The sequence below is a fragment of the Pelophylax lessonae genome (genome assembly GCF_965119305.1).
Source record: "Pelophylax lessonae genome assembly, chromosome: 2".
Lineage (NCBI taxonomy): Eukaryota > Metazoa > Chordata > Amphibia > Anura > Ranidae > Pelophylax > Pelophylax lessonae.
The window spans coordinates 183,913,303-184,057,481 of record NC_138769.1 but is presented as its reverse complement, the minus strand read 5'-3'; the positions used below and the strand labels follow the sequence as shown (position 1 = coordinate 184,057,481).

At 42.0% G+C, this 144,179-nt stretch overlaps 1 protein-coding gene and 1 pseudogene across 2 annotated transcripts; both read left to right on the top strand.

Annotated features, from left to right (window-relative positions):
* Nucleotides 1–18,015: 18,015 nt before the first annotated feature.
* LOC309548014 lies at nt 18,016–18,912 on the top strand (annotated as a pseudogene). The gene has a single exon. The product of its transcript is annotated as an uncharacterized misc_RNA (transcript).
* Nucleotides 18,913–55,503: 36,591 nt separating this feature from the next.
* Nucleotides 55,504–138,215, top strand: LOC309548566 (interleukin-5 receptor subunit alpha-like). Its single transcript, XM_082248536.1, has 11 exons — nt 55,504–55,642; nt 77,012–77,120; nt 77,214–77,365; nt 79,860–80,001; nt 83,574–83,682; nt 84,204–84,379; nt 101,519–101,673; nt 110,299–110,443; nt 124,889–124,979; nt 127,088–127,175; nt 137,313–138,215. The coding sequence occupies exons 2-11, from the start codon at nt 77,027–77,029 to the stop codon at nt 137,421–137,423; spliced, it is 1,263 nt and encodes a 420-aa protein (XP_082104662.1). The 5' UTR covers nt 55,504–55,642; nt 77,012–77,026; the 3' UTR covers nt 137,424–138,215.
* Nucleotides 138,216–144,179: the final 5,964 nt, after the last annotated feature.

Here is a 144,179-nt window from a genome sequence, read left to right as displayed (position 1 = left end):
CTGTGACCCAAGATGTACTCCAAGAAATGGATTTTACAGGTAAGTAAAAATCCAGTTTTTCTTGATAAGCAAATTTCACCTAAGCTGCTTGCTGTGGGGGCACTCAGCCAGAGGGAGGGGCCAGTAGCACAGAAGAGGGACCCAAGAAGTGGATGATCTGGGCCACTCTGTGCAAAACCAACTGCACAGAGCAGGTAAATAAAACATGCTTGTTGTTTCTTTTTTTAACCACTTGCTGACCGCCGCCCGACTATATACAGCAGCGGTCAGTCCCTCACGGGCAAAGTGATGTACCGGTACGTCACTAGCCTGTGAGCCAATAGGGGGCGAGCGCGTGCCACCGGAGGCGCGCTCCCACCTCCGCTCGTTCCCTAAGCAGCCCAAGCGTGTGACCGGCGGACCCGATGTCGGATACAGCGGGAGAAAGGCAGGCGGCTAATGTAAACAAAGCCGCCTGTCTTTCTCCCCTGTGTAACAGCACAGATCATACGGTCCTGCTATGTAGGACCGTTGATCTCTGCTGTTACACACACAGCCACATCCAATCACAGTTAGAAGCACGCCCCTAGGGACACACTTAACCCCTCCCTCTCCAATAAAGTTAACCCCTTCCCTGCCAGTGTCATTTTTACAGTAACAGTGCATATGTATAGCACTGATTACTGTAGTAATGTCACTGGTACCCCCAAAAGTGTAAAAAATGTCAGTCAAGGGTCTGATCTGTCCGCCGCAATGTCGCAGTCCCGCAAAAAAAATCGCAGATCGCCGCCATTACTCGTTAAAAAAAAAAAACAATAAAAATGACAAAAATCTTTCCCTTAGTTAGTAAACGCAATAACTTTTGCGAAAACCAATCAAAATACGCTTTCTGCGATTTTTTTTACCAAACATATGTAGCAGAAAACAAATTGGCCTAAAATGTTAAAAAATTTTGATTTTTACATTTTTTTGGGGGAATTTCATATAAAAAATTTGAAAAATATTATTATTTTTGAAAAATTGTCGCGTTTTTTTGTTTATAGCGCATGATCAAAAAATCGCACAGGTGATCAAATACCACCAAAAGAAAGCTCTGTTTGTGGGGAATAAAGGACGTCAATTTCATTTGGATACAGCGTAGCACGACCGCGCAATTGTCCGTTAAAGTCACGCAGTGCCGAATCGCAAAATAGGCCCTGGTCAGGAAGGGGCTTAAGTGGTTAAAAAAACAAGACTTTTCAATCACTTTAAGTAATCAAACAAAAGGGCAAACATATAAAAACATACTAATAAAAGAGCCCAAAGGAATTGTGTGTCAAGTGGTGGATGAACATATTCAGCGGTGGTCCCCCACCAGTGAGATCATAACACAGAAATTCACACTCACCAGATGTAGTTGCTATCTAACATATAAAACAGCAAAACATGCATGTTACAGGATATAAACCCTGTGAACCCACAGACCTTCAAACGACTTCTACTCCAGAAGACTGACTCTCTATAATCTTTAAATATACTCAAATGTGTATAGTATTCCAGAAGAATATCTCTTTAGTAGTCATAGAAATGCTCAAAAGCTCAGCACATCCCATCCAAGAAACAAATCACCAATAACTAAAAAAGAAAACCTCATGCAATATTTATTGGTGTTCAGGCATATATAAACATTAAAAGCAATAAAAATGACAAAAGATGTTAGTGGCACCCTACAATAAGACTGGCGGCGGGACCTCAGGCATCAAACAATAAACATATGTAGTTAATGACACTTAGGTGATGAATCAAAGTATGTCTCAAAGACATACTTTGACTCTTTCCTTCACCTGAAGTCCTGCCACCATTCTGGTTCAGACTGGCGGCCTACTATGTAAGTGTCTTCAACTACATATGTTTATTGTTTAATGCCTGAGGTCTCGTTGCCATTCTTATTGTGAAGTAGCGGCTTTATATGTAGGTGCCACTAGCATCCTTTTGTCGATTTTAATGTTTTTATATGCCTGGGCATCAATAAATACTGCACCATGAGATTTTCTTTTTTAGTTATTGGTGATTTGTTTTTTTGGGATGGGATGTGCTGAGCTTTTGAGCATTGTGTCTTGGAGAGGACACTGGGTGTTATGATCTCACTGGTGGGGGACCTCTGCTGAATATGTTAATCTACCTCTTGACACAAATGATTCATTTTTGGTGTCTTTTTTATTAGTGTGTTTTTATACTTTTGGACTTTTGTTTGATTACTTAAGTTACTCACTTTATTGAGGGCTGAAATGTTGATCTTTTTTACTAAAAAGTACTTGATTGCTGAGCTAAACACACCTGGGTTTGGTTTGTAAAGGTTCAGCTGAGCATATCAAAATTTGGATGCCAATTTTGAACCCTAATGATGTCAATGGGAGCTAAATCTGACATGGGGGCTGGGCATTTCCCCGGGGGATATGTACTGATGTAAAAAAGTTTTAGAAAAAAAAACATTTTGCAGAACCTGCTTTGGGGTCCTAAACTTGTTTGTGAAGTGGTGCATCTCTACCATGTAGAAAAAGTGGTGTGCCAAAAGTGGCATTTACAAAGAAAAAAAAAGACCTTAAAATGTCATTTCACAATTCCTTGCAAGCTTCCTTTATTTTGTAAGTAATGCAGTCGGGATTTCCCTAAAATACATACCACACCCTTCAGCTTTGGTATGGAATTTGAGGGGGAACCCCAAGTAAAAAAAAAAAAAAGTTACATGGTTTCCCATCCTTTCAAAATCCATAGCAGACCCTTTTGATCTGGTACAGATTTTAGTAGTGAACCCCACACAAATCCTCCCTCAAATCCATACTAGATCATTAATCCTAGCATGCAGCCTGGCAGGCCAGGCCTCCTTAACCATATCAAGCCGAGGGGGGGAGGGGCTCATTATTATATTCAAAATAAATGACAGATTGAAAGACAGTAAGTCAAACCCAAAGGAATTATTGAAATATATTATTAGTAAAAAGGTCAGGTCTAAGCATAGACCCTTTGAAAAATAATCTAGAGGGGGGGGGCGTGTCCTGTCTGCTGAGTGGTATGGCTGCATAATCCTCCACTGCTCCGCTTCACAGGGAGTCTCTAGAGGCTCACAGCATCTCAGCCTTCTGATTTTTACTCCCACAGAGGGGGGGAAGAGCCTCGGACATCAGGGCAGCATGACCCACAGAAATCCACAGGCATCGGGTCCCCGTCAGCTCACAGACTTCTTCATAATGTCACCGCATGGAGCATGCCAAGATGGCGAAGGGGAGCACAGCTGCTCTCTTCCACCACTGCCTTCCTCACAAGACACCTCTGCAGATCAAGCCTTGGACATAAAGGATTCCTCACAAGAAGCCTCCATCTCCCCATCTGACAGAGGTAAGAGAGCTGCAGCTTTCCCAGCCTCCTCTCCTATAAAATTGCCCTCAGTAAAGAAACAGCATTGGACTTCAATGCCTGCACAAGATTGGAACAGGAGGAGATTCATGCTGAATCTTTATGTGCTTTTCCTGCTGCTGATGCCCCAGCAACTGAAGCCACACTTAAAGCTATGTCTCTCCGGACAGGGCTGCAGAGGAAACTAAGGTTCTTAATTAACCGCTTATCCACCAGAATAGACACTCTGGAGGATAGATCTAATTACGTGGAACACCACATTTCTGACATGGTAGCAGCCCATAATGAAGTAGTAGACACCCAGGAAATTCAAGCTGAAATGATTCGCAAGTTACAGTTGAAAGTGGCGAATCTAGAAGACAGGTCCCTCTATAACAAAATCAAATTTAGAGGGATCCTTGAATCGATCAAGTCGCATTAGCTCATTCCCTACTTTAAACAGCTCTTTCTTAACCTCCCTGGTGGTCTGATTATGTCAGAATTTTTGTGCTAAAAGCGGTACATTGTTTTGCAGGGAAATATGTTGTTTTATATTTTAGGCCTGTAATTCTTAGGAATAACCCACTTAAATCTGTCCAAACAAGAGTCTAGTAGACATCCTGGGTTTGAAACCCGAAATCATAAATTATAATATAATAATAATACATTTTATTCAATAATATAATCAAAATAAAAACCACTGAAATATGTACAAACAAGGGGTGCGATATTACTAGTCACTGTAATAAATGTTCAGTAAACATCTCGGGTATGAAATATTTTGAAACATGGGGCTGCACAAAGTCCGACGTCACAATCAGGACAATAGAATCTGTTTTCTTTTCTTATTTTCCTTCCACTTTCATCTCTTTTCGAGCAACAAACCACACACGCCCTTGTAGATGCCGACTTTTTCTCAGTTGGTGGGATGTAGTCCATGAAGTGACAACCAGTCAGGTGACAACGCAAACAGCACGACGTCCAGATCTGTTCACAGCCATTGATGGTGTTTGGTGACTCAGAAAGATTTGTTCGGCAACTTTTCAAATAAAGTCAGCATGAATCAAAGGCTTGTCACTTTTTTTTGAGCAGAATATATGCATTCCACAAGCATTGCTTAAGAAGATGTCTAAAGATATTTTTATAACATTTTTTTGCTGCTTCCTCATAGCTGGGTAGAATGTCATTGCTTGGTCGGCTCTGTCGACACCTCCCATGGTGTTGTTGTAGTCTATCACTACTTGTGGCTTCATGACTTCTTTCCCACCTTTCGTGCGTAACATAACAGTGGAGGTGTTATGCACTGTACTCATTAGGCAAACATCTTTCCTGTCCTTCCATCACAGTGCCATCATGTTGCCTTTCTGTCAGGCAACCATTTCTTCAGCTTCTTTTTGCCAAACATTGGCAGCATGTCGCGCCGGTTAGCCCTTACAGTTCCATAGGCATCAGTTTTGTTGTGCAGTAGAACCTCATAAAGTTCAGGAGATTTATAAAAGTTGTCCGTTGTTACACAATAGCCCTGATTTAGCAATGGCTCAATTAGTGTAAGAACAGAAGATGTTGCCACTCCATAATTGCTATATTTTTCATCAACTTTTTTATCCTTTTCCAATGTATATCACTGAATTCCAAATGTAGCCAGCTGATGATTTGCACAGCATGTAGGATTTTACACCAAATCGTGCCCAATGTATTGCACCCAGCTGAGCCTTCCCTTGTAGGCCATTAGACTTTTTTGGTGCAGGACGACTAGTTTCATCAAATTCTTCATTATTTTCAAAGTGCAGATATTTCATTATGAGGGAAAATCGGTATTCTGACATGACCGTGCCAAAGAATGGATTGGCAAGTAATGAATTGGTTGTCCAATACCACTTCTGTAGGGGTTTCCCCACCACTCCCTGAAGAATTATTAGGCCCAGAAATTTCCAAAGGTCATCTTTGGTCACTGGTTCCCACTTTCTGCATCTTGCAAACCTCTGATGCGTAGCACATTGCTGGTCTTTGTACTGGTTGGTCTCAGTAACAATTTTTTCAATAACCTCATCAGTCAAAAATAATTGGAGGTATGCCAAGGGGTTGTCATGGTCAACATCAACTTTCATACCAGGTGCTCCTGTAAATGGGAATCTTGGGGGCGCTGCCTGATTCATACCGCAATCAATGGAGCACCAGGTCCACACATCGCTGAGCTAAGTCGCAGAATCGTCGCTGTCGTCATCACTTTCTGTACCTGATGACAAATTTTCCCACAAATCGATTTCGCTCAGTTCTTCAAGTAACTCCGTTTCACGGTCACTGTTTTCCAGTACGTCTCAAAGCGCTTTTTCGCAAAAAGAATGCTTTTTGGACGCCATGGTGGTTCTCAATTTTCCAGGAACAAAGAACTGAAAAAGCACAGGCAGGGCAATGGAAAAGTCAGCAGGTGAAATCCTGACGTAAATGACTTGATACAGTGTAATCTGTTAGGATAACAAATTTGTATCATGTCATTTATTTTATTTACTTTTTTTAATTTGCTGCCGGTTCCACCCCTGCATCGCAAAGCTTGCAGGGAAGGGAAACGGAAGACAGGTGCTGGCATCGGCCAAGCACACAGCCAGGAGACAGCATGAGGATGCCTGGAGGACGGCTGGGGAGGATGGCGGGGGATCTCAGGGGAAGGTGAGTTTGATTCTAGGGTAATGGCTCGGGGTTACCGCTTTTGGTACACTATATTAACCCCGAGCCACACTCGGAATACCGCTAGGGAGGTTAAGTTGATGCCTGACCTCTCACCCAGGGACCTCCTCATTGACTGTGCACACAGGATTCCAAAACCAGTGCATCTCCCAGACTTAATCCCCAGAGACGTTCTGGCACAGGTCCATTATTACCATGTCATAGACCAGGTCCCGTGGGCTGCAAGGAATGCTCGCACTCTGCCTCCCCCTTACACAGGAGTAATGCTTTTATTACTTATTATTTATCCAGCTATTTCAGGATCTGTCTACAGTTACCACTCAGAGGAGGAAGGAAGTTGCTCCGATAACTAAAGATAAAAAATTGTTATATAAATGGGGTTTCCCAACCAAGCTATTAGTTTTACACCAGGATCAACAGGTGGACATTACTTCACCTAAAGAGGGACCCACCCCATTACCAAAATGCTGCCTGCCATAATACCCCAAATAAAACAGCGCTATCAGGAGAGTCCAACGAGTGAAGAAACCAGAGGTCCTTTCCCCCTAAATCCAACTTATAGCCCTCTGCGGCAGGATCATTACCTTGAAAGTCTACATTCCACTTTGACTCTCTGGAAGCTAGGCCAAATACTTCTTTACCTCCACCCCAGTTAAGAAAGGTGCTAAGCACACGCATTGTTGTTTTGTAACTGTTCATTACATTATTGTATTACGGTATTTTTCACTGTTTTTGTATGCCATATTTGTGGTTCTGTACATTAAGTTGCTGTTGCATATATATGTTCTCTCTCCACACAGGTTTACAATACCATTTAGGCTCTTTCTTGGCCTTGTATGTGTCGCCTACACTTGTTTACTATACTACTCAGTATTACCGCCATCAATGCAAAGGGTCTGAATAGCCCCTTTAGGCGCTCCAGACTCTGGAGGGAAGAAATTTCCCAGAAAACTGACATACTATGCGCCCAAGATATGCATTTTGCAAATACTAAAGCTCCTACATGCCACCACAAGCTTTTCCCAATTCACCAATTTTTCGCTATCGCACCTAACAAGATCAAAGGTGTTCATGATTGCTGTCTGCACATCAGTAGCATTCCAACTTCACCACACAGAAATTGACCCAATGGGCAGATATCTAATTCTTTCTGCCACCTTCAATAACTCTCCCTTAGTAATAGCAAACGTCTATGCCCTTAATACAAAACTCAAAAAGTTCTTCAAATCAGTTATGCCCAAATTGCAACCTTTCCCAAAAGAACAAAATATTCTGTGCGGGAACTTTAACAACATTCCTGACATGTCCTTAGACTACTCCAGCCCTCTCAGGAAATGATCCACTGCCCTGTCTTCCTTGATCCACTCTGAAGACTTCTATGACCCCTAGTGATGCTTGCACGGCTCAGAAAGGGACTATACATTGTACTGGGCACCCCAAATGTCCTATTCTAGGATTGACCTTTTCCTGGTACACAAATCTATTCTCCAAGTCATACTACAGGCATCCATAGGGCTCATCACTTGGTCGGATCATGCACCTGCCACCATCACACTTGATTATGGTCCAAGAAACAAACACAGCTCACTCTGGCGTATGAATACAGCTGTTCTATCCAATCCAGAGTACCAGTAAGGTCAAACAGGAAATAGAGACATATTTCTCCTTTAACTCTGGCTCGGTCACTAATTATGCACTCCTTTGGAATGCACACAAAGCCTATGTGAGAGGCCTCTTTATTAAGCTAGGTGCCCAAAAGAAGCGGAGCCATTTAAACTCTTGCATAGAGCAAATCAGATAACTTGAACAATCTAACAAACAAAATTCTGATTTTTCGTGCACAACTTCCTTGCGTAGACTGAGAGAGGAACTCCGCACCTTCCTATACAATATGTTTGACCACCACATCAAAAAACTCAGACTCACTTGGTATAGGCAAGGTAATAAACCCAGAGCACACTTAGCAACTCAGGTTAAATGCAAAGCAACAATGGCCAGGATTCTTTTTATATACAATACCCAGGGTCATAGAGTATGTAACCCCAGTGAAAAGGCAGACTGTTTTAGTGAGTTCTACTCCAAACTTTATAATCTCACCTCCAACACTGAACCGTCACCTGATATGACCCAGATTAACAGATTTCTAGAAACAATTCGCCTGCCTACTCTCACGGCTGCCCAACTTTCGGCGTTAAATGAACCCTTCTCTGAAAAAGAGATTGCAGATGCGATCTGCGACCTTCAAATTCATAAAACACCTGGGCCAGATTACTTCAGTATTGAATATTATAAGACCTTCTCTGCATTCTTCAGCCCCTCTCTTTTTAAGGCATATTCCCAACTTTCACAATCAGGCCACAATCAGGCCATATTCCCAAAGAATGCCTTGAAGTCCCATCTCATCTTATTACAGGCCCATCTCATTACTTAATACTGACATCAACATCTATGCAAAATTACTCACTACTAGGGTTGAGCGAACCCGGACTGTTTTGTTCGGGATCGTACCGGACTTTTGGGTATTCAGTACCTGGACACGGACCTGAACATTTCACTGTATGTTCGGGATACTGTCCGTTGTTCGGTAATGTTATTTGATGTTTTGGCGTGGTTTTAATGGCACAGTTTCAACAGGTGCAAGGCAGCCAATCAACAAGCAGATAACTAGTGTGCCCATAGAAGCCATCACAGCCATGCCTACTAATGGCATGGCTGTGATTGGCTAGTGCAGCATGTGACCCAGAGTCTATATAAGCTGGAGTCACATAGCGCCGTGCGTCACTCTGCTCAAACTATACTAGGGAGAGGTTCCTGATGCTGCTGCTGAGGGAGAGATAGGAGATTATTGTAGGGTCAGGCTGGAGATTGCTTTGAGGGAAAGAATAGGAAGAATCTTCTTTAATCAGACAGCAATCTACATTGATTGTATTGTGTGGGGGTGCAGTGCACAATCTTTTTGCCCGGAGGGAGAGATAGGAGATTATTGTAGGGTCAGGCTGGAGATTGCTTTGAGGGAAAGAATAGGAAAAATCTTCTTTAATCAGACAGCGATCTACATTGATTGTATTGTGTAGAGGTGCAGTGCACGATCTTTATACCCTGACCTGAGCCCAGTGAGCAGGAGGAGGGAGAAAAAAAAACTTTCATCAGTCTGTTAGGTGGGCGGCGTGCGGTGTGTAGCGGCCATTTCATACAAGCTCATTGCATATGTGTCTGCTTAATCTGCATCTAAAAAAGAAAAAACCTTTTTCCTTCATATTTTACTTTGACATACAGTGTTTAGATAGACACTGCTTTTCTAACCTGCTCTTCAAAAAGCACCAATGTAAGGGGAAAAAAATTATTTTTCAGTATTTAGGGAAAAAAATTATTTTTCAGTTTTTCATTCAAATGGGTTTTTTTTTTTATTCAATAGCAGAATAGAACAACAACAGTATCCAACCTGTTAGGCGTGCGGTGTGTAGTGGCCATTTAATGCAAGCTCAGTGCATATGTGTCTGCTTAATCTGCATTTAAAAAAGGAAAAAACTTTTTTCCTTCATATTTTACTGTGACTTACAGCGTTTAGACACTGCAGTTCAAATCTGCTATTCAACAAGCACCAATTAAGGGGACAATTATTTTTCAGATTTTCATTCATACGTTACAGTGAGATACACCCTTTGCATACTGTTGTTGTATTCCGCTTTGCAATAAAAACCCATTTAGGGGAAAAAAAATAAATTGCAGCCTAGTCTGCATATGTTACAGTGAGATACACCCATTGCATACTGTTGTATTCCGCTTTGCAATAAAAACCCATTTAGGGGATAAAAAGTTAATTGCGGCCTAGTCTGCATATGGTACAGTGAGATACACCCATTGCATACTCTTGTATTCCCCTTTGCAATAAAACCCATTTAGGGGATAAAAATCGAATTGCGGCCTAGTCTGCATATGTTACAGTGAGATACACCCGTTGCATACTGTTGTGTTCCGCTTTGCAATAAAAACCCATTTAGGGAAAAAAAAAAATTGCGGCCTAGTCTGCATATTTTACTGTGAGATACACCCTTTGTATACTGTTGTTCTATTCCACTATTCAATAAACACCCATTTAGGGAAAAAATATTAAATTGCAGCCTAGTATGTATCTGAACGCGTGAGATACACCCTTTAGATACTGTTGTTCTATTCTGCTATTCAGAAAAAAACATTTAGGGAAAAAATATTAAATTGCGGCCTAGTTTGCATATGTTACAGCTCAACAAGGCACACAGGTCTCGCATGGAGGCCCAGTTATTGATGGTGAAGTGGTGCTGTTCTGCAGAGCGACTCATGCGTGCGTGCTGCAGCTGAAACTCCACTATGGCCTGCTGCTGCTCGCACAGTCTGGCCAACATGTACAAGGTGGAGTTCCACCTTGTGGGCAAGTCACATATGAGGCGGTGAGCGGGAAGGCCGAAGTTAAGCTGCAGCGATGACAGGCGAGCAGCAGCAGGATGAGAACGCCGAAAGTGCACACAGACGGCCTGCAATTTCTGCAGCATCTCTGACATATCGGGGTAATTTCTAAGGAACCTCTGCACCACCAAATTCAGCACATGCGCCAGGCAAGGGATGTGTGTCAAACCGGCGAGGCCCAGAGCTGCTACGAGATTTCTCCCATTATCGCACACCACCAGGCCGGGCTTGAGGCTCACTGGCACCAACCACTCATCGGTTTGCTGTTCAATGCCCCTCCACAACTCCTGCACTGTGTGTAGTTTTTCCCCCAAACCGGCAAGTTTTAAAACTGCCTGCTGTCGTTTACCCCTGGCTGTGCTGAAGTTGGTGGTAAAGGTGTTACGCTGACCGGATGAGGAGGCGGTAGGGGATGAGGAAGCGGAGTAGGAGGAGTTAGGAACAGGAGGCAAACTGAAGCACACTGCAATCCTCGGTGGTGGAAGGACATGCACCAAACTGCTATCCGCCTCAGGCCCAGCCACCACTGCATTTACCCAGTGTGCTGTTAGGGAGATATAACGCCCCTGACCGTGCTTACTGGTCCACGTATCCGTAGTTAGGTGGACCTTGCCACAGATGGCGTTGCGCAGTGCACACCTGATTTTGTCACCCACTTGGTTGTGCAGGGAAGGGATGGCTTGCCTGGAAAAGTAGTGGCGGCTGGGCACGACGTACTGTGGGACAGCCACCACCATAAGGCTTTTAAAACTCTGCGTCTCCACCAGACAGAATGACAGCATTTCAAAGGCCAGGAATTTTGAAATGTTGGCATTCAGGGCCAGGGATCGCGGGTGAGTAGGGGGGGTACTTCCTCTTCCGCTCCAGTGTTTGGCAGATAGAAAGCTAAACACTTCCACGGGACATTGTAGAGATGGTTGTTGGTGACCCAGGTGGTGGTGTTGCTGGCAGATCCTCTGTTTGCGGGGTGGTAGGTTCCGGTCTCACTACAGAGGTGGATGAAGAGACCGAGACTGCAGCAGAAGAGGAAGCAGGAGGAGCCAGAGACCTTTCTTGGTTTATGAGGTGTCTACTCCACTGCAGCTCGTGCTTTGCACTTAGATGCCTGGTCATGCAGGTTGTACTCAGGTTGAGAAGGTTTATGACTCGCTTCAGGATCTGATTGCACAGCTACTGCCCAAACCCTTGCTGCTTTGGGCAGTAGCAGGCGTAGTGTCTAGGGCACGGCCGCTCCGCTTTAGCACCCTGCTCCCTTTTCTTCTGTGCTGGTGGCTCTGTGCCACCACCGCCTCTTCCTCCAAACTACTCAGGTCACCTGCATGACGTTCATTCCATGTGGGGTTGAGGACCTCATTGTCCTCCACATCATCTTCCATGCAGTCTTCACCCATGCAACCCTTGTCGGTCTCCACAATTCGGAATTCCGCAGCAGTTGGCACCTGTGTTTCGTCATCATCCGAGTCCTCCCACCATGTACTCATCTTGAGACATAAGTGGTTGGGCATCGGTGCACTCAATCTCTTCCACTTCTCGGGCAGGGCTAGGTGGATGGCCCTGGGAAACCATGCTAACAGAGTCATCAAAAAGAAGAAGAGACTGCTGCATGACTTGTGGCTCAGACTGCTTGGCTGATTTGCAAGGGGGTGAGGTGAAAGATTGATGGACATCGGCTGCAGGTGCCAACTCTGACCTTTCAGCAGAAGACTGGGTGGGAGACAGGGCCGCTGATAGGCCAGTACAACTGGCCCTGTTGTATCGGGCCCGTAGTCCTCAGCTCAGTAGGGGGGCCCGGCGAAATCTCTAAACAGTGAAAAAAAAAAAGCCTTACTGCATCTTAGGCTGCGTGTGTTTTTTTTTTCTTTTTTATGGCCCCTCTGCGATGTTTTGCTGGTGGGGGAGTCTGGGACTATTTTTTCTATTTCGGGCGCATGTCATTCCGCCCCGCGCCAAAATCATGTATGTGCTGCAGTCAGAGACAGTGCCCTCCCCCCATGCCATGTATGTTCTGCACTGCAGTCAGAGACAGTACCCTCCCCCCATGCCATGTATGTTCTGCACTGCAGTCAGAGACAGTGCCCTCCCCCCATGCCATGTATGTTCTGCACTGCAGTCAGAGACAGTGCCCTCCCCCCCATGTCATGTATGTTCTGCAGTACAGTCAGAGACAGTGCCCTCCCCCCATGCCATGTATGTTCTGCACTGCAGTCAGAGACAGTGCATGATGTATGTGCTGCAGTACATGATGTATGTGCTGCAGTCAGAGACAGTGCCCCCCCCCATGCCATGTATGTACTGCAGTCAGAGACAGTATGATACATGGCATGGGGGGGCACTGTCTCTGAATGCAGCTCATACATGGCAGGGGGGGGGGCACTTTCTCTGACTGCAGCACATATATGACATTGGCATGGGGGTGAGGGGCACTGTCTCTGATGCACATACATGACATTTGCATGGGGGGGGGCACTGTCTCTGCAGCACATACATCATGTATGTGCCGCAGAGACAGTGCCCTTCCAATGCCATGTATGATACATGGCATTGGAAGGGGGGCACTGTTTCTGAGGTGCATACATGGCATTAGCATGGGGGGACTGTCTCTGCAGCATATACATGGCATTGGAAGGGCACTGTCTCTGCAGCACATACATGGCATTGGCAAAGGCATGGATGGCACTGTCTCTGCAGCACATGCATTGCATCGCCATGGATGGCACTGTCTCTGCAGCACATACATGACATCGGCATGGGTGGCACTGTCTCTGCAGCACATACATTATGGCATCGGCATGGATGGCACTGTCTCTGCAGCACATACATGGCATCGGCATGGATGGCACGGTCTCTGCAGCACAAACATTGCATCGGCATGAATGCCACTGTCTGCTGCAGAGACAGTGCCACTGTCTCTGCAGCACATACATTATGGCATTGCATTAATGGCATGGATGGCACTGTCTCTGAAGCACAATATGGCATGGATGGTACCAGTTGCTGACTACCCCGTAGCAGATTTCCTGCTACAGGACCTTTGCGCTGCACAGGATCATAAGATTCTAAATTTCCGGGTATTGGAGCCAATCACAGACATCCCAAGTCTCCCGCGACTTGCGGGAGTCTCCCGCCTTTGGTTGGCGGCTCCCGGACACCCGCAAGTGCCATACGATCTCCCGGCTGCAGCAGGAGACTTAGGATGTCTGCCGAAGGAGAGACCAACGGCGTTGGAGCCGAACACTGCAGTCGGAGGATGACATCACCGCTGTGAGCCGACCGACACTCTGATGGTATGGGATGGCTTGGTCCAAGCAGCACACAGTGCCTTCGGTAGCCGAGTGCGGCCTGTCCCATACCATCGGATTGTCGATCGGCTCACAGCGGTGACTTCATCCTCCAGCTGCAGCGCTCGGCTCCATCACCGTTGGTCTCCCCTCCACCTCTTTGCCTGGACAGAGCCCTTCGTGTGTCTACAAGCGGACCGCTGGAAGTCCGCCACTGTATGTTACACAGTCCACTGGGGTTAGCATTACAAGGAACAGGTTGTCCTTTTTCTGCCAGCACTCCCAGCCTTTTTTAGACAGCTGCAGGATTGGCTCCTGTTCAGCTCCATCCACTGACCAGAACACTCGGCTTGTCTTAAAGGGTCAGTGAAGCAGAAAGCACATGACAGTATTATTATTTTAACTGTTTCCCTTGTTCGTCTTAATAAACAGTAAGTTTTTTTGCTTTATTTGCAATGACATTAGTATTTTTTATCACAGCTCCAAGCGTCTCCTGGTGAGAGACTTTCTGTTGTGTGTTTTTTCCTACCATCCTCGGTCCCGAGGTTGATCCTCTCTGGCAGCTATAGGCACATGATTATCACAGCGCTTAGTCTCTTTTTTTGGGTTTTAGATACAGGAAGCAGCAGCTCTGCTCTCTACTGCAGCCGCTGCTTCTTCCAGCAGTACCCGTATGACCAGCATTACCCGCCAGCAGTGCCAGCATTACCCGCAAGCAGTAACCTCCAGCAGTAACAGCCAGCAGTAACCACCAGCATTACCCGCCAGCAGAAACCGCACCAGCAGTACCGGCACCAGCAGTACCAGCAGTACCCGCACCAGCAGTACCCGCCTGCAGTAACCGCCAGCAGTCTGCAAAATAAGTAGAAAAGGTATGTGCATTAGCATGTGTAAATTGTTACAATATGTTTTTTAATAACTAGTTGTGTTTTGTCATAATATGTCATGTCCTTGTTCATACACGTATGAACAAGGACATGGCATTTTCTGGCTGCCTAAGTCACATGTGCTAGGGGTGCAACTATCCCCCAGCACATACCTGTAAATATCCCAGAAAGTGCAGTGTATCTGACTCCTACCACCATGACCACTTCAAATCACTGAAGTGGTCATGGTGGTTAGAGTGTTCATTCAATATCTCTCAGAAGAAGTAAACCTCTGTATACTGATTCCATTTCATTTGAAGTAACCCTCTGTATACTGATTCTATTTAATTTCATCATCCTCTAGTTGTGTTAAATTAGTGCGGGGGAGTCGCGGCGCGGTAAGGGCGCGGCGGCGCGTGGGGGTGGGGGGTCGCGGCGCGCAGTGCCACCCCCCTTTGAAATGAGTTTGCCACCTCCCTGAAATTAGTTTTTGCAGGTTGGGATGTCTGCGATCAGCGGGTTCAGCAGACTCGATCGTTCTAGACAGAGGCAGAACGGCAGTGTGCCTATGTAAACAAGGCAGATCGCTCTTCTGTTTGTGTGGAGGACATTGATTCTGTGTTCCTGGTATTTATGCCTTCCATTAGTAAAAGCACTTCCCCCACAATAAAGAAAACACTTGTTAGGCACACATTTAACCCTTTGATCGCCCTGATGTTACCTTCTTCCCAGCCAGTGTCATTAGTAGTGACCGTGCATAGGTTTAGCACTGTTCATTGTATTAGTGTTACTGATTTCCAAAAAAAGTGTCAGTTAGGTGCCTGATTTGTCTGCCGCAATATCACAGTCCTGCTATAAGTCACTGATTGTGGTCATTACTAGTAAAAATAAATAAAAAATTCATACATATATCCCCTAGTTTGTAGATGCTATAACTTTTACGCAAAACCAATCTATATACGCTTATTGGAATTTTTGTTACCAAAAATATGTAGCTGAATACATATTGGCCTAAATTGATGAAGAAATTCGTGTTTTTTTTTAATTTTTTTATTAGATGTGTTTTATAGGAGGAAATAAATTATTTTTTTTTTTTTTTTTTTTTATTGTTTATAGCACTACCAAAAGAAAGCTCTATTTGTGGGAAAAAAGGACATACATTTTATCTGGGTACAGCATCGTACAACCGCGCAGTTGTCAGTTAAAGTAACACAGTGCCGTATTGCTAAAAATGGCCTGGTCATGAAGGGGGTAAATCTTCCAGAGGGCAAGTGGCCTGCCTGTGTTGCTGTTTTGTTATCAAGGCTTCTTTCACATGGGGAGGAATCTGCTTGTTCAATGAGGGATCTGTCCACTGATTCCCCACTGAGCGAAGTGGGCAGATGACAGGTCCGTCTCCACTCAGCATATGCAGAGCAGACACGGACACAGCCCACCCTGCTTTAAGGGAGGCTGGTGTACACAAACCGGTTTATACCCGACTGCCCTACATCCTTATCTGCTGGACGAAGGGGAACTAATCCCTTTCTGAATTGTTCAGCAGATCAGATAGATATGACCCAAATTTAGGATTATGGCTGTGGATATTGAGAACCAGAATCATTTCTCCGTTTCAGGTCAATCCAAAAATGTATCCACACAAGTCTGGATTTCAAAAGTGCAAGGAGAGGAAAGAGCGAGAGGAAGAACAAGAAAATATAAAGAAGAAAAATCTAATCTTTCATTATTTTAGGAAGCCAGAAACCACCCTGGAACATAATGTTGAACCAGAAACATCCTCAAAACAAGTTATGGAACATTGTGAGATGCTCGCTATATCTGAAGATGTGCAAAAAGAGGGTATGCCTGAAATTCCGAGCTGCTCCACTGATTGTGTTTTACCTGAGGAAAGTGTGTCCTCATGCGCCCAGTCTGCTGCAAGTATAGAAGATGCCTCCTCCACTTCATATCCCTTGGACATTTTGAGCAATTTAGAAACTTCATGCAGCTCCTCTTTTGCCTCAAATTCTACAGGTCCTGTTCCTATGGATTTGTGTGAAATAGATTGGAAAGATCCAGCACTGTGGCCAGAAAATCTTCAAGACAAAGAAAGAGCGCAAATTGTGCTTTCTGGATTGATGACTGAAGAGGAGCTAAAAAAGATGGCATGTCGCATGATTTTGGACAGTGATGGACGTTCATTTACAGAGTATCTTTTATATTCAAAATCCTCAAATGGACGTGAGAAGATTTTGAGGGACTGGCTTCGTTGGAGTGATTCCAAACATGTATTATACTGCATCACTTGCAGAGCTTTTTCTTTGAATTATTACCATAGGAAGGATGGAAGTATACTATGTAGGAGAGAAGGCTTTGACCCTTCCAAAAACACATGGCATCGACTTTATACAAGATTGTCAGAGCATGAACGTTCTGCTCAACACCGAAATAACTACTTAAGTTGGCGAACTTTACAGAGGTCCACAGACGGACAAGGTGTGGACTTTGAGATGCAAAGAAATTTGGCAAGAGAAGCAGAAAAGTTTGCAGCTCTGTTGGAAAGGCTTCTTCATGTTACCTTATTTTTGGCCTCATGGAATTTAGTTTTTAGAAGATGTTCTCAAAGAATTGGAGACATTAATAATGGTAATTTCCTTGGAATTCTCGAACTTGTTGCAAAATATGATAGTGTACTTAGGGAACATTTTGAAAAAGTGAAACAAAGCCAGGAAACAGGGAAGCGTCTACCTGCACATTATTTATCATCAGCCACGCAAAACGAATTCATCGATGTATGCGGAAGACGTGTTTTGAATGTCATACTTTCTGAAAGGCGACAATCAATTTATTTCTCAGTGATTTGTGATGCAACACCAGATATATCCCATATGGAACAGAATGTTATTATTATACAATATGTGCACAGAGATCTCGTGAAAAGAAAATGGGGCATTCAAGAAAGGTTCCTGGAATTCTTTGATTTGTTTGAGAAGACTAGTGAAGAAATTGCTGAAATTATGCTATCAAGATTGTGTGAACATGGCATCGATGTCAAAGACTGTAGAGGTCAAGGCTATGATAATGGAGCCAACATGTCTGGAAAAATTAAAGGTGTAAAATCCAGAATCCAACAAAAGTATCCAGCAGCCTTGTTTTGTCCATGTGCAGCACACTCATTAAATCTTGTTGGTGTACATGCAGCTTCATGTTCCCCTGAAATGAAGACCTTCTTTGGGAGTGTAAATAGGCTGTATGTTCTATTCAGCAGCAGTTCTGAGAGATGGAGCTCTTTGTTAGATGAAGTTGGTAGTTCTTTACATGGCCTTAGTGACACGAGATGGAGTTCCAGGATTGAAGCAGTAAGGCCAATTGCACAAAAGCTTTAAAGTATTCTGAAAGCTTTGGAAAGAGTTATGGAAAATAAAAAACTGACAAGTGCTGCACACTCTGAAGCAGAAGGACTGCTGGATTATTTCTCCTCTTTCCGTACAATTCTTCTTGCTACAGTCTGGGTTAAGGTCCTGCAAAGTTTTGAGGAACGAAATAAAATCCTTCAGTCAAGGTCTGTATCTATTGACCTAGGTGCAGCCAACATCAGGGCTTTGTCTGAGGAAATGAGGATGCTACGGAATAAGTGGCCAGCTCTACTCTCTGAGGCTAAGGTTGTTGCTGATTCCATGGAGATTCCCAAGGAGCTACTGAATGCTCACCAGCTTCGTAAAAAGAAGGCTGAAAAAATATTAAAGATCTGGATGTCGAACATTTTTTCAAAGTCAGTATGTTCTTCCCAGCAATGGATGTCATCAGAACTGGATCAAAGGTTTAAATCAATGGAAAAAGTCTGCAAGCTCTTTGCTCCCATCTTGAATCTGAGGACTCTTTCAGAAGAAGAACCTAGAACTTCAACAGAAATGCTGATCTCCACATACTGTGATGACTTTACCTGATCCCTACTAACGGAGCTACAACACCTTCAGAAAATATATGAAGAAACATTTGCCAATCAACTGGGTCCCTTGGAATTATTAAATTCAATTTATGAGCTACAGCTTGAAGGGATTTTTGGAGAGGTCTGTATTGCCCTTAGAATTTTTGCTACCCTTCCACTCTCCGTTGCAGAAGGAGAGAGAGCGTTCAGGAAGTTGGCCTTAATAAAAAACTATCTCCGTTCAACCATGGGCGAGCAGCGTCTGAACAGTCTGGCTCTTTTGTCTATTGAGCATGAACTTGCAAGACAGCTGAACTTTGGAGACCTTATAAATGAATTTGCTGAAGCAAAAGTACGAAGAATGTCTGTTACAAATCTGTAACACCTTTGGCAAAGTGATAAAGGACTAGTGAAACTGGTCAGTGTTTCTTTTTGACCCTGCTGCATCTATTTCAGAGAGGGATTTTGCTGTTTCTGGACAGTGTTAACATTATCAAGTTTGGATACTTCCTTATCACGTTCACATTATTTTTTAGGTAAAGCCATAAATATGTGTATATATGCAGGCTGTGAATTTGTATATTTTATTTCCAGATGAGAGGCCAACATTACCACCTTTATATGGAAGTGACTGGTCAAACTTTCTTTCAGTTTTAACACGTTTAATCTTTTGCTGATCCAGCTTTTTGCTTCAAGATTATTCAACATCACTCTGAACTTGGGTTGGCTGTTGTTTTTTGGGCCCATAGGCCCATGTATGTTTAGTTGTTGCCTACCTTGAAAAACATCTGAAAAAAAAAACACTTCAAAGTCACCAGCAACACCCTCTGCTCAGGTAAGAATGCAGGCTTTATGGCCACCAGGTAAAGAAAGAGGGAAACAACTAATGCAGCCACACATCTAAGAAATGGTAAGCTGCAGTATAATGTTTGTATTTGGGTTTAATACCCACTACAAGCATCTTTGTTTTTTGAACAGGAAACTGCTTTTGAACATTTGCTTGACCTGTATTTCCAGTGTTATATGCTAGTGTGTTGCACCTGAGTGTCTTAAAGAAGTTTGAATATTACATGTGGTCTAGCAGAGCTCTCCCACCTCATCTTGTGATTTGGGTGGGAAAATGTTTTTCATACATTTTATGTACTATGGCACTTTTATGGGATTTTGGTACAATAAACTATCTTTAGCGAGACCTGGCTTGTTGTTTTTTTTCCCCACCTTTTTCATTTGTTTAATCTACCTAATTTTTTCAAAATACTGTTTAATTTATTCATTAATGGTTTTTATTACATATAGATATTAAAGAGGTATGTTCTCATCTGAAATCAGTATTCCTTTTGGATAATTAAACTTAAAACTGGTTGGAGGAAGGTAAATATCACTTGAAGACAAAACTGCACTTTGTTTAAAGGCGGGGCCTAGGGAGGGGCCGAAGGTGGGGCTGGGGTGGGACCAGGGGTGGGGCTGGGATGTGACCAGGGGCGGGGTTGGGGTGGAGCCATGGGTGGAGCTTAAGGGGGCCCCATCAGCTAGGCTGTATGGGGCCCCATGATTTCTATCAGCGGCCCTGGTGGGAGACAATGTGAAGGAACTGGAGGCACTGTCAGCAACCCAATCTACTATCGCCTGTACTTGTTCTGGCCTCAATATTTGTAGAGGCGCATTAGGCCCTGCCAAATACTGCTGTAAGGTTCTGTTGCCTGCTCGCAGCTGAGAAAGGTGTTTCACGTGTGCGTGTAGCTGGCACGGATCGACCACGTCCTCTCCTTGCAACAGGAGCTCCACCAGCAGCACCACGACCCAGCACTAACATGGTAGAGCAGTATGTGTGCACACGCCTAGACGTACTGAATGACGGGTCTGCCCCCTTCAACTGCTGGCTCTCCAAATTGGGCACATGGCCTGAGCTTGCCCTTTACGCCTTGGAGGTGCTGGCCTGCCCTGCAGCCAGTGTATTATCTGAACGTGTATTTAGCATGGCTGGGGGCGTTATCACAGACAAGCACAGCTGCCTGTCCAGAGCCAATGTGGGAAAGCTCACGTTCATTAAAATGAACCAGGCATGGATCCCACAGGACTTGTCCGTACCTTGTGCAGAATAGACTTGTATACCGGCCTTACCCAGCCATTGTTGTATTTGATCTTTCTAACTCTTTTGGGGTGTACCCTAATTTAAAAAGAAATAAAATTAAAAACAAAAACCAGTGTTGGCTACCTCGTCCTCCTCCACCACCGCTTCCACCTACACCGCCACATCCACCGCCACCTCAACCTCCTACTCCATATGGGCCTCGTCCTCCTCCTCCACCGCTGCCGCCGCTTCCACCTAAACCGCCATATCCACTGCCACCTCAACCTCCTACTCCATATGGGCCTCGTCCTCCTCCTACATCATTCAAGATTATTATTTTTTATTTTTCATTTTTTTATGTTATTTTAAGTTATTTCCCTATCCACATTTGTTTGCAGAGCACTTGCCATGCTCTTAAGATGATTTTGCTGCCATTTGCAGCCCTCTAGCCCTTTCCATGTTTGTTTTAGAGCCATTTTAGTGCTCAAAAGTTCGGGTCATCATTGACTTCAATAGGGTTCGGGATTGGGGTAAAGTTCGGGTTAAGTCCGGGTCACGAACCCGGACTTTTTTTCAAGTTCGGCTGGACCCACCGAACCCGGACATCCAGGTGTTCGATCAACTCTACTCACTACCCGCCTCTCACACTACATTCCACACTTGGTCCATCCTGACCAGATTGGATTCGTACCTCATAGCCAAGCTCCAGATGGCACCAGGAGATTTATCAATCTCATCCAATGGCTGGAACATCATTTGACGCCTTCTCTGTTTCTTTTTTTTTTTTTTTTCCAAAAAATTTTTATTGAAAGAGTTATAACAATATAAAGAATACATACAGTCTCTTATAAGTCAACGTATAGACAGTACATACAATGTATAGCAACATAGCTTATTGAAAAGTTATTACAAATAATCCAAGAGAAAACGAGTATCAACGTAAGACACGTATTGAAAGGCTTGACCTTTTAACAAACAGGAGACTCAACAGGAGTGGCCTTTAATACTAAGTCAATAGAAAAGCTAGAGACAAAACGAGTGTCAACTTGAAGCTCAATTGTATCAGATTGGAAGTACTATTCTAACCATAGTACAATAAAGTAGATAACTGTAGGCACATCTCGGTGTATGTGACTTTGAGGTAAAACAAAGGGGGTATGTTGCAAGATATCAACTGGGTTGTTAGAGAGAAGTTGATATGATAATAAATGGAAAGAAATGTCAAACATTTAAGACTATATGTAAGAGTAAGATGATTTGGTGGGAGGCGACCACTCCGGGGAGAAGAGGTCACCTACTCATCAAGGTTGGGGAGGGTAGGGGGTGGGGGGAGGAAGGGAGGGAGAGGAAGGGGGAAAGGAGGGTAGGGAGTCATCGGTCTCCGCCTTGCCAGCCTGGGGGGGTTGAAAAACAGTATGGTGACCGAAAATGAGAGATGGTAGTATATGGGGTTGGTGTTAGGCTTACCGCATTGTGCTCTGTAAACCTCTCTCACTTACAGCCCTTGTTTAGGGGTGAGAGGGGTCTACCGGTGTGCTATCGGTCTTGGTGTGTGAGCGAGAAGCCAAGGGTTGTCATGATGTATGAGGCAAAGTATTAGAGGGAAAGAAAGTCATGTGGTGGAAACTGAAGGATCAGTCGTAAAAGTGGGAGTGATGGTTAGCATTGCATGGTTTTGTGGGTCTCGAAATAATTTCCAGGGAGCCCAAGTGTGAGCATAGGAGATTGTTCTATCTCGAGCGATCGCAACAAGTTCTTCTAATCTAGCAATTTTGTCCATTTTGTGAAGCCATTCCCGTTTATGTGGAATTACGTCTGATTTCCAGTGGATTGGTATGCATGCTTTGGCTGCGTTGAGTAGGTGTGGAGAGAGAGATTTGCAGTACCTGTAAGGTGGGACAATAGTATAGTTCAGGAGGTATTGCGCAGGAGAGAAAGGGATATCAATTTTTAGGTCTTTCGTGATGGTTTCATGGATAGATAACCAGAATGGTTGTATTTTTGGACAGGACCAGTAGATATGAATGAGTGTCCCTGTATCAGAGTGGCATCTCCAGCAAGTGTCAGTGATATCTGGGTTGTATTTATGTAGGAGTGAAGGGGTCCTGTACCATCTAGTTAGCAACTTATAGCAATTTTCTTGTGTGGATACATTGAGGGAACTTTTATGGGCAATGTGACATAGATTTTGCCATTCTCTTTCAGACAAGGAGAGGTTGAGGTCTGATTCCCATCTGGGCTTAGCTTTGTTAGTGTGTTCTTGGACTTCCGAGACCAGGAGATTGTATGTTACCGAAATAAGATGGCGTTGTGGAGTGGTGCTTGTACAAAGCTTCTCGAATGGGGTGAGGTCTCTGGAAAGGGCCCCATTATGATTCAAGGATTTGAGAAAATGTCTAATTTGAAAGTAGGTCCAATTGGGTATGGGGGAAGGCGTGGTGGGTGATTTGATCTGGAGGCGTTCTAAGAGGGATCCTTTGTCGAAAAAGCGGAAAGCTTCAATGGAGTCGTTATTCCAATAATCCCGTAGGAATGAGAAGGACATACCCGGAGGAAAGTCTGGGTTGTGTTTGATTGGGGTCAGGGGGCCTGGGGTTGAGGAAATAGATGCTAGCTTGCAGGTGTCTCTAAAGGAGGATAGGGTGGCATTCAAGAGGGGATGTTTCTTTACGGATATAGGTGTGTGTTCAGAATTGAGCCACACTAATGAATTGAGGGGAGTATTGCAGAAGGATTTCTCAAGTATCACCCAATCTTTGTTGGGTTCATGTAGAAACCAATCCAAAATTCTAGTTAGGTGACATGCCCAGTAATACTTTTGTAAATCAGGCAGGCCGATGCCTCCATCTAGTTTGGGTTTTGAAAGTAGCGCGAAAGAGAGCCTGGGTTTTTTTTGACACCAGAGGAATTTGGAGCATAAAGATTTGAAGGAGGTAAAGAAGGATTTTGGGATTTTGATGGGGATAGCTTGAAGGAGGAATAATAGACGTGGTAAAACGTTCATTTTAAGGATGGCGGCTCGTCCAAACCAAGAGAAATGTGGTCTGGACCATTTCTTAACGTCGTCTTTGATTGCTTGAAGAGCTGGGAGAAAGTTAGTGGGGAATAGTTCGTTCAGATTATTCGTGAGGTGAATGCCTAGGTATTTGATGGAAGATTGGGCCCATTGGAATGGAAAGTTCGATTTACATTGGTCTACTAATCTTTTGGATAGGGTAATGTTGAGGGCGTTTGACTTTGAGAAGTTTATTTTAAAGTTGGACAGTTTCTGAAAAAGCTTAAATTCTTGTAAAAGTGACGGGATGGAGAGGAGGGGGTCGCTAAGAAATAATAAAATGTCATCAGCAAACGCTGCTATCTTATACGTACGATGGGAGATGGTTATGCCAGAAATGTTCGGGTTTAGATCAAGTGTACGTAAAAAAGGTTCCAAGGTAAGGACAAATAGAATTGGTGATAGGGGGCAACCCTGCCTAGTCCCGTTTCCTATGGAGAAGGCGTCCGATAGGCTTCCATTGACACATGCCTTAGGTGCGGAGTACAGAGACAGAATTAGAGTGAGTAATCGGTCCGGAATGCCAATGTGTTGAAGGACCTGCCTCATGTAACTCCAATCTAGCCTATCGAACGCCTTCTCGGCGTCGAGGGATAGCATAAAGCCCTTTACTTTATGAGAGGTCATCCAGTGATGGATATTAATAGCTTTAACCGTGTTGTCACGAGCTTCGCGGCCGGGGACGAATCCCACCTGATCTTTGTCAATTAGCATCGGGACCAGGGGTAGCAGTCTATTTGCGATAATTTTGGCGAAAAGTTTGATGTCTACGTTAAGTAGAGAGATGGGTCTGTAGTTAATTACTGAGGTTGGGTCCTTGTTATCCTTTGGTATTACTGATATATGTGCGTCAAGCAATCTGTGATGGGGATAAGGGGGAGAAGCTAGCGAGTTAAAGGCTTTTAGCAACGGAGATGATAGAAGGTCTGTGAAGGTTTTGTAATATGGGGCTGTGAAGCCATCTGGGCCTGGGCTTTTTCCTGCTTTTAGCTGAGAAATAGCTAGCTTGAGCTCTTCCTCTGAAAGGGGTTGTTCCAGGTTTTGGGATTGGGAATTGTTAAGAGTTTTAGTGTGGGATTTCTGAAGGAAATCTTGTATGAGGGAGTTCTGGGTGTGAATCGGGATTGAATGACCTAGGTTATAAAGCTGGGTGTAATACTTCTCAAATTGGTTTGCGATGTCTGGGGTTTTGACAAAGGTGTGTCCTTGGGTGTCTTTGATCAAATGTATGGAGGATTTGGCTCTTTTTTCTTGGAGGGCTTTAGCGAGGAATTTACTACTCTTGTTCCCAAACTCGTAAAATAATTTTTGTTGAAGGATAAATTTACGTTTAATTTTGATGTGAAGTTCCTCTAGGAGGAGTTGTCTGTTATGTACTAGTTCAAGGTACGTGAGGTGTGCTCTGGTGCTTTTGTGATTTTTTTTCTAAGGAATGGATTTTATTAATAATTGCTTGAGTACGTGCTTGATGCGCTTTCTTCTTTGAAGATTTGAGAGAAATAAGAACTCCTCTTAGTGCACATTTATGGGCTTCCCAAATCGTAATGGGGGAGATGTCATTAGTGGTATTTTCAGAGAAGTATTCTGTAATTTTATTCCTCAAATATTGGATGTCGGGTTCATGAGTGAGAAGCGTTGAGTCTAACCTCCAAAACTTGGTATAATAGAAGTCTCCAGGGATTGAGATTGTCAGGGAAACTGGGTGGTGATCGGAGATTAGCATTGGTTCAATTGTGGCCTTTTTGATCAGGGGTAAGTCTTTTTGGGACAGGAATAGATAGTCTAACCTGGAATATCTTTGGTGAGGAGAAGAGAAAAATGTGAAGTCTTTTGTGGAGGGGTTTAGGGTACGCCAGGTATCGTGTAGGAGTAGTTCTTGGAGGGATTGACGAATTTGTTTGAGGGCTTTATATGGGAGGGATGAAGTGCCTGAGGAGGAGTCTAGGATAGGATACAACGCTACATTAAAGTCCCCCCCCCAGGATTGTGATTCCTTGTTGGTTTTCAGCAAGTAAGGAGGAGATCTTCCTAAAAAAAGGTACCTGAGCAGAATTCGGGGAGTAGATGTTAGCTAAGGTGATGGGTTTCTGAGCTAAGAATCCTTTCAGGAAAATGTATCGTCCGTCAGGGTCAATAAGGGAGTCAGTACATTTCCAATCAAGGTTCTTAGACATAAGGATTGCTACTCCCTTTGTTTTCCCTAAAGGGTTGGTGGATAGGTAGGCTGTGGGGTATCGGAAGTTGTTAAGTTTTGGGGTGTTGTGTGAGTGAAAGTGAGTCTCTTGCAGATAAACTATATCCGCCTTCGATTTGTGCATAATTTCAAGGACTTGGCTGCGTTTCTCGGGTAAGTTTAAACCTTTTACGTTCAGGGATACAACCTTAACTTGGAGGGGATTGGAGAGCGTCTGAGGAGGAGTCATCATGAATTTGGATCTGGAAGCTATTCTTGGAGAGAGTTGTGAGAGCGGTCACTTACAGTCAGCTTAGTGTGACCGGATGGCAGAGACCGATGGGGGAAGGGGGCGGGGGGGAGAGAGCTGAAGGGAGGAGGGTGGGACAGAAGGGAAGGGGGAGAGGGGTGGAGTATTTAGGTGGAGGGGGAAAACCGAAGTATAGAGTGTGAAAAACAATCACACCTATCTGAATATACAGATATCGGAGGAGTAGACAGATGAGGCGATCAGCTCGACTCTGTCTGTCTTGTGGGGTGAGCGGTTGGCAAATGATCGAGGTAAACAAAAAATGAAGGAATCATGAGCCGGCCGGCCCGAGAGATATGGGGGAGGGAGATTTGAATGATCTTTCGTGTTAACAAGAGTAAAGGATTTGGAAGTGAGTTTGGGGATATACAGGGAACTAACCCTTCTGAGACATTTCTGCAGGGTGAGGGCAAGTAACAGATTCGAAGCCACATGGGTAGGAGGTACCATTATATGATTAAAGGGGAGCCTGAGATTAATGAATTGATAAGAGGTGGAGGTGGGGAGATAGTGAATCGCATATATAAAACATCATAATCATAGTGTATATAAGACATTAAAGTCATAGTGTATATAAAACATTAAAACATTAAAGTCATAGTGATGTAGTGAGATACCCTCCCCCTCCCCTCTTCATTCCCTCCTCCCTCCATTCTCAACCTTCTTCCCATCTCATAACATTCTCTTTCTTGTCTTATTGATATACCTATAAACAATCTGTATCGTATGCGTCAAGAGGAGGTTTCGTGATGATCCCTCCCAGGGTGCAGGGTGGAAGTGTGAGAGACGGGGGGAATAGTGCTGACCGCTCCTACCTGCTTGGGAGACAATAGGGCCGGTTCCCGTGGTTGTACTCAAGAATGTTAAATGCAAGGGGTAATGTGGCCCAAGAAATTCCCATTCGTCTATTTAGGCGGGCGGACACTATAAAGTTGTTTAGGGACACCTTTCGCACAAGGGTCGAAGCAATTTTATAGGTGTCTATGTATTAAGTTTTTGATGTGAGCCTCCTCATCTTCCTGGGAGCCTTTCTGTTTGGTATTACTTCCCTCTTTTATTTATTTTTTTTTTTTTTTCCTCTTCCCTCCTATTTTCTTACCTTAAACCCCTTCCCCCCCTCTCTCACAGTCCACACCCCGAAAAGAGGATCCAATAGTGGGGTACGCATTAAGCAGAGTACAGTATGTGTGTGGCGAGACCGTAAAGAATGTATTCTTCTAGGGCTCAGCAGCAAAAATCTCTTAAAAGAAAAAGAAAAATGGATGGAGGTATGGCAGTCTCTGTTGTGTGGGTTTGCAAAATACGAAGATGGGTAAGTCCATTTATAAAGGTTAATCGTGTGGTGTAGAGTACATTACCCATCCTTGGTCACGATCATCAGAAGAAAGAGGGTATGTATGCGTCTGGAAGTTCATAATCTCAGGTGGTACCACTGATGTATGTCCGGACCTCCGTTCTTGAGTAGCTCGAAATCTGTTGGAAAGAGCAGATGGGGGCAAATAGGGAGTGTGGGCAGGGATAGATGGAGAAAGCGGAAAAATAAGAGAAAGGGCAGGGGGAACGAGGAAAGGTACTGGAGAGTCAGACAAGTCAGGTTGAGGAGTTCTACTCTTGTCTTGGTCGACGATGCACTGGAGAAGCCGTGGGGCTCAGGAAGACTTGGCTCCTTAGGCGGTCGGGGGATTCACTGCCGTGTGATGATACTCTTGGTCGTCTAATGTGTAGATCATCCCTCTCCGGTACTGCATCCATTGAGGTCGATCTTCGTAGCCTTTGGGTGTTAAGAGGTCTGTACCAATCAGGCAGGTCAATGAGCGGTATGTTCATTGCATTGCAGAAATTACCGAGTTCTTCCGGAACCCTCAGGTTAGCTGTGCGACCGTTTGCCGAAGCTGATAGGCAGAATGGAAATTTCCATCGGTACTGGATGTTTCTGGATCTTAAGGAGTCTAGCAGAGGCCGCAGATCTCTTCTGCGTTGGAGGGTTATCGGGGAAAGATCCTGGAAGATCTTTATTTCCGTGCCATGGTATAAGAGGGAGCGTCTGTCTCTTGTTCTCCTTAGGACATCTTCCTTTAGTTTGAAATTGACTACACAACAGATGATGTCCCTTGGGGGGTCGGTATCCCTTGGTTTGGGTCGCAGAGCTCTGTGGAGACGTTCAAATTCAATGGGGGTTTCAAGAGGTCTTCCCAAGACGTCATTAAAGATGGCGGTGGTAGCTCTCATGGTCTGCGTCTGCTCAATCGACTCGGGTAGGCCCCTCACCCTTAAGTTGTGATGCCGACCCCTGTTGTCGAGATCCTCCAGTTGTCTTTGCATGTCTCTGAATTGGGTATCGTGAGAGTGCATTGTGTCAGTCAGGGAATGAATGGATTCTTCCTGCGCTGCGACTTTATCTTCAACCTCTGACACCCTTAAGTTTATAGAGGATATTTCCCCTTTCAGTTCAATTACTGCCATGGCCAGGGAGGCCTTCAGTTCATCCGCAATGGAGCGGAGGTCTGGGAGGGTGACATATGGTAGCGGAGGAGGGGTAGTCGCTGGGGCTAGTGTGTCCATGGCTGAGGGTGTGATGCCTTGGGGTGTAGGTATTGCTTGCTCTCTTGTAGTGGAACGAGTGTGGGTTCCCCGGGCCACGTCCGCATAGGCCTGACTTTGAGCCGGGGCCTCGCGTGATATATGCGGCTGACGGAATAGGTCCGGTATGCTGCGGGTGCGACCCGGCGTCAGATCTCTCGGCGAGCGGGATCGGGAGGGAGAGGAGTGTGTGCTGGATCTACTCATCCTTCCTAGGTGTGCGGGAGATGAAAGATCGCTCTTCTTAAGGCTGATTTCTCTCGAGCTGGCCGGGAGCTAGGAGATTAGGCGGCCATCCACGATCAGCGCCAAGCCACGCCCCCTCTGTTTCTGTCATTAGATGCAGAGAAAGTGTTTGATAGAGTACATTGGCTCTATCCTACAGCAGTTCTTGAAAAGTTTGGCCTGCAGGGAACCTTTGCTATGGCCATTATGAGGTTATATTCTTCCCCCTCAGCTAAAGTCCACACAGGTTGCATTACTTCCTCGCCTTTCAATATTACTAAGGGTACCAGGCAAGGTGCCTGCTCTGTCCAATCATTTTTGCCTTAGTGATGGAACCATTGGCAGAAGAAATTAGGTCATATCCCCTTATAGCTGGCATCCAAATTTGTCACATCTTCCATAAGATAGGCTTGTATGCGGATGATGTGATAGTCGCCCTCACCAATCCAGTCCATTTCCTTTTGGCCCTCACCGATCTCCTTACCCAGTTTGGGCAAATTTCTCTCTACAAAGTTAACTTATCAAAAGTCTCCATGCTAGGAGTCTGTATAAATGCACACATGAAACAACAAATATCTGACTTGTCCCACTTCCCTTGGGCCCCACCTCCTCACTAACATATCTCGGTATCCAACTAGTAACCCCCTCTGCAAACTTAGTAAAAAAATTATTTAGACAGAGTGACTAAAAAGTTACAGGATATATCCCTGCATCTGCACTCCATAATAGCATCTTGGGCTGGGAAAATCTCTCTGATCATAATGTTCCTCATGCCCCATATTCTCTACCTGTTCCGTTCTATTCCCTCCACTTTCTTGAAAGACCAACTCTCCAGTCTCCAGTGAATACTCAACTCATTTATTTGGAACGGCAAACACCCAAGAGTTCATCGCTCAATCCAACAGACCCCTAAGAATGCGGCTTGAATGGGCACTTCAGAGGTTAAACGATAGTATAAAGCGATCTTGCTTGACCAGATTAAGAGATGGTGGGTCCCCTCTCAGCAACACCTATGGCTGCAAATCAAAGAAGCTGCAATTGGCTGCTTGACTAAGCAACTACTAGCAGTCCTTTGGCTGCATCATATTCCATCACACTCCTACCTAAATACAATTGTTGCAGCCACTAAAGTCTGGAGTTCTGTGCTACGCACGTCCCAAGGGATACCTAAAGCTATTCTTGCACCGCTTCCCTTAAACGCTCTTAACCTATTATGTAGCGACCTCAGGATCGACTCGTGGGCTGATGCTGGTCTAAAAAATGTAGGAAACTTATTTGAGGATGGGAGACATTCCTCCTTTTACATGCTACAAAGCACAGCCAACATCAGCCACAGAGACTTTTACAAGTACTTACGAATCAGACACGCTGCTGAAGTCATCTTCATGGTCGACCTCCACTCTTCCTCAGGATCTCCTACAAATATACAAACACTCAACCCTCTCTACTAAGGGGATCTCCAACATCTATAAGATCCTTGCACCAAACGTCAAACATAAAAGGCTCCCAATTATGGGGCAATGAAAACATTTACACTTTACAGCGAAGGTTTAAGAATAAAAATACATCAAATGATACAGCGCTACTTATGCATCAAAGGTAATATACATATGCAAAATCAACCAAGAAAAAAAGTGCATACAGTGTATCAAAGTGCAAAAAATGTGCAATTGATTCATCAAATAGTGCAAAAAAAGGGACAATGTAAACAAATCACTCATAAAGTGCAAATATATATGTCGATATAAAGTGCATCAATCAGTTCATACATTTTTCTTCATATTCCAAAAAGTGTGAAAATTGATCAAGAAGGTGTTTGAAAGTGCTCGTGATCCCTCCACCACATAAAGATGGCCTCTCAGCTCAAGGTTAGACCTGTGTTTCACCACAGGGTCTCAATAGCTTTTCCCCTGAGGAGATATTAGAGATCACACCACCATATCTGGGATTGCTCCTTTACACCACTTAGTAAGCCGGGCTACTTTCCACTTGTATGACTATGTCCATATTCATGTATACTTAAAAGGCCAACCCTACTGAGGAAGTAAATCGCGTAGTGCATGTGATGTAATGCGTATAGGGGGGCGGAGACTTCTAGAAAGACGAGACTCGGCAGCCAGCTCCGGTGAGATATACAGATATACGAGGAAAGCCCGCACAGCTTTATTTGCCCTTTTTGTGAGTGTACCATTCATATTTTAATATAATAAATTGAATACAAAACAGAGAGCACTAGAAATCTCCCTCTTCTTTTAAGTATACATGAATCTGGAGGTAGCCATACAAGTGGAAAGTGGCCCGGCTTACTAAGTGGTGTAAAGGAGCGATCCCAGATACGGTGGTGTGATCTCTAATATCCCCTCAGGGGAACAGCTGATGAGACCTTGTGGTGAAACACAGGTCTAACCTTGAGGTGAGAGGCCATCTTTAGGTGGTGAAGGGATCACGAGCACTTTCAAACACCTTCTTGATCAATTTTCGCACTTTTTGGAATATGAAGAAAAATGTATGAACTGATAGATGCACTTTATATGGACATATATCTATGCACTTTATTTGTGATTTGTTTACATTGTCCCTTTTTTTGATGAATCAATTGCACATTTTTGCACTTTGATACACTGTATGCACTTTATTTCTTGGCTGATTTTGCATATGTATATTACCTATGATGCATAAGTAGTGCTGTATCATTTGATGTATTTGAATTTGTGGATATGCAGTGATAGGCATAGGTTGTTATAGCTGCTACTTGTACCCACGTAATTAATTTTTACACTTTAAGATACACATTTAGTTGTGCAGATTTGTATTTGCTTTTATTTTGAAGGTTCAAGAATGGCATAAAGCAGCAAACAACCACCTACAATTCTCCAAATGTCTCTCACATTGGGAATCAAGCCTAAATATTCTATATGCCAGAGAAACTGTCCCAACTATACCCAATGCTCTCCAACTCATGCTGGAGGAACTGCAGCCTCCTGGGGACTATAGCTCATATATGGTGGTTCTGACCGGCACTTTCCTCATTTTGGAAGGATGTAGACACTCTAGTTGTATCAATCACTAAATCGAATACGGTAATTACTCTACGACTCGCTTTTCTAGGAGTGGGGCTAAAGGAGTGGCACGCACAGTACTATCCTATAACTACTCGTATCCTAATAGACACACGGCTTGCCATTGCCCGCAATTGGAAAAATGCTAATGCCCCCACTTCCCAGCAACTCATATCTATGTTCAATCAACACATGCATATGGAATATATGCATGAAAAAGCCCACCTTACAGTACAGAAGTTCTTGAATGAGTGGGCCTTCTGGCTAAGAGATCCTAGATGTACATTTAACGCCCCATAGTCCTAAATAGTAAACCTACACTCTCCTAATGGCTTGCCTCACTCCTGGCAAAGTCCGGAAGAATTGTTATATTATGTCTAAGTAGTATTATAGTGTGTTTTATTGGTGATGGCCCTGATATGACCTATCAACCCTTCTTAAGATACTACCTGCTCTGTCCTTGTTTTTTTTTCTCTTTTTTTTCTTTTGAGTTTAAAACTGCTTAGAAAAGCTCACATCCCCAATGGTTAACCTATCACAGAATTGTATTTGCCTGTTTTATGTGAACATTGTTCTCTACTTTGTTTTCTCCAGGGTCAATGTATTACTTTGACTCCATCTTCTGTAACATTGTAACATTGCTGTATCTAATAAAGAAAATGTAAAAATTCTAAAATAATCTAGAGTGGGGGGCTGGGGACAAAGAGAAGGCAATTTTATTAAATATCTTCTTTAGCTTGCTTTATACAAAGGAGCATGAGGGAGCTCATTTTCATAATGAGGATAATATTGACACAGTCCCCAAATAATCCACTATGGCTCAAAATTGATATGGTCCAGAAATATTTAGCTACAGTAAAGGTGAATAAAGTACCTGGACCAGAGGGCATACACCCACGAGTCCTAAAATAATTGAGCTCTGTCATTTCAAAGCCATTATTTTATTTTTTAGGGACTCTTATTACTCTTTAGTGGCTGGCATAGAACCACTATGGATTGGCATAAGGCCAATGTGGTGCCTATATTCAAAAAGGGGCCAAAATCTTTACCAAGTAACTATAGACATAGTAGTTTAGATGAGTTTTTGCTAGAAGAAAAAACAATATTTTAAGAAAACGTCAGCATGGATTTATGAAAGACAGAAGTTGTCAGACAAATCTGATTTGTTTTTTTGAGGAGGTGAGCAAAAACTTGCACAGAGGGGTGGCTGTGAACATGGTATACTTTGAAAAGCGTTTGATGCAGTTCCCCACACATGGCTAATATGTAAGGTAACATATTTGTTAACTACAGGCTTGTAAAAATCAGTTAGTAAATTGATAGAGAACAGTCTAAAAGACCAAATTCAGAGAGTAGGGGTTAATGATTCATATTCTGCAAGGTCTAAGATTATTAGTGGTGCGCCCCAAAGTTTAGTGTTGGGACCCTTGCTTTTTAATATATTTATAAATGATATAGGGTCTTTTATTAAAAGAACCATTTGACTTCCGGTTCAGGCGCCGCATGAGCAGGGAGTGAGACACCTGACTCCGACATGCAGCCTCAGTGTGCGCCTATCCCCTCAGGCAATATGGCCGCTGTGAGCATCGTGGAAGGCTCCGCTCCTTCTCCTCCTGACCAGCAGCCGACACAGCACTTTGATCCACAATGCCAGCAAATGGCACAGGTGGTAGCTCCGATCCTGTCTCTTTCTATCTCAGAGGCAGTCGAGCAAGCGGTGGCAGCAGGCATATCTCAGCTCCGCAAAGAGCTGGGTAACCAGGCCAGGCGATTGTCGGATGTGGAACACAGAATGTCCGATCTGGAAGACGAATTACAGTCTACATTCACCAATGATGCCAGGTATGTCCAGACGCAACAATGCCTCCTAGACAAGATTGATGACTTACAAAACAGGTCCCGCAGGAACAACCTGAGAATTATCGGGCTGCCAGAATCTGTTAATGTGGGTCTGCTCCCTGATGTTTGCAGCCTGCGAATTCCGCAGGCCCTGGCTATCAGCCATGTATGCACCATAGAGCATGCACATCGCCTGGGATCCCCCTCCAATGATCGCAGATCCCCTCGCCCAGTTATTGTGCGCTATTTAAATTATGCTGACAGACTGGCCATATTGAAATAATTTAAAAACGCTAAGTCACTCTCCCTGGATGGCGCCAAATTGTTACTTTTTGCTGACTACTCTCAAGAGGTGGCCCGAAGACGCAAGGCTTTTCAACCGTCCTGCAGCGCTTTATATCGGAAAGGCTTAAAGTTCGAACTGGCATACCCTGCTACTCTCCGGTTTACGGATCAATTTGGGGAATCAAAATCATTCACACACCCGGATGAAGCGATGGATTACATCAAATCGCATCTGCACCTATCTATGGACGTCCAGTCCTCTGCTGCTCCCTCCCTCTCACCCTCTAACAGAGATCTCCACAGCCGCCGCAAGTAATCACCTAAGAGAGCACATCTATCTGGCAAATCCTCCTATAGAGACAGGCCCCGCTGATCTCCTTTTACATGTTTCTGGACACCCAGGGCACCCCCACAAGCGGAGGGTCATTGCTTCTCTATGCAACCTTACTCCCATGGTTTTATTTGCTATTTGATGACACAGCCTAATTTTTCTTTGAGTTACCTGGCGGCCCTGATAAGTCCTTCTTTGGCTGTGGTATGTAGGTATGCTGAGCAGTATAATGTTGCACCTGATAGAAATTGTATATACACATTATGTATTGTTATTGTACCTTCACAGCCTTAACGGAGTCCCTGACTTCTCTCGCTGCTTGTTCCTCATCCTGTGTCTTAGGTTGTTTCACGTCTTTCCTATCCTGGTGCGCAGTGAATGAGGGTGTTAGCGAGCGCACCCAGTTCTTGCATCGGTAACGCTGTCGGGGATTTGAGCTCCATGTGGAAAAAGGTGAAGCTACATTGCACTATGGTATGTCTAAGTTTTTTTTGCTGTTTTGTTCCTGCTTTTGTTTCTGTTTTAGTTTTCTCAATAGTCTTTTCTGCGTTTACTGTAGGACCATTGCATCCCCTATGGCCTGGTATCCAATCCATTCCTGATATTATACATCCCGGGTACATCCTCTCTCTTCCCACACTGATCCTACGTTCAAGCGTGAAGTCGCCCCTTCCCCTACTGTTAGCCTTATTATACTTTTCTGTAAGGTCTTCTGGGGAAAAACCTCCTTGACCTTAAGATAGTATCCTGGAACGTCAAGGGCCTCAGTTCTCCCCACAAACGAATGAACATATTGAGGCATCTGAGGCTCCTAGACACCGACATAGCACTGCTCCAAGAGACACACCTTCCTTCTTCTGACTTCGACCGTATGCGGAAACTCTGGATGGGTAGAGTGTTTGGCTCTGCCTCACCCAGAGGAAAATCAGGGGTCCTCTTACTCATACACAAACGAGTTACACTTGATGTTACTCCGCTATATACGGACAAGGACGGCAGAATCCAGATCCTTCAATTAGGTACAGATACTGATTCTTTGGTTCTCTCTAATGTCTATGCCCCTACACCTTCCTCCATCCCCTTTTTTCAGACTTTGACTGGACTCATGGTGCCTCACGTCCACAAGCCTATGCTACTTGGAGGCGATTTTAATGCAACAATGTCCCCCTTGACAGATAGGTCCGCCAGCCTGCACCGTGCTCGGGCCCCTGCCGTTGTCCCCGCCTCTCCCCTTCCCCCTTTTGTAGATAGTCTTCATCTCATAGATATTTGGAGGCTGGCCAATCCCACTGGTAAGGAATATACCTACTACTCTCCCCCACATGACTCCTTTTCTAGAATCAATTATTTTTTCAGCAACTCCACACTGATCAACTCCTTACACTCACCCCTCATCTCTGATCTAGTGATCTCTGACCACTCTCCGATTTCCTTTCTCTTCTCACTCTTCACCCCCCGATCTTTCACTAAACCATGGAGATTTCCCTCCTACCTTCCAAACAACCCTGACCTCTTGTCTATCCTTCGGGAAACCTGGGAAAACTTCCTGGCTGACAACGCTCAACACACAAATGACCCGGTCTTTCTGTGGGAGATGGGCAAAGCAGTTTTGCATGGTCGCATTATAGCTTTTGCCTCCTCATACAAGAAGAAAGCAACCCTGCAGTACAGGGAGGCCAGTGAGACCTTGCAACAGGATCACGCTCGTCTCCAGCAGCAACACTCCCCAGAGCACAGGGCTCAGTGGAAGGCAGCTAAACTCCAGTTTGATAAATTGGCACTGGCCCTGGAACAATTTCATAAATCAGCACTAGACATCCACTATCATAAATTTGGGAACAAACCAGGGAAGTTATTAGCTAGACTATGCAAAGGCCCCCACACCCCTACTCACATCACCGCCCTTAATGATCCCTTGGGTGTCTTGACTTCTTTTCCTGAAGACATAACCTCTGTTCTGGAATGTTTCTATACACGCTTATACGCCTCAGACCCTATTGATGAGATGGAGGCTAACAGATTTCTGAATGAGGTCCAGCTGCCCATGATCTCACCCACACAATTGACCAAACTAAATGCCCCCATCACTCCAGAGGAAGTTATTTCCTCTATCTCCTCGCTTTCTCCCGGCAAAGCCCCTGGCATAGATGGCTTCACCTCAGAATTTTTCAAACTTACCAAACACTTGATTTCACCCACTTTGACTACCCTATTTCAATACATTCTGGATGGCGGCAAATATATTCCTACAGGAACACAGGCTTTTATTAAACTTATCCCCAAGCCGGGCAAGGACCCTACCGAACGTGGCTCATACCGCCCAATATCCTTGATATATCTAGATGCGAAGCTGTTATCTAAAATAGTTGCAAATAGGCTGGCTCTGATTATTCCCTGTCTTTTCCACTTGCCATACTTACACTCGATGCCGAAAAAGCCTTTAATAATGTCAGCTTTCATTGGCTTCACCTTACCCTTCAAAAATTTGGCTTTTCTGGACCCTTTTTACACCTAATCCCTGCAATGTATGCGTCCCCCACCGCCAAAATTGTCACTCCCCAACATATCTCCAGTTCCATTCCACTACACAAGGGTACCCGTCAGGGCTGCCTCTTATCGCCGCTCTTATTTAATCTTGCTATTGAGCCCATATCTCGCTACCTGACATTCCATGCCCCCCTAACCGGTGTTTTTATAGGCCAGGAAGAAATAAGATCCACAATGTTTGCGGATGACATCATCCTCTTCACCTCCAATCCTGCCAACCACATCCACGCCATAAAATATATTTTTGACCGCTTCAGTCTCTGCTCGGGAAACCGCATAAACTATTCGAAAAGTGAGATCCTTCCGTTGGGCGCCCCTCACTCCTTAAACTGGACTTCTTCTTCGCTCTTTGGTATAGCCGCATCACACATCAAATATCTAGGGGTAAATATTGGCAAATCCCCAGCCTCTCTCTACCATTTGAACTACACCCCTCTCCTAGGGAAATTAACCAAGGAACTAGATAGCTGGGCCAAACTCCCCCTTTCCTTTATTGGTAGATGCCATCTGTTCAAGATGGTCAGTTTACCCAAACTGATGTATCTTATGCAAACACTACCCCTTCTCATCAAACCGGTCGACATCAAGCACCTCCACAAGTCTATTTCCACTTTCCTCTGGTCTGCAAAAAAAACATGAATAGCCCTACATAAACTATTCCCCCCCCAGGCACAATGGAGGTCTGAATTTTCCAGACATATAATATTTGTTGTTTACTGAGAGTAGGAGCGGATTGGATACATGGCACTTCTTATTTCCCAAATTTCTCAATAGAATCCCAGTTGGTTAACCCTTTTAATCTAGCAGCTATACTCCATTGTAAATTGGTTGACTTACCACTCCCTCTACGTCAGAATGTTCTCTTGAGGGACACCCGTGTGGCTTGGAGGGAGCTCAGGAAAAAACTGCGCTTCCCCCAATTGATTTCTCCCCACTTACCCATCAAGGGCAACCCTGCCTTGAGATCATTGTGTCTTGAACTGGTCTATGCTTTATGGGCCTCTAGGGGCCTGAAATACTTTGCCCAATTATATGACCCCACACTATGCTCTCCTTATTCCTTCCGGTCACTCCAAAATTTATATGGGATTCCGCCAACTCATTACCTATACATCTACCAGCTTGTGGCCTATGTTAAATCTCTTTGTATGGACACTGTCGCATGATTCGCCATCTCACCTCTGGATCCGATCCTGCAAAAGGAACCTTTATAATTGTCGCGCATATATATCGTCCCATTCAAAACGTGCTCCTATCGACTTCAAAAGACTCTGTACATACCTATTGGCACAAAGCCTTCTCCTGCACTGAAACGAAACCCTACATTTTGGCTGGTTTTAACTCTACATGCACATTCATATGCAATAAATTCTGTAGGGAGCAGCAGCTGAAAATTGTCCATCATGCCTACGCACCGTTCTCTTCTTTGCCTCTCCATTCCTCCTTCCAGGCCTGCTCTTGGTGCCTTTTGAATCGCCCCACCCTTCATCATAGACTGTGGTCTTGCCATTGGATATCATCCTTTTGGGACCAAGTTGAAGCTTTTGTGCTAAAGGTCACAGGACTAGCACCCACAAGAAGCCCTTTCTCTTTGTTATTTGGATATATGGATACACCTCCATTCATCTCTCCACACCCCCATGACAAGTCTCGCACCTCAATTATCATTACTCACAAACCCTGGATTATAACGTGCTACATGATAGCTAGGAGGGTTATACTGAGAAACTGGGCCTCCTCCACTCCTCAGACTATTCAGGAAGTTAATTCGGATGTGAGAGCCCTTTACACCAAAGAACACCTGGATATACAAATCACCAAAGCTGACCCTCTGCGTTTTTGGAGGAAATGGTCAGCATACAAGGACACCCTAAATATGCCCCTGTCTCCAGGTAGCCCATTACATGCCCATTCGCTTACACTCTCGGATACGACCTCCCCCCTTGATTGACGTTCCACCCCCCCCCCTTTTTTTTCATTTTTCCTTTTTTCTTCATCCTTCTGTCCACGATATCTGCTTGAACGATAATCTTACCCTTAACGAAAATATGCACAAGTCTAATCCGCACTGGAAGTTCAGTTAACAAACTTTTGTGGTTTCAGGTTGGGGATCTACAGGATTTCAGATGCCTGCCATTGTATGTACTAATGTTCTCTCTCCTTACAGGTCCTACCCCCCCCCCCCCCATCCCTATTTTTGTGGTCCTAGACATTGTTGACAGTGTGTAATATCATTTGTCCATGCCACCTAGGCCACATGATGTTGTACGATTTGTACTTTTTCTACTTATTTTGTGTCGTGGTTTGTATTTTGAAAATGCAAATAAAATTTCTTTTATGTTCTAGTAGATCATGTGCCTAATAACAGTATGCAATTCCAAGCTGTGGTTTCCAAAGCAATAAAAATCCTTTCTTGTATTAAAATAGGTTATACACTGCAGAAAAGGAGATATAATTTTGCCCCTGTACAAATCATTAGCAAGGCCTCATCTGAAATATGCAGTTTGGTTTTGGGCACCAGTTCACAAAAAGAATATTGGGAAACTGGAGAAAATGCAGAGAAAGGCAACCAAACTGATAAGAGGCATGGAGGAGCTCAGCTATGGGGAAAGAATAGCCAAACTGAATTTTTTCTCTCTTGAGATGAGGAGTAGAGATGGACCAAACCCCACACCCCGGTTCAGTTTGAGCCAGAACTCTCTAACATCGCAAAAGTTCAGAACCGAACTGTGAACCCTTTTAAAATCTATGGGACCTGTTCTTGAAAAATCAAAAGTCCCTATGAAGGCTCATATGCAAGTTATTGCCCATAAAAAGGTATGGGAGCCTGGGTACTGTACCAATGCAAAAACAACTTTCAAAAAAAGATTGTTTTTAAAGGAGCATTAGTTTTAATGATGCCTAAAGTGAAACAATAAAAAGGAAAAATGTATTTAAATATAGTGTCTGGTGGGTCCCCTTAGTCTGCCTGTAAATTGGAGCATCTATGCCATGTATAGAACCTGCTGCAGCAAAACCGACATTTATAAAGAAAAAAAAAAGACATTTAGGCTGGGTTCACACTATTGTGAATTGGATGGGTTTTTTTCCCGCATCCAATTTGCAAGTCAGGGGACAGTAGACTCAGTCTAACCCGAGGCGTGTAATCTAAGTGGCAACCGGTCTTCATCAGAGCCTCTGATGGTGAGGATGGATTTTGCTGTGTGTATAGCACCAGGTCGCTGTCCTCGGGGTTGCCCTGCCAGGAGGTGAACAAGTCTGGATCCGGTGGCAGATAAACAGACAAGGATAAGGCAATGGAGTGGTCACAAACAAGCCGAGGTGAGGGACAAGCCAGGAGATCAAACAGGAATCAAAATGGATACAACAGGTTTCAGGTTCAGGAACACAGGAGAAGCTGCAGATCAGACAGCAAAGACACAGTGCTGCTGAGGTGTTTAAATAAGGCAGCCTGTTGCCAATTACTGAAATTGTTGGCCTGCCAAATATGATGGGGAGTGGAAAGTGAAGTTTGTTGCACTGTAAATTGAGAACGTCTGCTGACAGAAATGTAAAAAAATTACAAAAATAAAATAATAAAAAGGAGGGAACACAAGTGTCACAGTCAGAAAAAACTGCGGCTGGCAATTTAAAAATTAGAGGCAAAAACCCCCCAGAAAATCACTAAATGTTATGTAATGCTGTATTAAACACTGCACTACACTAACTCACTACACTGACACTACACTATACTGTCATGCTATACTCACACTATACTGATACACTATACTGACACACTACACTATACTCACACTATACTGACACACTATACTCACACTATACTGACACACTACACTATACTCACACTATACTAACACACTATACTCAACCACTATACTAACACATTATATTGACCCACTACACTGACACTACACTGGCACACTATACTCACACTGTACTTACACTACACTAACATTACACTAACATGCCACACTCTAACTCACTAGTAGTAAACTGAGCCCTGCTCTTTCTATCTCCAACTTCACACTACAAAAGGTTCCAGTGCGAAGGAACCCTTTATAATGTGGGGTGGGACTATGAGTACTGAGCCATGGTTGGGCAAAGTCATCATAAGTTTGTCCAATCATGGCTCTGACAGTGCTCTGTACCCTGATTCGGCAAAGCCCTGCACCTGACCAGCAGTCATTTGGCAAAACATCCCGACAAGTGCCCCACAAATTTGGGTGTTCATCGAATGGGTGAACAGGCGATGTTCGGGCCGATCTTTTGCTTGGCTCAAACTGTTCACCAACTCTGAAGAGGAGATTAAGGGGAGATATGATTAACATGCATAAATACATAAGTTGTCCATATAGTGTTAATTTAGCTATAGAAGCCATATTGTTCTATTTGGATTATCTTGCGATTTGTCCTACAATGAAAAATTGTTTAGGAGATTCTAGAATACCTGCTTACACACAATTACTTTATTTTTGATGGCACCTTCTATCTCCAGAGATGTAGGCCCAGGATGGGGGCAAAATATTTGCCCTCACTCACCCACCTATTTATGGATTGGTGGGAGCGGTCCCACATCTATAGAGATAGAAATCCTTTTAAACCTTACATTCATTCATAGCTACATAGATAACCTCCTGTTTATTTATGATAGGAGGATGGGCAACCTGAAATCCTTTTTGCCTTTTTTAAATTTGAATAATAACAATGTAATGATTACGGGACATATGGAGGAGAGAGGGATCCTGTTTCTGGACGTCCTTTTAGTAGCATCAGGAGACCAGGTTATCACTAGACTTTATAGAAAGCAATTGGCTGGAAATACTTTCCTAAAGGCACAATCAAGTCACCCTAAACACGTGATCAAATGTATACCAGTTGGACAGTTTATACGCATCGGTCAGATTTGTAGCGATTGTGCGGATTTTGATAAAGAATCGGCCCTACTTTATGACAGGTTTAGCGAGGTTTAGCGAGGCATATGGTATAGCAAGAGCCAAGAATAGGGAGGATCTCTTAAAGAAGGTTCATAAACCCCATACCAATTTTGGTAGTAAGCCGGCATTGGCGACTCCCTATAGTCAGGAGTTTCACCAAATTGGGGATATAGTTAGGAGATACTTACCACTCTTTGTATGAGGATGAATCCTTGTCCAACAGGGTATAAATATTATACCTAGTAGAGCATGCTCCCTGGCCAATTCCCTTTCTTCAAGCTTTTTTTAGTCTGCCCCTAGGCAAACTACAACCTATTTAAATTTCAAAGGAAATTATAAATGTGGAGCAAGAGATTGTCCCTGTTGTTCCCATTTTCTTGGAAGGGAGCTTGTATCCTCAAGTAGTAACAATAAATCCAAAGAGCTGAAACATTTCTTTAACTGCAATACCAAATATGTTCTGTATGTCATTACATGCAAAACATGCAAGTTACAATATGTGGGACACACCAGCCAGAGGCTTAGAGATCGTTTTTGAGAGCATCTTAATAATATTAGGACCTATAAGTCAACCAATGTGGCAAGCCACTTTAATGGATATCATATTGGGGATATTAATCTGGTCTCTGTACAGGTTGTTTAGGTTGTTGTGTAGGAAAGAGGTGCATTGGATTTTTTATTTGCATACTCGTATCCCTTTTCGGGTTGAACTTTGAGTGGGACGTTTCTCATTTTTGTGAATGAACGTGGTATGGGTTCCTTTGAACCTCCCTCCTTCCTTCCATATTTCCCTGTTGAGGTTATCTATATTTTTTTTTTTAGCGGCTGCCCAAATTATGGATTTGGTTAGGTTATCTCTTACTTTATATGGGAAGTTTGAATATCATCCTATATGGTTTTTGCCTTATCCTATAAAAATATATATATAAAAAAATGTTTCTTTGGATATCTGTGGATATGTTGGTATCAATGTTCATAGATATCCAGAGACTCACCTTTAGTGTTGCAATTTTGAGTGACTAGCAATTAATGTCACAGTATCACTAATATTATATTGAGGCGTTTATATGGGTCTTTACATGTATACTCCTTTTTATGTTATCATAATCTCCGCATTTTTTTATATTTTTTAATTTCTTTTTCTTTTTTTTTTTGGTAAGGATATTTTGTATTATTCAAGGAGTATATTTATAGGTCACTTGTGGTTATTCTTTTTGGTATGTTTTTCCCTCTTGTGTTATATCCTTTTTCTTTCATTTGTTTATATGTTTTTCTTTATGAGGTATAAATGCTTGCACACTTTACATATACAGTATCTCACAAAAGTGAGTACACCCCTTAGATTTTTGTAAAAAATGGATTATATCTTTTCATGTGATAACACCGAAGAATTTACACTTTGTTACAATGTAAAGTAGTGAGTGTACAGCTTGTATAACCGTGTAAATTTGCTGTCCCCTCAAAATAACTCAACACACAGCCATTAATGTCTAAGCCGCTGGCAAAAAAAGTGAGTACACCCATAAGTGGAAATGTCCAAATTGGGCCCAAAGTGTTAATATTTTGTGTGGCCACCATTATTTTCCAGCACTGCTTTAACCCTTTTGGGCATGGAGTTCATCAGAGCTTCACAGGTTGCCACTGGAGTCCTCTTCCACTCCTCCATGACGACATCACATAGCTGGTGGAAGTTACAGACCTTGTGCTCCTCCACCTTCTGTTTGAGGATGCCCCACAGATGATGCTCAATAGGGTTTAGGTCTGAAGACATGTTTGGCCAGTCCATCACCTTTACCCTCAGCTTCTTTAGCAAGGCAGTGGTCATATTGGAGGTGTGTTTGGGGTCCTTATAATGTTGATATACTGCCCTGTGGCCCAGTCTCTGAAAGGAGGGGATCATGCTCTACTTCAGTATGTCACGGTACATGTTGGCATTCATGGTTCCCTCAATGAGCTGTAGCTCCCCAGTGGCGGCAGCACTCATACAGCCCCATACCATGACACTCCCACCACTACGTTTGACTGTAGGCAAGACACACTTGTCTTTGTACTCCTCACCTGGTTGCCACCACACACGCTTGACACCATCTGAACCAAATAAGTTTATCTTGGTCTCATCAGACCACAGGACATGGTTCCAGTAATCCATGTCTTTAGTCTGCTTGTCTTTAGAAAACTGTTTGTGGGCTTTCTTGTGCATCATCTTTGGAAGAGGCTTCCTTCAGGGATGACAGCCATGCAGACCAATTTGATGCAGCGTGCGGTGGATGGTCTGAGCACTGACAGGATGACCCCCCACCTCTTCAAACTCTGCAGCAATGCTGGCAGCACTCATACATCTATTTCCCAAAGACAACCTCTGGATATGACGCTGAGAATGTGCACTTTACTTGATGTGGCCTGTTCTCAGTGGAACTGGTCCTGTTAAACCGCTGTATGGTCTTGGCCACCATGCTGCAGCTAAGTTTCAGGGTCTTGCCAATCTTCTTATAGCCTATGCCATCTTTATGTAGAGCAACAATTCTTTTTTTCAGATCCTCAGAGAGTTCTTTGCCATGAGATGTCATGCTGAACTTCCAGTGGCCAGTATGACAGAGTGAGAGTGATAGCACCAAATTTAACACACCTGCTGCCCATTCACATCTGAGACCTTGTAACACTAATGAGTAACTGGGGAGGGAAAATGGCTAATTGGACCCGATTTGGACATTTTCACTTAGGGGTGTACTCACTTTTGTTGACAGCGGTTTAGACATTAATGGCTGTGTGTTGAGTTATTTTGAAGGGACAGAAAATTTACACTGTAATTCATGCTGTACACTAACTACTTTACATTGTAGCAAAGTGTAATTTCTTGAGTGTTGTCACATGAAAAGATATAATAAAATATTTACAAAAATGTGAGGGATATACTCACTTTTGTGAGATGCTGTGTGTGTATATATATATATATATATATATATATATATATATATATATATATATACACACACACACACACGTATATTTGGTTTATGCCAGAAGTGCTTTTTATAAACAAATGTCGCTGTTTCAGTTGGACTTTGGCTGCCGATGTGGAGATTGTTGGTGTGTGATGATCCAATTCATCAATGGATCACACCTGTCAGTCAGAGTTTATAAGGAACAAGCATACTAGGGGCTATCAGCAATGATTAAGCAAAGAAGTGTGAAACATGTTTGCTGACCTAGTACATATCGTGTGTGTCATGTTGCTGATTTTATGAAGTTTCAATAAAGAAGTGTTTTTTTCCCTGGAAGTGCTGCCAATCTCTCCTTCATCTAAATGTTCCTCTGGTGGCGGACCACGCTGCAAAGTATCTTTACAGAATGCCTGGATCGGTGTTAATCTTCTCTGCTTTGCAAATGGTTCATATAATGAACTTGGTGTAGAGATATTCACCTTAAGGTCAAGGGGGCACAGAGGACTCCTGCTGCTAATGTCAGTTCTTCAGAACGTTATATACAAGAAGCCAGGTAATGTGGTGACATCTCTGACCAAGTATGGACACAACCACAGTTGGTCTATAGTAATATCCATATTTGATCAGCGATGTCGCCAATACCTCACCCCTTTGCTTACATTACTTGAGATTCCCTATACAGGATGCCTTTGCATGCGTGTATTCAGGTAGAGGTTACTGATGCCCCAGCAGCAAGTTAGGGGTTAACTTTAATTTCCAGGTTTTTCTTTTCGGGTTTTCTTGGGTCCGACTCTCTGGTCCTTTGTGCTATAAAAGGGACTGGGGATCGGATCCATGGGGAGAAAATTTTACACACACACACATACACACACAGATATTGCGCCTGATGCCTTTGCCGGAGTCTGAATGGCCCATATCCTGCTGATGCCAAGCACCTTACATCACCTTTTCTCTTCTTTTTTCTTTTTATACATAGTACAGGAGAGGAACCTGTAAAGCTATGCTAGACTCAAGCTAGAGCTGGATTTCAGCTTTAATTATATAGTAGTTTTGGTTTGACCCCCTCTGAATATACCCTGTTTAGTTTTGGTAAGCAAATTCCTAGACAGGTGCCTAGTATTAATACACAGGATTGCAATTTTGAAAAAAGGTAAATTAAATACACATTGTCAGGCTTAAAGCTCACCTCTGGACAGCAGTTGTCATTTTCTTCATATCCTCCTCTCCCCACATAAAGTGTCAAACAGTGCTTTTTCTTACCTTGTCCCTAAAGTTACTTATTATTATTATTAGCCTATGTAACATCATCACATGGGAGGGAAAAGTTCTCGGGAGAGGAATCCACGGGGTAAGAGAGATATTATATGGGGGCTGTTCAATCCTATGACCCCTACTCCTGGCATTGTTCTCCCTACATTCTATTGCTGTGCTGCACTAACTGTGCTCTGAGCTTCACAGATGATAGGGAAGGGAAGTAAAAGCATAGAAGGTGGTGAACAGGAAAATGAAAGACCTTTTTCAAATTTGTCAAAAAAACTAAGAACAATTCCCAGCTCAACTTACCAGCCAGCCTGCAACAAACTTAATTTTGTCCTGTTTAACAGCTCACGTTAAAAACAGGGGTTTAGATGGCACACATTTGCAAATACATATGTAAGCTGCAAAGCCCACGATAATGCACCCCAGTCCTAACTGTATACATCTTGAGAGCCTCCATAATAGGAGCACATATATAGCAATGGATAGATTGAGGGCAGGTAAGCCTGGAGGAAGCCCACTCCTCCTTAAAGGCACAGGGGTGCACTGGACACCCAGCAAATAGCACAATAGCAGCAATGCCTTGCAAACTATGTCATATAAGCACTTATTAATATCTATCTAATTATAAAATAAATGTTTTCTCCAACTGAGTAAAAATAAAATAACAACTTAAATTAATCTGAACAAAAACCATGAAAAGTCTCTTTTAAGAACCTTAAGAGTCCATTCACATTGGTACGACTTGTCAGGCGACATGGTCAGCCTGACAAGTCGTGCACCGTCGCTCCCACTGTGTATTACAGGAGTTGTTCTAATAGGAGCAACACAAGTCGCTCCGACTTAGAAAAAGGGTCCTGTACTACTTGGGGGCGACCTGGAGGTGACTTGCATTGACTTCCATTATGTGAAATCCGTGCAAATCGCGCCGAAGTCGCACTGCACGCGACTTCTCAGGTCGCCCCCTAAGTCGGAGTGACCTAATGTGAATGGGGACTAAGAGTCATAAGCTAGTTTAGCGAAAACCATTTGCTACACAAATGTTTACAAAATATACTGTACGTATCAATCTACAGATCTCAGATTTTTTTATCACTTGAAATTATCTTCATATATTTTATTAACAATTATTAATGCCTATCTCTTTGTGCAAGCTAGGTGCTCCTCATTTTTAGCAGATGTATTTTCTAGCTGTATATTAGTAGACAAGTAGGGATGAGCTTCGGGTTTAGGTTGGCCATGAAGCTGACCCAAACCCAAGCTGTTTTGCGAAGCAAACTAAATAGCTAGATTTCGCCAGTTTGTCACGCCCATCCTGTAGCTGGAAGTCATTCATTTAGTGGCAGTATTACTACCACAGATATTTGTGAATGAATATGGAGTATACAATAAGTCTTGTTACTTATTCACAAAAAAATTGTAGATAGTAAATCAAGCACACAGCATTAAAAAAGTATTTAAATTAACCACTTGCCGACCCACCGCTGCAGATTCACTGCGGCAATGTGGCTCAGATGTGCGAATCGACATACCTGTACATCGCTCATGCCAGCGGGTAGGGGGCGAGTGATTGAATTCGCTCCAGAACCGATCACTCGTCAGGTCAAAGCCAATGATTTATGGCCAGGACCTGCTGATCAGTTCTGACGAATCACATGAAAGTCCTGTGCCTGTGTAAGGAAAACACAGGCACAGGAAATGATGCATAGTTGCCAACATTTGAAAAAAATTTCCAGGGACACTTTGCAGCACAGCTATCAATTACTTACCACACCCACTTCCCTGAAGCTCCGCCCACTCGGCATAATTAATCTCCGCCTATTTATCAGATTATAGGGTCTACTTCATAAAGAGAGAGTTACAGGAAATTGAAAAGGGAATTGTAAAATTGAGGCCAAAGTAGCAGAGTTGGAATAATTCTCCCATTCTACTGTACTACTTCTGCCTAAAGTTTAAAATTCTCATCACAATTCCCTGCAATTCTAAAGTGTGAAATGTGCTCAGGTGTGACCATACAAAAAATGTAATATGTAAATATAAATAAAGTGCAAGGTGTAAATAAGTACGATTATACTATCTGGTATAATTAGGTTTTATTGTACTTATTTACACCTTGCACTTTATTTATATTTACATATTACATTTTTTGTATGGTCACACCTGAGCACATTTCACACTTTATTCACCTGTCTTTGAATTCAGCCCTCTGTAGGGTGATAATTTTCATTTACATAAAACAATGTGGCATCCTTTCCTTCCTAACATATTACCAAGTCCATACAAGTATAGATCCTAACACATTACCCAGTTCACACCAGTATAGATCCTAACACATTACCCAGTCCATACCATCCTAACACATACCAAGTCCATACCAGTATAGATATCCAGCATGAGATTTTTCCCATTGAGGATTGAGGTGTGTTTTCATTTTTTTGAGCAATATATATATATATATATATATATATATATATATATGCACACACATACACATACACGGATATGTACACACATTTATCTAGAGCTAGAAAACTATATATATATATATGTATCAATTAACAGGTGTATAAATTATATCTATAAAAAAACATTATTGATAGTAGTAATTAATGGAGTGTGAGGCCTCCAGCTTGTCGGAAGGTGCTCTGCCTCCCCCTGCTGGTGGATTTTGGAAAGTGCACCATGCTGACACCCTGCCTTCGGTGACACGTTACATGTGCGACAGGCGGGAAGAGTGAGTGGGCACAGAGAGAGAGACAACCTGCTGCCAGAACTACAACTCCTAGCTGGGGTGAGAGCGACACTGTGTGGCACAAAATTAAAAAAAAAAAAAAAAAACATTTTTTTTTTTAAAATGATTTACAATGTCCCTGATTAACAGGGACACTGTAAAATACCCGAGACAGGCTCCTATTTGCCGGGATTGTCCCGGGAAAAACGGGACAGTTGGCAGGTATGAATGATGCAATCTCCCCTTCTAGAGCCCTTTTCGGATCGAGCGTGAGAGTAGAGAGCATAAGAGTACACAAGCACTACACTGACACCAGTACACATAGGCACATTTTTCACCCCCTGACCACCCCCCATTTAACCCTTTCACTCCCTGACACAGTGCCACTATATACAGTGTACATAAAATTTACTGATCACTGTATTAGTGTCACTGGTGACGCCAGTTAGTTTGAGCAGCAGTTAGTGGTAGTTAGCGTCAGTCCCAGATAGGGTTAGGGCACCCGGCATTTATTCCCTAATAAAGATTTAATCCCCTGATCACCCCAGTTAACCCCTTCAGTATTATAGTGTACAGATCTTTTTTCTGATCACTTTGTTAGCGTCACGGGTGACACCAGTTAACATTAGCGTTAGTTAGCATCAATCCAGGATAGCGTCAGATTGCCCACCACATATTTAGTAATACATTTGAACCTTTTGATTGCCACTGATACACACAGTAGTGTATACTAGTATTATACTAGTATAGTGTCTGAACAGATCAATATCTTTGATCAGATCAGAACTAGACTAGTGTCCCCAACAGTTTAGTTTAGTGTTCCCAAAACACAGCGTTAGCAGGATCAGTCCTGACACCTGTCAGCACCTGTGTTCAGCCCCTCCACCCAGCCCCCAAGAAGTGCAGTATCAACAGATCACTGTCACTTACGATACACAGCACACAAAACCACAGCATTAGTAGAGTCAGACCAGATCTCTGCTAGCGCTAGCAGTTACATTTTTTGGTAGTGGTTTAAACAGTCCTTGCCAACCATGTGATTTTTTTACCTGTAATTCACACTAGGTAACTATAAATTTATTGGCCAAAACATCCAAAAAGAGGTACACTAATGAAGAGGCCTACACAATTCTGAGCATGACAGATGAGAGTGATGGGGAAGCCTCACTGTCAGAATCAGGCTCAGTATTGGAACCTGTACAAAGCAGGGGCACCCTAACAGATAGCTCTCACAACGGAGTAGTGGTCCCTGCTAAGGTCAGGCGTACACGACCCCATTCTTCTGTTGCTGAGGTGCAACAATCGCATGGTTCTTGTATGCAGCAGAGTGTCGGTACTAGTGCCGCTCAACCTTCTGGTGAACTGGCAAGCACCAGCGGCCTAGTACACCCTGGTCATAGACAAACCAGCACTACAGTAACACTTGGTAATGTTGCAAGGCCCATAAGTGCAGTTCAAGCTGGTGTGGTGGCTAGCACAAGTAGTGTCCCGCAGCCAGCAAGAATTCAAAAACAGGTCCATAGAGTACATATAGTGTCCTTTCTGATGCACTTGCAAATCCTGATTGGGAGCTCACCACATCTGCAGCGCCCGTACTTCCCCTATTCACTGGCCAACCCTGAATTCAGGTCGAAACAGCCAATTTTACTCCCCTTGGTTTGTATGAGCTGTTTTTCATGGAAGTTCTGTACAGATCTATTGTGGACCAAAGCAATTTATATGCTGATCAATTTATCACCACAAACCTAAATTTGACCCTTGCCAGAAAAATTTGCATGGCAACATATCACTGTTTCTGAATTTAAAACCTTTCCTGGGCCTATACCTCATCATGGGCATTGCTAAAAAGAGTGAGTTGCTGTCATATTGGTTCACTGATCCAATTTATCATATGCCCGTGTTCTCTGCTGCCATGGCCAGGACTAGATATGAGAAAAGCTTGCGGTTCATGCATTTCTATGACAATAAACTCTGTTGTCCACACTCTGTCGTAAATCACTACAATCAAAAATTTGCATCCATGTATATGCCTTGTATATGTTTGATATCAAACATATTTTCCCAATGGCCCTGCAGGGAATAGGAATATGGGTTGACTTTATGTGGGAGACGCCGGGACATCTCTGCAGAGTTCTGCAAGGACATGGAAATGGTGGTCAGTAGATATTGGCAGTATTTCTTCTGTCATTTCCACATATGTGAAAATGTTAAATATATGATTTTTTGATTCTGAGAATTATTTTGATATATTGCAGAAGTTGGGATTTTGTCCCTGAGGAAGAATATTGTATACTAAAAAGTTTGAAATGCGTTGGACACTCTCTCCTTCTTTGACTCATCTGGTCCAATTTTATGTAATTTCCCCCCTCCCAGGGTCCATTTTGGTTTGGGGAAAACCAATGGGCTGAACGAAAAAAAAGAACATTGCATGTATGCCTATCATTAGAAGTGGGTGGATGCTGGGAGGTCTAATGGTGGGCATACCACACACTTTCTGGCAGAGACTTCTTCATCCGCATTGATCGATGTGAATGGAGGAATCTGTTAGGTTCTTTTTTTCCCGCAGGCTGCATTAAAAAAAAAAAAAAAAAAGAACCTTACAATATATGCCCAGCAAGGACCAGCAATGTACTGGTATGTCGCTGGACTTTGAATAGTTATACCGGAATGATGCCTGCAGGTTTTTTCATCATCTTGGTATAGTTTGGTATAGTTTTTTTACAGCCGACGATCAGCCAGAATGGCTCCAATCATCTCTATGGCCTAAGATACTGGAAGCTATGAGCATTGTATCACTTCAGTTTTGCAGGATATAAACAACGCCATTTTTTAAATGGGAATGTATCTTATCACACTAATCTTGGAGGATTGGAACCTATTAACGTGGGACTTTATAACTGGGATTAGAATAGATCTAAAGAGGAATAATAACCTTGGCAATGAGGTCATTTTGACATAGTTCACTCTACCCAACCAGGAAAGATCACATCTGGACCATGGATCTAAGTCAGCACCCAGTTTTTTTTAAATTGTAGCAAAATTTGCATTATAAAGATGAATCACATCAGCCGTTAGGCTTACCCCCAAATAAGGAAGAGAGGATGAGCTCCAATGGAAGGGAAAATGACTTTGAAGTCTCTCAAGTAGAGAAGGTGGGGTAGAGATGTCAAGTGCCATTGATTTAGTAAAGTTAACTTGTACCCCTGAAGCCCTCTCAAATTTATGTAATAGAGCTAGTATGTTTTGTGTGGAGATTAGTGGAAATGTAACAAAGGTTAGTAAGTCGTCGGCGAATAGAGTGCACTTGTCAGTTTGAGGACCACACTGTACCCCATGGATATCAGGATGATTCCTGCTCCCAATTGCCAGCATCTCGATAGCAATTGCAAAGATCAAAGGGGACAAGGGACAACCTTGTCTTGTGCCCTTTAATATAGAAAATGGGTCGAAGTAATAGACCTGAAGTCTCACACGTGCGTTTGGGTTACAATATAGAGCCCAAAGTATTGAAGGATAGCAAATGTGCTCAAACCCTTACCTGGACAGGTCCTCGAATAAGTATGGCCATTTCACTGTATCAAAGGCTTTTTGTAGGTCAAAAGACAAGAGAAAGCCCTCCTGAGGAGCCCCCCCGCCCCATTCCAAAGTGAGCATAAGAGCAAGATCACATCAATGGCCCTCCAGATTTGATCAGGCCCATGTCTCCCCGGGATGAAACCCACTTGATCTTTATGTATGTTTTGATTATTAAATGCTGATGATCTATTAGCTAAAATTTTTGTTAGGATTTTAAGATCATTATTGATCAGAGAGATTGGTCTGTACTTGCAAAATTCCGAGGAATCCTTGCCAGGCTTAGGTATAACCTAAGAAATATGTAAGCTGAGTTAGAGTCATTATCGACAGTAGCCCCCTTCAGAAAGGAGTTAAAGAGCCTCATCAAATATGAGGAAAGGACCTTAGAAAACCCTTCTGGTCCGGGCGCAGGGGTTAGCTTGTTTGAGGAAGTGTGTCTCTTGTAGGAAAAGGCAAAGTGTTGGAAATGGTATGTTTGAAACTGTTTACGACTATTTATCAGGGAATATAGTTCCTGAACATTGTGAGAAGCTAATCATAGGGGGAACATGGAAGCATCAGTTAGGATCATGGATCAGAGAGAGGGTGAAGCACATCAAATAGCAGAAACTAACCCTCTAAAGTGAGGAGGAATCCATCAGGGGAAACATTGAGTCAACCTGGGCAGCAGAGAACAAAGTACTAGCATTCATAGGATTAACTCGGTGTAGGGAAAAGAGAGAATAGGATTGTGAAAGAGAACAATTTAGAAAAAAAGGGAAAAAATAGAAAAAGGAGACTGTAGAATATCCACATAATGGATACCCCCAGACCTGAGGGGTGGAAACAGGCCTGCCAGTTCCCACAAGTGCAAAAAACCCAAAGAACTCTGCCAAATAGGCAGAGTAGAGTCAGCCTCGATATTAGGGATGAACCCAAATATTGAGGCAGATGGAGGAGCACGAAATCCACTCCGGCCTAGACCCCAAATAAAAAAACCCTATCACATTTGCGGAGGCCATGAAATGCCAAGATAGCACAAAACCTCCCAAAATGACCCATTTTCAGAAAGTAGACCCCCCAAGGTATTTGCTAAGAGGCACGGTGAGTATTTTGCAGCTCTCATTTATTTTGGAAAATGAAGAAAGAAAAAGAAAATGTATTTTATTTTTTCAATTTTCCAAAATTTGTGACAAAAAGCGAGATCTGAAAAATACTCAACAAGCCTCTCAGCAAATAGCTTAGGGTGTCTGCTTTCCAAAAAGGGTTAATTTGGGGGGGGGGGTTGCTGTCTTGGCATTTCATAGCCTCCAAAACTGTGAAAGATAGGGAGGAGTGAAATCAACAATTTTCGCCTTTAGAAAGCCTGAAGGCAGTGATTAGTTTAAGGGGTCATGTATGCGGCTACACTGCTGAAAAGTCTCACATATAGGGTATCTCTGTACTCAGGAGAAGCAGCAGAATGTATTTTGGGGTGTAATTCCACATATACCCATGGATTGTGTGAGCAATATATAATTTCAATGACAACTTTGTTTACATTTTTTTTTTTCATTTTTCAAACACCTGTGAAAAAAAAGGAAATATTCAATGGGCTCAAAAGGCCTCTCAGCAAATTCCTTGGGGTGTTTACTTTCCAAAATGGGGTAATTTGGTGGGGTTTTGTACTGCTCTACCATTTTAGCACTTCAAGAAATGAGATAGGCAGTCAGAAGTAAAAGCTGCTTAAATTCCAGTATATACACTATAACTATAAAGACATGTAGCTAAATACATTTTTGCCTAAATGTATGACAAAAATTGAGTTTATTGGATATTTTTCATAAGAAAAAGTAGAAAATGTAATTTTTTCTCAACATTTCAGTATTTTTTCATTCATATCACAAAAAATAAAAATCCCAGTGGTGATCATATACCACAAAAAGAAAGCTCTATTTGTGAGAAAAAAGAATATAAATTTGGTTTTGGTACAGCATTACATGACTGCATAATTACCAGTTAAAATCACGCAGTACCAAATTGCAAAACAATTCCTGGTCATTAAGGAGGTAAAACCTTCCGGTCCTTAAGTGGTTAAAATAACCCTAGTCCTCAAAAAAAGCACGTCTCCTGACGCCCATCAATTCACAATGAGCGATGCTCCACATGACCATTTGTGGACAATGATGTGGTCAATGATATCACCCAGGATCCACCGGCCACTTTGGTTACAAACAGAAGGAGGCCAGGGATTGGAACATTCATTTAGCAGCAATAGATTTTGTTTTTACTACGCCACTTCACATGCAGTAAAGGAAGAAAGGAGGGAATCCCTTGTGCCGCACATCCACGGGTTGCGTGATGGTGGAAGTGACAACCCCATCCTGGGCTCTCTCTAGGTCATGCCCCCAACATGTTTCACTCCACCCCCCCGGGGCTTAGTCATGGGGATGGAGAACCCATGTGCATGGGGAAGTATAAGAGCATCACTGGTAGTCACTCATAAGGGTTAGCAGGTGTGTGTGTAGTTAATAATCCTGGGCTGTTAGGTGGGGATGATGAAGTGCAAGTTTATGGCATTGCCCAATCATTTTAAAAAAATTTTATTTTTTAATTTTGCTCTTAGCCTTATTAAAAAAAACCTATATATGCTAAAAATACCTAAATAAAGAAAAAAAAAAAAAAAAAAACACTTCCCGAAAAAATAGTATGTTTTTACTTTTTTTTTTGCAATGGTATATCTATTAGCTACACATGCCCTTTATTATCAATATCTTACAAACAGACCTTAAAAAAAGGCCAGAAAACAAAATATGATTTGGCTCCTATAGACTTCGATTGGGTTTGGGTGCTATGCACTAGCTTTATTCAGTTCACTCATTGCTTTAAACAGGTAACACTCATAATAATTTTTTAGTTCTACCATCGTCATGGAAAATAATATTTCCAGCATACACATTTCATTCAAGTATTTTTCTGTCTGACACATTTCCTTCTTTTTTACTTCCTTCTTTTTGGTGAAATTTCAGTTTGAATTGCACAAGCCAACATTAAGGAACTAGATATAGTTGCACATACCCTTCTGGAGTGACGAACAACAGAGATTGATTTTGTCAACAATCATACAGGAGCTTCAAAAAATAAAGAGCAAAAACAAGTTCTGAATGGAAATTCCACACCTGGATACAGATCCGTCTGTGGCTCTGGTGATGTATTGGACAGCAGCTGAAAAAGTGAAGGTTAGTGATAATTTAAATGTATATTTAAAATTAAAGCAAACCTGTCCAAAGACAGATATGGATGTTGATTTACTAAAGACATTTTTTGAGTAAATATTCTTAACTCTTTTAGTAAATTAGCCCAATGGGAACTGCTATTCTTGAGCTTCTAGATGTTTGACTTGCTTAGCCATTACTGTTTTTTTTTTTTTTTTTTTTTTAATTGCTTATCAAAAACAAGCAAGCATAAAGTCAGAGTAAAAACATACCTCATAATCTGCACAACTTTTTCCAGGTTAATGATTTAAAAAGTAATAAGGCAACAGATTTTTTCTATGACATCAAGGCAGCTAATATTTTTAGATGAATAATTTAATAATTGCAACCTCCATACAATCTCAGTACGGGTTTCTTTTAAAGGACAACTTTTTCAAAAATGTTTTTGGATAACTCTATGGGATTAAAGTGTAATGACAATATTTGGTGTACAAATTACCTTTTATTTCATTCAAATATAAAATTATAACAGTGCAGTGCTCAAGTGCAAAATGAGTATTCCAAACAAAAGCAAAATCACATACTCTATGTGACAAATTACACAAACCTACTGTGGACTGATTCTGTGTACTTTACAGCTAACATAAATAAATGTGTGCAACAATTTTCCAGTTAGTAAAATAAATTTATAAAAACAATCTCTAAATACATTTCCAAATCAAATCAGTCAAATGAATATTGATATGCGTCAATATCATCATTATGCCATCAAACACGTGATTTGTGGTGAATCCAAATATAATATATCCTTCTCCTTCATAAAAAAAAAGTCTCCATCCTGAACAATCACCTCCACTCATGTGTATTGGTTAAACATTTACCTTCCTTAGTTGACCTCTTAAATTACAGGAGGTCTGATCAAATCCAGAAAGAAGACTTCAGCCTCTCCTACAACACCGCAGTGAAAGATGTCCTGCACATTTTTCATTTTATATTTATCTTTTTTTTTAATGTGATATATATATAATTCACATAGTAGTGTGGGCTATTTTTTTTATGTTTTTCAATTCTTTCTCTTTGCAGTGACACATTTGATATTTAATATTTTATTTCACATACCTTAATGTGCTGCAGACTAATTAGAGTGAGGGCTTTTTTCCTTTCTCATTATAACTTTTTATGGTTATACTGTAAAACAAAAAAGAGTACATCCCTCACATTTTTGTAAATATTTTATTATATCTTTTCATGTGACAACACTGAATAAATGTGACTTTGCTATAATGTAAAGTAGTGAGTGTAAAGCTTGTATAACAGTGTAAATTTTATGTCCCCTCAAAATAACTCAATACACAGCCATTAATGACTAATCCGCTGGCAACAAAAGTGAGTACACCCCTAAGTGCAAATGTCCAATTTGGGCTCAAAGTGTCAATATTTTGTGTGGCAACCATTATTTCCCAGCACTGCCTTAACCCTCTTGGGCATGAAGTTCACCAAAGCTTCACAGTTGGCCACTGGAGTCCTCTTCAACTCCTCCATGATGACATCACAGAGCTGGTGGATGTTAGAGACCTTGCGCTTCTCCACCTTCTGTTTGAGGGTGCCCCACAGATGCTCAATAGGGTTTAGTTCTGGAGACATGCTTTGCCAGTCCATCACATTTACCCTCAGCTTTTTTAGCAAGGTAGTGGTCATCTTGGAGGTGTGTTTGGGGTCATTATCATGTTGGAATACTGCCCCATGGCCCAGTCCCTGAAGGGAGGGGATCATGCTCTGCTTTAGTATGTCCCAGTACATGTTGGCATTCATGGTTCCCTCAATGAACTGTAGCTCCCAAGTACCGGCAGCACTCATGCAGTCCCAGACCATGATGACACTCCCACCATCATGCTTGACTGTAGGCAAGACACACTTGTCTTTGTACTCTTCAGCTAGTTGCCGCCACACATGCTTGACACCATCTGAACCAAATACGTATATCTTGGTCTCATCAGCCCACAGGACATGGTTCCAGTAATCCATGTCCTTAGTCTGCTTGACTGTTTGCGGGCTTCCTTGTGCATCATTTTTAGAAGAGGCTTCCTTCTGGGATGACAGCCACGCAGACTATTTTGATGCAGTGTGTGCGGTGTATGGTCTGAGCACTGACAGGCTGACCCTCCACCCCTTCAACCTCTACAGCAATGCTCGCAAACCATGGCGAGGCTTGTTCTGAGTGGAACCTTTTCCTTACTTGGCCACTTTGCTGCAGCTAAGTTTCAGGATCTTGGCAATTTCCTTATAGCCTAGGCCATCTTTATGTAGAGCAACAGTTCTTTCTTTTTTTTTTTTTCAGATCCTCAGATGTGTTCTTTGTCATAAGGTCCCATGTTGAACTTCCAGTGACCAGTTTGAGAGAGTGAGAGCATTAACACCACATTTAACACACCTGCTCCCCATTCATACCTGAGACTTTGCAACACTAACGAGTCACATGACACCGGGGAGGGAAAATGGCTAATTGGGCCCAATTTGGACATTGTCACTTAGGGGTGTACTCACTTTTGTTGCCAGCGGTTTAGACATTAATGGCCGTCTGTTGAGTTATTTTGAGGGGACAGCAAATTTACAATGTTATACAAGCTGTACATTCACTACTTTACATTGTAGCAAAGTGTAATTTCTTCAGTGTTGTCACATGAAAGGATACAACAAAATATTTACAAAAATGTGAGGGGTGTACTCACTTTTGTGAGATACTGTATACACTACCGTTCAAAAGTTTGGGGTCACCCAGACAATTTCATGTTTTCCATGAAAACTCACACTTTTATTCATCAAATGAGTTGCAAAATGAATAGAAAATATAGTCAAGACATTGACAAGGTTAGAAATAATGATTGTCATTTGAAATAATAATTTTGTTCTTCAAACTTTGCTTTCATCAAAGAATTCTCCATTTGTAGCAATTACAGCCTTGCAAACCTTTGGCATTCTAGCATTCTAGCTGTCAATTTGTTGAGGTGATCTGAAGAAATTTCACCCCACACTTCCTGAAGCACCTCCCAAAAGTTGGATTGGCTTGATGGGCACTTACGTACCATACGGTCAAGCTGCTCCCACAACAGCTCAATAGGGTAGAGATCTGCTAACTGTGCTTGCCAGTTGCCACTCCATTACAGACCGAATACCAGCTGACTGCTTCTTCCCTAAATAGTTCTTGCATAGTTTGGAGGTGTGCTTTGGGTCATTACCCTGTTGTAAGAGGAAATTGTCTCCATCAAGCGCTGTCCACTAGTATGGCATGGCATTTCAAAATGGAGTAATAGCCTTCCTTATACAAAATTTCTTTTACCTTGTACAAATCTCCCACTTTTCCAGTACCAGATTGTGTCAGGCGCTCCTCCATCATCTGTTCACTGTTCTGCATCTGACAAATGTTCTTCTGTGTGATCCACACACCTCAAACATAGATTCGACTGTCCATAACATTTTTTTCCAATCTCTCTCTGTCCAATGTTTGTGTTCTTTTGCCCATCTTAATCTTTTCCTTTTATTGGCTAATCTCAGATATGGCTTTTTCTTTGCCACTCTGCCTAGAAGGCCAGCATCCCAGAGTCGCCTCTTCACTATGGACGTTGAAACTGGCGTTTTGCGGGTACCATTTATTGAAGCTGGCAGTTGAGGACCTATGAGATGTCTATTTCTCAAACTAGAGACTCTAATGTACTTGTCCTCTTGCTTAGTTGTGCATTGTGGCCTCCCACTTATATTTCTATTCTGGTTAGAGCTTGTTTGCGCTGTTCTCTGAAAGAAGTAGTACACACCCTTGTAGGAATCTTCAGTGTCTTGGCAATTTCTCGCATGGAATAGCTTTAATTTCTCAGAACAAGAATAAACTATCAAGTTTCAAAAGAAAGTTCTCTTTTTCTGGCCATTTCGAGAGTATAATCAAACCCACAAATGCTGGTCCTCCAGATACTCAACTAGCTTAAAGGAAGGCCAGTTTTATAGCTTCTCTAATCAATGCAACAGTTTTCAGCTGTGCTAACATAATTGTACAAAGGTTTTGTAATCATCAATTAGCAATTTAACACGATTAGCTAACATAATGTACCACTAGAACTAATGATCAACCGATATTGCTTTTCGTTGCTGATACCGATACCGATATTTTGGTCAATGTATATCGATATCAGCCGATATGGGCCGATATTTTTGAAAAACAAAAAAAAATATATATATATATATTTTTTTGACAGGTACTCTTGTGGAGGGATCTGGAGGTCTAAAAGACCCCAAACCCCTCTTCTGCACCTAAAAGCATTCAAAACACCAAGTTTGACTGTTTAAATGCTGTCATTTTTTTTAATCTGGTGCCAGACAGTACCCAGAAGTGATGTCACACTTGACATCACTTCCGGGTTTTTGCATGGAAACCTGATTAGAGCCGAAAACAGCTTTGATCGGGTCTCCGGCGGCCATGCAGGCTGGTTGCCCGGATCTCCTGGTGGGACAGGAGACCCGGGCGAGTTGCGGAAGGCATCCTCTCCCACTCCTTGTAATGACAGCCAAGCGGCTTCTCAGCTGCATCGGTTGTCATTACAAGACAGCCGACCGTCGGCTATGGATGCCTGTACAGGGGGGATGCCTCTAGCTGCAGCCATCACTCCGGTACAAACAGTTTCCCGAAATATCTGCAATATCGGTCACCTTGGTAGCCGATTCCGATAAATCGGGGAAGGTACATATCGGCCCTCGAAAATCGGTCAATCTCTAATTAGAACACAGGAGTGATGGTTGCTGAAAATGGGCCTCTGTACACCTATGTAGATGTTCCATTAAAAATCAGCCGTTTCCAGCTAGAATAGTAATTTACCACATTAACAATGTCTAGACTGTATTTCTGATTAATTTAAAGTTATCTTCATTGAAAAAAACAGTACATTTCCTTCAAAAATAAGGACATTTCTAAGTGACCCCAAAATTTATATATATATATATATATATATATATATATATATATATCTCGTTCCAAGCTGTCCGGCTAAAGTCATAAACTATGAAACTGCCAGAGATTATTTTAAAATGGACAATCCTTCAATCAATTTGATTAAACTTTTTTGAAAAAGAAAACTGTTGCAACAACTATGCAAGCATACCTGGAAAAGCTTGATTGGCTTGTAAATATAAATGAAGGCACAGGATATAAAAAAAAAAAAGAATTTGGCACATTTGTCTGTCTATTCTCTCTAGAAGTAGTAAATAATGATTTACCCATTAATATAGCTAAAGCAACAATTTTTATTCATTATTTTAGAGTAGAAAATTATTGGAATATTGGTATTGCACCCTCTGTGGCAACCATGGCTACCAAATCTCAAAATAAGAGAAAACTGAAAATTTTCAGTTGTTACTGAAACAAGAATAGAGAAAAGGGAAATCTTCTAATGGGACACCTCTTCCCATGACACCTGTCTAAAGGGCCATACACACTATAAGATTTTCTGAAGACTTTTTCCTTTAGACTTACCAAAACCATATAATATGAGGTCAAACCTAAACACTTTCAATTTGTATGCAATCTGGCAGGCCCTTGCACTACATAGAAAAGGTAGATCTGAAGGAAATCTAACCACAAAAGTTGGATAGTGTGTATCCAGCTTAAGAGAGCATTGATCCAAATTCTCCTCTTACTTCCTGTTATGTAAAATTGTAAAACATAACAGTGGTTTAAATCATCTCTTACTCTATTTTTTGTTTTTTTTTTTGTTTTTAAGAAAATTCTGGTTTTGGATATTATACATTGGGAAATGGATGTCTCAATGAGAACCTGCTGTGTTAAAGTGGTTCAACCTAATTTTTATTTTTGGAAACTTTAAATGCTATTAATTTGTCACATGTCTGTGTCGTGGACTTTTTTTAAACAGTTTTTTTTCTTCTAAAAATATCATGAATTGAAGAATTCTGAGGTTGCTCATTCACAAATTGACCAGGAGACCCTGACATGATGAACTCAGGCAATCTAATTAATAATAGATTGTTTTGTCTTGAGAGATGTTCGGTTCTCATTGTTCAATATTAAATGCCCACCCTGATTTGGATCATGTGGGGGAACAAAACAAGTGATCACAAAGACCATTTCTATTTTATGAAATCTGTCGGCCTCCAAATTACCAGCATGGTTTATATACAGTAGCCTGTATACCGGTGCAGCAAATGTATAATGACTTACTATCCAGAAAATATCACACACATTATATAACAGTGCAGCACCACACCACTTACCAATACCTTTTATTTGAAGATGGTGACATTTGGGTTTATTTAGTAAAAGTACAAAGAAAAATGTGGTAACTTCAAGGTGTTTTACTGACATCTAAAACATTTCAGGATAGATTCTGATTGGCTGCCACCACTGCTACATTTTACTGATACTGCTTTGTTGTCAAAAGTTGAATTAAACACATTCATTTGAGTCTTTGAAAGGTAGAAAGCTTAAAAAAGCAATATATTTCAATATTGGGATTTTCTTTTTCATTCTATAGAAACGAATAATACTAAATTTTATAATGAATTTTATAAATTATTGTTAAAGTTTAAATGCCATTATGTAATGGTACTGTGACTTAACTGCTAGAACACTTCTTTAAAGCAGATCTGTTATTTGAGTGAAATGATGCCTTTTAAAACTAGTAAGTCAGCAAAGACCTTGCATGTATCAATGTCAACTTCTTGTTACCTGGCAACTCTTTTTTTTTTTTCTTCCTGTATCCTAGGCACCCAGGATAATCCCTAGTGGACAGGGACATTTCAGTTTTTATTAGAACAAAAAAATGGAAGGAAAAAAATGTCAATACATTATAACATAACTTTTTTATAAGTACAAAAATAAAAATACACGTTTCACCTTGAATAGCAACACTTTAAGTGAAATGTTTCTTTTTGCATGCTGTGGTTCCATCTGCCGGTCACTATATACTGTGTCCTGACCTGTAGTTATGTGGAGGCTGGAAAATGGAACCACAGGCATCTGAAAAACCTTGAAGTGTATCTGATGCAGAAGATCCTTTTTCCAGGGTTATCTGTTGAAGATAGTGAAGATAGCAGTATGAGCAACAGGGCATACAAGTATTAACAGACTTCTATTCCAAGCATCATTTTTAAAAACTGCCATTTAAAAAGACTTTAAAGCAAAAAGGTTCCATGGACAAACCATTGGTTTATTTTAGGACCTCTGTTTTAGAAGGGTTTTAGGATGTTTAAAGTAGAACAGAATCCATTTGACAATTGACAAGGAGAGGTTTGGATCCAGAGTTACCATTCCAGGGATATATTGTTTTAAGTGTGATTGACCTCCTTCATTGGTGGTCCATGCAGAGGGGGTAAGAGTCAGTTTGAAAGGGTGTTTGTGATGGCTTCCTTTGGACTCCACTTTACCACAGTTTTATCACATTTTTGTGTTCATACATACAAACACTTTGATACTAGTGTAGCACCCTACAAGGTAGGTGCTAGGCAAAGTATATTGGGCCTTGGCTGCCTAAAAGCAGGGCCATGATTTTCAGCTGGGCTTTCATGTCTCCCAGGTGTGGCTGCTGAGAGGGGAGTCTCCCCACTGGCTTCACGAGAGGATTCTTATTGGGTAGTGGAGGAAACCCAATCAGAGGCACAATCAGGCTTGTATCTACCCCAGAAGGCAGATTCTGCCACAGAGGATTCTGGGAGTGGGTATAAGTTTAAGGGGAGCGTATGGCGCAGCATCTTTGGCGGAAGCAGAGTCCCAGGAGGGAGAATATGGCTGTCTTTCCTCCTGTCAAAAGGATCTGGTGTCTCGGGTGACTTACCTGAGAGTACAGAGAAAGAGCTGAGCTGAGCTGCAGAGAGGATCCGGTGTGCCGAGGACCAGTGAAGAAAGAGGGGTTCAGTTCCAGGAAAGCATTCCAAGTTCGTGAGTACTGGGAACTACCCCTAGGGGTCTGCCCAGCTTAAAGGGGACCCCTCCGGTGAAGGTCCCTTGGATCCAGGAGCTAGCTAGCGGAAGAGGGTGTGCCTAGTGAGAGGACCCTGAAGTGTAAAGGGGGTGCCAGCGGTTGGGCCCTGAAGAGTTAAGTGTACAACGTGCAGTGTACAGTGTTGAGAGTTGCAGCAGCACAAACAGTTACAAGTAGCTACCTCAGTCAGTGAAGGGCTGGAGGGAGCTGTTCACCGGACTTTTGAGCTATACAGAGTGTCAAGAGTCAAGTGGATTACAGTCCTGGATCTTCTGAGTTAACCAGTGTGTTAAAGTCGAAGTTCTAGCACAGTTCAGCAAAACAGTATCTTCAAGAGCCAGGAAGCGTTGGTCGACATTCAGCTGGCGTCAAGACAGCGCAAACAGGCATTTTTCTGTAAGGAGTTCCAGTTAAACTTAGTTGAGCCAGAGGAGTATCCCACTCATTCCCTTCTCCCATCCCCATTACAAAATAAACAAAACAAACCAAAGATGCTGGGATTGTCATTGTCCCCAATCTCACACTGGGCTATTCAACTTAAATGTGTTGGAAGTGTTACCTTTAACAATGGCAGACCCATATCAGGCCCAATGCCTGGAAAACCTTCTACAATAGCGCTGCATTTCCTATGATTTTTTTATATGGATTAGTGTTTACCTAAGTCTCCAATTGACTTACTGATGTTTCAAGGCCTCCTGCTCCCTAGCTCCCTTGTCATCTTCTCTCATGCTCGCCTCCAGGACTTCTCCTGAGCCTCTCCCATACTTTGGAACTCCCTACCAAACCTACTAAATGTAAGAAAAGTGGTTGAAACAAAGAGAAAATTCCAAACACTCGCCCAGCGCTTCTTATTATAAGGGATAAAACCACACAATAGATATAAAAGTTTAAAACCTCATAAAATTTGCTGATCGCAGCCGCTGTAATAAAAAGCAATCTATAAAAGATGTAAAAAATACTCAAACTGGTATAGCTCAGCACTAGTCACATCCAGCAGCGCTCAATATGTCATAACATATATAAGATCATATAGTCCTCATAAATGAGTGAAAAAAGTCTTCAAACTTGATCAATGTTCATAACACAGTCAGACAATCAATATGTTAGTGATCCCCGGTGCTTGATGTATGTTATCCGGTATTAACCTTCACCACACCATACGTGACCCCCTAAGAGTGGGCACTCACCAGAAACACTATAAAGATACGCCTGTAAGCATTGGTTGCTTGAACCCTTGACACTCCCGGATATCTCCGCTAGTACCAGATGACCTCCACATACGTGCTCCAATTAAGGATCAGATCGTGTCATGAAAATAAAAATGGGGGCACAATAGTGTGATACCGTTTCAAAGTTTATTGAACAAAACACTCCAAAGTGAATCCCCCAAATCCAATATGCTTACATTAAAAACAATTTTTCAAGCAAAAGTAATGGTAATCCAATGGTTATGACCAGCTCACCACTGCTGCATGGTTCTTTCCCAGCTTCCTCTATAGGTGAGATCCGGACCCCAGCCACGACTCTTAGGATTACCAGGGAAACAGCATGCCTGTGTACTGACGCGTTTCGTCTGTGTGACTTCTACTGAGCTAGAGCATTGGATTACCATTACTTTTGCTTGAAAAAAATGTTTTTTTTTTTTTTCCATAAACAAATTTTTTTTTTTTTTAAAGGCAAATTGTAACAAGAATTGTATACAATACAGTGTAAAGGGAGATAAAGATCCCACATAATAACAGGATAACAAGATACATAATAGCTTGTGAAAAACTTATGAAAATATTTGGTTACAGACACAAAACGACATAAACAAAAACGTATATAAAATGGGAGCACTCTTTTGAGATAGGGATGAGGCCGTGAATGGTGTTTAGGCAAAGAGTTGTGTTGAGTTGTCTAAGTTGTGATGAGTAAATTTTACTACAGGCAGAGAGATTGCCAAACCGATTTATGAGTGCGTTCCCTTCATGTGTCTGAAATGAGGGAGCTAGCTTCTTGGTAACCGTCTGTGGGAGTGCCAAAAAATAGCTTGTAAGAGAGATAAAGAAAGATATACGGAAAAAGATTGATGAAAGGAAGGTAGAGAAGAGGATGGGGAAGAGGGAGAGGTGGGGGAGAGAGAAAAAAAAAAAAAAAAAAAGAAAATTTTATTTAAAAAGAAAGTAAGAGGGAATGGGGGAGTTTTACAAACATGAGGATCAAGGGGGGGATATCCATAAGCAGTGTAGTTAATGAAAGAGATGAGCTCAGCTTCCCTGCCCATATTCTCCCAGGGAAACCGGCTCCAAAGAAATAATAAAATCTACTGAATCGCATTATGGCGGGCTGATGATGGATTTATAATCGTCTGATTCCTTGTATCTGATCCAGTCCGTCCATTCTGCCGTGAACTTGGAAATTTCTTCCCTTGAAATAGCTATCAGTTCTTCTAATTCTTCGGTTCTATTTAGTCTGCGGAACCGTTCTTTGAGTGAGGGTATGTCAGATGTGCGCCAGTGACATGGCACACAAAGTTTGGCAGCGTTCAACATGTGCCGTGCCAGTGTAGTTTGATAGAAGTTAGGGGTTCTAGGTGAATAGTTAAGAAGGAGTTTCTCTGGGGTGAAGGGGATTTCACTAGATGTGACTGTTTTAATGGTTCTTTGTACCTTTTCCCAGAAGGGTTGCAGTATTGGGCATGTCCACCATATGTGTAGCATGGTACCTGGAGAGTCGTTGCATCTCCAGCAGGTATTGTCGACTGTTGGGGCGAATCTGTGGATTTTGTCGGGCGTCCTATACCAGCGGGTAAGGATTTTGTATCCATTTTCTTGTGCAGTGACATTAATCGAGGAGCGATGGGGTGAGCGGCAGATTGTTTCCCATTCTTTTTCAGAAAGGGATAGTTGTAAGTCTTTCGACCAAGCAAGAGTAAAAGTAGCAGAGGATGCAGAAGGAGCATCAAGGATGTGATTGTAAAGTTCTGAGATTATGTGTCTTTGAGGGTGGGAGCGTTCGCAAATGCTTTCCAAAGGTGTCTTGGGTCTCGACCACAAAGCCGGGGAGCCCTTGGAAGAGAGAAAGTGGCGTATTTGAAAAAATGTCCATAATGGTAAGCCTGGGGGGTGCAATGAGGAGTTTAGTTTTTCCCACGAGATGGGTGCTCCATCTTTGTAAAAGTGTTTGGCTAGGATCTCCTGGTGAGGCCAAAGGGAGCGCAGAAAGTCAGTAGACATGCCTGGTGGGAAGGCTGGGTTTAACCTTAGAGAAGTTAATGGACCACAGCGGGGATCAATCCTCATCTTCTTGCGCCATGCATCATGGATGCGTAGCGGAGGCCCAATGAAGGGGTGTAATTTAAGAGATTGAGGTATGTCTGACAAAGGAAGCCACGGTAGAAGATGTAGTGGGGTAGATGTCCAGACATTTTCCATCCTTACCACCTCTTTATGTTCTGCGTGTAGGGTCCAATCAACTATTCTGCCGACAAGGCATGCCTTGTAATAACTGATCACATCAGGTAGATTAAGACCTCCTCTGTGTTTAGGGGCTGTAAGACGAGAAAACTTAATTCTTGGTGGTTTATCTTGCCAGATGAAGGTCCGCCATGAAGTGCGTAGGGAAGAAAGAAAGACTGCGGGTATATGTATGGGGATTGTTTGAAAAAGGTACAGCAGCTTGGGGAGAATAGACATTTTAAGGATGGCGGCCCTTCCAAACCATGATACCTGGATGTTCCTCCATGACTTTAAATCTGTATTGATTGATGTCAGGAGGGGTTGATAATTGGAAGCATAGAGATGCGACAGGTCACGGGGAATATGTATACCTAAGTATGGGAGTGAAGTGTTTGCCCAGAGGAAGGGGAAATTAGATTGACAACGATTCACCTCAGAAGTGGGCAGGGAGACGTTGAGGGCCATTGATTTTGAATGGTTAACTTTGAGGTTGGACAAAGAACCATAGTATTCTAGGTCCTTCAATAAGTTTGGAATAGATATATGCGGTTGCGACAAAAAAAGAAGCATGTCGTCCGCAAACGCAGCCACTTTATGGGCGGTATTACCGATCTGTATTCCATGGACGTTTGGGTTTTGGCGAAGCATGTTTAGGAAAGGTTCAAGGGATAAAACAAAAAGGATAGGGGAAAGTGGGCATCCTTGTCTTGTGCCGTTGGATAGGCGGAAGGCGTCCGACAGGTGGCCATTAACCCTGACTCTCGCAGTTTGATCTGTATAAAGTGCCTGGATGTTAGAGAGCATCCTAGTGCGAAAACCAATGGACTCCAGGGTCTTCATTAGGTAGTCCCAGGCCACTCTGTCGAACGCCTTCTCTGCATCCAAAGAGAGAAAGAACCCAGGGGTTTGCTGTGTTGTCAACCAATGGTGAATGTTGAGGGCTTTAGTGGTATTATCTCTCGCCTCCCTGCCGGGAACAAAGCCCACTTGGTCCAGGGAAACGAGAGATGGCAGAAAAGGGAGTATTCTATTGGCCAAAATTTTTGCATACAGCTTGGCATCTACATTCAAGAGGGAGATTGGTCTATAACTGGTGACTAGGGAGGGGTCCTTTCCTGATTTCGGAATAACCGAAATGTGTGCCTCCAGGAGGGAAGATGGGTGGTTAGGGGATGTGGCTAAGCTCCCAAATGCACGGAGAAAATGTGGAGTGAGAGTATCAGCAAAAGAACGATAGTACTGAAGTGAGAGCCCATCAGGACCCGGGCATTTCCCAGGTTTCATTTCTTTGAGGGCGCGGTGTAATTCTTCTCCAGTTATGGGGGCCTCCAGGGAGATCGCATCGGATTCGGAAATGGGATTCATACCGTGATCATGGAAAAACTTGTCCAGTTGAGCTTTCCTGGCTTCTGGAGAGGGTTTAGTGGCAATTGAGTCCGAAAGATTATATAGTTTCCTATAATAACACTCAAATTGTTTTGCAATGTCAGGGTTGGAGTGGTGGTCCTTGCCTAAAGCATCTTTTACAAGATGTACTGGGGAGGACGCATGCTGTGGGCGTATGGAACGCGCCAAAAGGCGACCACTTTTATTCCCCTGTTCGTAGAATAATTTGCGGGAGAGGACAAGTCTGCGGTGGGCTTGTAAGCCCAGCTTATCTCGCAGTTCAGTTCGTATCGCTGTCAATTCTGATAGAGTGGATTGTGCCTGTGAGCGTTTGAATGATTTTTCAAGTGTTTCAAGTTTAGAGTATAGATCTGTAAGATCTTTCTGTCGTACTCGTTTAAGTGTTGCCGATAGTGCAAGAAATTCTCCTCTGATCACGCACTTATGCGCCTCCCATTGGGTCAGAACTGTAGTATCTGGAGTATCATTCAGACTGAAATAATCTTTCAGGGTGTTTTGGATCCTTGCAGTTACCATTGTGTCTTAAGAGTGACGCATTAAGTCTCCAAGTCTTACATCTTGTTTCCACTTCCGGAAACTGCAAGGAAAGAGTGATAGGATTGTGGTCTGATAGCACACTAGTTTCTATTGAGGAGGAAGAGAGGTAAGGAAGGTCTGGTTGGGATAGGAAAAGGTAGTCGATTCTAGAGAATTTTTGATGAGGCGAGGAAAAAAAGGTGTAGTCTCTGGTGTCTGGATGGGTCAATCTCCAGGCGTCGTGGAGACGGAGGGATTGGAGTTGTGTAGTGATCTGTCGCAAAGCCTTGAAGGGAAGGACCGAAGTGCCTGTGGAAGAATCGAGTAAGGGGTTCAGAGGGGCATTGAAATCACCCCCAAGAATAAGAAGCCCATTTGTAAAGTCCTGAAGTTCTTGTAAGGTTGAACGAAAAAAGGCCACCTGCTTGGTATTAGGGGCGTATACATTTGCGATTGTAATTGGGCGAGAGGCAAGAAGTCCCTTTATAAAAAGGAACCTGCCGTTAGGATCTTTTTTGATGTAGACTAGTTTAAAGTCTAGTTGACGTGCAAGTAGAATCGAGACTCCTCGAGATTTGGTGCCTTCTGTCGTGGAATGGAATCCCGTGGGGTATCGTTTGTTAGAAAGATAGATTGGGTCACCGGTTCGAAAATGGGTTTCCTGCAATAGAATAATTTGTGCCCGTAGTCTATGGGCTTCTGATAGTGTCTGTGAACGTTTTTCTGGCACATTTAGGCCATGTGCATTCAGTGAGAGGATTTTGACTCTATTTTGTATTTGTACCAACTTGGGGTTGGTCATGGTGGAGGGTGATTAGGTAGAAATACGCAAATTAGGGAGAGAGAAAAAAAAAAAAAGGAGAAGGGGGGAGGGAGGGGAGAAGGCGGGGGGAAGTTTAGGGGTTTAGGAAGGAAAGAAGAAGAGAAAAGTAGAGGTATGAGGGAAGAAGGATTTTATTTAGAGTAGCAGAGAAAAGATATAGCAGGAAACGCCCCCAGAAAGCCTACCAAGATTTCCAGGAAAACTTTATTCTGAGGGGCGAGGAAAAGCGCACTTAGTGCTATGTTCAACGGGAGCCCTGTGTAAAGCTCAGCCACCCGTTGTGGTGCGGGGAGGGGTCTTAGAACAAAAACCAGATAGCCGTGGGACTGCACGGAACTGGGGGATAGCAGGGAACTGTAGGGAAACAAAAATTTATCTTGGTGTCTCAAAAAGTAGATAAAGCTTGACTTGTGTAATGGCAAAAACCGATAATGGTCTTAAGGAGCCATGGTCATCAGGGGCTCTTCTAGGAGCTTGTATGGGGTGTCAAAAGGAGATACTTATCTCCTAGAGGCCTAGAGATAAGTGTAATATAAGGTTATGGACGCCCCTGTGTTTTTATTGGGTTCAGGTCTGGTGGAACAGTGAACAACTTAATATGGATACAAATCAGTGAAAGGTAGATAATGCAGAGTAATAAATCCAAAGGATGGAGGTAACATCATTTAAAAACAAAAATTGCATAACAGCCGAGGTAATTAAATCAACCTAACAGTGGATAACAAAAGTACATGAACATTCAATCAATTATGATAGACTTGGCAAAGAAGGTCTGAAGTTTTGATTAGCCTGGATGCCGAGGTGTGATTGATTGTGGGGTCTGGTAATGTTGAGTGGGTGGGAAATAGAACCAGATCACAAAAGAGGGTAGGGGCAGTGAAGGGGACATGAGAGTGAGATTGGGATGGAGGGGACTTAGGGGAAGGAGGCAAGAGAGAGGGAAGGGGGATGGGGGGAAGGGGGGAAGATGGGAGATGGGAAGGGAGGGGAGGGGGTGAAGGGGGGAGAGAAGGAGAGGGGAGAGGGAAGGGGAGGAAGGGATTCATGATGGGGGGAGGGGAGAAGGGGGTGAGGGAAGGGAGGGTGAGGGATAAAAGAGGGGAGAAAGGGTGGGAAGGGGCAGGGATGGGGGGAGGGGAAGTAACCCATGGAGTCAATGTTCGTTAACCCCAAACCATATCATGGCCTCATGCCAATTAAATATTTCGGTATTGGGACTTATTGATAGTGATCCTTAGTTAAATTGGGGCATCAGGCAAATATCATATTAACGTTTATAGTACATTTTTTCCTTTTTCTTTATTCTTTTTTACCTTTTTTTTTTAAACCTGGATATAGTTAGTATCAGTGTGTGTATGTTTTACACAATACCTCTGATTTCCCTCTGATTTAACCATATAGTTCTGTAGAGTCTATACATATAGTTGCATATCAATGAGAGAGTAAGCGAGATTTAATCAAGAAAAAAAAATCAAGGTCTTTTCATCTAGGGGATTATAGAGGACTACAGAAATCTCATAGACTATATGTATAATCCCCAGCTTAAATTGTAACTTACTGCAATATAATATTACATTCTACCGTATAGCATGCTAAAGTATACATCTTCAGCCCCATAGATTATGGGAACAGGAGTTGGACAAGAAGGGGAGGATAGAATGAGAAGAAGATGGGGGGAGAAAAAAAAAGGGGGTGAATAGGAGAGGTAGGGACATGAGGACAGGGGGGAGGGGTAGGAAAGGGGGAGGGGGGAAGGGAAGGGATGAAGGGGAGGGAAGGGGGGCAGGACAAGGGGAGAGGAGGCGGAGAGAAAGATGGAGTGGTCGGATTAGAAAGATAGAGAAGCACCATCCTACAGTTATCTGATGAGACATATAGAATAATATTTTCTGTATTTGGATGTTTACTCATCGTACTCCCCTCACATCTATCACCCCCCCCCCCATCCCCACCACACCCAGGCCACCACCCACCAACCGAACTACATTTGAGAGGTGATTAAATTCGGCTATGTGAGCTCACATAACCTTCTCAAGTCATACATTACATCAGATCCCGTTGTGGGAACAGCAACCATCAATCAGCGTGAGTGCAGGGGACCAGGATCAGTTGTCTCACCAATCTATCTATGGTTGCAGATTTAGTAATCTGATCTGGAAAGATTTTTGAACATCTTCTCTGGAGTCAGGCAGTTCTTGCAATAAATTCAGTTCAGCTTGGGTTGGGTCATTGACATCGGTATTCCAGTGTGTCAGGGATAATGTGTTTCGTTAAGGTGCATTGAGGTGATGACTTGTGTACAGAGAAATAAGCAGTAGGCTAGTGTACTAGTACTGTAATAGTCTCACAGTCAGATCGATGAGGGGGGCCGGAGGGGGGGGGGGGAGAGGGTTGCAAGCGAGCGGAACAAAAATTTGCTTGCAATTTCTGTTCAAGGTATTCAGGCTTCGTGATCAAGCAGGAGGGCATGGGGGTAATGTGTTCAGGAACTATAGAAAGCATGGAGTGGTTAGGAAGTCTATGAGTCAGGGTAAGGGGCTTCTTAGGAGAGAGCAGGGAAAAAGGAAAAACTTACATTAGTTGGCATCCAGGCTGAGTGAGAAAGTGAGTTTAGTGATCCATATGTTCGCTCTGCTGGGCAGGAGAGCGGCGAGGACTGTTCCGGTGATCGTCTCTTCCACGGTTGGGCGTTGAGCCAGGGTGTGATTGGCGACGTCTGTGTCGATGGCGTTGGGATTTCGGTGTGGATGAGGATGTCACAGATATCCAGGGCTCTGGAGTATAGAAAGTGCTGTACCAGTCAGGTAGGTCTATTATAGGAATTTCCATGGCTTCACAGAAGGCAGGTATATCTTCTGGAACTCTGAGAGCTGCTGATCTGCCCCGGAAAGATGCAGATAGGCAGAAAGGAAAGCGCCATCTGTAAGTAATGCCTTTAGTACGCAGGGTTTCTAGCAGAGGGCGAAGAGCCCGTCGGTTTTGCAGGGTTATGGTGGATAAATCCTGAAAGAGCTTCACCTCAGATCCCTCGTATGAGATGTGTTCCCGGGCTCTCGCTTTTTTCAGGATAGCCTCCTTGACTTGATAGCTGACCAGACATGCCACTACATCTCTCGGGGGGTCATTGTCTGCTCCTCTCGGACGGAGAGCGCGGTGTGCCCTTTCAAATTCTACTGGAGTGTCTGCTGGGCGCTCAAGTAGGTCATTAAAGATGGCGGTCAGTGCATGCGTCAGAGCGGGGGGTTCCACCGATTCAGGGAGTCCTCTCAGGCGAATATTGTGCCTCCGACCCCGGTTATCGAGATCTTCCAAGTGTCTGTTGATCTCGATAAGGTGTGTTGTTTGGGCATCAGTTGATCGCTGGAGCTGTTTAATGGCGGTCGCCTGGGTGACCGAGGACTTCTCTGTCTCTGTGAGGCGGGCTGTTACAGAACGCAGCTCAACTGAAAGCTCCGTAATAGCTGATCCCAGGGTATGTTTTATATCGGCAGCAACAGATTGTAGGTCCGCCAGGCTAGGCAGTGGAGTTGCCATGTTCGTCCCCAATTGGAGAGGTGAGGAGGAGACAGGCTGTACTTCTGGAGAGCGAGGTGCTGGAGCTGGTGAGGCCGCTCGTAAGCCTTCCCGCTGAGCTCTAAGGATCGCTGGAGTGTTTCCAAAGTTCTGGATCGTCTGGTTGGGTGGTACTCGGCTTGCTGAAGCGCTGCGGCTCGGTCTGACCATTTTGGGGTGATAGATGAGACACCAAGAAGCTGATTTAATCCCCCAGTGCAGAGAGCTTCTCTACCATGCGGCCATTCAGGTCCGGTGCCAAGCCACGCCCCGAAAAAAAATGTTTTTAATGTAAGCATATTGGATTTGGGGGATTCACTTTGGAGTGTTTTGTTCAATAAATTTTGAAACGGTATCACACTATTGTGACCCCATTTTTATTTTCATGACACGATCTGATCCTTAATTGGATCACGTATGTGGAGGTCATCTGGTACTGGCGGAGATATCCGGGAGTGTCAAGGGTTCAAGCAACCAATGCTTACAGGCGTATCTTTATAGTGTTTCTGGTGAGTGCCCACTCTTAGGGGGTCACGTATGGTGTGGTGAAGGTTAATACCGGATTACATACATCAAACACCGGGGATCACTAACATATGGATTGTCTGACTGTGTTATGAACATTGATCAAGTTTGAAGACTTTTTTCACTCATTTATGAGGACTATATGATCTTATATATGTTATGACATATCGAGCGCTGCTGGATGTGACTAGTGCTGAACTATACCAGTTTGAGTATGCCCTACCAAACCTGTCAGACTATCTCCTAATCTATTCATCTTTACATGATCCCTGAAAACCCTTCTTTTTAAAGAAGCCTATCCTGCTTCTAATTAATATGCTGTTTTACTTTCTCAAGCAGCTCATCCCCCACAGTTATTACCTTTTGTATCACTTTTCCCACCCTCTTAGATTGTAAGCTCTAATGAGCAGGGTTCTCTGATTCCTCTTGTACCAAATTGTATTGTAACTTTACTGTCTGCCTTCATTTTCTAAAGCACTGAGCAAACTGTTGGCGCTATATAAATCCTTTATAATAATAATAATAATAATGCTTCTGTGGGTTACTTCTTTTTACCAAACATCATTATTCTGGACTCTCTTTCTGACTAATATAAAGTTTCAGCAAAAACCTGCAAGCTGATGTCTAGAGAGTATGAAATGCAATGTTTTCTGAGCATTATATGACTCCATAGGCTGCCAATAGTGAGCACTTAATAGTTAGCAAATCCAGGTATTACACTGCAGCAGACAAGTACATCATGAAGAATTACCATGCATGTGGGCAGGGCCTACTTCACCCTGCACGCAGGGGTGCGTTTTTGGTGAAGCATGCTCATCAATGCCCGGAGACTTCAGTCATGTGAAAAATCAAACATTAAGGCAGGTGCCGGCTTAGAGATGAGCCTGATCACTATGTGCAGTAGAAATATGGAGTTCCTCTGAAAAGGTATGATCCCATGTCATTACACACTGTAACTTGGTAGGTTTTGCATTAGGAGAGATGTGTTGAGCCTGCACCACTCCACCAGTCCAGCGTATCACTGTTACCTCACTCCAAATAACAGAATGGACATAGCATGGACCTCATGAATGCTCCAGTTGCTGCTGGAAACTGACCTTATGGGGGTAGCCAAAACATTTGACCCCGTCATTACTGGAGTACCTATCACCCTCACCAGGTACCACTCCTAACCGCTGGTTGCTTTGTGTCTTGAACTAGTACTTGGTTACTCTTAGCAACTACACTCCTCTTCCTTCTCCTGCCGAGTTAACCCTCTTTGTACTGGTGTTACTTCATTCCGTTTTGGGCTTTATAGACCCTAGTTATTTGATTCACCAGAACAAACAAGTACCACTTTGAATAACTTCAGACCAGGGTTAGAAAAGTTATTGCACCTTTACTGAGGAGACTTCAACATTGCAGTCCAATATGAACCGAGCCCAAACTCTAATCCTAACTATAGCTGTGTGGCTGTCCAGGCATACCTCAGCAAGGTACCATAGTGATGTTTCCCATGCTTTGATAACCTCCAGAATCCTGGTGCCTCTGACTGGCTACAAGGCTCAGTAATCTCTTGTCAAGACTGCAAACCGAGCTGAGCTGAGAACCCTGGACCTCGGCCTTCCCCTTTTTTTATACCACTGGTGGGCTTGCTGGGATTAAAAAAGCCTGGGAACTGAGCACACATAACAACCGTTTCCCCCACCCTGGGTCAGCCTCTAACTTACTAAGGCAGATGTATTACAACCTGCCCAGAGGCGTCACAAGCGGGGTGCGGGGGGGGGGGGCGGGCCACACCAGGGTGTCCACAGGGGGGAGGGTGACACCACTCTGCCTCTCATCTATGCGGGCCGGCATCGCATCGCCGCATAGTACTGAGTGTCCGTCTCGTCTGCTGCCTAGGCTCTGCTATGCATTGTAAAACCCCCACAGCGCTGAGGTAACACACAGGTTAACTTTCTCAGAGCTTTCTCAGATCCTCCCCCTGCCTTCTCCGTCCTTTCCAATGGATTTAGTATGCGAGGAGGTCAGGTGGTGTTTGCCTCTCTCTGATTGGGCGGGTGTCGGAGAGGGGGCGTGGGCAGCCTAGTAGAGGTGAAGATGAATATGGCAGGGATCTCTTCAGCTGAACTCTGCAGCACGTGTGAGGCTGGAGTTCATGAAAGCAGAGGTACATTTCTACTGTGGAATTTGGGCTCTCTGCAGCTCCATCTCTGGGGAAATGACAATAGCTGGGCTTTTTCTGTGTTGTTTTTTTGTGAGGGTGGGGGGGTGAGCAGCAACCTTTTCTGTCAGCTGTGTCCTTACCCTTTGACCATCTCTATCATGTCCACAATCTCTGAACCCATCTCCTGTATCATGTCACGCTCAGGACCACTCCTCAGACAGATTGGACCTGCAAGGACCCCCTGTGTTTTGAGCACAGACAGTACAGATGTCCTTCTAGTGGGTCTCCCCTGTGTCATTTTTCATGCACTGGGGAGAGAAATATTAAAAATCGCATCCAGACCGTCTCTCTGCTTTATTCCCAGCTCCTCTTTTGGGTATGTTTCTTTATGTCTGGATGCGATTTTTAATATTTCTGTCCCCAGTGCATGAAAGATGAAACAGGGGAGACCCACTAGAAGGACATCTGTACTGTACTCAAAACGCAGGGGGTCCTTGCAGGCCCAAATCTGTCTGGGGAGGGGCCCTTGCACACAGAGGAGGAGGAATAGCAAATTCACACTGACACTAAGGCCCCTTCCACACTGTCCATCCATCCGTTTATGTCAGCAGGGGATCGATCCACTGACCCCCTGCTGAGCAGGAAGATGACAGCTGTATCTCTGCGCTGTGTGCGGAGACACAGCTGTCAGGTCCCCATGCATCTCTATGGGGGAATCGGATGGGAACGGATTGTAATGTGTAAGCAGTCCCTACAGTGTATTGAATTTGGCTACCTATGCTGCTTATGTATGTTTTTAGAGGCACTCAGAAATTTTGGTAGAACAATCATGCAACAGAATATGCTTCCTCTAGAACAAGCTGCTTCTGCTTCTTTGGGTGACATGTTATTCTTAGAGAAGATAATGTCCCGACTGGATGCTTGCAATGTGGAAGTTTGTACTTAATATCTAGACATAGATATTTTATGGCAATACATGTAGATTTGTTTTTTGTATTTTTAAAGGGGCCAGTATGAACAATGTCTCATAAAGACCATGTACCATTATGGATCCTCCTATTGGCATCAATCAAGGTTTGTTACCAGATACATGTAACTAATACCACATTAAATTGTAAGTATTTAAGTAAAACAATATCAAGATTAAAGATCCTAGCATTCTTGTTATTATCATGTATTTTTTAAAGATATGGTGTTCTCTTTTCAGTTCTTCTTAAAAGGCCTAACATTACAATATTAAATTATGGCCCAAATGCTGTTAATATTACCTGGGATACAGGGGTAATATCTGAAATAGATGAGCATGAGATCTGCTATAATTTCTCCTATCGATTTCTGGATAAAACAACTTGGAAGAAGGTAATCAGTGTTTTTCGGTTACTGTATTTTAAATGTTTATTTTATTTTGGGCCTTTAATTTTGGGACTTATTTCATTATGTAGATCAAACAACGGAAAACAGTAATTCATATCTATCAATCACAGATTGGCTATTTGAAGTTTACTGTTGTAAAAATTAAATATCTAATTGGTTGCTATAGATTACCCATTGCAATATCTCATGAAAAAAGCACTTCTTCTTGTTTGTGCTTTATTATTAGGCATTGTTATGATAATTTACAAAGGTTTCATTGGCTATCAATGGTAAACCCCTCAACTAGTTACGCAGGTCTTGTTTGTTGTAATATTATTGACTGTTGCTATCTAGAATATCTCTGTAGCCACTTGCTATGCCAGGACCCTATTCTATTCTATTCCTTTGTTTTTTGTTTTTTTTTCTTCCATTCTTTTATATATTTTATTATTTTCTGTTTTATTCTATTCTATTCTTCTAAAAATTCAAATTTCGGAAGGTGGCTAAGTTCTAACACCAATACGCATAGTCTATGAAGGAAATTTAGCAATATGGTTATGTTTCAAATTTGTTTTTACATGCAATTTATTTTTCTAATTTTATTCAAATTCTATTCAAATTTGATTCAAATTTCAAACATAATTTGTTTTTTTATTTCAGATTAGTTTAAATCTGTTACTATTGTACAAAAATAGTAATATAATCAGCGCAAACCATATACGTGGTGGTAATTGAATGAAAAAAAATATATAAAACACACAAGGCAGCAAACAATCAGTGTTAAACACAAAACACCAGTGAATACAAATACATAAATTAATATTGCTGCGCCAAGTGAAAAAATTATTCAATCAAAGTGATTAATTAAATACATATATTAAATTATTAAAATAAATTCAAACTATATATAATTGTAAAAGCAAATTAGAGCTAATACCAAGTGCACTAAAGTACAAAACAATTCAAGAGTCCAAGTGCTTGTGACCAAAAGATTTATAAAAATAAAGTCCCAAAAACTCAGTCAGAATAATAAATGAATAAGCCAGAATGATCGGGGGGAGGAGCCTACTCGTAGTACGTTGGACCTTGGGAGGTTCTGTTACCGAGCATTATCTGCTGTTTGAAGCCCGCACTGCTCAAGTGCTAGGAAACGTCAGTATATTTCTGCCTTTTAGTGTAAATAAAGCGGCTATAACAGAGAGCACTAGATCCCCTCTCCTCTTTATTTCTTGCTAAGTTCCTGTCGCACTCGGAGGGTTAGCTGAAGTGGAAGGAGAGGATTTAACAGGCTGTTGGTCCATATATCTGTTTGCGTGTATGACTCCTTGGAGTCTATCCCTAAGGTGAGCTGCAAATCTTGCACTAGTCACCGGGAGCACCTGAGTGAAGTGTGGAGCACCTTTGCACCTTAGTATTGATCACAGATGAAGATAGTGTGTTTTGAATTTGATCATTCTGGCTTATTCATTTATTATTCTGACTCAGTTTTTGGGACTTTATTTTTTTAAATCGCTTGGTCACAAGGACTTGGACTCTTGAATTGTTTTGCACTTTATTGCACTTGGTATTAGCACTAATTTGCTTTTACAATTATATATACTTTGAATTTATTTTTATGAATTCATATATGTATTTAATTAATCACTTTGATTGAATAATTTTTTCACTTGGCGCAGCAATATTAATTTATTTATCTGTTACTATTGTAATTAGGAAATTTGGATGCATCCAAATCTCCGAATAATGAACATTTCTTACGAATATCTATTCGGAAAGAAACTAACCAAAATGTATATTTCACAACAAGAATGATAAAATTGCATAGAGTTGCCCCCAAAATGCATACCAGGCTCTTTGAATGCATGAAGTCACCCTAAAAATTCATGAAGCCCATAGTAACTATACTGATTCATAAAAAAAAAGTTGTCAAAAAGAATAAAGATATCAAAGTGACAAGTCCTTTATTAAAAAAATACAAATCCCAAAAACATGTCCCTCAGTGTAAATCCATTTTCAATCACGATGCCCACCTCCCCCCGATGACTTGTTGAAAAAAGAAACCTTAAGTTCCCAGCACACGTAGCTGATCCCAATGATGACACTACTACCACGGCTTCCTTAAGAACCAACGACAGCTGGAAACTGTACTATATAGATGTGGTAGAAATACTGCTTCGATATATAAGACATGGCTTTCAACTGAACAGGGGACTGAACAAGAGACAAAACTGCAGCTATGATGAGCCCATCTCCTTCCTAGCTGTCATCAGATTTTTCAAAAATGATCCTTTGCATATTCAGGTGATTGTTTGAATATGCTCTCTTCCTGCAGAAACCTAACCTGAACGGGCATTCACCAGAGCAATGCAGCATCAGAAGGATTTAGTAGTGGTGAGGGTGTTCTTAGCCCTGTTTAGGCCATATATTTTGTTACTTTTTGCCACAGATTCAGTTTTTTTTTTTAACTATTAAAGTGTTATATATTTGGTGTTCTTCTTAGGAGATATTGACAGAAAACTACAGAATTGTTTATTGCAAACTACATCCTGGGTTCATAGCATCAGTATCAACTGCACTTTGTGAACATTTTTCAATTGTTTTAGAAGGCAATAAGACTGAATATGTTTATCATGCCCCACCAGGTCAGTTAACAAAAATATTCTGTATGATGAATTCAGAATAAGCAATATTGTGTTTACCATGCAATAGAAGTGTCCTGAATATGTGCACATTATCTATATTGAAAAAAAAAACTTTGTAAAGAAACATTAATATTTATTAGTGTATAGATATTGTATGACCTACATTGGTTATATAACCATGTCACTAAGCTAGTTTTAGGTCTCACCATTTACTGTTATTTTCCAATTGCTGCTTCTTAGTGGTTGTCTTTTCTTCTAGGACCATACCTTTAGTTTTTCACATAATACAATATTTGGGGGGGGGGGTGGCTTGGTATGGAAGGATGTGTATGACATCATATATTGCTTATCTTTTAACCTGCACTAGAAAAACATATATCTGATTGGAAATAGTGGGAAAATCCTATCATTTATAAAACCATCTATATGTACATTTTTTTACAAACAATTCAGTGGAGAATCTGTCTTGGAAGCACCATACCTATACCTCCCTTTTACATGGTAATGTAATATAGATAAAAAAAAAACATTTAGCCATCTAATTAGCAAAAGAGAAATTTTAAGCAACTGAAATAACATCAAATTAAAATTTTAACTTTTAAAGCGGATATTAGGGTGATGACAGAACACTCCTATCTGCAGTCTCTGTCGTCTGCAATTCTCTTGTATTAAGATCAAATGTTTATTGTATTTGGAGTTATTAAGACTGCTTAAAATGGTATGAAAGTAAAAAATAAAAATGTTTTTAATCTCAGCTTCCCAATTCTTCGATATTGAGGTTGAATTGGTAATCTTTTTTCAAACTCTTTTCTCCTATTTTCACATGGGAATCCTGCTAGTAAGCCTTTTATTTTTTAAATTACTCTAACAGACAAAGCTGTTCAGAGAACGTAGCAGCTAGATGGTTGAGACAAACCATTTACTGCTGACAGGGGTGCTTTCAACTTTATCCCAAATGGAAAAAAAAAACTGTTGTTGTAACTGCTTCTAAAGCATTAGCTGGAGTTCAGTTTCAATTAGTTATTCAAGTCCTTCTATATCTGCTAGTCTATCACTACCCTATCCTGCATACATTTTTGTTTTGGGGTTTATTGTTATTGTAGTGCCACCCCCGAAGGAACTGGTGGATATAATGTCTCTATGTAATTGGGGATGACACACTTCTCTCACCCAGCACTTACTGACACTCCTTGGGCTTTTTAACAATTTATTTGAACAGCAACATTCTGAGAAAAGCCAATTATTATGTCAACGAGCACACAATATAATAATATAACTGGATACTAATATTTATAGGTAAAGTTTATCCAGGAAATATCTGATTGCCTCTTGGGGGATCAAAAGGAAACTTTTTTCTCCTCAATGGCGCAAATTGGACCGTGCTTTATTGGATTTCTTTTTGCCTTCCTCTGGATCAACTGTGGTTATAAGATAGTGGAGGTTTTCACTTTGTGTGTGTGTTTTTTTTCTCTGTTGATTAAACTGGATTGTCTTTTAAAACCAGAATAACAATGTAAAACAAGCAACAAAACAATATATTTTATATGGAAGGAATAATAGCTAAGCAGTAGCTGTCATGGTCTGGAGTCAGGCTCGAAGACCAGCAGCTATAGCAGCTTACTCAGGAACACAGGCAGGTCACTCTGGCAGATGATTCAGGCTCACCTGAGGTGTGGAATCTAAGTACTAACTGGTGTTCCCCATTGCTTCTGATGGTGGAGAGGGATTTTGCTAGTGAGTGTTAGTACCAGGTCATGGTCATCAGGATCGCCCCACCAGGAGGTGAGCAAGCCAGGGTCCAGTAGTAAATATTGCAGGTTGGGATCAAGCAGAAGCATAGTCTAGGAGTAGCCAAAGGTCGGTAACGAGTAGTTGCAGGTTGGGATAAAACAGAAGCGTAGTCGAGGAACAAGCCAAATGTCAATAATGAATGGTAGCGAAGATAAGGACGGCAGCAGGAGAGACAAGTGAGATATTGGCTGGTGAGTGGTGAAGGCACAATATTTTGGCAACCAGGAAGTGCAGAGACATGGCTTAACTCAGGAAGTTCATGGGAGAAGCAAAAGGTTCAAGGTTCAAGTCAATTAAGATTCACGGCAGGATCATTCAAGGATTTGTCCAGAGAGCTGTGCAGGGAGCTGTCCAGTATTCCAGGTGGCTCAGTAAGTAAAGTCATTTCCAGACACAGTGGAGGTCCCAGGTTCAAGTCCGGGTCCCTCCTGACAGTAGCCATGCTCTATTCTAGCAAAATACAACTATATTGGTAGCCTATGCTTAGTATCATGAGGAAAAGAAAAAGCCAATTAGAACAAAAGGCAAAAAAAAAAAAAAAAACCCTATACGTGGGACTTTGTAGACTAGCACACATCCATTTATATAAAAATATAATTTTATTCAATTAATTAAAAATAGTGAATAGTTTGACACATCACATGTCTAATTACAAATATACGACATACAACATGAACAATGTAGTGAATTAAAGCTATAATACATGAAATATTAAAAATTGAAAAACACGGCTTGCAAAAAATGTTGATCAAGGGTGTAAAAGTGACACTATGGAAACTCTGGGTTTGATTTGCTAGATTTATCGCTCTCACTGCAGCGTATGAGGTGATATGTAGCATGTGTACCACAATTGGCATTTTTGTGTGTAGCCGCCCCTGAACCATGCATTTATGCTCATACCTGTGTTCATAAGGGTGGGGGTAATTCTTTTTTTTTTTTTTTTTTGGGGGGGGGGTATTTTAAGCCATATAAGAATTGTATCTCTCCCATGAAATCAAATCAATCACCAAATGGTTATGCCTCACATATAAATGCTCAGTAAAAATCCCTCAGAATGCGCTCCTCCCTCTGAAGAGTCTTCCTATACACTTGTTTAAATAATAATCTGATGGTTCCTTAGTAGAGAAGGGCTGAGGCGTGTTTGGAATCCTAGTCCCAACCCACTTGCCTGATCTCACCAGGAAGCCGACACTGCACACCGCTATTCACAGGCATTGAGACATTTCCCGATCTGTGCAGCTGGGGACCGGGAAATGTCTCAATACCTCTGGTGGGATCGGGCAGATGGGTTGGGAATAGGATCCGGAACAAGCCTGAGCCCATCTCTATTCTTCAGATATTGGGCAAAGAGATGGGAACTTACATTTACCATAAAAACATTAGGATGTATTAAGCAAAAAACTGCTCACAAACATAAAGATGTCAAAGGCATATCATATATCCCAGCTGATCAATCAACAGTGCAATTGGCTGTCCCACACATCTTCAGTAACACCTCCAGGATAATGTGCAGTGTCAATACAGATTGCTATGCAGCTGTACCCTGTTGCAGCATTTCATCCACTGATTTTTTTCAAAGGACCACTTTTTTTTTCTTTCATTCTTGTTAGTAGCCATACTTTGTGCATTGCATGGGGAGGCACTTAGAAGGGCGTAATCATTTGTGATGTCTAAATATAGTCGTGGCTGTAAGAGCAGCATGTCATATGACTAATCTGTGTGCATGAAAAAAATCATCTTCCTGCAGTCCTTTTCAGCTTCTGGTTGCACTTTTCTTTCAGTGTACATCAGCAATGTATCATGTGCAATATATAATGTAACCAATCTAAACTGTACGTGGGAATGGAGAAAAGATTCTCCCTCTGATACAAGATATTCGTTTGCATTAAGGTACGTTACAAGTTAAAGTAACATTATAGGTTTTTTTTCTTTAAAATAAAAAATGTTATACTTACCTGCTCTGTGCAATGCTATTGCACAGAGCAGTACCGATCCTCTTCCTCTGGTATCCCCATCTGGCATTCCTGGCTCCTCCTCTTCAGCAAGTGCCCCCATAGGCAGCTGCTTTCTATGGGGGATTGACACAGACAGGTTGTTGACTCAGCACTTAACCCCCCCCCCCCCCCCGCTCCCTCGTCACAGAATTTGATTGACAGCAGCGATCAATCTTTGCAGTGAGGAGGGACAGAGCTGGGAGAGCAGCTACAATTATGCACAGTGGTGGATTGGGATTGGGCTCAGGTAAGTATAAAGGGGGTGAGGAGGGCACAAGCAGTCTGGAAAGTTTTTTACCTTAATGCTTAGAATGCACAAAGGTAAAAAACCCAAGACTTTACAACCACTTTAAGATCCATTTTTTTCCCCCAATCATTCATAAATAATGGAATCTAATTTGAACTTTGCTTTTTTAGACTATATGGTAAAACACTTACCTGCAAACAATATTTGAAAAGGCATGGGAGAAATATAGGATGCCACATGAAAAATGTCTTCGCCAAAGAAAACAATGGAGAAATCCCAAAAATTAGGATTTGGTTCATTGACAATTTAACTCACTTCTCAAAAACCTTTCAAGTGGGTGTAATAGGTAAGTGTTTGATATTCACCTTTTTTATGATCTTGTGCTTATGTAGATTCTGTATAGTGCATACAACAGTTATTTTTTACATGTAATATAAAATATTACTTAATTTTTAAAAAAGTCTAATTTAATAAATTAATTGAAAACTTTAACCACTTCCATACAGAGCAGTTACATCCCCTTCCTGCCCAGACCAATTTTCAGCTTTCAGCACTCTCAAACTTTGAATGATAATTACAACGCTGTACTCAATCAAATTTTTTATCATTTTTTTCACACAGATAGAGCTTTCTTTTGGTAGTATTTAATCACCACTGGGTTTTTTATTTTTTTGCGATATAAGTGGAAAAAGAGCGAAAATTTTGAAAATAACACATTTTGTTTTCGTTTCTATTATGAAATTTTGTACATAAGTAATTTTTTTTTCATAAAATTTGGGCCAAAACGTATACTTCTACATATCTTTGGTAAAAAAACCAAATTAGTGGTTATTTTTTAGTCTGTGTGAAAGTTATAGAGTCTACGAGCTATGGTGCCAATCATTGAAAATTGATCACACCTGATGTACTGACGTATCTAATTTCTTGAGGCCCTGAAATGTCAGGACAGTACAAATACCCCCCAAATTGCCCCTTTTTGGAAAGTAGACATTCCAGGCTATTTAGTAAGAGGCATGGTGAGTTTTTTTAAGTTGTAATTTTTTTCCCACAATTCTTGGGAAAATGAAGAAATCATTTATTTATTTTATTTTTTTTACACAAAATTGTCATAATAACAAGTTATTTCTCACACACAGTATATGCATACTTGCAATTACACACCAAAATACATTCTGCTACTCCTCCCAAGTATGACAATACCACATGTGTGAGACTTTTACACAGCCTGGCCACATACAGAGGCCCAACATTCAAGGAGCACCGTCAGGTGTTCTAGGAGCATAAATTACACATATTATTTCCTAACGACACAAATCACAATTTTCAAGGCCCTGGAGCACAAGGACAATGGAATTACCCACAAAATGACCCCATTTTGGAAAGCAAACAACCCAACGTATATTCTATGAGGCATGATGAGTCTTTTGAATATGTCATTTTTTTCCACAAGTTTTTGGAAAATGCGGAAAGAAAATGAAAACGCATTTTTTTTTTTTTACACAAAGTTGTCAATGTATAGGATATTTCTAACACATTGCATGTTCATAGCAAAAAGTAAAGAGTACCCAATTACCTGTCATCAGAGTACCCGAATACCTGTCCCCAGCCCATCAGAGTACCCGAGTACCTGTCATCAGAGTACCTGATGGGCTGGTGACAGGTACTCGGGTACTCCGATGACAGGTACTTGGGTACTCCGATGACAGGTACTTGGGAACTCCAATGACAGGTACTCAAAGTACCCGAGTACCTGTCATCAGAGTACCCGAGTACATGTCATTAGAGTACCCAAGTACCCGTCATCAGAGTACCCAAGTACCCGTCATCAGAGTACCAAGTACCTGTCATCAGAGTACCCGAATACCTGTCACCAGCCCATCAGAGTACCCGAGTACATGTCACCAGCCCATCAGAGTACCAGAGTATCTGTCATCAGAGTACCTGATGGGCTGGTGACAGGTACTCGGGTACTCTGATGGGCTGGTGACCGGTACTTTGATGGGCTAGTGACAGGTACTTTGATGGGCTAGTGACATGTCCTCTTTATTGGGGGGGGGGGGCAATCAGTGTGTTTTGGAGTGCACTATGATAGGTAACTAGCTGTTACCACAATCTCCTCCTCACACAGGAGCAGTGTGTGAGGAGGAGAACAAAGTGACAGCTAGTTACCGTGTTCTTTGTTGACGTGCCTTATCCCTAATCGCCGCCCTGCACACCCCCGGGGGCAGCAGTAGCGGCAAGAGCAGGCGGTCATCATGTGACAGCCGCCCGGATTGAGGAGCCCTTCCTGCCGGCGTCATTTTACTATGGCCGGCATGGAAGTGGTTAAACATTGTCCAATTTTTTTTTTCAGTTTTATTATCAATATTATTTTTGTAACATATGATTGTAAGTAAATGTTTATTACATTTTCATAGCCTGGCTACCAGTTTACATTGAAAGTACAGTGACAAGTCCCTGGGATTCATAAATACAGTGACTTGCAGTTAAAGGGAGTTTTGCTGTTGGGTGGATGGAGCCTGGGGAGAATTCTAAGTTAGGTCTGTCGGCATTGTGATTAGCAATGGGAATGCGTTCTGTTACTGGATAGGCAGAACCTAATAGAAATTCATAAGCTCTGCCTCCCTTGTGGTTGACAGTGGTCAGCAATGGGCAGATTCCATAGGCACTTGCAACTATGAAATCTGCTTGCAGCTGTTCTGTCAGTCACAAGGAAGGCAGATCTGAAGGGCAACTAGTCTTTCAGTATTCCGATTAGGCTCAGCCCACAACCAGTGCTTAGCCCCTTGTCATTGATTGTTATGGTGCTTGCAACTTGCATCCCGGCAATCAATGAAGCGCCCTTGTTCAATTCACACCAGAACTTTCGAACATTGCGAAAGTTCAGAACCAAAAAATGAACCCCCATTGAAGTCTATAGGACCCGAACTGGAAACATCAAAAGTGTCCATTTTGAAGGCTTATATGCAAGTAATTAGGCATACAATGGTTGTAAGGGCCCGGGTACTGTCCTGGGACATATGTATCACTGAAAAAAAAGTTTGTAAAAAATGTCATTTTTAAATGAGTAGTGATTTACTGATGCCTAAAGTGAAAGCATAAAAATGAGAAAAAACGATAAAAATGAAAAATTCCTTTCAATATAGTGCCTGGAAGGTTCCCTTAGTCTGCCTGTAAAGTGGCACATTTGTACTGTGTATAGAAGCTGCCACAGCAATAATTGCATTTATAAAGTAAAAAAAAAAATGATATTTTCCCTGCAAGCTTTCTTTATTTTAGAAACAATGGCCGAGGGGGGGGCAGTCTGTATGATGTGGCCACAATATAGTGCACTGGGAACAAGATTAGAGCTTTTTGGATAAATTCTAGTGTCTCTTCCACAGACTTTGGATAGAAGTAACAGGTGCATAAAAATTGGTCTTTGGGTGTCGGAGGTGCCTTCACACCGTAACCCTATGGATGTACTCTTGATGAAAGCAAAAATTGCTTTGCTGTCAAAAAGTTAAATGACATGCACCTATCAAACAGGTGTGGTAAAAATTGGTCTTTGGGTGTAATTGTGCCCATGAAACCTACACCAAAAAAAGTCTTCCAGATGAAATCAACACCCACAGGGCTAGGCATACTAGGGGCTTCATAGCTGCTGGTAATCCAGGACTGATTCATTTTGATAAATGTAAGCCGGGTCACAGAATCTGTGGAAAGACGCGCTATATTATCAGTAACAAAACCTCCGGCAGCACCGAAAGCCCCTTCGGAAAGCACGCTGGATGCAGGGTAGCCCAGCAGCTCAATTGCATACTGGGCAAGTTCTGGCCAGTGGTCTATTCTCATGACCCAGTCACTCAGTGGATCATGAACTGAAAAGCACTCCATCTCTGTTTTCGCCCCTAGATATCGTCCACTATATAATGCAGGTGAAGTTGACAGCCCTGGGTGCTGAGGACTAAAAAAATTATGAAATGCATCACTTAGGCAGCCCCCTTCTCCACCACTCCCTCTTGACTAACAAAAGCCGCAAAACTACGTTTTTCATGACACTGTAACCTACCAGAGTGAGGAAAGGCGTTAGATAAACTCCTCTTTAAGGTGTCCTCAAGAGATTTCATCTTCTGCTCCCTCTGTGGGGACAGGATGAGTCATGAGTTTTCCCCTTGTAATGGTGGTCAAGGAGGGTTACCAACCAATAGTGATCCTTCTCCTTGATGCCACGTATTCTCGGGTCCTTTCACAGGCTTTGAAGCATGAGTTAGCCCATGCATCGCAAGTTTGCGGAGGCATGAGAAGTAGACTCCTTAGGATCATAGTATCTGGAACTGCCTCTTCCCAGCCACGCACTACTCCCAAGGGTTCTGGTAAGGGAAAAACCAACTCTTAAGGTTTTATGTATGTCTTTCTCTGCTTCAATGCCTCCAAAACTGCCAGAATCCTCCTCCTCCCTCTCCTTTGTGTGTTCTAGGGCGTCTGAAGAATGGTGTCTGCATAAAGCGGGCCTAGAGAGAAAAGGCAGTCTTCCTCTTCTTCCCGCTGCTCTACTTTGAGTGCCATGTCCATAATGCCACGCAGAGTATTCTCCAGCTGGAAAACAACAGGGATTGTGTCACTGATGCATGCATTGTCACGGCTCACCATCCTTGTGGCCTCCTCAAATGGTGACAGTACAGTGCATTCATCCTTTTCAGCAGGCATTGGCATGGGGAAAAAAAACCGAGGCGGCCTGAGCATGTTGTTGTGCCATACTGAAATTCAGCCAACTGGCTGTCTATGAAATATACCGTGTTAAACGTGCACTAACACGCTGAAATGTACTGAGTTAAACATGTAGTAACACACAGAAATATACTACAATAAACGTGTAACGCACTGAACTATACTGCAGTAAACCTGCCCTGACAACATAAACTGACACTAATGTAAAAATTTATGGTCGTTCTACACTCAACTTGAACTATCACTAGATTTACACTAAACTGATATTCTACACTGACAATAGAATCACAATAGCACACTATAGAACACTAACTCACTAGCAGCACTGAACAGAGCCCTGTTATATCTCTCGCTACGCCTATATCACACTGCAACTGGCCACTATTGAAAAAATACTTTTATAGTGCGGGGTGGGACTAAGAGCAATGAGCCATGATTGGATAGAGTCATCATGACAGCGTCCAATCATGGCTCTGGCAGTGCTATGTGCCGTGATTTGGCAAAGCTTTCATTGCTTCAGCCAATCAGGGCTTTCAATGCACTGTGCCACGGTGGACTGCATCGGTTGTTAGTCGAATGGGCGAACAGCCAATGTTTGGTCTGAACTCTGGACACTTTCATGAATTATGTGCAGGAATTTTTAAAGGGGCAACACATGCTTTTAGATAATAAGCATCCCAAAATTAGAGGACAAGGTGTCTTTCCTTTCCTAGAATGCATAGCTTGTATTAACCTTTATCTCACACGAGGAAAAGGCTAAGTATTTATATACCCTAATAATCAACTTTATTTATTTGTTCCTTTTTTGTTTGTTGAATATACCACCAAAAGTGTTTTGTAATACCTATTTAAGGGCAAGGGCTAGAGGGTCATCGGAGTTTGATTTAGGTATAGTTTGCACTGACCTAACCTTCCAGCCCATGTTTTAAGACTAAATTTTTTCAGACCTTGTCTTGTTCATGACCCATCCTGTCTTGGCCTTCAGCCTCCATGACTGTATCTGAACCTATGCCCCTGGTTTTTGAACTGTTTGTTTGCTTCCACTCCTGACCTCTGGAGGAACCTATTTATTTTCTACTTTACATCTGGTACTATGCTTGATCTTATCTATATCGTTGGATATTGATGATAAGAACTTCAGACGAAAACTTGTCCTGCAGGCATATACATCCTCATCATCAGGGCTTCTAGTGACAACTAAAGCTGGGTACACACAGGCTGAAATTTATCCGGAAATGGTATATTCAGCAGGAACCAGGCAATTATTGGCCTGTGTGTACAGTTCCCTGTCTTACAGAAGCCAGTCCTATTTTCGGCTTCTGTCAAATGGTGGGGCAGTCCCCCTGTCAGAACCCAATAGCACTGCAGGGGAGATCTGTCAGTTTTTTTCGTTCAGCCCACTGGGTTGAATGAAAAAAATGTATAGTGTGTACCAGGCTTTAGCCATTCCAAATCCTGCACCAAAGCAAGAGTCTTATTCCACTTGCTTGTAGATAGGGTGCAGAGCGGTGTGACAGCAATAATTCACACAGTCAGATGCAATATAAAACTTGCATTGAACTAATACTGGCAACAGTTCACAACAAACCCTCCGGGACAACTACCCAGATGAGCACACTCACATTTTCCAATAACGTGAAGAAGTAGGTCCCAGCTGAACCAACAGCATCTATTGAGAGGAAGCATAATGCGGCCTGGCCGCCTTGTGCCCAATCAGAAAGGTATCCAGAGAGATGTGACCCTATGCTTTCCCTCCTCATCAGGAACCTTTCCTATCACTAGTGACCATAACAGATGGGGTACCTTTCCCTACTCTTCCCACTTGCAAAGAGAGCACCAAACCCAGAGACCAGGATCTTAAATAGACTCTGCCACATCCAAGATGGCCACTAGAGTCACATGGGTGGCCAGAATCTAATCAGATTGCTGCCTCAATTACTCAGGAAACCATAGAGGAATCCTGTTCCCCATGACTTCCTCTTCTCCTGCATTGCCGCTGCGGTTGAGTACAACCTGCAGTGGAAATAGCAGACTGCACATGCCTACATGCTGACAAAACAGAGTATCTCTTTTTTATGTATATTGATCCTGTTTGTGTGAATCCTAAATCTGTACTCCAGTCACATCTTGTCTGCACAGTTCTTCATACTCTCTGAATTTCTGTATAGAACCTGGATTTACATGTTAGCTCCTGCTTGTCTGCAGTGGTTCATGGCTTCCATTCCAATCCATGTGCTCTCTTAAGTCTCTGGACCTGATGATCCAGACAACTGTTTCTGCTCTTCTCTATACACTGTATATCTTTTTTGCTCCCTCTATGGGTTTCTTGATACTAGGGATCCTTAGAAACCACAAATTTTGCCATTTACCCGCTTGACTTATGATATCCATATTCAAATTTTTTTACTGTAATTCCTTTATTGAATTCCTAATATGTTCAAATATACAAAGGGATGCATACTTAGAACTGTATATACATCAAGAAAGTATGCATCTGCCTAAAAAAACAACACAATCCACCGTGTTTATACAATTACTAAAATATAACATATTAGATTATTAAATGTCCATATATGATGCTAGATAGCCAATCACCGTGCTCTTCCAAAGATTTTTTTCCTATTACTGTGCCCAAATTGTTAATAAACAGTGCTCCAACATTATTCCAAAAGTTTTAGGGCTTTTAAGGTGCTAACAATTTAAAAACAGACCATAAAAAAATCCATCAATTTTTATTTTAGACAAATGTATAAAAATCATTAATAATAGCAATTATCCATCTATTTTAAACGATACCACAAACAGAGCTCTGCTACATCTTGGGAGAGGATCAGATGACAACAGAGGACTCCTCAGGTGGGTAATCGTTACAGTGTGTTTATGGTGTGTTATAATCTTTATTTCTTGGCTCTAGTACAAGGTCCCAACATTCCTTAAGTTGCTGTTGCAACCAACATACTACATATGGTGTTATACTCTGATCAATATTTGCCTCTTGAGGTACACTTATGTCCTACCTTGGTGGCATCAGTCCTCAAATCCTAAGGGTCCTTAGTTTGGTTTATAAAAAAGGAAGGTGACCAGTGCTATGAAGCTTAGATAAATATATAGAGGATATTAGGTACCATAAAAAGGTGTAAGCTGCCACCAACCGACCCCTGAGGTGCAAGGGCGAGAAGAAAGTAAAAGTGCGTGAGGCTGGTACAGGCGCTACCTATGAATGTACATTCATAGGTAGCGCCTGTACCAGCCTCATGCACTTTTATTTTCTTAGTTTGGTTGCTGTTAGAGGTTAAAAAATAATAAAGAAGCCTTTGCAATTTAGGCGTAAACCCTATACCATAGGGATTATTGCCTCTCCAGTTGGATCCAACATTCGTAAGCACTCATTGTCCATGTCCAAGTTTGTGTCATAATCATTTATGAATATTATCCAAACTTAATCCTCTTGAAGAAGCTGGACAAACAGCGAAACATGTTGAGGAATTGTTTGTGGTATTGTTTCAAAGTTTCAAAAAGATGGATAATTGTTTTTATTAATGATTTTTATACATTTGTCTAAAATAAAAATTGATGGATTTCATTATGGTCTGTTTTGGAATTGTTAGCACCTTAAAAGCCCTAAAAACTTTTGGAATAATTTTGCAATTATATACAGGGTGTGGTGCATTTGAATCTATTGATACACTCATCCATAACAAACATATACTTAGTGCTCCACCATATGTATGTGAAAAAAATGCTCGCTCATCAAAATCAAAAGACCAACAGAGTGTCCATAGAGCAGGTAATAACTGAATAATCCTCCTAGAGGGTTGAGGCAAAGTCTTCTCCCAACACTCTCCTATTCTCTCTCACTCTGTGTCACTGTAATATATGCTCCCTAACGGATCACAAGAGGGAGGTATATAGTGTAGTATGTTTTATTCAAAAATAAATCTGAACAGGATATAAAATGCGCACTATTATGTAAATGAAGAAAAACAGGCATCCAACATGTATAGCTTTCCAGCTACAGGATTTTTCAATCTCGTGCCACACTCGCAATAACAGAGCCGGCATACGTTCCACAGACCCAGAGGTGACGTAGGGTTAAATCCAGAAATTACGTCAATGGCTCCTACCTCAATTAATTTCACGCATGCACACACATCTTTAGGAAGTAAAGCTTCTGCCATTTTCTTGGAGCCTAATATCGGCTAAATTATGCTGTGATTGGTCTGCATATAATTACCATAAATATAATACCCTATGTTGAAAAAAACAATCCACATGTCGCATGTCACAATAAATGCACACTCAATATTGCCAATAAGAATCCATCAATAAAAAATGTAAAAATGATCTCATATTAATAATATATAAATTCATATATACTATCTAAAATAAATATATATTTACACATAATTCATAGCATATGTTAAAAAATAAACCTAGTACTACACAGATAAATATTTAATGGCATAAAGAATGTAAACCTAATGCATTTATATCAAAATAAATATAAAAAATAATAAAAATCCAACATGGCCCAAATTAAATGGACCTTCACTATCTACACCTTTACTAGTTTACCAGTGTGCCATCTAGTGGCCATTTTATATATATATATATATATATATATATATATATATATATATATATATATATATATATATATATATATATATATATATATGTATATACAATCTCCATAACAACAAAAAGAATGGATCCAAAACTATATAACCTGTAAAAAGAAGGCATCCAGAACTAGGTAAAACTGTTACAGGAACCAACCCACCCTAAAAGTCAGTTATGAAGCAGTTTAAGTCTATATCTATGATTGATTGCACATATACGTAAAACTGTGCATGGTATTGTAGTCAGCAAGCAAGAAAAAACAACAAATAAATAAAAGCATTATTATTTTATGAAATAAAATAATAATAAAAAGAATTTAAAATATTAAAAACATTTTTTTTTTACTTTCAAATCACTTCATTTCACTCCACTTCAAAAATTAATACAAATAACAGGAGATTTCAAAATTCCTTGCTTAACAAGTTGACCCACCACATAATACATAGTTGCCAACATTTGAAAAAAATTTCCAGGGACACTTTGCAGCACAGCTATCAATTACTTACCACACCCACTTCCCTGAAGCTCCGCCCACTCCGCATAATTAATCTCCGCCTATTTATCAGATTATAGGGTCTACTTCATAAAGAGAGAATTACAGGAAATTGAAAAGAGAATTGTAAAATTGAGGCCAAAGTAGCAGAGTTGGAATAATTCTCCCATTCTACTGCACTACTTCTGCCTAAAGTTTAAAATTCTCATCACAATTCCCTGCAATTCTAAAGTGTGAAATGTGCTCAGGTGTGACCATACAAAAAATGTAATATGTAAATATAAATAAAGTGCAAGGTGTAAATAAGTACGATTATACTATCTGGTATAATTAGGTTTTATTGTACTTATTTACACCTTGCACTTTATTTATATTTACATATTACATTTTTTGTATGGTCACACCTGAGCACATTACACACTTTATTCACCTGTCTTTGAATTCAGCCCTCTGTAGGGTGATAATTTTCATTTACATAAAACAATGTGGCATCCTTTCCTTCCTAATACATTACCAAGTCCATACAAGTATAGATCCTAACACATTACTCAGTTCACACCAGTATAGATCCTAACACATTACCCAGTCCATACCATCCTAACACATACCAAGTCCATACCAGTATAGATATCCAGCATGAGATTTTTCCCATTGAGTATTGAGGTGTGTTTTCATTTTTTTGAGCAATATATATATATATATATATATATATATATATGCACACACATACACATACACATACACGGATATGTACACACATTTATCTAGAGCTAGAAAACTATATATATATATATATATATGTATCAATTAACAGGTGTATAAATTATATCTATAAAAAAACATTATTGATAGTAGTAATTAATGGAGTGTGAGGCCTCCAGCTTGTCGGAAGGTGCTCTGCCTCCCCCTGCTGGCGGATTTTGGAAAGTGCACCATGCTGACACCCTGCCTTCGGTGACACGTTAAATTTGCGACAGGCGGGAAGAGTGAGTGGGCACAGAGAGAGAGACAACCTGCTGCCAGAACTACAACTCCTAGCTGGGGTGAGAGCGACACTGTGTGGCACAAAATTGAAAAAAAAATTTTTTTTTTAAATGATTTACAATGTCCCTGATTAACAGGGACACTGTAAAATACCCGGGACAGGCTCCTATTTGCCGGGATTGTCCCGGGAAAAACGGGACAGTTGGCAGGTATGATAATATAGGCAGCAACGAAACAGGCAGGTGGGCAGGGATCTCACAGCTGGTATACTCCTAACAGTTGTCACTTCTGAGAGCTCCCCTTAGTCTTAACCACTTAAGCCCCAGAGGATTTGACTGCTCAAAGACCAGGGCCTATTTTGCGATTCGGCACTACGTGACTTTAACAGACAATTACGTGGTTGTGCGAAGCTGTACCCAAATGAAATTGACGTCCTTTTTTTCCCACAAACAGAGCTTTCTTTTGGTAGTATTTGATCACCTGTGCGATTTTTACTTTTTGTGCTATAAACAAAAAAAGAGCGACAATTTTGAAAAAATAATATTTTTCACATTTTTTATATGAAATTCCACCCCCAAAAAAATGTAAAAATCAAAATTTTTTAACATTTTAGGCCAATTTGTTTTCTGCTACAAATCGCAATAAGCGTATTTTGATTGGTTTGCGCAAAAGTTATTGCGTCTACCCCTTGACTGACATTTTTGACACTTTTGGGGGTACCAGCCATGGTGTATTTTGTTTTTGTGCTGCCCTAGGCAAGACTAAAATTGGGCGCCCCCCCTTCCCTCCTATTTAAATTTGACCACCCCCTTCCTGTTTAACGGATGCAATGCCCTCCAAAATTGAAGGACTACAAGTCCCAGCAAGAACCACTGAGATCTCATGAGAGGGGGGGGGGGTGAGAGGGGGTGGGATAGAGAGAGGGGGATGGGTGAGAGATGGTGTGAGAGAGGAGGGATGAGAGAGAGTAGGGGTGAGAGAGGGGGGATGAGAGAGAGAGAGAGGGGGGGTGAGAGAGAGAGCCGGGGGGAGAGAGAGAGGGGGGGGGGGAGAGAGAGAGGGGGGTGGGAGACCCCCCTAGCCCTGCCTGCAGTCCCTCCTGTTCCCCCCTGTCTGTGGGTAGGTGTGTGTGATGCACCTACCTCCCGCCCGTCCTCGTCTTTTGGGCCCTTGTCCAGCCTTTTGATGTCCCAGCTAGGAGTGGAGAGGAGGTTTGAGAAGGAGTGCAGGCTCTTGGAGGCACCAGGGATGCTGCACCCGCCGCTTTTTAGGACAGGGTGGCTCCGTGGCAGTAGAGTTCTTCTCCCTCGCAGGCTCTCAGTTCTAGCCAGCTTCCAGGGCCAGCCAGCTGCCTGTTTACTGTGTGAAGATGCCGCAGCTCAGCAGCAGCTGCTGTCGGCGGTGGATTGGTGGATTCTGTTTTGTTGTCCTGCACCCCACTGTCACCGGACTGGCAGGACTCTTTGGGCCCCATGAGCACTAGGTGCGGAGGAGGATTAAGTTAAATCCTCCTCCACTTTAAAAATGGCCAGGGCCAGGGACGTAACTGGTTGCTAGATGCTACCTGGCTCTAGCAAATGGTGGCCAATAGACCCTCAGGTGGAGGTGGGGGCAGCTATTTTGCTGCCCCCCTGCAAAGTGCTGCCCTAGGCCTGGGCCTTGTTGGCCTAGGCCAAAATACAGCACTGTGTACCAGTGACATTACTACAGTAATCAGTGCTATAAATATGCACTGTTACTATACAAATGACACTGGCAGGGAAGGGGTTAACTTTATTGGTAATCAGTGGGTTAAATGTATCCCTGGGGGCGTTATTCTAACTGGGGGGGGGGCATGGCTTGTGATGTAACCATAGAGACATACGATCCTACATAGCAGGATCGTATGATCTCTGCAGTTACACCAGGGAGAATGACAGACGGCTTTGTTTACATTAGCTGTCTGCCTTTCTCCCTCTCCAGCGGGAGATCGCGAGCCGCCGGTCACTCGCACGGGGATGTTAGTGAACGAGTGGGGGCGGGAGCGCGGCTCGTGGGCGAGCGTCGTAGCCCTACGTCGTTTTTCCTGTAGGGGGCTGACTGCTGCAGTAAATAGTCGTGCGGCGGTCGGCAAGCGGTTAAATAGAGACAAGACCCCTATAAACATTTTAAGAGATCACTTGACCTTTCCTTGACCGATAGGAAAGGTCAATTGACCTTTTTTTTACATGCCTTCCCTAACAGGTACATGTGCATGTGTGGGGAGCCTCTAAACCCTGCTGCTGACATGGTCCCATAAGGGGAAGGGAGCCCTAAAATAGGCATCCCCCTTTTTTCCTTTCATTGGAACATAGCCAGGGAAAAAAACAATAAATAAAAGCACAACATGCAAAGTTTGTGGGGGTTCATGCACAATGCACCTCAAAGAAGCTGCTCTTTTTTTTTTTAGCTTTTAAACTTTTTTGAGCTCTCATTTTTTTTCTGCCTGGAAACTCCCCCTCCATGTTAGCCAATGTGTCCATGCACACTGTGTCTTTTTCAGGAGTTTATAGGCATATGCTCTTACAGGCAGAAAAAAACCCACACCAAACTCGCATTTTTGAGAGGAGCTTTTGAGCAGAAAAGACGCCTAAGTGCACAAAAACATGCAAAAAACTTGCAAAAACGCACACAACTTGTCATGCAACTTTAGACATCACATGTCCTTCCTCTTGTTTTCCAATGATACCCATTCATTTTTGCGCAACTTCAAAGAAGTTCATCTACTACTTTGGTCTGACTTTCATGTAACTTGAGGGCCATAGACTTCTATGTTAACCCTCAGAAATTGCATGAAAGTCATACCTGAATGTTATACAATGCAACTTGTGCGCAACAGTTGTCCAAACTGGTCAAAGCCAAAGTTGTATCCAAGTTGCACCCATCCAAAGTTGTGTCAAATTTGCACCAAAGTTGCACTCCAAAGTCGGTGCAACTTTTGAGTTGTACAAGTGTGAAAGGTGCCTTAGCTAGATCAAAGTTGGACTGAAGTTGCAGGGCAAAGTTGGATCGGAAGCCGCGCAACTTTCATGTTGGAGCAGTGCGAACCTGGGCTAAGATCATTAACTAACTTAGACAATAAATCAATCAGATTATGTAATAAATTAAATTGTGAGTACTTAGCATTAGTAAATTCTTGCTGTGGGTTCTGCTGTGTAGGCTGGATACAGATGAATAAGATGCTGCAGACTTTCTGCTGTTTTGATGGGGATCTGACTCTGCTTCTTCTTTTCCTGGGTGATCTGCTTCTCTGAGGGGACTAAGATGCCAGGCTGGCTTCTTTCTGTTGCCTTCTTTTGCCTTGGTTGCCAACATGGTTCCATTCATTGAGGTTGACAGCTGCTCCACATTGCTCTGCCTCCATTCTCGCCTTTGGCAATGCCCCCGCCACACATCTCTGGCAGGGAGAACCTAGCCCAGCGCTCCTTCTGGCTGCTGTACAGGGGAGGCGAGGGGGGAGTATACCACTGCCGGTGCCTCCTATTCACCAGCCCACTGACTGCTGATCCTCTTTTTTTTTTATGTGGAGAATAGGGCTCTCTGTATAACAAGGGAACTCTTTCACCACACTTACATTGTCCCCGATGTATCATGTTAGTTTGCTCACAGCAATGACCATATTGTATTGTGTTTATATATATATATATATATATATATATATATATATATATATATATATATATATATAGGATAAAAAATCTACTAACGGCCAAAACCAATGGACACTATTCGGTACTCCTCCTCCTGGACCTTTCTGCTGCCTTTGATACGGTTGACCAGCCCCTCCTCCTCAAAAACTCCATGCCTTTGGTCTCCGTGACTGTACTCTGCACTGGTTATCTTCCTACTTATCCAACCGCACCTTTAGCGTTACTTACACTTCCACTTCCTCCTCTCCTCTTCCCTTCTCTGTTGGGGTCCCCCAAGGCTCTGTTCTTGGACCCCTCCTATTTTCAATCTACAGCTCCTCTCTGGGTCAGCTGATAGCCTCCCACGGCTTCCAATACCATCTCTACGCTGATGATACTCAAATCTATTTATCCACCCCTCAGCTCTCTCCCTCAGTCTCCGCATGTATCACTAATTTACTATCAGATATATCAGTCTGGATGTCATACCACTTCCTCATACTCAATCCCTCCAAAACCGAGCTAATAATCTTTCCTCCACCACGTGCCCCTTCCCCCGATCTCTCTGTCAATATTGATGGAATTACTATCAACCCATCCCCGCATGCCAAGGTCCTAGGTGTTGTCCTGGACTCTGAACTCTCCTTCAAGCCCCACATCCAATCACTGTCCAAATCTTGCCACCTTAACCTCCGCAACATCTCCAAAATATGCCCCTTTCTAACCAAAGACACAACAAAGCTCCTAGTTCACTCCCTGGTCATCTCGTGCCTCGACTACTGCAAATCCACAGCTTAGCCCCCAACTACATCACTAGCCTAGTCTCAAAATACCAACCTAATCGCTCTCTTCGTTCCTCTCAAAACCTCCTGCTCTCTAGCTCCCTTGTCACCTCCTCCCATGCTCACCTCCAGGACTTTACCAGAGCCTCTCCAATCCTATGGAACTCCTTATCCTTATCTGTCTGATTATCTCCTACTCTATTAGCTTTTAGGCGATCTCTGAAAACCCTCCTCTTCAGAGAAGCCTATCCTACCCACACCTAACAGCTCTACCTCCATTTTATCCATCTGCCCATCCCCCTTGGTTACTGCCTTTTGTTTCACTTGACCCTCCCTTCTAGATTGTAAGCTCTAACGAGCAGGGCCCTCTGATTCCTCCTGTATTGAATTGTACTGTAACTGTATTGTCTTCCCCCACACTGTAAAGCGATGCGCAAACTGTTGGCACTATATATATTCTTTACATATTCTTTTCCTTACCTGTGATGTTGCTGAAACATGCTGTCTCCTGCTGTACAGCATTTACATCTGCCCAGTTACTGTTATTATACTTGTTGTCATGTTTCACCCATTTATGGTGTTACTGACACTTGTAGTCCCATGCAGCACACCTTGCATCCCATATGAGTATCTACACTCTGTCTATATATTGGAATTTAATATATATATGTTCTACTTGTTGCAGTTCAGTCCCAGTCAATGTTTATATCTGATGTACAGTATCATTACCTTTCCTGCAGCAAGTTTTTTACTTTGTTTTTTACTTTATTTTACTGTATTATATTCCTATGCATACTGCGATGCAATGATCTGGCAGTTGTTATCAGTCCGGCCTACCCCTTGCCCATTTTTCCCGCCCCTGACTCTCATATATACCCCTTTTCCTCTATTGGATTAAAGAAGGAGCGACTGGGCATGCTCTAAAACATGCCACCGGCCCTTCTGACATCCCTTTCAGTTGCCTGCATTCCATGCTGGCTCTGACAGCACTGCTCTCCTTCCTGGAGAATATACTCAGTGTTTCCCATTGCTGGTGGTCTGGAATTTCCACCTACAGCGGTCTTTACTCCCAGAAGGCATCCCATTGGATGTAATGGATTCATTGATATGTCTGTTTTTCACTTTCATCTTGTAAATGTTTTTAGCCATTCCTTGTCATTAAAGTAATAAATTACTGCACTTAGAAGCGCCTTCTTCTCTGCTTTGCTGATCCTCCTCTTCGGGCGGTGCTCTGCTGGACCGAGACTGCTTCTTGATGCAAAGGGTCTTCTTTCTTTTCCTCCCTGGGATCGCTTTCTTGTAAGCCTGCTCTCTCTATGGCTCAAGAGGTGGCAGAGGCAGCGGCGATGATAGCGGTGGCTGTAGTAGAGCTTCCAGATGTTGCCACCAATGACTGAGGTAGGTCTAGGCACCTCTTCATTCAATATTTTGCTCCTTCTTTGCTGGCTGTTTCCAGTATCTGCCCCCAAAAGTGTCTTCGTGCTGCTGGATTACCACCTCAGTGAACCCAGTATAATAGTCCTGTGTATAAAAACTCCAGAGCTCACAAGGTGGTGTCCTTCTAACAGCTGGCATTTCTTAGGGCTCACTTCAGCCTTATATAGGGGCATTTCTAGACCATTCTAGAACACCATTCATAGACCATTCTAGAACACTCTAGGACAAGGGTCTTCAAACTATGGCCCTCCAGCTGTTCAGGAACTACAATTCCCATCATGCCTAGTCATGTCTGGAAATGTCAGAGTTTTACAATGCCTCATGGGATGTGTAGTGCCGCAACAGCTGGAGGGCCGTAGTTTGAGGATCCCTGCTCTAGGAGGTCACCGGACCTTTTCCTCAACCTATAAGAAAGGTCACTTGACCTTTTCCTCACATGTCTTCCGTCACAGGTACACATGCAGGTGTGGGGAGCCTGTAAACTCTTGCTGCTGACAAGATCCCATTAGGGAAGGGAGGCCTTGAAACAGACATCCCCTTTTCCCTTTCAGTCTCAAGCAAACAGTTACAACTAATCAAGGTTATACGCAGCAGTCCATCGTGTAAGTGATAATGGCTTTTATCTATGTATTTGAAATAATATAAATAAGCATTTGAATACAATATGCACTCCTGAGAATTAATGCAGTATTACATGAATGCGCTCTATGCACAAAAACTGCAGTCATTGTTGTATGCTCAGAATTATTTACAAAGCTTGGAATGCATTAATTGAATTGCTACATTAATTTATGCTGTCTTAATTGCAGAATTGTTAAATGCGCCAATCAATATTTCTGTAACCACAGTTAGTGAGAACACAAAACTTCAATGGCTTTCTCCACCAAGTGTAAACCCTGTATCCTCAGACTGTTTTGAATATAATATTAGAGTTACTGAGACTCAGACAAAAAAACAAATCAAGGTAAGTGTTAAAAAAAATTGTTTTAACGTGATGAACTTACGCTTTGTTGTTTCTTTATTCTGTAAACATATTTTTTATATCATCCATTGAGGGACAAAAACATTTAGGAATTTTTAAACTATTGGGTTATACTGCTGCATACAGGAGGTTGAGACACTGGCCCAAGAAATGTTGAAGACAGCCATAGTACCATAACACCACTTCTACTCATTATGTCTTCGTTTTTTGTTAGCGTCCGAGAAGGATGGTAGCCTGTTCTGTGGATATATGTCTAACTGTAATTTTGCTAACCTTATTACTTTTATTTTTTAATTTTTTTTCTCTGTTACCTTTAATTATGATAGTACATCGTACATATATTTTTTTTTTTGGTGACTTCAATTAAGACTTCTAAATCGCTGCTTGAGCTAGTCCATACACAGCAGCTATTCAGATCTGAGTATCCTCCATATCAGCTTCGGAGGGTAAATCCGGACCCCACTGGACTGGAGGATTTGCAGGGCTAGCCTTGAATTTGACCTTTGAGAACTGGATTTGCATTGCAGAGCTTTGCAAATCTGTGTCTACTGTGCTATTTAACCACTTCAGCTCCGGAATGACCAGGCCATTTTTTGTGATACGGCACTGCATTACCTTAACTGACAATTGTGCGGTTGAGCGATGCTGTACCCCAAAAAAATGTATGTCTTTTTTTATCCCACAAACAGAGATTTATTTTGGTGGTATTTGATAACCCCTGCGGTTTTGATTTTTTTTCACTATAAAAAGAACCACAATTTTGAAAAAAAAAATAAAACTATATTTTTTACTTTCTGCTATAAAACATTCCCGATAAAAAAAAAAAATCTAATTTTTTCATCAGTTTAGGCCAATATGTTTTCTGCTACATATTTTTGGTAAAAAAATCCTAATAAGTGTATATTGATTGGTTTGTGCATCAACAAATTATGGGATAGATTTATGAACTTTTTATTTTTTTTATTGTTTTAGTAGTAATGGCAGAGGTCAGGGATTTTTAGTGGGACTGCGACATTGTGGCAGACAAATCTGACACTAAGTGACACTTTTTTAGGGACCAGTGACACCGACACAGTAATCAGTGCTAAAAAAAAAAAAAAAAAAAAAGACAGGGCTGGCTTATTGCCCAATCCAGTGACCCAGAACAGTTCACCATACCATTAAAGCAAATCAGGGAAACCCACATAGTGTAAAACTGTATGACTCTTTAATCATATTAAAAGTAAGTAAAAAGATTACAAGTGCTTTTAGTTACCAATATCATTAACTGGAATAAAACACTTGATCATACATGGGAGTGTAAGCTCCACAGGCGTACCCAGTTGGTGTGCAAAACTTTCCCAGAAATGTAATTTCCTGCTTGTGTGATTGGCTCACAATAGTCTTCCCAGTAGTCTGCATTAAGATACAAGTCAAATTTTGAGGGAGATACTCCAAAGGGTTAATTACGTCTAAAGGTGAGATACTCCCGGTGGGTAATTACTTCTAAAGGGATGCAGAACCTGAAACTTTCCACATTAGAACACTGCATCAGCTGAATATTAAGGAAAAAGTCACTCCTTTTCAGATTCACTCTGCACACAACAAACAAACCTTTTCTTCTGAGAACAAACAGGTAGGAATCAGCAACAAAGTTTGTAAAAAACCATGCAATGTACATTGATCATCCAGAGGGGGTTGTTTTTTTCTCAACAAAAGTGGAGTTACTATTTAAGCCTTTTCTCTATGAAAACTGGAAACAACTTGTAGGATCCTAGGCCCCTTCTAAAAACACGATGTGGGTTTTTCCCTTTGAAAGAGAATTTATTGATAAGTGGTCTTTGCCCATTAAAGTGGAGTTCAACCCATTTTAGTAACTTTAGATGTATGTAATCCCCTTTAAAACTACTTTTACCAATGGAAACTTTTTTTTTTTTGCTAGTTTTGCTAGTAAATACCTTATTTTCTTGTTTATTCATCCTCTCCTCACTTCCGGGTACAGATTTCGGCGATTACGTCATTCGGCGATTCGCAGGGGGTGCTGGGATGTATTCCATGGCATGAAATCTCGCATTATTGCACAGGAGCTGAGCTGTACTGTATGTATTGAGGCCGTGATTTGCCCCGCCTCCTCTCAGTGAGCTGTACTGTATGTATTGTATTGAGGCCGTGCTCCGCCCCGCCTCCTCTCAGTGAGCTCAGTGAGGATATAATGCTTTCAGTCCTCGCTCACTGAGAGCTCGCTTCTCATACACAGAGTGAATTTCTTTCCTACAACATGGTTTGATTCCCCCACCAACACAAACAGTGTTGATGCGGGAATCCCTGCTGCCGGGCCATTGTCTTCTCTGGGCGGGGAGGGCAGGGGATGTCTGGGGAAGCTGTCCCTGCTGGGAGAAGACAGAAATCATCGCTAGTGGCTAAAGCAGCCACTAGTGATAATCGCAAGAGAACCTAGCATGCTGGTTTTACCCAAGTTGATCAATTGATTAACTTGGTAGATTCAACTTGCCCATTAATTGTTCCTGCTGAACAGGCCGAGATTTGAACCGTGAATGGCTGGACTCTGGAACCTGGTCAAAAAATCAGGATGCATACTTTGGATCAAGACATCCCAGAGGTTTTTTCACTGGTCTCTGGTTGAGGGTGGGATGGTTCCTTCTCCCCACTTTGTAAGGACACTTCTAACCGGAGCAGCCTCTTGCCTGACAAACAAGTCTTTTTCACCAGAACAGATAGTTCCCAAGTTGTTTGGAGGATCATTGCATTGGTATGGATTGTGAACCCACATCCACTGGAGATCATCTGAATGCCTTCACCTTTAGAAATTTTAGGGAACACTCCCTACAATAAGTCGACAAAGCCACTGCTTTGTGCTTTCTACACTCAAGTTATTACCTTTGGGCTCCTCTCAATTGATGGTCCCCACACTGGGGAGTGAGTGTTCAGCACCTAGGTGCACCTCTTTTCTTCCTTGAAAGAAAGTATCCATTTTCTGAATAGGTCTCCTTATATTCCTTCCTCTTTCAGGTAAATATTTCTAATAATAGTTTTATGATTCTTACTCCTCTCTCCTCAGAGAGACCTTAGGCAGGTTGAAGCATGGCTAAAACACCCCAGAAGCACATCTGGATATTGCTTGGAAGGAGCCCCTTTCCCCCTCTAGCTTTAGTGTTCATATACCCTTATTAGAGTTACAGTGTACAATCCACCCTACCTATCCTTTTGTGTGGGTGTTGTTTTCTGCGCTACCCTCTTGGTCAGGATTTAGGGTTGTTATCCTTCAATGTTTTCAAGCTTAAGGGTCTTTCCTTTTTATCCATTTAGATTTAATGCTGTGGGGGCCCTCACACCCATGGCTATCTCTGGTTATCTAATCAGGTAACATCCTTCCTTATCAGGACCTACTTTTCCTTGAAGTCAAGGGTTAAGAAGTTAAATTAAGGCCTACTGCTGTTTACCGACTGGTCTTTCTTTTGGATGTTATGTTATGTCAAAGTTTAGGTTGGTTCCTTCAGATACTTTTCCTTTATTGGACCTCTCAGTGGCTGTTGCCTACCCCTCAGATGGACTTTTAAATGCCTCAACGGTTTAAGAATTCCTACATTACTGTGTCCCTCAATGGAGAATATTCACTATTCAGTTCTTCTTTAATACAGTAGGCCTGATTTAATAAAGTTTATGCTCAACAAGCTAATCACATATCACAGTATTTAACTGTATAGAATATAAACATATGCCACACTCATAAAAAACAGCAAAGTGCAATAGTCATAAAATAAATGCTAAATCAAGTCCTTATATAAACAAATCTCCATTCAAAAGTAAAAGATTTGTTTCCACCAGTGTAAAAATTCTCTTATGCCAAGGTAGTACTCTTCAAATGTTCACATGTATGAAACACCCAGCGCTCCATCCACCAAAGCTAGATACACACTATACAATTTTCTTTGGATTTTTTTCTTTAGATTTACCAAAATCATATACTAAACCTAAACACTTTCAATTGGTATTCAATTAGGCAGGCCCTTGCACTACATAGTTGAAGGTAAATCTAAAGGAAATTGAACAACAAAAGTTGTATAGTGTGTATCCAGCTTAACAGAATGTGTGTGACTCTCAGTATCTTGAGAAGTCAAAACACGCTCTGTTATAAACTGCTTCATCCAGAACCCAGATAAATGGACACTCAGTGCCCTTCAGAGAACCCCACGATAACCAGTTGCCACTCAAAGAAAGTAGCACAAAGCTTGCTTAGAGTGAATCTGGTCATCATGAGGATATTTATTTATATTTGGACCTTATTTAGTATTTTATTTTTATGACTATTGCACTTTGATGTTTTTTTATGAGCACTGCGTATATTTATATTCTATGTCTTTATGGTCCGCCTGGTGCATACCAATATTTTTGTACTACTGCTTTTTTTTTCATGTTATTTGTTGAACCTTTTGTGCAGTCATTTTTTTTCTTTTAATTTCTATTTTAGTATTTAACTATGCACTTGTAAAAGACAAAAAGTTCAAACAAAAGCATACATCGTGCTGTCCTGGGTTTATTACAATACACGTGCAAAGATATTAACAATTTAGTCATCCAAGTGCAATTTTTTTTCCTTTTCTTTTTATTAGACATGCTGCTTTTCTTTTTGCATTTTCATTTCTTTAATTAGTGAGCTTTTTGCCTTTTTTTTTATATTTTTCAAGTATAATGATGACACATTCACTCCTTAGTACGCCATTTGTAAAACAGAAAGCAGAAAAGCAGCATTGTTTGAATGTTTAATGTATAAAGCAGTCTTGTACTTCAACATATGCATTGAACCGCAATGGGCAATTTGCTAGATAGGCTCAGGGATAATGCTTGCTTTTTGCATTTATAATTGTGTGCTCATGTGAGCCCAGAATGCAAGCATACAGCAGCAATTTATCCCAGTTCTTTTCATTTCCTATTAAAATCAAACCTATTGAATTACTCGACTCCCAAAGAAATTGTAACAACAGAAAAACCACCCCTGTGCTGAGTTTCCAGAACTTGCAATAGTATTATTAGTTTCATATACCTCTGTAAAGGATCTTTGAGGTATTGTGTTGTTTTCAGGAAGCTTTGTATGCCACCATGCCAGCTCTTTCTATTAGCCATGATCTGTCTGCATTGCACAAAGAAGCACAGAGACTCAGTGATGGTGTTACTGGGTCTAAAATATGGTATTTATTTCCATGACAATGGAAAGCTATAAAAATGTTCTCAGCATTTTGATGGAGAAACAGAGGAATCTGGGAAGGAAAAAAAAGTAGATTTAACTTCAGCTTTAAATAGAAGTAGGTCACTTACTATGTTCTTTTAAAGTGTAATTAAAGCCAACATGTGTTTTTTTTTCATTTTGAATAAAAGGGAGGGGTAAAACCCCCCTGCCCCCTAGTTTTAATTTTTTTTTTGCTATATGTCCCATTGGATAGATTTCCCTTCACTTCTTGTCCCGTAGACAAAACATGAAGTAAGAGGGAATCCCAATGTGTCACCAGGGTCACCAGAATGAGTGCCTCCATTGGAAAATGTCAATTTTATTAGTGTTCTGATATCAACCCAAAACTTAGGATTTTCTTTTACTTTGCTTTTGCAGATAACTGTACACAGGACAAATAGACAGAGCAGTGGCGTATCATCCATGTGTGCAGGGTGTTCATTGCACATGGGCCCCTGAGGGGGGGGGGGGGGGGGCCCACTGTGACTAACCCTGCACACATGGCTGGTCCCCTGGTTCACAGCCAGAATGGTGGGAGGGACAGCTGTGAGCACCAATCTTCCTCCATGGCTCTCCCTACCGATTCTCCTCCTCTCCCTCCCGCGACTGTCAGCTGAAAAGCAATGCCAGGAGAATGGTGCTCACAGCTGTCCCTCCTGCCACACCAATCCCCCGCTGTTCCTAGTGTCCTCCTCCTCTGCCCCTCGCGTGCTCCTCCAGCCCCCTGTCCTCCTCTTTCATCCCCCCATCCCCCACTACTGGCTTCCCTCCTCTCCTTCCCCGCCGGCTGCTGGGGGATGCCAAGATGGAGAGCGGAGGAAGGGGCCAGTAAACACATCATTTTCCAGCCCCTTCTTTTTCTTAGTTTGACACAGTGAGCGATCGCTACTAATTGCTCCTGTGTTAACTGAGCACAGTAAATTATGTTTACTGGAGATGGGCTCTGTTACGTTCAACTCGAACATCAGCTGTTTGTGTGTTGAACACATGAACAAATGGGGTGCTCGGTGGGAAGTTCCCTCTCCCATGAGCGCTCCATAATGCACTGCATTGCTGCAGTGCATTGATTGCTGATGACTGGCCAAAGCATGCACCTGACCTGTATGCTTTGGCTAATCACAGCACAATGTACTGTGAGAGCCATTATTGGCCAAAGACAGAGTGACTTTGGCCAATCATGGCTCAGGGGCTAAGACCACGCCCCACATTATATAAGGCTGCTGCTCACAAGGCAGCCATGTATAGTGTGTGACAATAGAGATCAGGCAGGTAGTTAGTGGAAAGTGTGTTCAGTCAGCTTAGTGCAGTCAATGTAGTGTACAGGCATCCTCCACTTTTAAAATGTATGGATATGTTGTAGTCCTCTCTCGGTGCTCCCCAAGTTTTTTGTCCCTGTCACTTATGATTCGTGAGCAGTGCTGAGCAAATTGTAAAAAAATAATACATAATAAAATATTAAAAACAAAAACCATTGACACTGTCCATTGCTCCACTTACACCACCCACTGCCCTACTGACACCATCCACTGGCCCCAAAAAACTTTTTGAAAAAATGAAAAAGAAAATGAAAAAAAAATAATAATTGTAAAATAATAATAAAAAACAAATAATAAAAATAAAGAACTGCTGACTCCATCCACTGCCCTACTGACACCATCCTGCACATACTACCTACCGCCGTAAGCTCCACACTCCTCACCTTCACAATCTATCCACCTCCATACACTCCGCACTCCTTACCTACACATACTACCCACCTCCATAAACTCCACACCCCTCTCCTGCACATAATATCCACCTTCACACACTCCACACCCCTCTCCTACACATATTACCCACCTCCACACACTCCACAGCCCTCACCTGCACATACAACCCACCGCAGTACACTCCGCACTGTACATTCCCTATTTAACATTACCGCATTCTGCACTAGTCATGGGGACAAGGTGCTTTGGGGGGAAGCCTTGGTGTGGCTCAGGAGGACCTGCTGGGCTGCATTCTCGGGATAGGGGGGAGGGGGGGAACCTCAAACCAATTTTTTTTAACTTTTGGCGTGAGGTTCCTCCAAAAATCCCCTGCAAGGCAATAGCATAATGTGCTCATATAAACAAAGCCCTCCAGCGGTGCGCGGTCACCACCGACAGGGCTTCCATCTTCCCCTGGTCTTTCTTCAAAGTTCACTGGCTCGGGTCCTGTAAATGGCTGAGCCGTCATGACGTAGCTCCCGCTCATGCACGCAGGAGTCACAGTTTATGGCACAGAGCTCTGAGGGATGGCACGGATATGCAGTCTATTAAGAGCACATGCTTCGGTGATGTCACTGGCTGTGTCCAATGTAAATATCTCCTAAACACTGCAAGTTTAGGAGATATACATTGTACTTACAGCTAAGCCTTATTATAGGCTTACCTGTAGGTGCAAGTTCAAAAGCAGAGTTTACTACCCCTTAACTGTCCCTTTCCCACCCTTTTTATTATTTGGATTTCAGTTGTTCATCATATGGGCATTACATAGGGCAGTTTATATTCAAATGCAGCCTGCTTAGGAGTACCCACTCCAACAGACATTTACTCATCATGGCATAGTGATGTAATGCTTTAAGTAGGCTCTATACAGGATCCTGCCCACCCCTCTTGCAGGTCATGATCTGTCTGTATTGCTTAGAAATGCATACAAACTTTGTTCTGATTTCACTTTGTTCTGATTTCACAAAAAAGAGGTACTTAATGAAAATGGGAAGGTTTTATTTAAACATTTTCTTAGCATGTTGATTAGGGGGGGAAGACAGAACCAGGACGGCAAAATATACTGTAAGCGCATTCAACTTCAAGGTTAAGGTCAACTGCTGTGTAAAGACAGGGGCAAACAACTGTACAAACAAATGGCAGGGTCAAACAGCTGAGCTCTCAGAAACCTTACTGGACTGCTGGTTATCAAAAATGTATTGTGTCCAAGGCCAGAAAATGTATGATATTGTAAATGATGTGAAGGTTTTTAGCTGTCTCTTCAAATTACAACAAAGAAATGTGGCTGTAATCTTAAGTCACTATGCTAAAAGCCTAGAGTAACATTTTTGCTTGGTTTCCATTACAATTAGTTATACTATCTACAGCTATCCCATCAGTGCCGGGACAAGGTCATCCAGCGCCCAGGGCAAGGATGCCAAACTGCGCCCCCCTTCCATTGGGGTTAGGGTCAAGGCGCCCCCCATCCCTGCAATAAACAATTGTGCCCAGGGCAACCGACCCTCCTGCCCACCCCTTGTCCCGGCCCTGTATCCCATTATATTTACTTGGAGAAATACATAGTATCAACAGCAGAGAAACTCGTATATCTTAATACAGTGCTTTACATTTTTAACATCTATTGTTAAATTTCAGGATATTTCTGTTAAAAACAATGAATATGTATTTTCTGATCTGGAAAAAGACAAAGGTTACAGTATGCAAATAAGGGCAAAGAAAATCTACTGTTCCATAAGCAAACACTGGGGTGCATGGAGTCAGCCGGTTTTTACAAACAAAGGTAAGTAGTAGCAAAGTTTAACTGCTATATTAATGTCTTCTGCATATCAATTATATATTGATTTCTAAAATAAAGTCAGCACTGGAGATAAACCGAACACCCCCCAGTTTAGTTTGTGCTGGAACTCTCGAACATCGCAAAAGTTCAGACCCGAAAGGCGAACCCTATTTAAGTCTTTACGACCCAAACTTGAAAAATCAAAAGTCCCCATTTTTAAAGCTTATTTGCAAGTTATTGGCCATAAAAAAGGTAAGGGAGCCGGGGTACTTCCCTCGGGGACATGTACCAATGCAAAAAAAGGAGCAGTAATTTTAATGATAACCACTTGCCGACCAGCAGCACTTCTTATACTGTGGCAGGTCTGCTCTGTCCCTGTATGTCATTTCTCGGGACAGCTAGTGTGCCGATTGGCAACAGGGGGAGCCACTCAGTGGGTCCAGCGGCTGTGATGTCCACCAGGCACCCGTGATCGCTCACCATGGAGACAGAACGGCGGTCTGCCGATGTAAATGCAGCAGACCGCTGTTCTGTAAGTAATGAACACAGGGATCCTGTGTTCCTCTTATTTAGGAACACAGGTCCTTGTGTTCATCCAGCAGGCCCATCACCCACACAGTTAGAAAGCACCCCCTAGGGACACATTTAACCCTTTAATTGCCCCTGGTGTTAACCCTTCCCTGTCAGTGTCATTAGAACAGTAACAATGCATATGTTTAACACTGATTACTGTAGTAATGTCACTGGTCCCCCCAGTAGTATAAAAAATGTCAGTTAGGTGTCGGATCTGTCCGTCGCAATGTCACAGTCCCACTAAACATCGCTGTTCGCTGCCATTACTAGTAAAAAAAATAAACACAATAAAAATGACATAAATCTTTTAGACCTGATAACTTTTGTGCAAACCAATCAATATACACTTATTGGGCTTTTTTTTTACCAAAAATATGTAGCAGAATACATATTGGCCTAAAATTATGAAAACATTTTATTTTTTTATTGGTAATGTTTTATAGTAGAAAGTAAAAAATATTAGGTTTTTAGGAGAATTGTCGCTCTTTTTTTGTTTGTAGCGCAAAAAATAAAAATTGCAGAGGTGATCTAATACCCCCAAAAGAAATCTCTATTTGTGGGAAAAAAAGGACATCAATTTTATTTGGGTATAGCATTGCATGACCGTGCAATTGTCAGTTAATAACGCAATGCCATATCGCAAAAAATGGCCTAGTCATTAAGGGGTAAAAACCTTCCGGTCCAGAGGTGGTTAAATATAGTGTCTTGGGGGGTCCCCTTAGTCTGCCTGAAGACTGGCGCATCTGTACCATGTATAGAACCTGCTGCAGCAAAACTGACATTTATAAAGAAAAAAAATGAAATTTAAATAGATTGCCTGCTATATTCTACAGCTGGTGCTGGCAGACGTGTTGTGAGGACCTGTGACACACTTTTCTATACCATCCTCCCTGTCAGTGGAGGCTGCTAAGAGGTCATGAGATATAGTGGGGGTAGACATGAAAGGTGAGGAGTGAGGAGGAGAAGTGTGTCCCTTGTGCGTGGCTTTCATGTGTTCTTGCCAATGGGCTGACTGTTGAGAGGTTAAATGCCTTGTCAAGCATGTGGTACACAAATGGCTGATGTTTTTGCTACGCTTGATCTGCTTGCGGCACAGATTCCAAATTGCAACAGTGCGATCGGGGACACATGTGCTAAAAAAGGCCTACACAGCTTAGCTGTGGGAAGTAGACTAGGAAATAAAAGCTCTACAATCTGATGGAATAGGTTGGCTGTTCTCTACTCTTCCATTATTGCTGCCTCTGGAGGACATCCTGTCTCTTTGGAGTTGTTTCTCCCCCTCACTTTGCTTTTCTGCTCTATACAGCACCCAAGTCATGTTGGTGACCTCATCATCAGCATCCCCTCTATCCTCATCATCCCTGGAGACAACTTGGCAACACGCTGTAGCTGGGGTAACATGACTGCCAATTTGTTGTTTATCAGTGTTCTCTCCTCTCTGAAGGCTCATATTACTCCCTACCTCTACCCCAGAACCAACATCAGAATCAACTATCAAGTCTGTGCATCCTCGAGAAGCAAGCAGCTGATGCTGTGTTCAAATAATTCAGCGGACTCCTCCATGCCTGGTCCTAGGGCTATGGCAGGAGTAGTTGTGGACAAGGAGGCAGAAAAAGCCGCTCTGGCAGCTGTGGTGGACTGCTCACTAGTGTCAGCTTTGGTCATAGAGAATGAGCAGGATGATTAAGAAAGCTAGTCCACCACCTCCTCTGCATGCTGTGGCTGGATAGCAAGGGCAACATCACTAAACAGAAACAAACGTGCCCTGCCTGAGGACAGACACAGATGCTGTTGGCCCCCTCATAGTGGCACGGAGTAATGTCTGCCTCTCCTTATTGGCCTCCCAGACATGATGGGGGGGGGGGGGTGGGCTTATTACCTGAATTTTAGTCAGAAAAACTGCGGCTGACCATTTAAAAAAAAAAAAGTGTCAGGCAGGGGGAAAAAAAGACAAAAAAACCCCTAAATAAACAAACAAAAAAAAAACATGCTGCAACCAAAAAAATAAATAAAGGGTATACAGCACTAAATGTTATGTAATGTTGTGTTAAACACTGCATTCCACTACAACAACACATTGCAGTGTGGGGTGGGACTATGAGCACTGAGCCGTGATTGGACAAAGTCATAACTTTATCCTATCAGGACTCTGTCAGTGCTCTGTGCCCTAGTCAGGTGCAAGGCTTTATCCAATTAGGGCCCTAGAATGCACTGTGCAAAGTCAGGTGTTCGCCAAACAGGCAAACAGGCAATGTTCGGGCCAAACTTTTGCTCAGCCCGAACCATTCACCCAACTCTAGTCAGCAGTATCCTCAGGCTCAGAAAGCTCTTTCAGTTGGCCTTTGGGTTGCCTATCTGATAGATCTGATAGGCAGTCCAACTGTCAACTGAAAGGAGTGCACACTGCAGGCAGAATGTGCTGCAGGTATTCTGCAGGTATTGGGAGAAACTGGTTTGGCATTGTCAGTCTGCAAAAGGCAGCACTGGTAATGACAGGATCTCCTGGTAAAAATCTTTGCAAAAGATTCCTAAAAAATGGTTCTTAACTATATACACTGAGGCATGATGCCAAACGTACTAAAACTAGATTTAGGGTTCACATACAGTTTGAAGCTGAATGCTGGGAAAAATATTGAGTGCTTGTTACATGTAAGGAAAACAGAAGAAGCACTTTTACTTACCTTATAGCTTGCTCTCCTGACAGCCAGCGCTATTTTCCTTTAGCCCATGCATCAGGTTGTGGGTGGATCCTCAGCGCCCACACATACAATCTAGGACTGCTGGTATGTGATGAGGCCAGAGCAGCAAAGAGAAATTTGCAGGGGTGAGGAGGAACAAATTAAGTATAGATCATTGGTGTTCGCAGACTATTGCATTAGGGTGTGCACCCCAAAACTCAAGAACAAATGTGTGTCTATATATATATATATATATATATATATATATATATATACACACACAAACAGTGTCAGTAGTTTTTTTATTTTTATAATTTGTTTACAATATTTTTTATTTACAATTCTTTTAGGAGCCGCACTGGGGGCTTTGGTGAAACATCAGGGGTCTAAACAGACCCCTGATGTCTCACGTTTGCAATAAAGGAAGGGGCTTAGAGACAGAGATTCCCCAGCCCCTTTCTCTGCAGCCTCAACTGCACTAAACAATCAATGAATGGGAAATGCTCTGTACTGAGCTGCTTCCTGATCACTCACAAACTGAAGCCTAGTAAACTCAGTTTACTAGGCTTCAGTTATGAATGAACACAGTGAGTGATCTGTACCAATCACTCACTATGCTCATTCAGAAAAGGAAGCGGCTGGAAAATGACACAGGCTCGGGCAGAAGGGGAAATCAATGCCGCACAGGGGTGATTAGGGTGTGCCCAGGCACACCTGGCACACCCCCCATGCACGCCAATGGTATAGATGCTATTTATGCTCCTCCAAGACAAAAAAAATACTTAGCACTTGCAGTGCAGGGGAAGCCCCCTGCAAGGGTCATTCTGTATTTCTCACAGAATTGTCTTGTAGTGTAAAACTGTAACAGAGAAACCATCCTTACAGAACCTTGGCACACAACAGAACTGTTGGAGGATATTTGTTCCTAAATTTGTGCTGCATTTTCACAACAAAACTGGCAACTGAAGACAACAGTTTTGAAGCACTTACAGAGGCAGTTTTGTTTTTCCCTTTGGAAAATGTCCTAAATCATATAAATAAAAACTACCTTTGTAAGCACCCCTGTCAGCTGTACTGTATATGGTTTATCCCAACTCCTAAAACTGTCTGTTTCTTGATAACCTAATATTCATGTAAAAATTGAGAAAATAATAAATAAAGGAATGTGAAATTAAAGAAAAAATAATTCATATTCTGAACACTATCAATACAGGTAGTAACCCCATACAGTTACCAGAATGCAATACTTTTCACAATAGTGGTCTTTTAATGACAAATGATGAATTTTGTTTTGCTCAGCACCACGAGACATCCCTAGACAAAGAATTTTTTAATTATTTATGGTTGTCTGCTTAAATACTACATTTTTTGTGCAAAAATCAATACAAGTACAGTGCTAACTTCAAAATTAAATTACCAGTAGCAAAACATGTATTTTAAATCAGCCACAGTCTGTGGATTGGGTGGTATAAATCCATTCTAGCCATAACTTATATTTATGTTTCCAATAATTTTATTGAAAGTATTAAGTACAAAAAGTAGATACGTTAGCATCAGCATATTAGAGTCTCAGATAATCAACAGCATAACATAGGAATATACCAGGAAAAGGATGTTAGTTATCTAGGTATATACTGGTTATTCAAACAGTGATACATATAATAAACAGCCTAGAAGGGCTGAAATCAAATAGTTAATTTGTCAAAAGGGCCAATTTTTAACCATAGTAATAATCAGAAAGAAAACCAAAGGTGGTTAGGACAAGGTATTATACCGGAGAAGGGGAGACTAACAAAGGGGAGGCAAAAAGGAACAAGGAATTAGGGATTTTTAAGAGGAGCGGTATCCCCAAACCTGAGATTATAATCTTAGCAGGTACCTCCCCAAAAAAAAAAAAAATAAGGGTCCCACAGCCTTTGTCAAAGTAAGAAATAAAGAAAAAGACAAAGTGAACAGAAGAAAAAAAAGAGAGGCCAACCAGGAACATGTTAAGGAACTAACATGGACTGAATCCACGAGTCCCACGTGCTGTCAAACTTCCTTATGTTTTTGTTGAGAGTGCAGGTGTGTTTGTCATTACCAAAATCCAATTAAGCTTATGTTTCACATAGTCAAATGGTACAACCAACCGCTGCCAATGTTTAGTAATTCATGCTGCCAGGAATGTATAAGTAATGAATTTCCCAGATTTCTTTTGGACCTCGTCAGGTAGCTTATGGAAAAGGGCTCTGCAGATATTTACTCCCATCGCTGAATAAATAAAGTTAATCATTCTAATCCAAAATCTAGTTACTATAGGGCAGTGCCACAATATGTAGCACATAGTCCCCAGTTGCCCACAACGTTGAAAGCAACAGGTGGGAACCGGATACCAGCACAAAAGACTTTTATAGTTAGATTCTATTCATGTGGTGTTGATGGATATCTTGGACAAGGCATAAGCCATTCTGCCATTCAAGCAGTTCCCAAGTTAAATTCAGGTCCCGCTACCATTGAATCATAAATTAAAATTTGGCAGTCGGGTCAGTGAGGGAAGCATATACTGCAGAAATTCATCCCCGCAAGAGGCCTCAAGACAATTCAAAAAGAGAGAGTGTAAGGGGTCTATCTAATAGGGCAAGTTTGGAATGCAGGAAATATCTAAGTTGATAATATTAAAAGGTCTCCCTAGGGGGCAGCTGTATCTTATACACAAAATACTGCAAGGACTATGGTTGGTCCCTGTCAAGATAGTCCCTGATCCGGAAAAGGCCTTTGTTGAGCCACCACTGAAATGTGGTAGGTATTAGCCCAGGGACAAATTCTGGGTTGCAAAAAAATGGATTTAACTGGGTATGTAAAGATGCCAATGATATACCATTACGTATCCTGTCCCAAACATCCGGGGAGTAGAACACAGTAGGGCACAGTATAGGAGGTTGCAAATGGCTAGGTTTCCACATCAAGAAACCAATTGCAATAGGGTGGCGAGAAAGAGAATCAATAGAGACCCATAAAGGTATCGGACCCTTAACTGTAGTATAAGAAAGCTGAGTGATTTGAGGGCTGTTGTTTTTTGGAAATTTAGGGTCAACCCTGAGATATGAGAAAAATGACTTAGCAATGAGAATAAGTTAGGCAGGGTAACTTGTGAATTGGAGATATACAAAAGCACGTCATCAGCAAACACGGCACTTTTCAATTAAAGCCGTGTATACCAGAATGAGAGCGAATTGCGATCCCTGATTGCTCAATCGCTAAGGTAAAAAGCAAAGGGGAAAGTGGACTTTCCTGTCTTGTACCACATCGAATAGCAAATGCTAATGATTTATAACCACGTATAGAGACTTGAGCGCTGTATAGAGTTTTCAATAAGGAAATAAAGTTCAACCAAATCCAAAGGCCTCCAATATGCTAAAGAAATAATCTCAGGTCAGGCTGTCAAAGGCTTTGTGGAGATCTAATGATAGAAGCAGGAGTTCTCTTGGAGAAGAGGTATCCTAATTGGAGCCTACTGCTGAAGTTATAGCTATAGAGTGCCGGATTTGATCTAACATTTGACACCCACAAATAAAATCAGATCCTTATGTATAAAATGTTCCAGAAAGGTGTCAAGACACAAAGCTAAAAGTTTAATAAGGATTTTTGAATTGCAGTTAATAAGCAAAATATGGCGATAATATAAAACATTAGTAGTATCTTTATTAGAATAACACTGATTTACGCCCTATTTTCATCTGCAGAAACTTTGCCACCATCTCAGAAAAAGTGAAAATACAAGGTCATATGCAGAATATTTATAGTGGTATAACCTCGCGCTTATGGTATAGTGCAGAAAAATATATAAATAAGTCTAAAGAAAGTGACTGTGCATTAATTAGCTGCTTGCTGCAGATCAAAGTGCTAGTGCCTTTAAAACATGATAAACCAGACATTGCAGCGCTGCTAATAAATAAATAAGCATATACATAAATAAAACATTAGTATTCCTGTGTATTCTTGTGCAAACTGTGTAAAAATTGTGCAAAAATATATGTTGTGCAAAATCTCGCAAAATCACACAATAAATAATCGATCAATCTTCATAAATTCAAAAAATCGCAAATCATGTGTAGAAAAGTCCATATACTGTCCATTAAATGCAAAACCAAACAAAGTGCTTCTGTGCTTTGATGTGTGTAGAAATGTGGATGAGCTACAGAGGACGCCGTGATTGGACAGCGAAACGCGTCTAGCGATTGGCTGAGCAGACCTGACATCATTTCCGGCCGGTGAGGCGCACGCTGCGGAAGCAGCAACCACTGAGCCGAGTTCTATATGCTGATGATTTTAAAACGTTTGTAAGTAGTTTATTGTATGGCGAAAATAAATTAGATTTGACATATTTCACTATGGATGGCCTTTTCTTTCCCATGAGGGGACTCTGGATGTGAAAAGACCACCAGGAAGGACCTCTCCACATGATTAAGGATACCAGCCCAGCAGAAAGGTGATGACCACACTGCAGTAACATTTCCTGAATGCTTGAGACCAAGTCTGTAGTGGTAAGTAGACAGCCACTAGGGGGTCATCCCCATTTCTACACACATCGAAGCACAGAAGCACTTTGTTTGGTTTTGCATTTAATGGACAGTATATGGACTTTTCTACACATGATTTGCGATTTTTTGAATTTATGAATATTGATCGATTATTTATTGTGTGATTTTGCGAGATTTTGCACAACATATATTTTTGCGCAATTTTTGCACAGTTTGCACAAGAATACACAGGAATACTAATGTTTTATTTATGTATATGCTTATTTATTTATTAGAAGCGCTGCAATATCTGGTTTATCATATGCAGAATAAGCTGTCCTGAAAACGTTTTAGAATAACTTCTAGGTACACCATCAGGGCCAGGCGATTTAGGTAGATCAAGCATCTTGATAATCTTCCAGACTTCCTCATCAGTGATAGGTTGGTCTATGAGTAGCCTCCGACATATCCCCCAGAGGTGAGCTATATAAAGTGGTACTTTATATACTAGTTAATTTAATTTTTGGAGAGCCGAATGGGAGTAACAAGGGGTATGTTTATATGCTAGTATGAAGCCAGGCCTATTCCGCCATGTAAAGAATTTATGGTTCATCCAGTGTAGTTGTTTCTCTGCTTTCCTGGTAATACAAACTTTAAGTCCTGTACAAACCTGTTCAAGTTTAGTAGGGCTGGGTGTGGAGAATGTTTATTTTGGGCGACCAGAGCTTCGCATTCCCTAGTTTTGGAGGGAATTAATTCCTCTCTAGTTTTTTAAGACTAGAGAATAGCTGAATCAGAAAACCTTGCAATGAGGCCTTATGCAAAGCCCAATTAATGGCAGGGGTGGTATCCTCAGCTTTGTTGGTATCAAAGTGAGCTTTCAGATGGGTAATTAAATAGTAAGATTCATTACCTAGCAAAGTCTCATTCAATCTACAATGGGGTTTGGCTAATCTAGCAGTTATATTAGAAAGTGTCACTAAGATTGGGTCGTGGTCACACCAGGGCATCAAATTATTATGGCCGAAAGCAGTTTAGGCAGAAGTCCCAATCAGAGAAAAGCATGGTCAATACTAGAGAAGTGATTGTTGGCCCTAGAAAAATGAGAATATTGGAGGTAGGGTTGGACTCCTGCCAGGCATCGATCAGGTCATAATGATGCAATAATTGTGCAAATTTACAGCTTTGTTTAGTAGGGTAATAAAAGTGCTTGTTACCCTAAAAAAATAAAAATAAAAAATGGGTCCTGTTTAGGGATTGACCGATTATTGGAAAAGCCGATATATCGAGGGCCGATATGCACTTTGCCCGATATAGCGGGATCGGCCTTTTGATTTACAGATATTGCCGATATTTCGGGAAAGTGCTTTTACCGTGGTGATGCCTGCAGCTAGAGGCATCACCCCGGTACCGGTGTCCATAGCCGACGGTCGGCTGTCTTGTAATGACAACCGATGCAGCTGAGAAGCCGCTCGGCTGTCATTCCAAGGAGCGGGAGGGGACGTCCCCCCTTCCGCTGCCTTCCGTGGCTCGCCCGGGTCTCCTGTCCCACCGGGAGACCCGGGTATCCTAACTTCACCGCCGCCGTCTGACCGTGTCTCCATCTGCACCACCGCCGTCTGACCGGGTCTCCATTTCTTTAAATTTGGAGCCGCCGAGTACCCGGAAGTGACATGACATCACTTCTGGGTACTGGCGGCGCCAAATTAAAAAAACGTACAGCATTCAAAACAGTCAAACTTGGCGTTTTGAATGCTTTTCAGTGAAGAGGAGGGGGTTGGGGTATTTTAGACCCGCAGACCCCTCCACCACAGTACCTGTAGACATTAAAAAAAAAATTTATGTCCGAAAATATTGGCAAATATCGGCCGATACCGATATCCGATGACCAAAATATCGGTATCAGTTTCGGCGTTAAAAAAACAATATTGGTTGATCAATAATCCTGTTCCCTTAAAGCATGTTATGCAGCACAGTGCTTGTGCTGTGTAACTTGGCCCCACATATCACCTGAAATACCTGGCTGATCCCGCCTGGCTATAACCAACCTCCCCCCTGTAAGCTGAGCCCTGAAACCGGGGTGAGTTTACGTGCCTCAGTCATCCGCAGCTATCTGCAGCTCTCCTGTGTCTTCCTCTGTCCTCTTCCCCTCTCCCCTCCCTGCCTGTCAGCTCTTATTAGCGCTGCGCTGCTCCCCTCCCTACTGCTACAAAACTAGCTGACCTTTATACCATCTCCTTTGTTAGATAACAACCTGTGTTCTAGCGCCTTTGCTTTATTTAAAAAAAAAACAGATTTCTACCTGTTTTCACAGCACCTCCCGGCACTCATGTGATTGCCGTCTCTCTCCTCCTCTCCTCCTTGCCTCCCCGACTGATGTCAGGGGGAGTTCTCTGCCCCGCCCACTGGAGATTTCAGATGGGGAGAGGAGAGGGCCAGGAGTCATGTGAGCGCTGGGAGGCTCTGTGAAAACAGGTAAAAATCTGCTTTTTTTTTTATAAAGCACAGACACTAGGATGCAGGCTGTTATTGAATAGAGGGAATGGTATAAAGAACAGATAGTGGCTTAACAACCACTTTAAACTTAGCAAGATAAGATTTTTCCAAGATGTGACCCAGAGCCAAATTCGAGTCCCCTACCAAAAATCACATCACCTTCCAATTCAGTAGGCAAATGATCTCAATATAGAGTGAAAAAAGGCTAACCTATTTGTATTGAGAGCATAATATACCAAAAAAGTCACTACATTTGCTTCCAATTGCCCCTTACCTAAAAAGTAATGCCCTTCCTTGTCCCTAAGCACTTTAGTGTCAAAGAAAGCTGTCGCAAAAAACACAACGCCACTACCCTCTTTCCCTCTGAAGCATTTGCAAAAAAACAAGTAGGGTAATCTTTATAAATATAACAAGGAGCAAAGGAGAAGGCAAAGTGGGTCCCTTGAATAGAAACAACATCCGCGCCCAATGCCCTGTAACAAGTAAATATCTGAATTTGTTTGGGGGGAGGATCCCAGTCCCTGAACATTATGGGAGAGCAGCCATATTGTACCACTTCTCAATGCTAAGGAGGACACAGTGAATGACAAAAATAGGTATAAACAGACCAACTCACCCACCTAATCGACAAAGACCTCAAAGAAGGGAAACAGACAAAGGTAAGAAAAGAAAATGAAGTAGAAATAGAAAAAAACAAAAGGATACCAGAATCAACAAATCTCCAGTATTCAAAGTGATAGCAGTACACTTTACAAAGTATACAATACAAGGTCACAAAAAAGGTAACCCAATAGCCCAGAATCCAGTTCAGGGCAGGAAGGAGTCAACTCAAAGGCTAAGCCTTGGGGAGAGTCCTTTAAAAGGAAAAAGCACTGGAATGTTTGGTATTAGGTATAAAGCAGCGTTTTTTTTTTTTTTTTCTCTGCTTGCTTAATAGGACATCTGGTGGCCCTCCCCATCCCCCTCCCCATCCCCCTCCCCATCCCCCCCCCAAGTACATCCTAGTGCCTTATTTAGACATCGGTTAATTTAGCGTTCTGTTCAGCTGCATGATGGAGCGTCTGTTCTCTCACTTAATTTTGGATATTCTGCTAGGTTTACTCTATGCCTTGTATATTGAGTCTGGACTGAAGGGGTGGGTGGTGGCAGCCCGCCTCTTCAGCTGAGTCTCTCTTGGCATACCTGTCCGCAGTTTGTTCCCGATAGGGGGGACAGGTATTGCTATGTTATGTCAGATAATTCCAGACTTGGGTGAATTGCCCTTTTCATTTAGCTTTGCCTAGAACAGGTATTTACTCATACTTGCTTACTCTCTGAGTTCGCTATGTTCGGTTGTACACTGACCTCCATTTATGCTATTTTTATTTATGCACATCTGTTTCATGGATGTACATTTGTATGTTCAGATAAACTTCCTGTCTGTATTATGTTTACTGATATGTTGTTGCTCTGTACACTGGAAATTCCTTCAATAAAAATTCTTGTTAAAAAAAAAAAAAAGCATGGGACTGGTGGCCTGGGGAGCAGGCTGATGCCTGTGATGGAGACACAGCAGGGCTGGGCTGGCTCATGGAACACAGGAAGTTATGAAGCTCATGGAACACAGGTGGAGTCAATGGAGTGTCTCTTGGGGCCAGGGAGCTTAGGTTTGCTCCGCTGCTGCTGTAGCTTCTCCTTGCTTGTGTCAGCCTGTTTCACAGCATTGGAGCCGTAGGCCACACCACCAACCTAAAAATGGAAAAAAAAAAATCAGCTCTCGTTGAGCGCTTCCGGCGGTCTGCCTGCTCTGTGGTTTGACAGTTCTTATATAGGGAAGGGGCGAGGCTACCTCCGACCCAGCATGCACTAGTCCGTGATGTCATGAGGGGTGGAGTCACCAGGTGACACCACCGGTTTTGACACAGCCTGTTCCCTATATATGAACTGTCAAACCGTGGAGCTGGCTGACCGTGGGAAGCGTTCAATGAGAGCAGACCATTTTTTTTTTTTGTGGGTCAGCGGTGCAGCGGTGCAGCGGTGCAGCAGTGCAGCAGGCAGCGTGATTGATAATGGATTTACATTGTGGGACACTAATTTTTTATTTCTATTTTTGAATAAAGGACTTGTCAACAACTGTGTTTGTGTTTTTATTTTTTTAGACACTTTTTTGGTGAATGGGTAGGGGTACTATGTACCCCCATAACCAATTTACATAGGGGGGTGGGATCTGGGGTCCCCTTGTTAAAAGGGGCTTCCAGATTGTGATAAGCCCCCCCCCCCGCAGACCCCAACAACCACCAGACAGGGTTGTCAGGAAGAGGTCCTTGTCCCCATCAACATGGGGACAAGATGCTCTGGGGTGGGGGGGGGGCAGATCTATACACGCTACAGATGCACCACTTTACAAGCACATTAACCTCCCTGGCGGTATCCCCGAGCGTGACTCGGGTGGATTTTTTAGGTTAGGATCGGTATCCCCGAGTCACGCTCGGAGTAGATGTGCAGAGCGCGCAGCACTGTCTCTTACCTTCTCCTGGCGATCCAGTGATGATCTCTCATTGCTGTGACCGCCAGCCGAGATCCCCGCCGCTTGTCCATCGGTGTGATGACTTCCTAGTTCCGTTCCCTGCAGCAGCAATGCTGCATGGGAGCGGAACTGGGAGGGAAATTCAAACGTTGCACAAAACACAAACACATAACACATTTATATTATATATATATACATATATATATATATATATATATATATATATATATATATATATATATATATATACCTATATACACATATATATATATATATATATATACACATATATATATATACACACACACACACACACACACACACACACACATATATATATATATATATATATATATATAAATATAAAACACATGAATTATAATCTAATCAATAATATAATTTTATTATATATATTATATATTATATAATAAAATTATATTATTGATTAGATTATAATTCATGCGTTTGTGTTTCAAATTTATCACATCTGGGATGTCTACTAGAGTCTTGTTTTGGTCAGGTTTAAGTCAGTAATTACTAAGAATTGTAGGCCTATAATACATAATGCCAAATTTCCATGAAAAAAATTGTACCGCTTTTGTTATATAATTCCTGACATAATCATACCGCCAGGGAGGTTAAGGGAATACCCGGGCACTATTTTTCAAAGAATTTATCATTTTAATTGTTGCACTTTAATCATCATTAAAATCACTGCTCCTGAAAAAAAACAATCCTTTTTACAATTTATTTTTTTTTAATACATGTCCCCCAGGGCAGTACCCCCATGCCACTTTTATGGCCAATAACTTGCATATAAGCCCTCATAATGGGCACTTTTGATTTTTCCTGTTAAGCTCCCATAGACTTTAATAGGGTTCGCTGTTTGGGTTAGAACATTTCCCGTTCAGGATTTCTGCTGTGAACCGAATAGGGGGGTGTTTGACCAATCATTAGTCACTAGTGATATCTTCCTAAAAATGCTTGTTGCTTCACTGTCATGGTGATAGTACTTCAGCACTATTAAGGCCTCAGTCACAAAGCAGTAAAAAAATGCATTTACAAGCCTTTTTATTTATTGATCTGAACACAGCTACATTGTTTTCATCGGAGATGTTCACACAGGTACATAAACATGCACTACATTCAGATCCATTACACAGAATCCAAAAATCTTCTTCATCTGCCGAAATAGACGTATATATATTTGTACAATGTGCCACATGCAGGTATTAAGCAAAAAAAGAAGAAAAAAACAGAATAATTTCCGCAAGTATATACTGATCATTATGCAGGAACTTTTGTTATAGAAGAAAACATGCGGAACAAGATCATTAAAATGTTTACACCCATGTGAATGTAGCCTAAGTCTAACATTCTGTACATGCAGGTATGCAGATTAACTCTTCTCTTGTGACTACTTGTGACTACTGTAGTCAAATTGTTTAAATCAGAAGGCAGTGTTCTGTGGTGCCTTTGCAAAATGCAAGCACTGTTATCGCATCTTTATTTTCGAAGGCACGCCATATAACTTAGCATTAACACACACTCAAGTTCACAAATAAAATCAGAATTAAATTGAAATGAAATAATGGGACAGATAACAGTATAAATATATCATATACAGACAGATGTTTTTTTTATTCTTTTTCCCTGTATTAATACATATTTTTTTAAAACCATTCTTGCCTTTTAGACAAAGTAAACTTTCCAATATGGATCATCATTTTAATTATTGCCGGAACATCAATAGTAATCGTTTTTCTTCTGATATACCTGTTTAGAAGGTTCGTATTTTCTCATAGTCTTCCTAAATGCATTTAATAGCTGATTTTAGATGGGATTTTGCTATGCAGGCTTTATACATTGGATGTACTTTTTGGTAACTGAAATGAAAACGTAAAAAATTTTTTTACGTTTAAGTGTCATTAAAGGCAATTTTTTTTTCATTATGGATAGAGTAAGGGAGGGTTATAACCACTCTCAGTTTTTTCATTTATTTATTTTTTTCTTGCCATCTTTGTCTCATTGGGGATATTTTCCTTCACTTACTGTTTCATAGCCAACACAGGAAGTGAGATAGCTGATTTTAAAAGGAAATTTGCTGTGGACATTGGATGGACTTTTTGGTAGCTGATATAAAAACGTATAAAAGTATAGTAACCCCACTGGAAAAGTAAGCATTTAATATGTTCTTAAACGGAATTGCTGGCTAAATGTTTATTCTACCACAACGCCACAAAAAGAGACTTTGCAGAACCTTTTTTTTTTTTTCTTTGTGATATGTTAAAATAGATCTAAACACTAATAGGATATCTATTAGTTTACCAAACCACCATGTGTTAAAAAAAAGTGTAATAGTATAAAAAAAAAAAAAAAATTGAATTCCTTTTTTAAAATAAAATACTGCTTTTACTTTTTTTCCTCCTTTTTAGTATCTCTGTGGTGTTAAGAAGTGAACAAATATTTGGATGTTTTTGGTACAATAGCCTGACCACAAGTTTACATACAAGGGTGATTTGCAAGAACAGTATGTCTAAGTTGTTCGTGGAAGTGATGATTTGGGTCTAGATTTTGTCTGTTAGGGCTCATCCAAACAGGTGCTCAGTGGGTGGCAAAAGCAGGCGGTTGAGCTATGTTTTTACGACTCCTGTCTGAACCTCGTCAAAACAATGACATTCAGTCGTTTAGGGCTATACACATGCCAAGGTACATTTTAAACCACCTGTCACATTTCAAAGAAAAAAGACTAAGTGGGCCATTGAGTCTGTCCATTTTTTTTACATGTTTTTACATATTTTGTATTTTTTTTTTTTCTTTACGTTAACTTTTTGTCTGAGTATTAATCTATGTTTGTCCCAAGCATATTTGAAGCCATTTACTATTGACTGGCTCACTACCTGTGCTGAAAGTTTTTTCCAATCATCAACTACTGTACCCTTTCAGTAAAATTATACTTTCTAAGATTAGTTTTGAACATTCCTCCAGTTAGTTTGAGGTCATGTCCCCGTATTCTTGATTTTTATTTCATATTAAAAATATACTGAAAATACTGCCCTCCTGAAACTTATTCACCCCCTTGATGTATTTAAAGGTTTCAATTATGTCTCCACTTTCCCTTCCTTCCTCCAGGCTGTACATATTAGGTTCCTGAAGTCCCTCTTGATATGTTTTATCCTCCAGACCATTTACCATTTTTGCTACCCATCTTTGGACTCAGTCTATCTTGTCAATATCTTTTTGTAAGTGAGGTCTGCAAAACTTGACACAGTATTCTAAATGAGGTCTCACTAAAGATCAATATAAAGGAATCAGAGCCTCCTGCTAGTGATCCCTCTAGTAATGCATCCTAGAATTGTTTTTGCTTTCCCCACTGCCTGGTCACAGTGTTTGCTCATTTTGCAATCATCTGAAATAAGTACCAGCAATGCCAAATCATGTTCCATGTTACAGACACCTCCAGGGATTTCAACATTTATGCACAACTTTGTATCTTCTGCAAAAGGACACACCTTGCCCACCAAACCTTTACAGCTTTTGCATTGGATAATTATGTGGAACTGTATCAAATGTCTTGCTGAAATCAAGATATGCTATTTCCACAATACCACCCTGGTCCATAACATTGGTAATATTCAAGTTAATTGGCCTGAGATGTGGTGGTTTGGCCTTTTTGAACATATGCCCCCAACTGCCTGTCAACCACCCTCTCAAGGGTCAAGAGCCCCCAGCCGCCTGTCAACATCCTCTCAAGGGTCAAGATCTTTTTTAATCCTTGACTTAGTTTAAAGGGTAATTTTGCTCTCGAAACAAAGAATAAAAAACGTATACTCTATGTAGTACTTTATTATGTAGTAATCTTTATTTACTATTGCAATGTTGTTAATATTTACAGACATGTGAAGATACTGATTCTTGTTGCAATTCCGGATCCTTCTGAAAAATTAAAACTTTCATTTTCATCAAGCAATATAAATGCGCAGGTACATTTATGTAAATAAAGAAAATGTAAGATTGCTATTATTATTAATTGATATTAATTGATTATATACATATGGATAGATGCTGGTAATAAAAAAAAAACTATGTGTTAGCTCTTCTACACATCTTGGAAGCAACAACTGCAAAATCTCTGCCACAATTTTTATCACTGTTCTGGTGTTAAAAAAAAAAAAAAAAGAAATACAACAGGGAGAGTGAAACCTTATTGTAACATTCATGGCAGATAGAGGAACTTGGGATATCACGTGCTTAATAATTGATACAACACTCCGGAATCTACTAAACTAAACTCTGATTTAAACCTTCCAATCATACTTGACATAATAGGTGTTCTGTTCAATGTCCATTTGTGTAACACGTCACATTTAAAATGCATCTGTACCATACTATATTTATAGTTTGGGGGGGGGGGTAGGTGGGTTCATTTAAATGATTACTATACTAAAAGTACATGGGATTAGTGTTTTAGTATTATTTAGTATTTTAATAAAATTTAAAATTTTCACTATAGATAATCTGTGTAATTATATGTGGATGAAACTTTTTCAAGGATCTAATTGTAGATCAGAATTGAATTAAGGATTAATGTAGCGATCTACCTGGAGATTTACCAAGGCATGCTATCTTCATATAAATAGGGGTTGACTTTATTTGTTGGGTGTTGTGTCATTAGGTAGTTAGTGAAGGCACTACTGAGGGTTGATCTGTTATTAATACTGGCACAATCAGTGATGATTTATTATGGCATGCACTTGGTGTAATTCATGTTGGAACACTGTTTTTTTGAATTTTGGACTTTTGTGTAATCAATACTTTTGTGTTAGAATTTAAGTCAGGGTGTTTTAATACATGTGAATGTTGTATGATATACACTGCCTGGCCAAAAAAAAGTCACAACCAAAAAAAAAAAAAGGTCACACACTCGCTGTGGCATCGTTTTGATAAGCTTCTGCAATGTCGCAAGATTTATTTCCATCCATTGTTGCATTAATTTTTAACCAAGATCTTGTATTGATGATGGGAGAGTCAGACCACTTCGCAAAGCCTTCTCCAGTACATCCCAAAGATTCTCAGTGGGGTTAACTTCTGGACTCTGTGGTGGCCAATCCATGTGTGAAAATGATGTCTCATGCTCGCTAAATCACTCTTTCACAATTTGAGCCCGATGAATCCGGGCATTGTCATCTTGGAATATGCCGTGCCATCAGGGAAGAAAATAATCAATTGATGGAATAACCTGGTGATTCAGTATATTCAGGTAGTCAGCTGACCTCATTCTTTGGGCACATGCAGTAACTATCAAATAGGATAGTTACTGCATGCTTAATTTAGTTAGTTACTTGGTTAATTCCAGGTGGCGACTTTCTTTTTGGCCAGGCAGTGTATAAATACTTGCTTGTGACATAACCTTTAAAAAAAAAAAATATATATATATATATATATATATATATATATATATATATATATATATGTATGTATGTGTGTGTGTATATATATATATATATATATATCTATGTGTGTGTATATGTATATATATATATATATATATATATATATATATATATATATATATATGTATATGCATATATATATACAGTATATATATATATATATATATCAATGGAAAAAATTATGGCACCCCTTCGTTTCTGTCAGATAATGCACCACCTCACCCAGAAAAGTGTTGCAATTACAAATGTTTAGGCATTTGCAATTTCTTTTGTTTGTATTGGTTTGACACAAAAAAGTGGAGAAACAAAAAGCTAAATCTGAAACATTCCACACAAAACTCCAAAAATTGACAAATTTATTGGCACCTTATCAAAATTGTAAAAAATTCCATTCCAAATTTGTGATGCTCCTGTAATTTGTAGTTAAACTCGCCTGTATCATTTAACAGGTGCTGACCATAAAGAAATCACACTGGCAACTAGTTAAATTGGTGAAAATTTGACTCAACCTTTCTGTTGTTTGTCTCTGTGTGGCACATGGAGCATGGAGAAGAGAAAGAGCAGCAAAGAGCTGTCTGAGGATTTGAGAACAAAAACTGTGACAAAGCATGGACAATCTTAAGATTACAAGTCCATCTCCAGAGGTCTTAATGTTTCTGTGTCCACTGTGCGCAACATTGTCAAGACGTTTACAGGCAATTGCACTATAGCTAATCTACCTGGATGTGGACGAAAGAGAAAAAAATGATCAAAGATTGCAAAGAAGGATTGTTCGAATGGTGGATAAAGAACCTCGATCAACTTCCAGACAAATTTAAGCTGACCTTCAGGCACAGGGTACAACTATATATATTGGCTCGAACTATACAGTACGTCCTTATCTGTATGAAAAGGATGCTATAGTAGGAGACCCAGGAAGACCCCACTGCTGACACAGAAACATAAAAAAGCCAGATTGGAGTTTGCCAAAACTTACCTAAGGAAGCAAAAATCCTTTTGGGAGAGAGTGCTGTGGACAGACGAATCAAAATTACAGTTTTTTGGTAAAGATCATCATTCTATTGTTTTCAGAAAAATAAATGAGTCCCTACAGTCAAACATGGTCGAGGTTCACTAATGTTTTGTTGACGAAAGAAGAGTGGTTCGTAATTCCAGTAGAGAAGTGTAAGAAACTCATTGATGTTTACAGGAAGTGATTGATTTTAGTTATTTTTTTCAATGGATCTATTGCCAAATATTAAATTGAGGGTGCCAATAATTTTGTTCAGTCCATTTTTGGAGTTTTGCGTGTAATGTGTCAGATTTTTTTTTCTTTTCCCCACTTTTTTTGTGTCATTTAAAGTAGCAACAAACAAAAAAAATAAACATTAGAATATCTAAACATTTGTAATTGCAACAGATTTCTGGGTGAAGTGGTGCGTTATATGACAGAAATGCAGGGGTGCCAACATTTTTACTTTCAATAGATTTTTATTGAAGTTTTACAAAGTACAAGAAATTAAACCATAGTCGTGTTCAACATGAATTAACCGTGACAGGATCATGAATAAGAGAATGCACTGGAACATGGATATGAAAATTCGCATACATGTAGACAGTATAAGTACATAAGATACTGCATAGGTACCAATATCAGAAGTCACACAAAAGACCCGTGACAATCCATTAAAAGTGCATTTTACAGAACGAGAACCCAAACTTTAATTAAAGGTAGGGAGGGGAGGAAGGAAAATTGCCTGTAACGCAGACATCAACTAGGCGTAGGGGAGAAATATGGGCTTTGCAACCATGCCTGCCACTCCTTATAGAATTTTGGACCCTGGAATTTAGAGTAAGCATATGCCTTCTCCATAGAACATTGTAAGTTGACTAGCCGGATTGCTTCCGTGTGGGAAGGCGCAATGGGCTTTCTCCAGTGACGTGCTATAACCGTTTTGGCCGCCACTAGTATATGTACAGAGACTGTTCTTAGGGAGGGTGGGAAGGTATCCAGACCTAACGAGAGTAAGGCCAGGGCAGGGTTGGGGGGCCTGAGGATGCCAGTGGTGGTGGACAGAACCTCAAACATCTTTCTCCAGAAACTGGATATGCCTTTGCTGGACCAGAAGATATGTAATAACGACCCTACTTGATCGCAATTGCGCCAGCACAATGGGGTCTGGGAGTCAAAGATTTTTGAAAGTCGATACGGTGTCAAATACCATCGGGTGAGAAGTTTTTGGAATTGTTCCCAGTGATTCACACATTGGGTGGATTTGTAAGAACAGCGTATAGCAATCTTCCATTGTGCCTCTGAGAAAGACGTTTGAAGTTCCCTTTCCCAAGCTAACATATGTGGAGATTTCAAAAGGGTCAGGTTTTGGCCTATGAGATTATAAAACAGAGATATACCTTTTGTGGAGGGCGAGGGGGACGTAAGGAATTGCCATACTTGTATGGGGACATCAATTGTAGGAGGGGGGTATTTGCGCACGAAGCTCGCCAGGCTATTATAGGTGAAGCGTGCTTGCGGGGGCAGGTTGAACTCTAACCGAAGATTCTCAAAGGGTTTAAGGGAGTGAGATTGTAGGAGCTGGTCGATCGTGCTAATGCCAGCTGCCTGGAGCGCGGAAATGTTGGTGTATGGAAGTAGTATTTCTAGTGTAGTTATTGGAAGCGGAACACGTTTGCATACAGCGGTGGGTGGCAGTCGTGCGAGGAGGGAGCGCCAGGATTCTAATGTGGCTTGTGTGGGTAAAGGCAGAGACTTGGCATCCAATGGTTTCCACTTGTCTGCTAGTAGTAGAGTAGAAAGGGTGGTTACCTTGGATACGGTTGATTCGACAGAAACCCATGGAGTAGTGGGACTTTCTGCAAACCAGTGTCGCAGTGCTGCCAAGCGGGATGCATCGCAATAGTTAAGTATATCAGGGAGCCCCAAGCCACCTATCGATCTGTGTTTGATCATATGAGAATACGCACATCTAGCCCTTTTCTTTTGCCATATGAATGCATGTAGTATTTTAGTCAGGGGACGTATATTTTTCTTAAGGAAGGGGATGGGTAGGGTGCGAAAAATGTACAGAATTTTAGGTAAACAGACCATTTTGAACGCTGCTATGCGACCCATCCACGATAGTTCTACCTTCTTGAGTTTGGCTACATCCGAGGCAATGGATTTAAGGAGGGGGGACAAGTTGGCGGAGATCATGTTAGAAGTAGGGAATGTTAAGTCTATACCTAAGTAGTGTATGGGTTGGGTGGACCACGTATACGGCAGAACAGTTTGCAGGTGAGAGCTGGCAGTTGGATGGACTCCCATATTCAGTATTACCGACTTACTAAAGTTGACCTTGTAATACGAGATCTTACTGAAGGATTGCAGGATGTCGTGAGTGGCAGGTAAGGAAACTGTAGGGTTTGTGAGGCTCAGAATGATGTCATCTGCAAAAAGTGTGACGACATGGTGGGATCTGGGGAATTTAAATCCTGATACTAGTGGGCTCTGCCGTATTTGCGCTGCTAATGGTTCAATTAGGAGGTTAAATATCAGGGGGGAAAGTGGACATCCCTGACGTGTCCCGTTTGAGATGGAAAACGGTTTAGAGAGTGTGCCAGCCGACATCACTCTGGCGGAGGGGTTCGAATATAACGTGAGGATAGCAGACACGATGGGACCAGAGAAGCCGAATTTTTGTAGGACTGCTCGCATGTAACCCCAGTGAACTCGGTCGAACGCCTTCTCTGCATCAATAGATAAGAGCAGAGAAGGCGTCCGAGTGCGCTCCGCATAATGCATCAGGTTTACTACACGCCTGGTGGCGTCCGGAGCCTGTCGACCCTGGACAAATCCCATTTGGTCGTCCCCTACTAGGGAAGGTAAGACTTTGGCTAGGCGATTCGCTATGATCTTCGCGTAAATTTTTACATCTGAGTTCAACAGAGAGATTGGCCTAAAGTTCGCCGGGGTGTTGGGAGGTTTCCCAGGTTTAGGCAGGGTGGTGATGTGGGCCTGTAACATTTCATCGGGTAGAATTCCTGTGTCTATAGCTTGTGCGAAGAGTGTCAACATATGTGGGGAGATGATATCTTGCATGGCTGTGTAATATTCATTAGTCAGGCCGTCAGGCCCCGGGGACTTGTTGGACGGCATTGATTTGATAGTTTTGGATAATTCTGAGGGGGCAATGGGGCTATTGAGGAAGGAAAGCGTTTCCGGCGAAAGTGACGGGAGATGTAAGTGTTGAAGGAAAGCTTGTATGTCAGTGTCTGTGGGTTGCGGTGTGGAATTATCTGCATTCAAATTATACAGGGCGCTGTAATAGTCCACGAAGGCGTTGGCTATTTTTTGGGGGTGGACGTGCCTCTCGTTAGTGTGTGGATGTTGGATGCTGTCTATTTTTGATTTAAGCCGCCTAGCTTTAAGGCGTGAGGCCAGAAATTTGCCGGCTTTGTTGTGGGAAGAGTAGTAGTTAACACGAATACGCGCTAGCAGTTTATCATGCTGCTCAGTCAGCAGTCTGCGGAGGTCCGAACGGAGAGACGTCAGCCGGGAAGCATGTGTGGGGGAAGGGGAAGTCTTATTTAGCACATCAAGGGAACGGATTTCTTCCGTTAGGCGCAGGAGGGCAGAGTTGCGCCTTCTTTTTAACCGGGAGCCTAGTTGGATTAAAAGTCCTCTTATGAACGCCTTATGCGCGTTCCAAAGGGTGGAGGGGGAAACTTCTGGTGTGTGGTTTAGGTGGAAAAACTCCTGTAGGTTCGTCCGTAGATGTTTTAGGGTGTCAGGGTCCGAGAGTAAGGAGTTGTTGCATTTCCAAATAAAGGTGGAGGTGGCGGGTGGGCTGGTGGATAGGGTCATATGGGTAGCGGCGTGATCTGACCAGGTGATGGTGGAGATGGAAGAGTCAACAAGGAGTGGTAGTGTGGCAGAGTCGACTAAAAACATGTCAATCCTGGAGTACGTGTTGTGGCTTGCAGAGAAGAAAGAGTAATCCCTCTCCTCTGCGTGCTGGTATCTCCAAACATCGTGGAGCCCTTCTGAGTGCAATAAAGCGGCTAGAGAGGGAAGTTTAGAATGTGGCCTAGCCGAGGAGTCTAAGGCATGGTTGGCTACGAGATTAAAATCCCCACAAATTATCAATTTACCTGACCTTAGTTTCATAACTTTCGAACACAGTTTACGCAGAAAGGATAGCTGACGTACATTGGGGGCATATACGTTAACTATGGTATATACACAGTTATCGATAGTGCAATTAACAATCAGATAGCGGCCTTCCTTGTCCTCCACCATTCTGGAAAGGGAAAAGGACAAGGAGTTACTAAAAGCCAACATCACACCTCTTTTTTTTGCATTAAACGAAGCATGAAACACATGTGGGTAATCCGGGTGAGTGCACCGTGGAGCATTTCCCAGGAGAAAGTGGGTTTCCTGTATTGCTAAAACGTCCGCCTTAGCTGAGCATGCCTCCTTCCACATCGAGTGGCGTTTCGCGGGGTGGTTCAACCCCTTAGCGTTCATGGACAGAAAGTTAATAGGCATCGGAGGTCATAAAAGGGTCCAGGAGTAACGTGGATGTCCTAGCGACATAGGGGCGTAAGGAGCAAGGGAAGAAGTAGGGGGGTCTGATCCCGCCCGTGTAGGGGCCCATGTGTGTAGAAGGGGGCAACAAAATTGTACCTGAGGCGTTTTTCCCGATCGTCGGAAGGCAGGGCCCACTCGAGGCCTTAGGAGAGGTAGTCTTGGATGTTCTGCGTTGACAGTGGCTTGGGTGGTTGATGGAGGAAGGCACAGTGCGGCTAGTTGTTCGGAAGCTGCGGAGGAGGGTGAAACTGCATGTATACAAAAAGTAAGGCACAGTCACTTGCACGGCACGGTTAGCGATGAAGGATCCATCTAAACAATAAAACAAAAGGGGCGAACAGACACACAGACATATAACAGGTAAAAAAGACATGGCCCACCGGGGCCAAGTGGGTAGCAGGAGCTACAAAATTTACAGGGGGGTAAAAGAGCACGGTGAAGAGTGCTACTTTAAGGCAAGCAAGGAGGGCCGGGCATGCCCGGTAATGGTGAACTGTGAGTGTCACTTGTGGCGGCTGCGGGATCTTGAATTTCTTGATGCCACCTGCCATTCAGGTTGCACGCGGGGTGGCAGCGGAGGCAGAGCAGGGGCAGATGAGGATTCAGGGGCATCGGGTACAATACCCTATTGGCGAAGAACCCGTAATCCTTGGTCCATGGTGGTGACTTGCGTGTTCGAGCCTTGGTGGGTAATACACAGTTTTGCAGGATATTTCCATTTGTAAATGATTTTATGGTTGCGGAGCGCCTTGGTGATAGTATTGAGGTTGCGGCGTTGCTGCAGTGTATACTGTGAATAATCTGGCAACACTTGGACCGTCGCCGCCTGTTCCGGAAGATGATCTCTACGTCGGAAGGCCTCCAATATCTTAGCTTGGAAAAAGTGTATGCGGAGCAGGACGTCCCTAGGAACATCCTGCGGAAGAAAGGAGGGCTTTGGGATTCTGTGAATCCTGTCTATGGTGAGGTCCGCATTGGTTAGGGCGGGAACGACCAGTTGGAAAAGGTCACGAACAAAGTTCGGGAGCTGGTTAGGTAGGACAGTTTCTGGAATGCCACGTAGCTTTAAATTGTTGCGCCGTGACCTGTCTTCCAAGTCGGCAAGCTTGGCGTGGATGCGATCTATGTCAGTCTGTTGGGCTGTATGAGAATCCACTAGGGCATTGTATGAGACTGCAAATTCATCCATCTTGCATTCCACATTATTAACCCTTTCGCCCAGTCCATGTAGCTCCTTTTGGCAGTAAGCTATGGAGGATGATACAGTGGCTTGCATCGATTTATGCATCATGGACAGCATGTCTCTTAAAGCAGTGTCAGAAATAGGCTGTCCTGTGGTAGGGATGGAGGCAAAGGGATCTGGTGCAGGTACATAGGCCCATGCAGAGGCCGTATCAGAGTCTTGGTCACTCACCTCCATGGATGTGGAGCGGGCTGTGTGGTGGCTGTCTTCCCACCGAGGCTTTGATTTGGCCGGGCTGTGGGTGGACGGCGTGGAGGGCGAGGAGTCTGCAGATCGCTCCGGTCTAGATTGCTTGTTAGCCTCTGCGGTGTCTGAGCGCGCCGGTGACGTCACGGCTGCGACATGGCTGGGAGACACTAGAGGGCGGGCATCGCTAGCCTGCTGCTGGGCTCCGGCGCCATTTTTCTGTAGTCCCGAGGCCGCCGGGTGGAAAAATTCAGACAGTTTGCGGACTGCTGGCGGGTCTAACTTCCTCCGCGACATGCTGCAAGGGTGCCTCGGGTGTTCCCCCAGAGATCCCTGTAGGTTAGGACGTCTGACACTCCCGTGGATGGGCCGTAGATGCAGTAATTAGCGGGCATGCGGCGGAGCTCCCTCTTCAAGCGGCCATACTGTCCGGCGGTCGCCACGCCCCCCCCGGTGCCAACATTTTTGATGTAGTGCGCATCCCCCACTTTTTCCACCACCACAAATTGGAACATGGCCAAAAATGTGCTCTCTCTGGGGATCAAAACAGCCACCTGGTCTCCTACTTGAAACTGTCTGACTTTAGCTGACCAGTTATACACCCTCCTTTGGGCATCCTGAGCCTTCTGGAGATGCTTCCTCACTAACAGCCTCACCCTAGTCACCCTCTCCTGCATTTGGGAGATAAGTTCTACCACAGTTTTGTGTGATGAGGACTCACTTTCAAATGTTTCCTTTACTAGGTCTAGAAATGCACAGGGTCTTCAGCCTTATACTAGTCCGAAAAAGCGAGAAGCCTGTGGATGCCTGTGGAACCACCCAGGTGGCAAATAAAAGGGCAGGGAGCAACATGTCCCAAACTTGCCCATCCTTCTGGACCACCCTTTTTAACATTGATTTCAGGGTTTCATTAAACCTCTCAATGAGGTCATCTGTCTTCGGGTGATAGACAGGAGTCCGCAACTGCTTGACCTAAAACAGTTTGCACAAGTTCGCCATCACCTTCAACAAAAAAGTGGTGCCCTGTTCACTCAGTATCTAATTTCTGGATACTTAGTTGCATAGTCTAGAACAACCCCTCTACTAATACAGAAAGGACTGCGGTGTCAGTCCTCGTCTTAACATGGCTAATCTAGAAATTCCTCACCCATTCTGGGTGAGCCCCCCTGACTACCCACACACTTCCCTTAAAGGGACCATAACCTGAACACTGATTCCACCTGTTCAGCACTTGTCCAGGACCCATTCTTGGCATCCTGCACAATATATATATATACATAGTATATACAATATTTTAAAAGATGAATCAATGCACCATGTACCTTTCTGCTAGTCTACAAAAGGCATAATGTATAAACACAATGATGAAGTAACCCACATATAGATTGGAATGTGCGAGCATTGAAATATACTGTACCTCAACAAAGTAAACAAAGAGAATGGAATAAATAAATCAGCCGCTTAATAGACCAGAGTGCACCGACAGATATTGCTACCTGAATATCTGTCACCGAGAAATGTCCTACTCAAGCGTTTGCATACCGTATGTATAATAGATAGTAAAATATATCAACAATTGTTATTCAAAGTTATCATTAACATTGTTCATGTAGGAAAAATGTTTATCTGATGCATTTGTTTGTTTTTCTGTTGTCTTTTTTTTATTTTTTAGAGATGTATCGCAGTGCACAATGAACAACCTGTCCCTATCACAGAAATTGAGATAGTCGGCAGTTTGATGGACAGTCAAGAGTGTCAAGATTCAAACGGCAATAATATTTAGTTTAAATAAATACCATATAATAGATGTACATAATTACAATACATGCATAAATGTATATTTATATGGATATGTAATCTCAGTTTGGCTTTTTAGTCGGTTGTTGTATTGAACGCCATACAATGCATGCATTTTTCAAAGAAACAGTCATAGAAGTCAGGGTAAATTTGTCTTTCAGCACACTGTAAACTCAATATGAATTTCGAAGGATGACCTCAGTGTGGTATGGTGAAAATCTTCTTTTATTAGAAAAGCAGCATAAAGAAGGGAAAAATGAATCTCTTATGCATTCTTGTGTTTGTGCTGCTTTGCTAATAAAAGAGTTTTAGCATACCACAGCACAGCCATTCTTCAAGTTTTTTATGTGACTCTACTGTGAACAAGCCAGATCAGGCACTTGGGTAGATGTGTTGGGGATGAGGCATTGGCCAACTGTGCTGAATGAGGTTGCCTTGAGTGCATTATGTCTGGAACCTCTGGTCTTGCTAATCCTTCTGGGTCTGTCATGTGCTATTATGAATATTGTTTGTCCTATTTCTAATGTTACCAGACCCATTTAAGTCAATACTAAAGGTGATTATAGATATTGTGAGAATAACAACAGTAACTGGCTAAGAAAACCTGAATGATCAATTCTTCTAATATCAATAGGTCATTAAGGCATCTTCACAGGTTGGGAAATGTTTGCAGAAGTTCTCTTTGTTTATTGATTTGTGTAGTTGTGTGTCATATTTAATGGTGCTATGCACAGCAAGTATTACAAGGTTGAATAAATCAAATACAAAACATGAAAAATACATACAGTACAACTTTCAAAAAGTTAATTTCAACTTCAAATGCTGAATGCATACAGTGCAATATTATTGTATAATAGGAACAATGACAAGATATAACAGGAATAGTTACACTTTTATGAATTTACAATCTGGAAGAATCAAGGTCGAAGCAAGTAGGCTAATGACTATGCAATCTGTAACCAAAATATTTTTCTCTAGTTGTGGACATTTTACTTTTTGCTGCCTGTGTCCGACTGAGGAGATTTCCTTTTCCCTTGATGTTATGGAGAAGAGAATCTTTACAAAGTGAAGACAAAATTTAGAGCCGGTTCACACTGAGGCGATCCGACTTGCCGGGGCGACCTGTGAAGTCGCGGTGCACAGCTCGCACCGCAACCTCGGAGCGACATGCACAGACTTCATATCATTGAAGTCAATGCAGATCGCTCCAGGTTGCCCCAAAGTAGTACAGGACCCTTTTTCTAAGTCGAAGCGACTTGTGTCGCTCCTATTAGAACGGGTCCTGTGCTAATCTATGGTAGGCGACTTGTCAGGCGACCAAGTCGCCTGACAAGTCGCCCCAGTGTGAACCGGCTCTAAGACTGTAATGTCTGCCTTCATTTTGTAAAGCGCTGTGCAAACTGTTGGCGCGATATACGTCCTTTTATTATTATTATTATACATGACTTATATAGCGCCAACAGTTTGCACAGTGCTTTACAAAATGAAGGCAGACATTACAGTTACAAAACAATTTGGTACAAAAGGAATCAGAGGGCCCTGCTCGTTAGAGCTTACAATCTAAAAAAACAGGTGCTCCCTATTTACAACATCATACCTTTACAATGTCTCCCCACCTTGTCAAACCCTTTGTATGAGGCATATATGCACAGTCCCTAACCACATGATCGGCAGGCCCAAGCATTGTTACATGTGGAATAGACTGCAGCCTGGACATGTTACCACTGGAGAAGGAAACAGAGGTAAGTACAGCATACTTGCACGCAATGGTGACTGCTAAACCCCACACGGTGGAATTTATTTCCACTTTAAGGAGAATGATAACTCACATATACGTGTTCTAACACAGGTATTTTACTTTGTTACAGATTTTATTGAATCATAATGTTCCTTTGTGATTTCCAGTCACAGTTTATTCAACTACTAACCTTCTATGATACAAAACTTTATGATGATGCCCAGAAATGAGAGTATTTTGGTAAAATAAAGCTTTCACAAGAAAAACAAAAGGGCTACATTTGCTAACCTACCTTTAAAATTGCAAGTTCCCTGCTTTTTAAGTCCCTGACCTAAAAAAAAGTATGCAAGATCAACAGTTCTTACTTCATTGAAGCTGCAGACTGCCAGGAAGAAAACAATAGCAATCCACTGTATTTTTATAACAGGTTTTCTTTAAAATCCATCATACCTGCAGTTTTTTAAATCTGACCCAACAAGCATATTTTACCAGGCTCTCTATTTTCTTTCTCTCTCTTATTCATTTTTGCATGTGTTTTATATTGCCCCCCACGTTGATTTTTCCCGCTACTCCTGCACTCTCTTATAGCCCATGTCAATGTATGTATTACATAATTTACTCAGTAGGTAAGAATGTTGCTTCCCTCTTTAGTTAATTATACTACCGTAACTGGATCAATTACATCATGAGTAAATTAAGTTCCCCCCTAAATAATATAAATTAAAACTTCTCATCATAATTTCCTTTTTTCTAACCAGATTTAGAAACTGGTGAGCTACAGGAGTATGAGCGACCCAGTAAGAGGTTCCCTGAACCAGTTAATTTATAAATAGGGTTGCTGAGTGAATCTCAATGTGGGTATTTCTTGGATATTTAGGTATCCTTAAATCTATCTGGTTTGTGTAAAATCATGGTTTGGAACAGCTCATTTGTGTAATATCAAAGAGAAGAAAAGGCCACATTCATTGACATGCTAGTACACTAGGTTGTGAGCAGAACCTTTTCTTCTTTTTGAAAATGCTCTCACACCTCTGAATGGTGACTGAAGCCAGCTTCTTCACTGCAACTGGTGGGTTGATCTCGGTCTCAGCTTAGAGTGGCACTGAAAGTTTCATTTTAACTCATTTGTGTATGTTTACTGTTGACAGAAAGTTGGAGGCTGTCACTTAGGGATCTATACAGTAATAAATGTTAAGTCTTATTTTTACTGGGGCTGAAATAATAAAGAAGCAGTTTTCTTTGTTTCAGTGGTGCATCTCCTAGGTTGCATAACCATGCCGTTTTTACCCCAGGTGTCACAGCTGGGGCCAATTAGGTGCAACTATGTCACCAGTAAGGATGATTGAACTTTTGAAAAGTTCGGTTCGGCCAGAACATCCGAACTTCCCGAAAGTTCGGCCCGGATTTCAGAACCCCATTGAAATCAATGGGACCCGAACTTCGGTAATCAAAAAACACAATTTTTAAGCCCTAAAACCCAATAAATGCCCCTAAAAAGTGCCTAGGGTTCTGGGTCATGCCCCATTAACTATTAATCACACAAAAAAAAGTTCTTAAAAATTGACATTTTTGATAAAAAAGCCAATTATTGAAAAAATTAAAAAAAAAAAAAAGAGAGATTTTTTGACTTTGGATTTAGTATCTGGGGGGTCTAAAATGTGTGCATGTGAAGTTTCAGCTCTGTAGCATGTCCAGAACCATGAAAAAAAAAAAGATAATTTTTCAGTAGAACAGAGCACCTATATGATCTTTTTTCTGGTTCTGGACATGCTACAGAGCTGAAACTTCACAGGTGCACCTTTAGACCCACCAGACACAAAATCACAAAAAAAAAGTTCTTAAAAATTGTCATTTTTGATAAAAAAGCCAATTATTGAAAAATTAAAAAAAAAAAAAAGAGATTTTTTGATTTTTACTTTGGATTTAGTATCTGGGGGTCTAAAAAGTGTACATGTGAAGTTTCAGCTCTGTAGCATGTCCAGAACCATAAAAAAAAAGATTGTTTGTATTAGAAAACTTTCAGCACAGGAGGTTGGCTTCGCTGCTGTAACACCTTGCCGGTTTAATAGCAGGCATTTTTTTGGGTTCTTTGCAGTCAGGAAAAACATCTGAACTTGTGTATAGTGGTACTGTGCACAAGTTCTGATGTTTTGCCTGCCTCCAAAAACCCCCAAAAAATGCCAGCAAAAACACACCTGGGCATTTTTTTTTTACGCTAGCGTTTTTTTTGGCATTTTTTGGGGTTCTTTTGAGGCAGGCAAAACATTTGAACTTGTGTATAGTGGTGTATATACACACATCCATATATTTATATACACACCTAGACATATATAGGTGTGATAGTAGCAGAAATATATGCTTGCGCTAATGAAATCATTTACAGTAATATATTTCTGCTACTATCACACCTATATATGGCTAGGTGTCTATATACATATAATTATGTGTGTATATATACCACTATACACAAGTTCAGATGTTTTGCCTGCCTCAAAAGAACCCCAAAAAATGCCAAAAAAAACACTAGCGTCAAAAAAAAAATGCCCAGGAGTGTTTTTGCTGGCATTTTTCGGGAGTTTTTGGAGGCAGGCAAAACATCAGAACTTGTGCACAGTACCACTATACACAAGTTCAGATGTTTTTCCTGACTGCAAAGAACCCAAAAAAATGCCTGCTTTGAAACCGGCAAGGTGTGAAAACCGAGGAGAGAAGCTAACCCCCTGAGCTGAAATTTTTCTAATACATACAATCCTTTTTTTTTCATGGTTCTGGACATGCTACAGAGCTGAAACTTCACAGGTACACCTTTTAGACCCCCCCAGACACAAAATCACACAAAAAAAGTTCTTAAAAATTGTAATTTTTGATAAAAAAGCCAATTATTGAAAAAAAAAAGGAAAACTTTCAGCTCAGGGGGTTGGCTTCGCTGCTGTAACACCTTGCCGGTTTAATAGAAGGCATTTTTTTGGGTTCTTTGCAGTCAGGAAAAACATCTGAACTTGTGTATAGTGGTACTGTGCACAAGTTCTGATGTTTTGCCTGCCTCCAAAAACCCCCAAAAAATGCCAGGCAGGCAAAACATCGGAACTTGTGTATAGTGGTATATATACACACATAATTATATGTATATAGACACCTAGCCATATATAGGTGTGATAGTAGCAGAAATATATTACTGTAAATGATTTCATTAGCGCAAGCATTTATTTCTGCTACTATCACACCTATATATGTCTAGGGGTATATATACAGACATATATGTGTATATATACCCCCTATACACATGTTCAGATGTCATGTCTGACATCAAACATGTCCTCAAAAAAGCACTGGCAGTGGCAGCCCCTGCAGCATGAAAAATGCTTGGCTGGTGAGAAGCTATATGGGTGTGCCGAAGCAATTCAGAGAAATGATCATTTCTCTATAGCGGTCACCCTGCTATGGAAGGGTTTTGTCACCCTGCCATAGCAGTCACTGCCAGTTAACCCTACACTACACTACGGTCCCCTTACACTTAACACTTTCCCTACAGAAACAAAATTTTTGAAGCTAACTTAAGTGTAAAGGAGCACTCTAACTACACTAGATATCCCTTTCCTCACACTAATAAATAGCTAAATGACACTTTTCAAGTAAAATTAACAGAACTGCTTCCACTCTCTTCCATGTCCAGTATAACAATGCTAGGAATATGGCGGGGGCGATCTTATATACTGGGGGGCATATTCACTAATGATTGGTCTAGGGACCCCCCTAGTCACTCCAATCACATTCCTAGCATTCTCCTGCCCCCTCAATTGGCTTTTTCTAATGGTTCTGGTCCAATCACGGGCTTTTAAAGCCTGTTTCCTGAAGCATTGCATTTTGGTCGGTTCTGGTTGCCGAATTCCGAACTTTTTGGGCAAAAAGTTCTAAATTCGGCCGAACCTCGAACACCCAATGTTCGGGCCGAACCGCTGGTGGACCCGAACCGTTCGATCATCCCTAGTCACCAGACCACATCCTTTTAGGTCCGGTGTACTCTGTGGACAGTTGCCCGTGAAACATTACACCAATCCTCCACATGTTTCTCAAACCCAACTCTTCTGTTCCTGACTGAGCCTTCCTGTGCCTTTGCCACTGCCTAGTCCATACAGTACAGATTTGCTATTCCAAGTATGATGCATCTGTCACTCCTGGCTTCTGACACTGTTCCAGGTATGGTCCACCTGTCACTTCTGCCACTAACATTGTTCCTGGTACTCCCCATTCAAAAAACTTTGCTCCTCTGATCCTCTAAGCCTTTATAGGAAGACATTGCCTCTTCTGGTACACTGTATTTGTCAAGCTCTGCTACTCTGTGCTCTTGCTGTTGGGTGCTGGGGACAGCAACTCTGGGTATGCTCTGTTTCTCAAAGTATGCTTCCCCAAATCCTCACAGCTGGATACATTTCTCTTTGGTGCTCATGCTAGTTTTCTGTTTCTTCATTAGTCACCTGACCATTTTCACTGGTCCTTTGGGAACTTTCAGCTACCTCTGCCAGTATCTGGGGTAGTGACCTGGGAGTGGGAAGTAGCTGAAACCAAACTCCTCTGAGGAGGTCCCTGGTGAATACTGCCAATCCTTTGACTCTTGACTAGTTTGCTTTACTCTGTTTCACTCAGTTTGTGACACTTATGTTCACTCCATGTACCTATGCAGTAGTAAACACAACCATGATTTCTTTAAAAAAAGAAAAGGACTGTGTTACTGCCAGCTCCCACACCCTCTAAATACATATTGCTAAAAAGAGTATGTCAGAAATAAAATTCTTTCTAAAAAAGTGTAAAACTACTTATCTAAGTTCAGGCTTCCAACACTGCTAGGGAAAGCAGATGAAGTTCCCATGCTTCACCACTGTCTTTCCTAAAATCCCATAAATGCGTTCTCACAGGATGTTGAGCTCAAGCTTTCCCAGGAGGCAGCTGTGAGAGATGAAGTCACTCACACCTCCGGAAAGTGAGGAAAGCTGGGGCCAAGGTAAG

What these genes read in the sequence shown, in the direction of transcription:
- LOC309548566 (XM_082248536.1), top strand. Translation starts at nt 77,027, where the DNA reads ATGTCTCATAAAGACCATGTACCATTATGGATCCTCCTATTGGCATCA. An exon ending in AACTAATACCACATTAAATT is followed by an intron (nt 77,121 to 77,213) that starts GTAAGTATTTAA and finishes TTCTCTTTTCAG; the next exon opens with TTCTTCTTAAAAGGCCTAAC. An exon ending in AGATATTCGTTTGCATTAAG is followed by an intron (nt 83,683 to 84,203) that starts GTACGTTACAAG and finishes TTGCTTTTTTAG; the next exon opens with ACTATATGGTAAAACACTTA.